This window comes from Sprattus sprattus, assembly GCF_963457725.1.
Source record: "Sprattus sprattus genome assembly, chromosome: 21".
Classification (NCBI taxonomy): Eukaryota; Metazoa; Chordata; class Actinopteri; order Clupeiformes; family Clupeidae; genus Sprattus; species Sprattus sprattus.
The window spans coordinates 15,410,023-15,522,011 of NC_137919.1; the positions used below are offsets into that span (position 1 = coordinate 15,410,023).

The window sequence follows — 111,989 nt, forward strand, 5'->3', positions numbered from 1 at the left end:
CAATCTTTTTTAAAGACTCTGCTCCTTATGTCATTGTTAGGTATTGCCTGTTATAGAGATGCTACCAAACCAGATCCTTGTAGTTTTCTGTTATATCTCTACTTCTTTGACCGTGTCTGTATATCCTTGACCTTGATTCTAGACCAGTGATTTTGCCTCTGTACCTTTGGATAACTGAGTTTCTGAATGGTGTCTTTCTCTACTGGATTGTACTGTAGAACTTTTACTTAGTAAACACACTGCATTTTGGTGTGAACCTTTATTCATCACAGTCTTGAACTTAACCATGATAATGTAATTATCTATCTAGACTTATATTAAGTCTATACAAAATATAACAACAATGGGCCTCATTCTCGATTGCAGTAAATAGAATTTACGTAGGAGGGAATTTCTTCTGAACTCCACTAACAATGTTTTAGGGAAAAATTTGGCATTCATGACAGTTATCTCATCTGAGATTCGTTCTGAATTTCAGAACGCTTAATAGCAGTCGTAAATTGCCCAGAGTTTTCTTAAATGCAATTCCTCAAAAAAACACAAGATGCCCCATGGGGCCGCTCAGTGTTAGGGGGTTAAATGCTGAATTTGTGAAAAATCATTGGTGATTGCGTTCACATCAACTCTACAGACATCCTCAGATTTAAATAATCATAATAATAATAAATACAAGAAAATTCTGTAGGGTTCTGAAACATTTATATTGACTATACTTAGTTTTGAATCAGAGATTTTTAGTGCTTATAGTTAAGCAGAATTGGTTTAAGGAGTTGGCACATGAGTCTAAGGTTGGGGTCATTGTGTCATAAGTTCCAAAGAAGAGAAAAACTGCAAACAGAGGGCAGTGCCTTTCTCTTATCAACACATACAGCAAGACCCAAAAGGCCATTTCCCTGAACACTTTCCAATCTGCCCCAATTCACTCTTTACTTCCTTGTTCAGTTGACCTACCATATTACAGTTTTTCTCCGTTGATAACACTCAAAAACTGGAACTTATGGCACATTGATCACAACCTGTAACCCATGTGCCAACTCCCAAAACCTTTGTGTGAGTGGTTTTGGGATTTGTGTGTGAGAAAAATTGATGAAAGATTGCAACGAAAGATTGTTCGAATGTTGGATTACAGTTTTTCACTGTTGCTAAAACCCGTTTTTCAAAACAGTAACGTCTTTATCAAAACTGCACACAGAAAATTGAAAACCTCACACACAAAATGCTAAACCTGACACTCCCTTTGCAAGATGACTCTTTGCTATCAAATCTCTTAACTGTTCACAAAATGGAACTCGTGTTTTCATTTGGTACACACAGCCATATTTTCAAAACACACACACATACATTCATTTAGTACACACAACTAAGCATTAGCTGCACACTACCAAGCATTTACAGCACACAGAAGTGCAAAATTGAAAACACAATCATCGAAACACACCATATGAATGACAATGACTCATTGAGCCCTTTCTCCTTTTGTAAAATGTATCAGTGTAGGCCTACATTTTTCATAGTCAAACATAAAACAGCAATACCGTTGTTCTCACAAACCATATTTACAATTTTAGTCTCCTGTTCCACCAGATTGTATTGACATAAAATTGTATACAAAATGCTTATAGTTTTTCTCAATTGCTTACACACATTTTTTGAAAGCATGCCTCGTTCTCAAAACTCTAACCACAAATTCCAAAGCAACTAACTGAAAATGCAAAACCCTTTATATCTCCTGGAAAATGCTACTTTGCTTTCAAAAAATATTGAAAGTGTGTTTTCTTCCTCCACAGTGTGGTTCTCTTTCAGTCCTGCAAAATACAAATACTGTGAGCACACTACGTATATTATATTGATATGCAGTATTGCAGTACACAAGGCAAACAGATTTCGTACTTGTTCTCCATCCTGAAGGTTCTAATGAAAAACCATGAAAACATGGTCTACCACAGCGGCCCAAATCTCATTAGAGATGACCATTCTCCTTCTTCTTTCTCCTGATCCTCCTCCTTCTTCACCTTGTCCTCATTCTGTTCCTCCTCCCTGTCCTCCTCTTCCTTCTCTCTGTCCTCCTACTCTTCAACCTCCTACTCCTCCTCCTTCTTGTCCTCCTCTTCTTCCTCCTCTCACTCTTACCCCTCTCCTTCTCTGGTTGTGGATCTTTTCAAAGTTTTCAATAGTTTATCCAACAAAACAGAGGCTCAAGACACTTTACAGTTTTTCACTGTTGCTAAAACTCGTTTTTCAAAACAATAACGGCTTTCTCAAAACTGCACACAGAAAACTGAAAACCTCACACACAAAATGCTAAACCTTACACTCCCTTTGCAAGATGACTCTTTGCTATCAAATCTCTTAACTGTTCACAAAATGGAACTCGTGTTTTCATTTGGTACACACAGCCATATTTTCAAAACACACACACATACATTCATTTAGTACACACAACTAAGCATTTGCTGCACACTACCAAGCATTTACAGCACACAGAAGTGCAAAATTGAAAACACAATCATCGAATCACACCATATGAATGACAATGACTCATTGAGCCATTTCTCCTTTTGTAAAATGTATCAGTGTCGGCCTACATTTTTCATAGTCAAACATAAAACAGCAATACCGTTGTTCTCACAAACCATATTTACTATTTCAGTCTCCTGTTCCACCAAACAGTAGATTGTATTGACATAAAATTGTATACAAAATGCTTACAGTTTTCCTCAATTGCTTACACACATTTTCTTTTTACAGTAAAGCATACCTTGTTTTCTCAAAACTCTAAACACAAATCCCAAAACAAGTAACAAAAAATGCAAAACCCTTTATATCTCCTGGAAAATGCTACTTTGCTTTCAAAAAATATTGAAAGTGTGTTTTCTTCCTCCACAGTTTGGTTCTCTTTCAGTCCTGCAAAATACAAATACTGTGAGCACACTATATTCTATTGATATGCAGTATTACAGTACACAAGGCAAACAGATTTTGTACTTGTTCTCCATCCTGAAGGTTCTAATGAAAAACCATGAAAACATGGTCTACCACAGTGGCCCAAATCTCATTAGAGATGACCATTCTCCTTCTTCTTTCTCCTCCTCCTCCTCCTCCTTCTTCACCTTGTCCTCATTCTCTTCCTCCTCCTTGTCCTCCTCTTCCTTCTCTCTGTCCTCCTCCTTCTTGTCCTCCTCTTCCTTCTCTTTGCCCTCTTCCTCCTCCTCTCTCTCTTACCCCTCTCCTTCTCTGGTTGTCGATCTTTTCAAAGTTTTCAAAAGTTTACCAAACAAAACAGAGGCTCAAGACACTTTTATGGTGCAGTCCTCACTGCAAATTGGTCAAAAGACTTGAAAGTTTAGAGATTTCACTATTTGTGCCTTGCAGGTTGATGCTTTGAGATTTTACTTGAAAATTCTGTGCAACAACGGAACTTTGTGTACAGTGTTTTGACAACAACGTGATGTGTAATTGACATCAGTGTGTTCACAAGGAAAATCAGAGTCTAATGCAGATAAGGGAGTCTTAAGTATTTCCCTCTTGGGGCGAGCGATTGATACATGACGTGAAGGTTGTGCAGATTGTGCCGAATTTTCGCTTTTTACTTCTTAACAATAGTGAAAAACTGTAATGGTGCAGTCCTCACTGCAAATTGGTCAAAAGACCTGAAAGTTTAGAGATTTGACTATTTGTGGTTTCCAGGTTGATGCTTTGAGATTTTACTTGAAAATTGTGTGCAACAACAGAACTTTGTGTACACTGTTTTGACAACAACGTGATGTGTAATTGACATCAGTGTGTTCACAAGGAAAATCGGACTCTAATGTAGATAAGGGAATCTTAAGTATTTCCCACTTGGGGCGAGCGATTGATACATGACGTGAAGGTTGTGCAGATTGTGCCGAATTTTCGCTATATACTTTTTAACAATAGTGAAAAACTGTAAGAACCTTGAATATTTGCACTATTGTAAAAATTCACAGCTCCTGTACATACTTTTTCAAACTTTCATAGACCATTGCACTGTTTGTTTTTGTATTGTATTGTGTTTGTTTTTGTATTGTGTTGTAATGTATATTTTTGTGTAATATATTGTGTTTGTTTTTGTATTGTGTTGTAATGTATATTTTGTGTAATATATGTGTAAGCACATTGAGAGCCAGTTCACCAGGTAAAATTCCTTGTTTGTTCTAACTTACTTGGCAAATAAAATCTGATTCTGATTCTGATTCTGAACAACTTCCAAACAAATTCCAGCTGACCTGCAGAGACAGGGTACAACAGTGTCAGCTCACACTATCCGTCGCCATCTGAATGAAATGGGGCCCTATGATAGGAGACCCAGGAGGAGCCCACTGCTAACACAGAGACAAAAAAAAGCCAAAACTTACCTGGGGAAGCCCAAATCATTCTGGGAGAACGCCTGTGGACAGATGAGACCAAAGTAGAGCTTTTGGTAAAGCAGTTTGTTGAGGCCTTTAAAGAAAAGAATTGAGGCCTTCAAAGAAAAGAATACGGCCCCTGCAGTCAAATATGGTGGAGGTTCACAAGTTTTGGGGTTGCTTGCTGCTACTGGCACCGGAAACCATGACTGTGTGCATGGCATCATGAAATCTGAAGACTATCAAAGTTTGGGGCACAATGTAGGGGCCAATGTCAGAAAGCTGGTTCTCCGTCAGAGTTCATGGGTCTTCCAGCAGTACAATGATCCAAAGCACCCAGAAATGGTTTAAGACAAAGCGCTGGAGGGTTCTGAAGATTCTGGAGTCCAGATCTAAATCCCATACACCTGTAGCTCGATCTCAAACCCAGTTTGGGAGAAGGCACCCTTTGAATGTGATAGACCTGGAGCAGTTTCCAAAAGTTCAGTAGAGAGGTGTAAGATTCTCATTCATGGTAAAAGGAAGCAATTGATTTCAGTTATTTTTTCAAAAGGGTGTGCTCCAAATATAAAGTGTGGCAATAATGTGTGTCACAGGTTCTGTGATTTGGGTGACTCTGGTATCAAAAAGAGAATTAGAATAATGTATCGAGAAAGGAATGACATCTCGTCCAGTATCAAATGTGACTATTAAGAAAGTTGTGTCCCCATTGATATGAACCTTATATAGATAGATACTATAGATGGATATTTTATTCATCCCGAGGGAAATGTATATAAATCACCTGGGTAGAACCTGGGTAATGTTAAAATGATTGGTAGAATGAAAACCGCACTCTCAAGCTTTTCTCTTTTAACAATAAGACCAGTTTATTTTAGTACAGACGCGTTTCGGCCTTACGCCATCGTCAGTGTACACTGACGATGGCGTAAGGCCGAAACGCGTCTGTACTAAAATAAACTGGTCTTATTGTTAAAAGAGAAAAGCTTGAGAGTACGGTTTTAATTCTACCAATAGTTTACATTCTTTTACTCGCACCCGAAAACGCATTTATATATTTGTTTTGAAGTAGAGTGCGCCTATCCCTACGAATAATGTTAAAATGAACAATTTTAAATTGGAAGAAGCCTTTTGAATTGAGGAAATGTGATTCATTTATTCTGGTTGTAAGGTAAACAGAGGAAACATTCCTCTCTGTACATGGTTCCTACAGTAATTGTGGTTAAAATAACAAGGAATAAAACTCAGCAAGCTATTAGAAGCTTCAAAGATAAACAAACATATATCATCAGACTGTCTTGACAGTGACAAAACTTTAGTCTTGACAGTGACACAGAACTGCTCTGACATAGACGTTATGTACTGAGGGCTGAGGACACATTACAGCCATCAATAGAGCTATCAATACATACATTAAACATTGATTTACAGGTATTGCTTTTAAAAGAGGAAATGGAGAGAGAACCACAAAGCCCCAGTTATGACAAGCACGTTGGATATAGCACAATAGCTGAGCCCATGACAATATCCCTGACTATGGACTCTGCTGCTGTGCAGACAAAAATACCAGTTACTGGTGTCTGTCTGTTGCCACTGCGATGGAAACACAACATCCCAAAGGCATTGGACGAGATGACTCTGTCCTTAATGGATATGTCACTGTAGATTCCTAGTAAATCAAACTTTTTAATTTGGCTTCATGCCATTAACATAGTTTAAGACCCTTTTAAATGAGGTAATGGAGAGAGAACCACAATGCCCCAGTTATGACAAGCAGGTTTAATATAGCACAGTAGCTGAGCCCATGATAATATCCCTGACTATGGCCTCTGTGTACAACAGCTTGTACCTTACTCTCTGTGGGTCATTAAACCAGAAAATTCTGTAGAATAGTTAATCATGACGAAATAAACAAACAGGGGAAAACTCATGGCATGACACACCACACACAGGAGGCAAAATGAAAATGTCTCTTAGATCACAGGGATCTTAACAGAAGTACTCTTAAAGGCACCCAGTGCAACTTTCGAGGCTTAAAAATAAACATTCAATTTCTAGTCTTTTTTACACGTAGTAAGTTTCAATAACTCCATACCGTTACATATCGACATTCAATGAGCAAAGATGAGACGTCGTCGTGTGGTGAGAACTGATAGAAAATCGATAACAACAACAATCGCCGCCATTTTCTTTATTTTTTGTAACCTACAATAAATACAGCAGGATTCCAGTCAATGGAAAAATGGCCTCTCCCCACCGGTGATTGTTGTTGTGTACGATTTTCTATCAGTTCTCACCACACAACGACGTCTCATTTTTGCTCCTTGAATGACGATATGTAATGGTATGGAGTTATTGAAACTTACTACGTGTAAAAAAGACTAGGAATTGAATGTTTATTTTTCATTGAATGTTTACATAAAGTTGCACTGGGTGCCTTTAACACTGACACACCCTTCCCAAAAGTTCGCTGGGGGCGAGGCTCTAGGGTCAAAACTGTATAAAGTCAGGGAAAGGTTTACCCCCGAACACACTCAACATTCAACCTTACCAACCAACATTCATCAAGATTGAGACTCAAGGCTGTACAGGTAAGATTAAGTTGTGGTGATTTGTACTATTCATATCAGATGATTTGGTAGTGTTTTAGAGTCAATATGAACAAGTATATACGTATAATGTTGCAGCATCACAGCGATAGATATTAGGGTTTTAATTTTTCATCTTTGAATCGTTTTAAGTCAGCCATTCGCATGACTGTTTAGACCTTCAAAGTGGAGTGTATAATGTTTGCTCTTTGAAAACAATCAGGAAAAAAAATCTAAAACAAACTTTTATGTGTGTCTTAGAAGCATTCTCTAATTTCATCAGGGCCATCTATGTGCCACATTAACCAATGTGGCTGGAAACAAGTAATTCCTTATTATCTACTGCTATTTGGCAGTCTCCAACTATATGGCAATTTAAAACGTGATTCATTGCACATTGCAGATATGTTGTATCTTTAAAAGATAGCTTTCAGTCTTTCATAGACACCAGGGGCGGACTGGGACAAAAAATCGGCCCGGGCATTTTGAACCAGACCGGCCCACTAAATTCGATAACACACCTTTTTAATCTCGAATGTCTACACCAACCAGGCTTATAGCTAGCAGGGCGTCTGCCCTATAGTCTACTAAAAAATAAGAAGAAACGGGACGCCCTACTTTTAGGCAGGACGGCCTAAAGACGCCCTATTTTTCTCCCGTTTTACCTGTTAACTTCGCTGAATGTGATCAAAATTCACCGTTTCAGTCGCCTCAGTGCTTAGCGAAGTCTAGAATCATACATATGACCTGCCAATTAGAAAATACAAATAGCATTGCTGTATTCCTGCTACAACAATGTTACATCATGATTCCAACGAAACATTGATTCACGGGCTCGCAGAAGCTCCAGAAGACAGCTGTCTCACCGCACGTCACTGAACCTACTACTGTATGAGTTCAACAAGAGTTTGTGTGTTAAGGTGGTGGTCTTAATTAATCTAAATGCAATACACATCATACACTTTAAAGCTTTGTTCAGAATACGGAGGTATAAGATCGGTCGATATTTTCCATGAAAATAGCGACTGAAGAACCCCCTGTTCTCGTCTCCGAGAGGACAGGCTGTATTGCTCCCTTTTCTAGAAGGGAGTCTATTTCCTCCTGTAGGAAACGCGCTTGATGAGGTGGCATTAACGTTTGAACTACGCCCCTGAACTTCGGGGGGGACGGGAAAACTGGAGCGTATAACGGGCTATCATAATTCGGTATCTGGACAAATTGGCATATTTTCGGAATACCAGGGTTTGGGAATACTGGGCTTTCGGAACAATTGACATGGCACCGCGCACCACTCAAACACACAACATAGAGTGTAGGCTAACGGCTGGCTGTTTCAGAGTACAGTAGGCTGAGGGCTAGCAACAGCTACAGACTTGTCTTGTATTTAGCTATGCAAACGAACTTGGCCATAGAACATAGGTTCTAAGTCAAACATATTTTAGAGACGTTTTAATTCATGATCAGTAAGCTTACCGTAGGTCGTTGTATCGTATCTCCCTGGCTGTAGCCACCAGCACTGTCATCCACGGGAGCTGATGGCAAAGTTTAGCTAAAGGTAGAAGGTGTTTGCTGATATGATTGGACGAGACCCTAGTCACTCAAGAAGACGGCCAATGGGCCGCAGACTAGCGTGCGCGTGTCAAGCATGTCAAGGCCATGGGCCACGCTGTTTACCGTCCTAATGCATTATGTAGGCAGGTCCAAATCGAAAGGGGTTTGTGTTGGGTCAGCCCAGGGGATGTGATTGGGCCAGCCCAGTGTCAGTAGGGCCGCTGATGAACTAATTTCGTGGGCCAGCCGGTCAGACCATTATATGGGGAAAAAAATAAAAAATTAAAATTCGGGACCATCGGCCCATATTGCACCCCGGCCCAGCGGGCAAACGCCCGGTATGCCCGATGGCCAGTCCGTCCCTGATAGACACAATTTAGGTGACTGCTTGAAAACCTGTGAAATGCTCACAAAGGCAGCTATTGTGATGTTAATATGTGCTGCTGCTCAGGTTCTATTGTTGGGCAGTCATTGTTTGGCACCTGTGGGCTACGGACAGCGGATGTTGTGGCGTGAAGGCTTGCCTTCACGGACCCAGGTACAACACGCGACATGTGTTGCAGTACTGGACAGTTTGTATAGCTCTATCAATTGGTTAAAGATTTACAAAACAGTAACAAGTAAACTTTTTTTTAATGACAGATTACCCCCACTTTAAGAACCACTGATCTATCTGATTAAAACCTACTATATAAGCTTCTGCTGTGCCATTCTCATCTTCACCAAATCATCCAGAGGCTCTCAGACATTCCCCTATTAGCAGGTGAGCATCATCCCACAGACTCTGCCCTTTCCCTCAAACATTTCACTTCATACATTTAGTTTTTTTAACTGTATGCTGCCGTGTCATTGTGTGTGTGTGTGTGTGTGTGTGTGTGTGTGTGTGTGTGTGTGTGTGTGTGTGTGTCTGTTTCAGAATAATTAACCACCATGGCGATTCTGCCCATGCTCTCTCTTCTCTGTGCTGTGTTTGCACTGAGCATGGCAACAGGTCAGTAGGAGATTCCATTTAGCAATATCATTTTTAATGGATGTTTTCATGGTTGTAGAGGATGTTGTGAAAGTGAAAAGGATAAAAATGAATGAATATAAAGCAACAGTCGACATGCTTTGAAAAGTATTTTGTCATGACAAAAGTTTGTCATACTGACCATGGTGACCCTCTCCATCCTCCAGAGGCACTGACTGATGAGGGTCCAGGTGAAACTGAGGTCCAGCTCCCTAGTTCTTCAGGTGGGTTTGATTCAAATCACTTAACATATAGTATCATAAGGTCTGTTGGACTTATTGTGACTGGAGGAGGACTTTAGCAGGACTTTAGCATTGTTGTTGCATATGACATCAAAAAAACTTAAGTGAACTGTATTCATTCGTTACTTTTTTCTTTATTAAGGAATTTTAAGTGACTCTTGACAAAGTATTTCATTAACTAATTTGCTCTCACAGTACAAATCAAAACTAAGTATAGTCAACAGAAATGTTTCGAACCATTAAGAAATTGTTTACTTGATGTTTTGCTAATCTAAATCTTGGATAGCTATACAAACTCCCCTGTACTTAAAGAAATGCTAGCTAGCCTTCACAGCACAACATGCACCACAGGTGCTAAACCTGACTGCCCAACCATAGAAAACTGGAAATTTACTCCACTGCTGTCCTCAAACAGGTATGCCTCGTTTGAATATCATGCAATTATGGTAACTGCTCCTGTTAAAACATATGTGATTGTTATCTACCGGCCACCAGGACAACTGGGCGATTTTGTCCATGAGCTGGACACCCTGCTGTCATCCATCCCTGACCATGAGTGCCCAATACTCATCCTTGGCGACATGAACATCCACCTAGACAATCCCAACCCGGCTGTCTTTCGGACCCTGGTTCACTCGTTCAACTTACAACAGGTACCCACTCCCCCAACTCACAAAGCAGGGAAAGAGCTTGACCTCGTCCTTGCTCGGAACTGCACCACGGAAAACCTAACCGTAACCCCTCTCCGTCTCTCAGACCACTTCTTCATTCGCCTTGATGTTCGGCTCATTGAGCAACCCTTTGTCCCTCCTCCTATGGTCTCGTTCCAGCGCAACCTCCGCAACCTCTCTCCCACTCACTTTTCCTCCCTGGTTTCCTCTACTCTTCCACCTTTATCCACCTTCTCCTCACTAGGTGTCAATGATGCCACAGAATCTCTCTGCTCCACTCTAAGCTCATGCTTGTACAGTTTGTGTCCACTTTCTACCAGACCTGCGCGAGCTACCCAGTCTCATTCATGGCTGAGTGATACCCTCCGAACGCAGCGCTCCAATCTCAGAGCGGCTGAGAGAAAGTGGCACAAATCTGCAGCACAGGACGATCTTGCAAGCTACCAGACACTGCTGGCCTCCTTCTCATCCAGCATCACTGCTGCTAAGAAAACTTTTTTCAATGACAAGATCAACAGTGCAACTGATGCTCGGAAACTATTCTCCACCTTCAAAACTCTGCTCTACCCTCCTCCCCCTCCCCCAGCTACTAACCTCACAGCCGATAACTTTGCTTCCTTCTTCACAGAGAAAGTGGCAGCCATTGGGAAACAATTCGACCAACTGTCTTCCCCCCTTAAGGGCGCTACCATCAATAGCTCATCGTTTCCCTCTTTCACCCCTCTCACTGAGAGTGAGGTCTCCAAAATCCTAGCAGGTAGCCGTCCAACTACATGCCCGCTGGACCCTATCCCATCCAACATCCTTCAAGCCATTTCCCCTGCCGTCCTACCGGCAATAACACAGGTGATTAATGCCTCATTTAATTCTGCAACATTTCCTTCTTCATTCAAAGTGGCTCGGGTAACGCCGCTGCTCAAAAAGCCGTTTCTCGATCCCACTCAGGTGGAAAACTATCGACCGGTCTCACTTCTCACTCTCCTCTCTAAAACCCTTGAGAGGGCAGCCTCCAAACAGGTCACAGAGTTCTTGTCAACAAACAATCTCCTCGATCCAAACCAGTCTGGATTCAAAAGTGGTCACTCCACTGAAACAGCCCTGCTATCTGTGACAGAGGCCTTAAAAACAGCTAGAGCAGCAGCTCAATCCTCAGTTCTCGTCCTGCTTGACCTATCAGCTGCGTTTGATACAGTCAACCACCGCATCCTTCTGTCCATACTATCAAGTTTGGGCATCTTAGGCAAGGCGCACTCCTGGTTTGAATCGTACCTCTCTGGGCGCTCATTCAAGGTGTCATGGCAAGGTCATCTATCTGTACCCCACCACCTCACCACTGGGGTGCCGCAGGGGTCGGTAATGGGACCACTTCTCTTTGCCATCTACACCACCTTGCTGGGCCCTATCATCCGCTCGCATGGTTTTTCCTACCACTGTTATGCCGATGATACTCAACTGGTTCTGTCCTTCCCTCCTGAGGACAACACTGTTACGGCACGGATCTCAGACTGTCTCGCTGATATATCCACATGGATGAAAAACCACCACCTTCAGCTGAACCTGGCCAAAACAGAACTGATGGTCTTCCCAGCCAAACAGTTCATCCACCACAACATCAACACTGACTCTTTATATCTGGCTCCATCAAAAACAGCAAGAAACTTCGGGGTCATTATTGATGACCAACTAACCTTCACAGCCCACATCGCCTCTGTCGCGAGGTCATGCCGCTTTGCGCTATACAACATCCGCAAAATCAGGCCGTACCTAACCCATTATGCTACCCAGCTGCTGGGGCAAACCTTGGTGAGTTCCCGCCTCGACTACTGCAACGCCCTCCTAACGGGCCTGCCGGCATGCCTGGTAAAACCACTACAGATGATCCAGAGCGCAGCGGCGCGTCTGGTGTTCAACCAACCAAAGAGGGCACATGTCAACCCGCTACTCACTGAGCTCCACTGGCTGCCGGTAGCTGCTCGCATCAAATTCAAGTCACTTATGCTTGCCTACAAAGTGCTTACTGGGTCTGCTCCCACCTACCTAAATGCTCTTGTAAGGGCAAATGTTACACCCAGGACGCTGCGCTCATCCAGTGAGCGTCGTCTGGCACTGCCCCCGGTGCAAGCAAGGCAATCCAGACTATTCTCAGTTGTAGTTCCACGTTGGTGGAACGACCTGCCTAGCACTACCAGAGCAGGGGCATCCCTCTCTACCTTCAAGAAGCTCTTGAAGAGCCAACTCTTCAGAGAGCACCTCCCTTCGTAACTGGCACCTTGGCTTAACCTGCACTTAAGCAGTAACAGGCCTGCACTTCTTTTTATTCTTTCTATGTCGTTTCAGATTTTTTGGAGAAAAAAAAATTAGCAGTATTTATTGTTACACCAGGTTTTTAGTGCTCTTAGCTTGATTGTTCTCTCCCTTGTACGTCGCTTTGGACAAAAGCGTCTGCTAAATGACTAAATGTAAATGTAAATGTAGAAGGACACAACAGCAACAAATCTGCCTGCGTCAGTTTAAGTTCAGGTACATTTACAAACCCAAGTAGTCTGCGAGCGTCTCAGCAACAACCACTGGCTCGCCTTTTTTCAGCAGCCTCAGACAACTCCTTTGAAGATCCTTTGAGTGACCATCCTCGAAAACCCTCCTTGTGTTTTTCCCAACCTTGTTACCCTGCTTCCACTGTCAGTTCAGCATTCTTTAGCTTCTCTACTTCAGAGAGAATGAGCCCTCATTGGATCTGGCTCACTTTTCTGTTGTTCACAGAGCTGAAAGCTGTGGAGAAACGTGACTTGTGTGAACTGGGATGGACTCGCCATACAAATCGTTGCTTTAAGCTTTTCTCCAACAATTTATCTTGGTCTCAGGCAGAGGTGAGTAACAGAATATTTCTGATTTAAAGAGCCAACTTGATGAACATGAATGCTGCAGATTTTTTTGTATTACTTTGAGTGGACTAACAATCTGCAACATCTCTTCATTTCAGTTCAATTTAATTAAATGTTTCTTTTTCTCGTCTTTGCCATGATCTTATTTCTCTGTTTACCTTCAGGAGAACTGTGTGAGACTTGGAGGCCATCTTGCATCCATCCACAACGGTGACGAAGCACATTTTCTGGTGGGGTTGTCAGGGGGACATGCCTGGACTTGGATTGGGGGCGGAGGATCCTCCGTGGTAACTTATTGCATTTCATCTGATGTCATGTACAGTAGATGGTGGATTGTTATCTACTGACTTACACGGTGTCATTTCCAAATCTCTGGTTGAAAGGGTAAACACATAGAAAATGTTGGTTTTTGAGGTAAAGATTAACAAGCTTTTGTTCTGTATGCAGGGTTTTACGTGGTACTGGGTTGATGGAAGCGCATTTGACTATTCCAATTGGCATGCATGGGAGCCCAATAACTATGCTGGTAATGAACACTGCATTGTCATCAATATCGAAAGGACTTCAACGCACTTGTCACCATTATCAGCTCAGAATAAAGTCTGTTTGTCCATTTTCTGGACTCCATCTCTGTCCATCTCCAATCATCTCTCAAAAGCATTATCCTTTCAGTGTTCTATAACATTGTGGTTTGTACAGTGTAGCCATACTATGCTCTTCACTATACAATATGAATTACTAAATATACTCTAGCAAAATGTTTACAGTTTGGAATCTGTGTTGATCTGTGTTTAATATAAACTGTTGTCTTCTCCTCCAGGTGCTGGCATTTGGAATGATTCTCCCTGCCACAGTCTTTTCCCATTTGTGTGTGCCAAGTCGTAAAGCATCTCGTGTGGAGTTAACAGACTCTCTGTGATTTTATAATTGAATTATTTCCTTCCTTTTAAAACAGAAGTGATTATAGACATCAGTCATGGGTGGTTCATGATTGTAAGATCTGAATGTATTACTGTATGGGTGAAGGCCATTGTTTCTGACACCAGGCAGCCATCTGTGCAGTCATTGCCCTTGTGTGCTCTACTCACCCCTGTAACTGCAGCCAGCCCAGACCATCAGGTGCAGGTTGAAACTTTTACTGTCACATAACTAATCAATAAAAGCAACATCAAAAATCAACCTCTGGATTTGGTGTTTTTCCATACAGTTATTCACACAGTCCTCGGCTCTTTTGTGTTTGTTCTTCTAATATGACAGGACAACAGGCATACATATCAAAAGCTAGCTGATACATAATCAAATTATGGGAATTAATTAACCAAAAAAGAGGTCATGATCAGGTTGACATACATTGCATGTAAATAGGTTAGATACTACTTCTGCCTGGTTTCAAGAAAGCTTTTCTTTCCGTCCAGACAAAACTTTAACTTTGTTTGGTTTATGAAAAGTCAGATGAATAAACTAGCTATGTGTGAATGCAACAACACACCCTGGGTGATCTGGTAGAAAGTCCTGGTCCAATGAGGTTCTGTAGACATGTGACCCTGGGCTGCACACGTGCGTTATAGAGGGTTTTTCTGCTATAGGAACCTGATATACAGTAACATGTGATATCAAGCAATCAGATATCAGTGTTTGTCAACAGACCATACATGTTTGTACTCCCCATAGGAAGAAGAGTAAGATGATTCACTCACAGCCAAGGGAATATAATACAGAAAAATCACAAGACATTCAACTGAAAGTCAAATAGACATATCTGATATAACTTTTTTAACTCAGAGAAATGACTGATGATTTAAGTAAGGGATAATGTATAGAACGCAGGTCATTGTCGGGAAAATAAGCCCCGACAGGGCGAACAGCACCCCGACGCGAAGCGGAGGGGTGTTGCTTCACCGTGAAGGGGCTTATTTTCCCGACAATGATTCTTCTTCTTCTATACATTATCCCTTACTTAGGCTCCCCAGCTGCTGCAGTTCCAGAGGCACCCACCCTGGATGCAGCGGAGATCCCCACCCTGAGTGAACCAGGCCCCCCAGCTGCTGCAGTTCCAGAGGCACCCAGCCTGGATGCAGCAGTCCTGAAGATCCCCAGCCTGAGTGAACCAGGCACCCCAGCTGCTGCAGTTCCAGAGGCACCCAGCCTGGATGCAGCGGTGATCCCCACCCTGAGTGAACCAGGCCCCCCAGCTGCTGCAGTTCCAGAGGCACCCAGCCTTGATGCTGCAGTCCTGGAGATCCCCAGCCTGAGTGAACCAGGTCCCCCAGTTGCTGCAGTTCCAGAGGCACCCAGCCTGAATGCAGCAGTCCTGGAGATCCCCAGCCTGAGTGAACCAGGCCCCCAGTTGCTGCAGTTCCAGAGGCACCCAGCCTGAATGCAGCAGTCCTGGAGATCCCCAGCCTGAGTGAACCAGGTCCCCCAGCTGCTGCAGTTCCAGAGGCACCCAGCCTGGATGCAGCATCCCTGGATGCCCCCAGTCCCAGTGAGCCGGGCAGTCCGAATGCTGCCAGCCCAAGTGAACCAGGCAGTCCGAATGCTGCCAGCCCAAGCGAACCAGGCAGTCCGAATGCTGCCAGCCCAAGTGAACCAGGCAGTCCGAATGCTGCCATCCCAAGCGAACCAGGCAGTCCGAATGCTGCCAGCCCAAGTGAATCAGACAGCCGGATGTCACCAGCCCCAGTGAACCAGTCAGCTCTGCTGCCGACCCAGACCCCGCAGCCTCCGCTGCCGACCCGGACCCCGCTGCCTTCGCTCCAGGAGCCCCTGTCCTGAGCGCCCCTGTTCTGAGCGCCTCTGGCTTTATCTGGCCGTCCACCCGGCTCCTGCCTCCCCGCCGTCCTTGCCCTGGACCCCCTCCACCCACCCTATGTGGTCTTGTTTGTTGACTTTGGGCCGTCTGGAATCCGACCCTTAGAGAGGGGGTACTGTCACGATCGTGGCAGCCATCGCCACGATTTGGCGGCATCTGGTGGCCAAAGGACATCCTTTATGTATTCTTGTCCACATGTGTTGTTGTTGTGATTTGTGTTCTCACCTGTGACCCATTTGTGTCACCCACCTGCTCCCCGTTGTGTGCCCCCACCTGTTGCCCATTGTGTATCAGTCACCTGTTTGTAATTACACAATGTTTGCCACTTAGCCAGGGTTTAAATACCTGGGCCTAGTTTCCCGATAACGACGTATCTTAACGGCCTACGTGGATTTTGGCGACATCATAGACTCATCATTGCCGTAAGTGCGGCGTCGGGAAACCGCTCTGCAATATCCCTCTTACGACCGATTTCAAGTCCTTTTTAGCGTTCGGGAAACTAGGCCCAGGTTAGTTTATCTGGCCCTCATCGGGTCGTTACATTGTCTTTTGTCCCCCTGTGTGTTAGCTTTGTTAGATTTGCTACAAGACATGCAGCCCTCTCCCGCACTCCCAAGTGCCCTAGCGCTAGTTAGTTGGGTTGGTGTCTTGCCCAGATTTTCAAGCATTTTGTTGCTCGTTGCGGTTCTCAGGCCGCTTTTGTTTAGGTCCGCCGTCTTTTTTATCATGTGAACTAATTAAAAGGCATACCTGCATACCGCTTGAAGACATTTTCTATCAAAAATAAAAACACACACGTGTGTTAAATTCATCAAACTTGTCAAACAAGGCAAGTTTCATGTTCTGACTTCTAACACACTGATAAAATAAATTCTCATTACTTCTCATCTCATCCAACATCCTCCTCTTTCTCTTCACTCACCCAGGTTACAGATCTGAGTCTGTTCATCCCTCTCTGTGTCGAACTTAACACACAGCCCTATGATGACAGTCAACAGGACAACACACAGCAGCACCAAGCACCCCACAGCCAACTTGAAGGGTCCTGAGAGATTATTATTATCATTTTTATTATAAGTAGTAGTAGGAGAGTTTTTTTTCTCTTTATATAATTACCAGCTTTCTAAACACCTGGCGAGTCCTGAACTGTGTGTCTCCTGTTGACAGCCACATTGGCATACATGTCCCCATCTGTGTCCATTCTAGGTTTATCTTCCTCATAGACATCTGGACATTTCATAGATATACCCCGACATCTCTCCCATCCTTTGCGATAAGCTTTGTCTTCTGTCACTACAGCGGTGCCCACACTATTCTCTGTTCTAAACAAGACGGAAATTGCAGCACAGTGGACGTTTTCGCCGCTATCAGAGTGCGGGCAGAGAGGAGAGCATGGCTGGCAGTTTACGCAGCGTTTACTAAAACAGAAGCTTGACTGCTCTTGCATCACCCCTGTCCTCATCACTTTTAGCCGTAAGAGACACGGCCACACAAAGACATGCATTCAGTCAACTGCCATTTGGGGGGATACCTGTGCTCCTTAACAAAAACAAAACTCTTAAATGGGAAGATTTTTTTGTTGTACATTACGACCACTCTGTAAAACAAAGTTTAACTGACACTATAGAAGCATTATAGAAATATGCTATAATATAAATTATTTAATAAGGTTGAGAAAAAGTTGTGAGTTTTGCATAGTTGAAGGAGATAAGAGAGCTGAGAGGAGAGGTTGGTTTTTACATTTATTCTAGAGCTTACTTGATTATGTGAGATTCCCCATTCTAAAAGTGCATTTTTGCATGGATATATGCAAATCAAGGGTTACTACACACTAAACCTTGTTTAGTACATCATTCCATGTATTCTTTCGTAATTAACATTTCTTCAGTATTAATCTATAATGTAGAAAATAATAAAAGTAAAGAAAACACTTCTCAAAAAAATGAAAGGTGTGTCCAAACTTTTGACTGGTACTGTAGGTCAAAGTTCAAAGCAGAGAAATCAGTTTTGCTCTTTTCCTGCTTTTCATTCAGATTACATTCATTTTCAATTACATTACATTCATTCATATAGCGCCATTAAAAATGGACTTGGTCCCAAAGCACTGTATGGCCTGCCCTGAACCCCCTATAGCAAGCTTGTCACAGAACAAACTGTGGGAATACTATGCAGTAATATGCAGGACATCTGTTCTTCAGTTAGATTCTGTTTCTTTGTGATTTACAGCAATGTACTACAAAGCAGTTCCACAATTATATGCTAAATAAAAAAGTGCAGATCTTACACAAAGTTCTAACAGTGTACTCTTGAAATATGAACACAAAGAACTTGCTGTTTGCTAATAAATTCCAATTGATTTGTGATATGAAGAATGAAAACCGTTTCAGAAGAGGAAACTGAATTAAACTGTTGAACACATGATGGCCAGACGAAATGACAGCACACAACATATGCAGTAAAACCTTTGGTTGAGTTGTATATCTAGATTATTTATTCAGAAGTACATGACGAGAAAATTACATATTTCAGGGTTCACTGTTTTCAGCACATTCACATTTCAAATTTCAGCACAGTTACATGAAAAAAAGATGCATCTGAAATATCTTTAGCTTAGCTAACCAACGTCTTTAGTACAGTAAGGTGGACTGATTACGTATGTAACCTAACTGTTAAGCTATTCCGAAATCAGATTTTAGATACCACTAACCGTTTTCTCAAAAAGCCTTTTTCTGGCTGTTTTGAAGGTACTCCGTCATGTAGCCTACAGTAAACTCAGTAACAGTAAAAAGTGCGTTCTTTTGTCCACCCTATCTTTCGCTAGCTAGTAGTTAGTCTAGCTTTGATTTGGTATAAATTATTTTGTATGTGATAACCTAATAGAACAACAAGCCATTAGAAATTCAATTGGCCATTAAGAAAAGTATTTGTCATTATGAAGGGAAATATGTCATATATTATTTTATTTTATTTTGTTAGAGAAATCAAATTTGGACTTGGAAATAAACCTAAATGTAAGTGTTAACATATCTAATGGGCTCCATTAGACCATAACCTATTTAACTTACATCCAAATGCCAGTAAGCACTAAATCAGTTGTAAATCAAACTGATAGCACTGTTCCAATATCAGATCCTCTTTAAAACTAAACCACTAGTAATATTGCAGTTTCAGGGCCCAAAAATGAAGAGAAAAGTTCAGGACATAAGGACTTTTTTCAAGAAAAGGCTTTTTGTAACAATATTTAGACTCTTGGCAACATTGCTGTTGTCTGTTTTCACTAGCTGGATTTGTATAAATAAATACATATAGGCACCAGGCATGTGCGTGTGTGTGTGTGTGTGTGTGTGTGTGTGTGTGTGTGTGTGTGTGTGTGTGTGTGTGTGTGTGTGTGTGTGTGTGTGTGTGTGTGTGTGTGTGTGACATGCCATCCTTGAATTTCAACTTGCCACCCCTCTGCCACCCCATGTAAAATCTTCTAGAATCGCCACTGCCCCCTGTGTGTCCTTTCTAGGTTGAGATTCCTCACAGGCATCTGGACTTTCATAGATGTACTCAGACATTCTCCTCTGCTCTGTAATACTTCTGTCTCTTCACACTGCTTTCTGCACTGAGATATGGTGACACACACAAGACAGCGTTAGAAGACTTTGTGAACTTGAGGAGGAAGGGAGCATGACTGGCAGTTCACAGCATTTCCAAAAAGAGAAGTTTCACTGTGGTTGTTAAAGCCGTGGATGACTTGTATAAACAGGTGGAAAGGTGGAACCACCACTCTCTCAACAAGATGTCAGAACATTTCACTGGCATAAAATACTTTGTTTAATACTTCAGTCATCTAAAGTAGTTGTGATAACTCATTAAAGCTTTTTTAAAGCTTGATATATCAACTCCTGCCCAGGGATTGCAGATGTAATTAAGCCCTTGGGCTAAAACCCGTGAATTGACCTGTAAAATAAACTTAAATAAATTAAATAATGTCAGAAAATGAAAAAAGGATTGATTGGAAACAACATGGTGGTTAGTAGATAATCATTCATTATTAGCAGCCTAAGAAAAAAAACATAGACACCTGACATCTTGCTTTCAGAGAGCACTCAGCACAGATGAAGATGTTACTCTGATGACAAAAAAAGGAAAACATTCCTTACGTGACAGATTTTACATTTACGCTTGCAGACAGGACATTGACAAGTGTGTTGTATCATAAAGGGGAACTGGGGTGGTCATCAATCATTATCACCGGGAGAGAAGTATGGATAGATGGTCTCATTGAAGGCAACACTTCTGCAGGAGTAGAGCTGACAAACACCCCCCCCCCCCCCCCCCTCTCTGGCTTCTCAATCAGGGAGAGAAGAATGTGAGGATCAGATAGTGCCTTATATCCTGGCCTATTTCTCAGACATACTACCCACACTCCATTCTGAGGGCTAAGGCTAATGCATCCCTTCAAGTTAATGGGCTCTCCGACTACTCCAAGTGTCCATTTTAGTCTTCCCACTGAGCTGCATGGAGAATCTACCAGCAGTGAAGGCCTGCTTTCCCAGGACAGGACAGAAGAAACTCTTTTAAACCTCTTTTGGCGATCTGGGAGATTTTGTCGTGTCTCTCACTTGTTTCCCATCAGCAGATCCATCAGGAATTTAGGATACACTGTATTAAGATCCATGGTGATATTTAATGAATATAATTCTAATCCAAATGTTATTATCTGTGGAAGGCAATTTGTGAGTATACTTTTAAAAAAATGATTAATTGTCTTAAAATGACTTGTCCCCAAGCACTAGAAGTAGTAGTTAAAGTAATAACTTTATTGATAATTACAGAAATAGTAGCCTCATTAGTAGTAGTGTTGTTTTTATCATTGGCACATGTGTCCTTTTCTGTGTCCCTGGGTAGGTTTATATTCCACATCTGGAGTTTCATAGATGTGCTATGGCCAGGTAATGCCTTGTAGTTGCACACAAAGACATTTGTACTCTGTTGTAATCTACACAGACATTTCCACACAGCAAAGACATGTATGCAGTTTTCAAACAGTTAAGGGAACATGACTGTCATTTACAAAAGCACAAGTTGGACTGTGGTGGCTACTCCTCCACACTTGTACAGAGGAGGAAATCAGGGCAGTTAAAGGGTATGTTAAGATACGAGATACGCATACAACTCAGTTGACTAGTATTATCTGAACCTGCCCAATTTTTGTGTTTTGTTTGACATAACCTTTGTTTCCATGCAAACTGCCCTGCACAGTGATGTTTTTTTTATAGTGGTGACATCAATCCACAAGTCTCTCAGGCTCCCTCTGCTGGCCACTCTTTGTAAAGTGGCAGTGATCACATCATTGACCAGTCTTCAGCTATAGTCACCTTTGAGAACCCAGGTGTAGAGTAGGACTAGGAGGCCTTTTAGGACATAGCACACATTTTTTCCAAATGTTTTACCATTAAATCCTTTGTCCTGATTTCTTTAAAAGGCACAACGCAACCACTTCATGTTCTCCAGAGTGAAGTGAGAGCACTGTAAGGTCCACAGACATCAAACTCACTAATAATGTCTCTCCTCTCCGCAGCCAAAAGGTGAGGGGATGGATGATTCAGCACACCAGTCACAGCACTCTATAGCAGCAGAATTATTTTAATTTACTTTAGTCAGTATATAACATACAAGAATTTCTTGCATAATTGTTCCATACAGTACCTATCTTTACATGTGGAATTGCCTTATACATGGATACATAAACCTGCCTCTTAATCCCCAAACACCCCACCTTTAGTGACTTCTCATCCAGGGAGAGAAACACAAAGGGACCCCCTCTTGCCCAGATCTCATCCCCATTTCTCAGCACTATAGTCCAGTATCCATACTGTGGGTTGAGTGTCAATTCCCCTTTCCTGCTGATGGACTCTCTGGGGACCTCTACAGGCCAGCCAGTCTCCCCTTCAACCAGGGGATTGTAGAAAGCCTCTCTGATCTAAAGAGAAGCCCTGCTTTCCAAGGATGAAAAGGTATTCATCAAATCTCTTTGGGTTATCTGGAAGATTCTGGTCCATTTCTAAATATCTCACTTCTTTCCCATCAGCAGATATGATTAGGTGGGGATGTGCTGTGTCTGGAGCCAGGGTCACATCCACTGCAATAATTAAACACCTCATAAATAGATTAGAGGCAATAATCCACTCTCTGATTTCCCTATGAAAAATGATAGAAATACAGTTTCAATAGCACACTCTTAAAATGATCTTCCTTAAAATCAATAGTTATTTATTCGATTAGAGACAATGTCTATTGTTAATGGTGCAATCAAATTGAAATTAATTCACACAAAAACTATTTGATTCAAGTTTTTGGGTTTGTCTTTGTTGGTTGTAAACTTTGAAGCCCACATTAAGTCTTGGATACAAACCCAGGTAACAAAGGCTCTTGATTAGTTTATGTCTCTCCTTAGCCGAGGTATTGGAATTGAACATAATTGGTTGATGGATGAGATGAATTGCATGAATGTTCATTATGTTCACATAAATCAGCATGCTCTGAGCAATATTAAAACGTTTTTTTTATTTTGTTTTTTTTTAGCAGTAATTGGTTAAAGCCTTTCTCCAAGTTGTGAAATGGGTTTGGAGTTGATCGTTCAGTATGCTCTTCAACCAGAACATCTCTCTGGCCAGGTGGTCGTTGACCATACACAACCTGTGTCTCTCTGCCCTGGCTTTGACGCAGAGAGCAGTGATGACCGACAGCATGACAGCAGCCAGCACCCCAAAACATGCAACAGCATGAGGATTCTGAAAAAAAGTGGTGTCTGTCGTAATGCTGTGTGAGAGAGTTTCTGCTTTCATTATGTCAGAAAAGTATAGGTGTATTTCATATGGGCATGATACAATATATTATTTATAATTGATAGGATAACAATTCACAGACAAATTCTGACAATTTCAGACTTCTGACTATGCAGTTGTCTTATTAGCAGCATTAGCATAATGTCTGGTCTGATCTATTATATTGTTTTGCTAGTGACATGTATTAGCAGCAGTTTATATTAGCTGTTTATATTCACATGGGTTTCCTTCCCTACAATAGATACAGTACATGGTCATCTGAGTATTTGCCAAGTCAATAACTGTGAAATGGAGTTGAATTTGAAAGACAGACTGAGAGAGACAGAGTCTGTGTCCTGAATGTGCCTGCGTCCTTCTGAAAACCACTGTGGCATCTGTCTGTCTGTCTTCCCTCCAGAACCTGTTTGCCTCTGAGAAATTCAGATTTGCCTCAAGAGGACAGATCACCTGAGACACTCTCCATGTCCGTGTTTTTTCCCTTTTCACCTGATAGTAAAATGTGCCTGATGCAGATGTTTCGTATTATTTCTTCATTGACATTACAGCCAACCTAAGACACCTACACAACAAGTCCCCTTGGGAAGAGATAAAATACACCTGCTGAGGTCAAAGCTGACCTGAGGGTTGGTTAAAGGACAGCTGTACTCTTTCGATATAGCCTACTGTAGAAATTAACAAGTGAGCTAGAGTCAATTGCCTAGTGTGAGCTAACTCACTCAACAGGTTAAAAATGGAGCATCGAGGCAGAGACATCAAGGGTGCTTTATTGATGGGTGCTGACAGACACCTTTCTACAGAGGCTAACCAATAACTCTCATTCTTTTCAGAACTCATTGGACAGGTAAAGCCCTGGATAGTTTATTCTCAACGGTGTATCATCCAAAATGCATTAGTGTGCAGAATTGTGGATTTCAATAGTTAGTTTTAGCACCGCTAGTATTAAGAAGACTCAGTATCAAAGAAACTGGGATAGAAAATTAGTTTAAAAGCACCATTTGGACCGATTTGACAGGTTCAATTAATCTATTCATTGGAGACATTCAATAATATATCTTCCTGATAAGTAGGCCTATATGAATGACCATGGTTAATGTTTCACTCGGTGGTAGACCTCTACAGTTCAAAACTAGGCTATAACTGCAACTCCAGGCTGAGCCTTATTGAATATTTTAGAAACGATAAGTAATAATGTTTTAGTTAATTTATGAATATTCCGTCGTAATAATGGGCTTAGCCTACTTGGAACAATTGTACTTGAAGTAACTAACTTTTTTTTAAAAAATTCAATTCAACATTTGCAACAGCTTGCTCAGCACATCAAGGCCACGCCTTGATACATACACTTGTGTCACCTTTGGTTTGAACTTTAGTCGGTTTGAATCCCATTATTGAGAAGACGTTTCTCAGAAACTCTCAGTAACCTTTTGGTTGGATCTACTACCAAAGCTATCCTTCAGCCGATGACATCCAAAATTGGTCGTTAGCAGAGGGCCGTTATCAAAGAAGCTAACGTAAGTTTCTTAGGTGAGTAATATTACAAACCTTGCCAGCTAATGTTAAACGCAATCAAAAAGCTTGCCAACATATTCGTTCATTTCACTTGACAGAATTTTTACTGAAGCGAGTTAAGAGACTACTGTTGCAGAATTTTGACTAATAAATAGTTTGACTCGGTTTGAAAGCATGGTGTGCTTGCGTGAGCTAAAGAAATGTTCAAGTATGCTAGCTATGTTAACCATCTTAATTGACTTATAGTAACATAATATATTACAGTGATGACTTACAGAACCTATAGCTCATATTAACATCAACGAAGGCATTCATATAGTGTTTTACTCTTATTGGAAAATACCAAAGATCTGTCAAATTGGAATGAGGCAAGGAGAGTCTTTTATCTTTAAAACAGCGCCGTGAACATGAAGACTGCACATGTGACCCACCAGCAAGCCAGCCAGCTTCTCCACAACAAATTTGTTGTTGTTCTGGGTGACTCGAGTGAGTACAAATCCACAACGTTTAGAAAACTGAAGCCCTCTTGGAAAATATAAAAAGCGTTATCACTATTTTTCTCTTTTCCAGTTCAGCGTGGGGTATACAAAGATCTCGTTCTCATCTTACAGAAAGATAACTACCTGTCTAAGCCTCAACTGAAGACCAAGGTAGATATGAACCATGAATGTCTCAGTATAATTGTGGTGTTTTCAGGACAGTGCACATGAGCATATTTAAATATTGAAATATATTCCTATGGGCTCTGTAGGCCAAACTCATTAAACAGTCTGGGCAGAGTTACAGAGATGGTCCTTACCAATGAGCAGAAGGGTTGGGGCTATATGATGTCAACCAAGTTTATTAATGATTGGGTGTAAGGTGAGGAGAAAGCAGCGCAAGGAGGTCTGTTTTCAGATTTACTCCAGAGTTTACATTTACATTTAGTCATTTAGCAGATGCTTTTATCCCAAGCGACTTACAAGGATGTATACACATTTTACACTGATGGCACACTGCAAGTCAGGATTAAGTAGGGGTTCAGTGTCTTGCTCAAGGATGCTTCGACATGGATACAACTAGCAACCTTCTGATTACTTAACGACTTCTCTTCCTCCTGTACCACTGTCGCCCAGAGCTAACTTAATTATGTGTGATTCCCCTTTCTCAAAGCAGATTTATCTCACTGGTTAGATGTATCTAAAGTAGTGAAACAAGATACATCAATCCAACGCAAATGCAAATCATCAGAATTGTGTAAATTAGTGAGCGCATGAAGCAATTGTTTCTCCACCCAGTCATAGACTGGTCTCAGCAGTGACTATTCCAGTTTAGTTTTTCTGCGAAAGACTTAATGCCAACTTGTATTCCAGTTCACTTCACTAAATGTAACATTATTCCCCACCTATGGCAGAGAGTAGATACAGCAGACTCATGTTGGCATCTGTTTCTGTGTATTCCGAGGGAGAGGAGGACTTTGAGAATGATGTGCTAATTGAGGGCGGCATGAGAGGACGGATGACCAACGGAACTGAGTACAAGGAGGTCAGACAGTACACTTCGGACCACCACCTTGTTCGCTTTTATTTTATCACTCGCATATATTCAGAGTATGTGCGGAGCATTTTAAAAGAGTTTGAAAATGGACTTAAACCGGATGTGGTCATCATCAACTCTTGCGTTTGGGACGTCTCCAGGTATTCATCTCTGTCTAGTGAACCATCATTAAGGGTCTCTTCAATGTATTTGACCTGGCAGTTTCACACAGGATTTTGATTGTTTTATTGTCTATTCTCAGATATGGGAGAGTATGGGAGCCGGACTACCTGGAAAATCTGACCTCGTTTTTCAGGAAGCTGAGAACCATCCTTCCAGACGACGCTTTGATAATCTGGAACATGACAATGCCTCTGGGCAAAACCATTATTGGTGGCTTTTTGGTGCCAGAGGTAGATCAATCAAAAAACATATCCTAATTGTTTGGTTCAGATCACATGAAACATTTGGACAAAATTGCCATTTTTAATGATATGGCTTCAAACATCAAAGCTATACATCATGTGTGTACGTAAATCTAGATTTGGGAATGTAAGTTCCCTCAGGACCTGCAAAAGACCTTAAGAAAGTTACTGTCCTGAACTTGACTTCATAAAATATATTAACCTTAAATCAAGTATTGATTTAAAAAGGAATAAAGTCTATACAGAGGGGGAAAAAAATATTTTATTTCATCCTTAGACATTCCCTTATGTCACTATGACCACAAATGCACAGAGCCGGCTGTCCTTCCCCACAGATTGCAGAGCTGGGCCCGTCGCTGCGATTCGACATCATTGAGGCCAACTACTGCAGCTCCACGCTTGCTAACGTGTACGGCCTTGACGTGCTGGACCTGCACTTCCAGTTCCGCTTCAGCCTGCAGCACCGCATGAGGGACGGGGTGCACTGGAACGCCGTGGCCCACCGCCGCATGACCTGCCTGCTCCTGGCGCACGTTGCCAACGCCTGGGGCGTTGAGCTGCCACTGTCGCAGCCGCCAACAGGTACGCTTGCCGCCCAGGCACTTTGATTAGCACCAAGGTGGTGGAGGACAAGGAATGGCAAAGTCTGCAAGTCTTTCTTGACAGTTGGAAAACAGACGTATATTACTGTTCATGTTGGTAGAGAACAGAGGCAGAATTTGGTCTAATTGTGTGTGTGTGTGTGTGTGTGTGTGTGTGTGTGTGTATTCATTCAGAATTTTGTGAAGATGAAGCTAGAAGTAGTAAAAAATAGTCTGGCCCTGAGTGCACTTGTATTCTGGTGACCTTTATACTTACATGTATTCAGTTCATTCTTGTGCAGAATCCCCGCTAATTCAGTGAAGTGTGTCTCTCTCTTATAGGACTGAATCAGAGTTTCTCTGAGCAGGTTACGGCCAACAGGGAGATCCACCACCACCAAACAAGATTTACTCAGTCAGGTAACTACGGAGCGATGAGACATGAATGGTCTGATGCTACCTGACCGGATCTACTTGTATCACTCTACTATACTCTCTCTCGCAGTCACTAGGTGGAGACCCAAAGAAAGGAGGGTCAACTACTACCGGCCACCTGCCGCCCCCACGATGGCTCCACACGGCTATGAAGGAGAATGTCAAGGTATTATTTAAAGCACATGGATTCCCAAAAACAAATAATAATATCCTTCCTCAGAATTTAGTTCACCTTTTTTTAGTTCACATTTATTTGTCTGTTGTGAAATTCTGGTGTAATAAGCTACTGGTTGAAAACACCATGACATTTTCAATGTTCCAGGACCCCATGACCGGTGGAGGGAACGTTATGTCCAAGGTTTGCAGTGTTGATCCATTCATTCACTGTGTTGAATTATGACCCAATCACGTGTCAGTTGAGCACTTGGGCTTTCTAGTTGCACTTTATAAAGATCACAAATAGACGTTTTTTGCTTGCCCACCTGAAGGACATGTTGCAGTTTTCTTTGTTGCAGTGTGTGTGTGTGCGTGCGTGCATGTGCGTGTGTATGTGGGAAAACATGTAGGTCAACAATATTGACCAGTAAGTATTTTAATGTAAAATTCATGTGGAACACTAGCTGACAACTGCATCATTACATTTTCAAATGTCCAAGGACGCCATGACCAGTGGATGGTACCTTCTCATGTCCGAGGTTTGCAGTGCTGATCCACTCCTGCACTTTAATTCGCCTTGTCATTTGGTCAATCAATCTCTCTCCTCTTACTAGTCACACCAATGGGAAGTTGGAGTTCAACTGTGTTATTCTTTCACTTCTATTTATTTGGGCACTTGGGCTCTGAAGACAATTCCAAAAGGCTGGGGTTTTCTCTCTCTCTGTGTGAGTGTGTGTGTGTGCGCGCGTGCGTGCGAGCGAGTGAGCGAGCGAAACGTGCACCATCATGCAAATTTAGAACATTCCACTTATTGTATTGTTATTGTAAGGTTCTGATATAAAGCTGGTTTAAAGTTGAATCATGACATTTTCAGCTGTTCCACAACGCTATGACCATAGGATGGATCCTTCTCATGTCCGTGTCCGAGGTTTGCAGTGCTGATCCACTCCTCCACTTTAATTCGCCTTGTCTCATTCGGTCAATCAATTTCTCTCCTCTTACTAGTCACACCAATGGGAAGTTGGAGTTCCACTGTGCTACTCTTTCACTTTTCATATGGGCACTTGGGCACATCTGAAGACAATTCCAAAATGCTGGGGTTTTCTGTGTGTGTGTGTGTGTGTGTGTGTGTGTGTGTGTGTGTGTGTGTGTGTGTGTAAGATCGTGCACATTTAGAACTGTCCACTAATTGTATTGTTATTGTAAGATTAAAGTTAAATCATGTCGTTTTCAGCTGTTCCAGAACGCTATGACCAGTGGATGGCTCCTCCTTATGCCCGTGTTCAAGGTTTGCAGTGCTGATCCACTCCTACACCTTATGTTCTGGGCCATGTCTTACGGTTGATCTCTCTCTCTCTCACAATAGTCAAGCCAATAGGAAGTTGGAAGTTCTGATGGGTAACATTGTAAACTTGCCACCTGTCAAAGTTTGATTTTATTTAGTCATATGGCCTATAATAGACCTTGAATAAGGTGCTGATTTCTGCTGGTGTACGTTAGAAGCTCCAGCTTCCCACCACAAGTTTTCTCCAGTAGTATTCTCCCCCTCTTCCTGTATGTGAAGGCCATCTATCTGTCTACACCAATTCTGCTGTATCGTCTATCAAACGCCCACAATTTTGGTCATTCTTGTATTTTAAAGACACAAGTGTAGTAGCAGGATTGAGTCTCAGATATGCTCCCGCAGTCAGTACGTCACTATTCCTCTCACATCCAAAGAAAAATATCTGTTATTGCCAATCTAAATATGTTACTCTGACCACCTATGGTTTTCACATGACTCATTCTGTTTGTGTTTATTTTTCACTAGACCCAACTGGATTCAACAGGTATGGGCCGATCTACATGGATCGGTACCTAGACAGGGAGCCTCATTTCAGGGAGTCATACTTCCATCCAAGAGGTGAATGAATGTTTGTTGATCAGCAGATGCTTACCTCTAATGTTCTGTTAACCAAGCCTTAATCTTCCTACATTGTTGAGGCTTTCTTAAGAAAGTTATTCCTATCTAATAGGAGCCTTGTTTCCTTCCTCAGACCAAAATTTGTCCAGAGACTACATTCCACCTTGGGCTGGGCAGGCTTATGGTAAGGCCAGACCCAAAGGCATAATTTATCCCTCTTCCTTGCATTTATCCCATCGAATGTTTGAATTTGATAACGCTGTAGTTAACACACTAATCTTTATGTGGCCTCCAAACCACAACTTAATGGTAACCATGGCACCAAAGGTGTATTAGTGTTTCATCATTCAATACTTAATTGATTTTTGCTTAAATAATGTATGTAGTGTAATGTATGTAGTGTTCAGATACTGTTGAATAGGTTATGCAGTACATAGTGTATTTTCCCTGTCAGCTTAATTCACATGGATGACTTTGTTATGGTCCAGTTCAGGATTTGATGCACAGTGGAATCATCACACTCACAGCCTATTTAAGCACTACTATAATCAACATTATGAAATGGCTGAAATTAAACTAGACGTGTAAATGTTAGACTGTACAATGATGCGATAGGATTTTGTGTAATGAGGTCATACTGCTGCTCCAAATCCACCTCCTCATCGATTTACAAGTAGTACTGAGTCTGTTTTCAGTATTAGAATGGTAGTGATATGGGCTCTAGATCATGTGTACGATTATCATCCAAGAAATGTAAACAATTGTAGATGTTTGTTTAGGGGTCAGGGAACCCTTTTACTGTTTAAGTGGTGATTTGAGTGTTTTTTCTTCTCATATGAATGTATTATCCAATGTGTGTGTGTGTGTGTGTTCGTGTTCAGGTGACGACTATGGATATGTGAGGCGGAAGAAGTTCTCCAGGCAAACCCAGTACAGGCCATATTGAGGGCCCTTTACCTTTCTTTAAGATTATAGTTCGGAACAGGTTTTAGAATTGTTTAATTTGTTTTAATGTATTGTTGAACTTTTGAATTTACATTTTCATTCTGAATAAAATGTGTACTTTTCTTTTAGTCTTTTTCCCTTTAATATTTTAATAAAGAGGGTGGAGTTGTTGGGATGGCACTTAACACTGGGATACAGTTGGCAATTAACTTTCAAGACAGTCAAGACATGGACTATGAAACACCACACATGTTCCAATTTCAGCTTACAGTACCTAACTCTAGTTACTTAGTTGCATTATTAGGAGTTATCTGATAACAGTAATAACAGACTCCTCGAAGAACCCCAACCTCCTGGAACCCAATATTAGCAGCCCCGGTGCTGAGTGTCTCTTTCTCCAGCCACAAGACCCTGGCATCTGGGTCTTCATCCGAAAACTGGATGAGGCTTCCAGTGCCTCGTAAAACACCCAGGCACTGTCTTAGAATCTGCTCTGCCTTGAAGCGTCCATCCCGGGATCTCAGCAAAGCATCTGTGGTGCCTTTGTCCACAATCAAGTCCAAACTTTGTGGTTTGAAGTGTTCCTTGAGCCGAGCGCAGTCCAGTTCTAGAAAAGCTAAGCTGGATAATGGACTTTTAGGCTTAACTACTGTGCTCTTTGTATGTTCCTGCATGAGCTTCACGGCAACCGGAGATATATCTACACAGGTGACTTCAACTGGCTTTGGTGAATGTCTGTAAATGCCAGGACCCAAGGCTGAGGTTCCACAACCCATGTCCAGCACATGCACCGGGGTGTTTGAATCTGTGGGATGCTTAAGGAGAGGGAGGATGATGTCTTGGACTGAGTCAAATCCAAAGAACCACTCAAAATTCTTGAACTTGTTTGTAGACTGCTGGCCGTTGGTTTCCAAGTAAAACCGGTCCCACGTGGCCTTTTTGTCCATGTTCTCAATTAGCTCAGCTGTTTCGAGCCAGACAGGAAGAACTTTATGTCAATGCAAAGAAGCTCAGTCAAACTGCTGAGAAGCTGTTACAAATCAACCAAATTGCCTACAGCCCCAAAGCCAACATCCAAACCATAGGCTCATTTAAATTGTTACTTTGACGATATTTTAATTACTGTGCATTTATAGAAATGCAGCATTTTTAACGTCTGCCTTGATTGTGGTGTATCAAGAAAGATCATGTTACACTAACTTGTTAAACTTGTTTGGTGCCACCGCCGAGCCACACCGATCATCAGTTGGCATCTTCTCGGGTGTATTCTGCGCAACATTTTCTCTTCACACGTATTCAAAATCCCTAGACCCTTTTTAAACAAATGTCACCATGTCCAAGGACATAAGTACCCACAGATAAAAAGAAAACATGAAGGAACTACATCATAAGTACGACCCGGAAGTAAATTAAGGATTGAGGAGGGAGGGGGGAACAACAGTAGATCTAAAATGGCGGATGAACAGAAGGAAACAACACAGGGAGGGATGGAGGGTGAGTGAAATAACATGTTTTTTCTAGTACGAATAATATGTCAGTCATTGCTAATTTGTCGTCCGCGCCCGTATATATCATTTTAAGTATTGTAGTTCCATTTTTACAAAAAATACTGATTTAGGAGAGATGATATTTTTTGCACAGCCTCTTGGTGCAACATGAGAAGGAGCAAAGAAAGAAATGGGGGAGGCCAATGCTTATAAGTCACACAAAGAGAAGTAAACTAACAGGCGGTAGATTATTTTGCCCTAAAGACGTTTTTCAAAACAACAATTCATCCTTGAGTTGTATTCTCGGCACGTTTAGCCTGATGTTTCGGTGCTGAAACGATTGTGTAATGGCTGTCCGACGCCAGAAACGAAACAGGATAGTTAGCCAGCTAGCTAGCAAAGCTGCTAATCAATTCCAGCCGACCTACAAAAGTGGAACAGTGGTTATTTGACGCATTGGATGGAAACAATACACGGATATGTGTTTACACGGAAGCACATGCTATTGCATTACTCTACGCCAGAAAGCAACGACATCCCAGCATTTTGTGCGCAATACTCTTTCATGTATCTATCTCGATGTGCTAATTGTGTGTGATGACAGCAGGTCCGATCATCGTGTTTTGAATTGGAGTCAACTGTTTTTTGAAGAGATGATTGATACATCACACCAGTAGAAATGGATAGAGCGGGGAGTTACGATTTAAACAGGTTAAGCTACCTTTGCCAAGGAGAGTGGTTAGCCATACAAAGTAAACAACTTTGTTACTGGGTACTGGAGGTCCTTAAATACACAGAGTCCGACGTTTTTAAACGGTAACTCGAAACAAATGGTTTAACAAAACGCATAGTGTTCAATATTTTTTTTTGTGCTCAAGTTAGTAAAATGATGTTCGTCAAAATAATATTTGACTTAATTTTTCCCCTCTAACAATAATTAAATTCTGGCATGCTGCAGGAGTGAACTGCCTCGCTTATGACGAGGCCATAATGGCACAGCAAGATCGTATTCAGCAAGAGGTGAGTGGAGATTATTTTAATGGAGGTGATGTGATGTTAACACATTTTCAAAAGGGATGGGTTGTCACATCAAAAATATTAGCTTGTCCCTTATTCCTCGATTATACCTTCGTTCTGTTCAAACTGTTGCTGGTAAGTTTGAGATGAGGGAGTGTTTTGCAGTTCTGCTGAAGAAACATCAAGTTGTGCACTCACTCCTTTTGTTGTGGTTGTCAACAGATAGCCACTTCCACTCCCTTAGTGTCAGACAGACAGGAGCTGTCCATTCTGCAGAGAGAGTATGCACAAGATGACAACATTTACCAACTGAAGATAAAGGTAAATCCATACTGTTAATTCAATCTGGATTTACAGACATTACATTTTTTGTTACAGACATTACATTTTTTTTTAAACGGCTTCTACAAAAACAGTAGAACACTGATCCTATGTCCAATAAAAAAAAGCAAAGCAAAGAAATCATCCATGTGCTTTTGCATCTTTGCCTGCCTTTTTTAGGACTTGCATAAAAAATACTCATATATCCGAAAGACACGGCCTGATGGAAACTGCTTCTACAGAGCGTTTGGCTTTTCACACTTGGAGTCTCTTCTGGATGATGGCAAAGAGCTTCAAAGGTGAGGAAGAGGGCATTGTATTTTCATTGCCAATTAAATTTGTTCTATGCTTTTTAAGTGATGTACTTATGATATTGGCTATTGTTGCTGTCTGCATAGTCTACAGAGCGTGCCTGAAAGAGACTGCAGTTTATGACATTACTTAGAAAGATCATCGCCACCACACATCCTCATTCTGTAGAATCTTTTTCTATTACTACTCTTAAGTACGTATATTCACCTTACAGGTTTAAAGCGGTGGCTGGCAAGAGTAAACTGGACCTAGTGACCCAGGGCTTTACTGAGTTCACTATTGAAGACTTCCACAATACTGTGAGTAATGACGCTTTTGGGTTTTCCTCATGGCTTGATGGTGGGGGGGACGGAAGGGGTGTTTCGTATCATAACTCATCAAACTTCCAGTTGTGTGAATTGAAAATGTCCACAAACCTAAATAGTCTCTCTTGTATCTTTAGTTTATGAAACAGGTTTTAAGGGGAAACATTTTCTCTCTCTCTCTCTTTCTCTACTGTAGTTTATGGACCTCATTGAACTCTGCGAAAAACAGCCTCCGCTCGAAGAGGTGCTCAACTCGTTCAATGACCAGAGTGTTTCAGATTACGTGGTGGTCTATCTGCGGCTGCTCACCTCCGGCTACCTACAGAGAGAGCATGCTTTCTTCCAGCACTTTATCGAGGGAGGCCGCACCGTCAAAGAGTTCTGCCAGCAGGTAAGGTTTCATGGTTAAACAGGACCAAATGCTCACATAGTTTTGTGGTGTCCATACTCAGGAGCCTGTTGGGGAAGTTTCTTTGAGTTTCAGCCTTTGACTAGTCAAGGTTTGACTAAAGGATGTCAGTGAAACAAGACACTGACTTTATGGATCCGTTAGGAAATGTAGGACTGATGTGATGGGCTGGCAAAGAAAAAGGGTGGGGGGACAAGCAGAGTTTGATTTCAACTCTGTCTACTTCTTGCTTGACATCAGCAACATTTTTGCTGATTGGAAGAAATTCTTCACCTTGAACCTTGAACTCTGTTTACCATCTGTCTAATATCAGGAGGTGGAGCCCATGTCCAAAGAGAGCGATCACATTCACATCATCGCCCTGGCTCAGGCTCTAAACGTCTCCATCCTGGTGGAGTACATGGACCGGGGCGAGGGGGGCACGGTCAACCACCATGTCTTCCCGGAAGGTAGTGACCCCCGCGTCTTCCTCCTCTACCGACCGGGCCACTACGACATCCTCTACAAGTAATACCAGCCTACTCTCCTCTCTTCTCCTCTCCCACCCCCTCCAACGCCTCTCTCTCTGGGCCTTGATTCTCATACATCCATGTAGCAATTTGAGACGGTCACAATGCGATTGTTGACAGTCCTATCTCGACAGCCACTATCTAGAGATGTGACTGACTAAGCAAGTTAACAGTCGCGAGTTCCACATGGATGTTTGAGAATCCAGACTGATGTCTTTGCATCATCCCACACCTAGGAAGGTGGGGTGGAACAGGGTGAATGGGGGGTGGGGGTGGTTGGCGGAGAATGGAAACTCACCACAGCAGATGCCACGTTGATTTATGCGGTGTGTTGGTGTGTTGGTGTGCAAGGGTCTCTGATAGCGGCTCACTGTGGATCGCAGCCGGCCCTCTTCAGGGCCTGATCTGACTTGTCAGCAGCTATCTGGGTTTGTGCTACGGTATTGGGGGAGGACACAAACAAACAAACAAGCAACAAAACAAATTTGCTCCTCACTTGAGTTTATTACCCTCTTCTCATCACACACACACACACAAAATGATAAACTGAAATGAATAATTGAAAAGGGGTGGGGTGGGGTGGGGGGATCTTTCAATGAAAATGAAAACCTTAGCAGTGACTCCAGGCCTTTAGAGAGTTGTACAGTTTTTTTTTTTTCTTTTGTGGTTGTAAATGTTATCAACTTGCTTTTGTTAGTTTTTTTTTTTTTCCTTTGTTACACTGCGTTTCATGAGTTTTATTAAAGGGATCTTCACCTTATCACATAGAGTGGTTTACTTCTCGTCTCTTCCTTTTGTCATAAACCATTCTCTTTAGTGTGTAAATCACCACATCCAGAAGTTAAAGGAGCAGTCCTTGATTATAATCCATTTCACTTTTCACTAAACTCTGGTGTTCCTGCAGTCCTGGCTCTGTTGGCCAAGAAACAAATTGGCTCGCACCGAGCCATACACTCTTCCAGCCAATCAACAACTTTGCTTCCGGAGAACAGAAGGGACGGGTCCATTTGATTGGCTGTTGAGTTCAAATTACTGATTTTTTTTCTTTGCCAAGATTGATGACTGCAACGTTTTGTGCAGTCTTGTGTCTAATATCGGAGTGCAATGGCAATCTGTATTTGTGTATGAGGTGTGTTTACCTGACATTTCCCCCTCCTGAGAAGACCAACAACACAAGTAATTCTCATGTTTGGAAAAATACTTCCCTGAAATACTGACTGATTGTGTTGGTGGTGTTAAATGTTTCCCCTATAGCATAATCCTTACATCCTTACCACAGTTTTACGCCTTTCATCTGGGTTTGGTGGTTGGAAAAGGAGAAATCTTCAGTCCTGGGTTAGAAGATTATAATATTTTACATTGTGTGCACAAGATTCTCATGTACAATATGAATTTGGCATCAATTTCATACATTTTTGGTGGTTTTAAGACCATATGCAGTGAGGGATACACATGATTTCACTGCTGGTCCTGAGACTTTCCATGTATAATGCAAATCTCCCTGAACATTATGGTTTAAACCATCAGGATTAAAATAACACTGCAGTAATTTGACATTTTTTGAGGTATGGTTTTATAGGCAGATAGTTTTGGTACCATACTCAAATTAATTTGATAGCATGTGCTCATGTGAAGGACAGATAAACACCTGCGTCTTCCCACTAGCCATCCAGGAAATGCCCTTGGTAGTTCTGTGTTGCGGGCTCGAACACCATGGAAGAATAGCTTTCACAGCATGACATTGCTTATACTGCCAAAATACACCAGTTTGTGTGTTGGCAATCTTATATCAGTGGCAACTGGGCTGTCAGTGGTGTTTTGCAAGGTTTTTGCATACCTTTTAAGTAGTTAGCTTGCTAGTGCTAAAAACAGCTGAAGCATGCATTTAAATCCCATTTAAGGAAACAAGTTTTAATTCATAACAAAATCAGACCTTTATTCCTACTTGGCACACATACAAAAAAACTGACAATCAAAGGAAAACATCAGGTCTGCGGGTCAAGCATGATCTCGCAAGTGCGGGCCAGTTCCCCCAGCTTCATGCGCGTGTACTCGGCTCTGTTAAGCGCCATCTGGCAGTCCTTGCGGGCAGAGTACGTCGAGCCTTCGTGCGGCTGACCGGTAGCGACCTGAAATCCAGGACAAATCGCACAAAACTCATCCAAAACATGTTCATTCAATTGCATAAAAAGTAGCATTCGTTTGAAGGAATAACTTGGGGAAATGACGCATGAGCTGTAGTGTCGTTCAATTGTATAAAGTCAGATCCCTTGAAATGTAATTGAGAGTTCAGTTAATTTATATCTGATTAGTGGCATCATTGTTAGAAGTTGACCAGCTATACAGCGTCTCGATATTGTCGTTATACTAATCAGAACAACATAATCGCGCCAATCCTGTCAAAATGAACACTATTTGATGAAGTCACAATTTCTATGGTATGAATGACATTCTCGTGCATCATTTCGGTTCAGCGAAGTCGTTTTTGTCAACTGAATCGACAATGCGCTTACCTGTGTGAGGTAGCGAATTTGAGAGCTCAGCTCGTTCTCCACTCTGTTGACGGATGCTGTGAATTGATTGAGCTGTCGGTCGATGAGGCCTGCATTGTGTTTGTCCTTTGACAACTCCAAAACAATAGTTCCTGCATGGGATGGATTTTATTAACTTATTTTTTCAGGCAAGACAGACAACAGCACTGAGTTTACGTATGAGACAAACTTGAAAAAGCTTCAGCTAAACTGAAATGTACTGAAAACGTTATTCCTTAATTTCGCCTACAGTACGTGGTTACCCTTCGACTGTTATTCCACAAATGAACTCCATGACTGCCCTTCACTATTCTGTAGCATCGGTTGACGTTACTAACGTAACGAAATAAGTTAATTGAGTAAATTATATATTTGATTATACGATTGCCAGATACGTTTATCCAGCTATCAATAGCAAGCTAGCAACTTAGTTAACAAAGCTCACCTGCACAATGAAGAATGATTGCAATCTCTTTCTCGACATCCTCCAAAGCACGAAGACGTTCGTTAGCCATTGGATTCTGCAGCTGAGAGCCAGCCAAGCCAACACAAATATAATAAATAGTTTCCGTTTGGCGCAAAGCTAATCAGCCAAGTAAACGTTGGCTCGCGAGTTGATCTATTTTGTTCTATCCAATGCAGTCATTTACAAACATTAACCGTCTAAGCATATACTGAACTCCAGCCTGGTTCAGAAACCGACGTGACTATGAGGGAAAGCAAAGCAAAAGGTAAAACTTCCCTTCTTTCGATTGTTTTGTTACGTGAACATATTCAATGAAGTAGGTGCACAGAACGCTCATGGACACTTCCGTTTTAAGGTAGCTGTGTACATGATGTCAGGCTGTGTAGCCTTTCACAATAACGGAGAGCATGCAAGGACAAACCATTCGAATATGGCTGGACTGAAAAAACGCGTTTCACAAATGTACCGCCTGCTTTGCACGGCATCAGTATATCAAGAAGCAATTCTACATAAATAAATACATTAAAAAACACAAAATAAACACTGACGACAAAAACGGTATTAGAACAAAGTTTTACATGTGAGCTAAACATCACGATAGTACATAGAAAATAATATGAAGTCCTATTTACAAAACCACAAACTGGGACACACACAGGAATGAAGAGATACACACGGTTTGGCATGTTAACTGCTTTTCTTATTTTTACATTTTCTAAAATGCAGTACAAAATAAAGAAGCAACAAATATTTTATGGCTTTTAAAAACATACTCTTTCAGTGTATTTTAATTTCATTCATTGCCTAAAATAACATATTGCTTATACAGTAAGTTTTGTTGGTTTTCTTGTTATCAATAGGCCTATATGATTACATTAATTTAAGTAAATTACAATTAGGCTAGCTTGTATTCCGTATACCCTTAATATCAATTTGAGTAGTCATAACAAAAGATTTAGCTTTAAACACTTGTTTTCAAACGAAATTGAAAAACTTGACGTGATCTAGAAACCAAACTGATTGCTTGCAATTCTCCTACAAACCTACTGAGGCTGCATGGAAAATATATACATAATATAAATATGTATTTATATTATATATGTCATGTCTGATTTTACAGTTAATTGGTAAACAGACAGATGAAACAAATTGCCATTCAGATTGAAAAGCAAAAACGTTGACATATAGATCAGGGTTGAGAGAGGTGTAACAATTAAGTCGTATTAACATTCAAATATAGTTGCCATCTCATTCAGGAAGTCATACATCAACCAATTCACCAAGAGAAAAACTGGGACCTCTTTGGGACTGAAGATAACTCTCTTTTCCAACTCCATATTATGCAAACATGCTCATGATCATGATCTTTCAAATAAAGCAGGCGATGGAGTAATTAAGAACTATGTAGAGTCAATGCAGTGACTTACAATCTGATCAACAGGCCAAGTATAAGCACTCCCTGTGAACCCGCTGAGGCACCCATCAGAGTCTGAAAGGGTATGTCTGTGCCATTTATGCCAAAGGGAACACCTATCAGAATCTCTCTCTCTCGTAGCATCCCGTCAGGTGAGAACATATCAAAACCAAGACCTCAAAAGGCCTTAATCTTTGCTGACTTTTCTACCCTTAATTGTTTACTCATCATTTGGCAAACTGGACTGAAAAACGATCCCCGCAATTTGAGCAGTGTTTGTATGCAGAGAGCCCTAAAATACATCCAGAATGGGGTCTAGCAACCGGGGCCTGAGGTGATGAAATGCATTGCACTCTGTATGGTAGACACCTATAATGGCGATTAAACTACTGTACATCATAGCCCTCCAGCAGCTGGGTTTTACACAATGGACCTCCACAGACCGACAAAGGTCAGGCAGTAACTCATATACAATATTTAATAACCATGATCATATGTACAGCGTGTGAAGAGTACAGCAGAACATTTAAGGTTAGTTTTTATTTTTCACTTTAATAAAAAATAAAATAGAATCTTAATAAATCAACACAAAACAATTAAAGAAAAAATAATGGCAACATTTCTTTTGTAATATCTCTGGTATATATAATGACAGCAAAATAATAAGTAGTAATTCAGGAGTAGTTCCTCATTTTATGTCCCCTTTCCCAGCCCCCACACATTATTTTTATTTCGTTTTTAAGAGCAGGTTTTTTTTCTCCCTCTGGTTTCTGGGAGGTAAATGGTACAGCATTGAAGAAAGCTTTGGTTTCTTTCTTCAGTAGAGCTGAGGCACAGACACAGAACTAGCTACTGGTCACAGACACTAGAGGGCACTGCAGAGTAAGATATCTTATTCAGAGTGCTTCCCCTCCTCTCCTTGTAGACTATTAAGAAACCCTCAAAATAAAGGAAATTACGAGACAAGTGACAGTTTCTTAAGATAAGGGTGGTCCGTATAATAAGATGCATCAGGAATTCGATTCAGCATTTCGTACATATTCAAAGTCAATTGAACATGTCAAAATGGAAGTTTTGCTTCTCGTAAATGACCTCCGACAGAAAAAAGTAAAATTTGACCCTTAAGCATGTTTTCTTGACACAGAATTGTAACATGTCAGGATTGTCACAAGTGGGAAATCATGGCATGCTGATTCATTTCAATAGGAGGCACAATTCTCTCTACCAACACTATGGTATTCAATCATTTGTTACATATAAAATGTAAAACCTTAAGGGGTAAATTGAAAAAAAATAATAATATAACTACATACACGCATCAAATTAAACGCCTCCCATATGAAATAACAGAAAGCCATGAATTCATACGAGTGACTTTAAATAACTGTATGCTGTACATCCTCAACCTCTGATATAAAAATGTATGGACAAAGAGCTTTGCCAAAACTGTGCCTAATGGGCCCTTTGTTTTTTGGCCAATAGTCTTCAGCAAGATGATGGCTACTAATAGCCACAGGCTAGGGTATTCAATTTAATTAAATTTAAAAAATAATGGCACAAAAAGGTAAAATTTGTCAATTGCAATTGTTTTTTGTAATGCTTCCCAGCCAAAGTGGACTAATTAACTACAGTTTCATGGACTGGAGTCAAAGGTCATTGCCAAGCGACGTTTTTTTTCACTATATGAAGCAATTAAGACGCACATTTTTAAAATATATTGGATTTGTATCCGTTTCAACTACCAGTGTTTGAATTGCATGGGTGTAGATACTGTACAATATGTTCATGGTGCATATTTCCATATGTTGGCAGGAATCATTTTAGAATTTTTCAATCAAATGCATCTTCACTCATGCCGTCAATTAAGGAAAAACAAACAACAAAAAAAGAAAAAAAAACTTTTGGCAATAAAGTTCCAGCCAACATTGACCTCGGAAAACATAAAAAGCCAAAAAAAAATAAAATCACATGGTATCTGCGCTTGCCTGATTGTGTGTGTGTATGTGGGTGTGTGTGCGTGTTTGTGTGTGTGTGGCACGAATAATTAGGCATCTTATGTGTCTGCTCTTGGTGCCAATATACCAGAGACTTGAGACAGCATATACACACTTTCTACAGTTGGACATAACAAATAGATGATCTTTCTCAAAGAAAAAACAAAAAAGAAGATACAAAATATCTCTTTGTGGTCCTATATATTCAGCAATCTTATATTTTCTATGCATAAAAAAGGCCACACTCTTCTGTGTGTTATAGGTGCACTGCTTGTGCACAGGAAATGACATAAGCCCATCTGTCGCTCGCATTTACAAAGATATGTTTGCGGTTAACTTGACATATCTGTATGAGTTCCCAGGACTGCAATGCCAGTGTCTGTTATGCATTAAAGGTACATAATGGACAGGTATTTTCTTTTACGCCATTACAGGAAGGGAGAGAGGGAGGAAGAAGACGACCCTCCAGAACAAACATTCTTCATCCCCAGCTGCTAACTTGTGCAAGACAAACACGGAAGTTACATGGTACTTATGTCCTTACATTGGTAATGAAGCCCACCTCATATATAATGTTGGACTTGATTAGAAAATGAAAAACAAAAACAAATAAAACACGTATGCATCAACCCTGAATCATTGGACCCTCAGCTAGCCAACCAGTCCAGCCAATCACCACTTACATATGCATCATCTAGTTGAACCAAAGGGGAACGAATAACCCGCTAGACCACTGTATTGCAAATGGTCAGAAAGACGATAACAAGGACCAGTGGAAAAACATTTAAAAGAGAAGGAGAAAAAAACGAAATAGTAAAGGGAGGATTGAAGAAGAAAAAAAACAAACAGACAATATGAGGGATAAGCATTCCATGTTTTTAAGACTGCCCCTGTGCTGGTCATGGGATTGGTTTGGGGGGGGGGCTGGGCTGGGCTGGGCTGGGCTGGGCTGGGCTGGGCTGGGCTGGGCTGCACTGGAGGGGTGGCACAGGTGGGACGTTAGCAAAAGTGGTCGTCTTCATCCTTGTCGTCCTTCATGCCCTTCAGTCGCAAGCGAGCAAAGTCCTCAAACACAAAGTCATCGTCCTGAGAGAAATTACTGCAGGGAACCAGACAGCGGAGAGGAGAGGGGAGACAGCAGGGAGGAGAGGTAAAAAAAAAAAAAGAAAAAAACACAACATCAGGAGGTATGAGAGCAGAATGATAAAATAAGTGTGTACTCACACACACACACACAACCAATTCTAACAAAATGTCTAAATATTCACTAGATTTCAATAATTTAAGATGTCCTAAACACGAGACATTCACATACATGCACACACACACACACACAAACACACAACCAATTCTTACAAAATCTTTAAAAATTCACTACAATTCTATTATTAAAGATGTCCTAAACACAAGACATTCACATACATGCACAACACTCACACACACAAACACACAGCTTACTTTGTCTCAAACTCAATCAGGTTGGTGTCCACTGGGGCATCTGTTTCAGGCACAGCTGTTTGAAAAAGAAGAGAGCCATGATGGAGGTTCATACACAGCAGCAAAAGAGGCGTTTAGGCATTTTCTTCGGATGGAATAAAGCAATTCAAAGAATCATTTAGTGGACCTAGTGTGCTGAGTGGGAGCAGACCCAAAACCTACCTGACTGGGGCCTTGAGTTGGACTGGTCTGTGGGTTTGGGGTGCATCAGGACAAAGGGCAGCTCCACTGCCACATCACTTTTTAAAAAAAGAGACTGAGAATTAATGTGTGTGTGTGTGTGTGTGTGTGTGTGTGTGTGTGTGCGTGTGTGTGTGTGAGAGAGCATTTGCTACGTGGAGTATTCAAGTATGTGCAGTAATTAAAATAATTACATTCCATAACATTTTGGTGTACCCTTATTGCGTTACACGTATTTGTGTGATACTTTTACTTGTTAGTTTGAGTTAATAATAGGATGGTAATATCTGTATGTGTTTGTGCCTGCATGCGCTCTTGTGTGTGTGTGACTGTGCATGGTTGTGGGTGTGTGCGTGCGCAAAACTCACCCTCCACGAGACACCACAAGCTTGACCTTCACTCTGTATGACACCAGGATGCCCAAGACCTCCTTATTGGACACATCCTTCACTCTGCAGACAGATTGCACACACACATCAGTCCTCTTGTATTTAAACATGCCATACAGCACACAATCAACTGCGAAACACGTGTGAGAGCATTGATTTATATATTACTAAGCTCCTATGTTGTCAAAGACCCATATTTACGTTTGAAAGTAGTCTGGAGTTTGTTTAAGATGCGTGCTTGGGGGACCTGGTTACAGGGACACTATCAGTGCTCAGGCTGCCCTATAACAAGCCCTCGTCTGCATGGGGAAGTGAGGGTCACTCGTAAGTGCTCCTGATTGAGATCCGATTGAGATGTAGATTCAGCTACCCACACATCAGCTCCATCAGAAACGATCAGAGTTGGTAAAAGAAAAGAAAGATACAGGTTCAGACATAAAAACTAGTCCCCTATATGTCATCTCCTGGTTGTCAAACAGGACCAACTTGCGAGACACGGAAAGGTAGTTCCTGGAAACCAGCAGGAATCTTTAGGCCAACGGTGAGGAGGTAAATGCGCCGCAGGTGAAGTGGAGGCCGGCTCCAACCGAAGCTCTACTGCCTTTGACATATTTTCAGCAGCCTAAAAATAACTCTGAGGGGGAGAGACGGGACACCATTTCCACCTTGGAACACCTGTCTGACGAGTCTGCCTAAAAATATGCGCACTCTATCACATTTATTCATCGAACACAGCAGTCGTAAAAATAACCAAATCTAAAAAGGGGGGTTCAGCTCAGGGACAAACTATAAACGAACTATAGGCATGTGTGTGTTTTTTTGCCTCTGTCAGCCTTTGTGCTGCTGCTCTGATTCCTTTTTCTTCAGGCGTCTCAGAAAAAAAAAAACGGTCCAATTTTGTTCAAAATAATGTTGCGTTCCACTCTGACCACTGTAAAAAGCCCAATCCACACTCACTCAACTCCTCAGATCTGTGTCAAACCTTACTGAGGCAAAGGAATTTCGCTCCACTGCCCGAGCACCCAATGCTGAACCTTGCTATCTTTGGTGCGAGCCTGTAGCGAGGCACGCCTGGCCTGACGCACACAATCTTCAAGGAATTCTCATTTGGAGCCCGGCTGGGAATAAAAACACAGGTGAGCCGTTGGGTTCGTAAACTTTGGCTCAGGACCCCACCATTCCTCAGATCAGCATCCAGATGGGGCGCCTCACTGGAAGGTGTGCCCGGACTGTCCTGAAACAGAGAGTCCTGGTGCATTGGGTGCACTGGGAACAGGAGATTAACTCTGAGCTTATTAAACTCCTCAGCGTCTTTACGCAAGGCTTTCCTGTGTGTAAGGAGCTCTCAAGGCTGGAAGTCTTAGCTAAATCCTCTCAAAACAAGCTCTCCATCTTGGCCTGGATGCATTCAGAGCATTAATCTGCTAAATAATCTGGACAAGCTTGATAGAGTGGACCTGGAATCTCCCTGTTAGGCCGTGCTTCTCTGAGACTGGGAATGAAGTGACCAATGAGATGAATTTATATAATAGATTTATTCAGATAGTCCACAGCAAATCCCAATTCCATAAGAAGCTCCTTGACATCTGTGATGTCATGCAAAGTGCAGGCGATAGGAGAGGAATGAGACAAACAAAACAGTGGTTGGTGAGGACGTTGACTGAGGTAGGTATGGCAACGGTTTAATTTGTCCCTGCACATAAATGGGTTATCAATTACAACAACAACGTCTAGCTAGCCATTAACTTAATAATAATGAGTGTACGCTTTTTAGCTTGCTAAGTGAATTGTAAGTAGTTTGCATTAACATTCTGGCTGCTACCCTTGTTTCCTTTACTGTCATCTGTTTTTCATAACCTGCTTAAAAAGGCAGATATTGTATGTAATATGGTTGTTCAGTTCTGACAGTGTACATAGCCTTATCATAGCCTAGGAAGTAGCCAAGGCTGTGGAATAAGAATGTATAAAGGTCTTAAAAATAGGCCTATTGATGGATGGGAACTGTGCTGGCATTGTTCTCTCCAAACGCATAGAAATCAAATCTGTTTTCAAAGCTAGCAGACCAAATACAGCTATGCTCTTTTCTCTGAGGCAGATTTGCTGCTTAGAGTTTCTTAATGCATCCAAATAAGTAGTCAATCAGTTTATCCAGATCTGAAGGCTTGCCTTCCAAAATATTATTATGTATGAGGTGTCCATGCACTCGCATTTCTAATTATTACAATTAACATATCACTATTTATTTCTAGCAGTTCCTTCACTTTACCCATGGTGTATGTATCCACAGACATGCCAGACACAACATCAAGTATAGTATGCTAATTATTATGTCATTGTCCCATGCTCAGACTTCTGCTTTGGGTCCCCAGAGTCAGACAGGCGCGCACACACACACACACACACACACACACACACACACACACACACACACACACACACACACACACACACACACACACACACACACACACACACTTTTGGGAGTGTGTCACTCACATGGTGCTGGAGGCCAGGTTGGTGTCCTCGTGCTTGAGCTTGCCATCCAGGGCCAGGCCTCTCTTCTCCCGGTTATTGTTAAGCGTAGGGGTGAGTGTGTAGACCTTACAGAACGTGGAGCTGGGGGACACCTGGTCACTGAGTAAGGGGAAGGAAAGAGAAAGAAGAAGGGAGGCAGGGAGAGCGAGAGAGAGAGAGAGAGATAAATCACACCGTTCAAACTGCACCTGGGCTTGTTGCATAAACACCCCACACCTGACTCTATGCTAAAATCAGCTGTGTTGAGTGTGAGAGGGTGTGTGTGTGTGTGTGTGAGAATGAGAGAGGAGTGTGGGGGGGGGGGGGGGACAGATGGAGCAGCGCTATCACAAAACTATTGCTTTTTTTTTTGTTGCTGTGTTGCCAAACAATAAGCCTGGCTGTTCTTAAACAAATTCGTTTTATTAATTTTTTTGCTATGATCAACTAACAGAGAGTGGGAGGGCAGGGCCAGCAAATTGAGCTCCATTTGGCAACTGACACTGGCAGATGCCAACAAATCATGGATACCAAAGGGAAAAGATACTGCCGTAAGTGCCAGCCAAATATTACGGGAGAGCAGCACTTTTTTGTATTCATAATGCACCACAGACATTCATAAATAACAATCAAATAAAGCAAATCCTTCAGAGGGAAAAACTAAAGAATGGCTTTCTAATGGCAGCTCAGTCTGTCTGTACTGCATCAGTACAGACCTACTGTGGGAAAGTGGAATTCTTTATAAGTGCACAGTAGCTGTCAAATAAGGAAGTTGAGTGGATAGAGGGGGAAGAGGAGAGAAACAGAGAGTGAGAGGGAGGGGGGGAGACAGAGCACTTGTGTGCGAGCGGGCTGCGATGACAGGAAGAAGTATGGAAGACAAACAGGGCAAGATCACAGGAATGTGCTTGTCAGGAGGTAAGAGATTCACTGTCTCCTTGTGTGTGTGTGTGTGTGTGTGTGTGTGTGTGTGTGTGTGTGTGTGTGTGTGTGTGTAAAGATGAGGAGTACTGAGTGGTCATCTGAGAACAAGGATAGGCCTGTGAGAGACACAAGTGGAGTAGAGAAGAAAAATAGATAGAGAGTTCTGAGTAAGTGACTGTGAGCGAGTGAAATTGAGTGGGAGTGAGTGAGAGAGAGAGAGAGAGAGAGAGAGAGTGTGTGTGTGTGTGTGAGAAAGAGATAGTGTGTGAGAGTGTGTGAGAGAGAGTGAGAGAGAGAGAGAGTGTGAGAGAGAGAGTGAGAGTGAGAGAGAGAGCGTAAGAGTGAGTGAGAGTGAGAGAGAGTGAGAGAGAGTGAGAGAGAGAGAGTGAGAGAGAGTAAGAGTGAGTGAGAGAGAGGGAGAGAGTGAGAGTGAGAGAGAGAGTGAGAGAGAGAGAGAGAGAGAGAGTGAGAGTGAGAGAGCTGCTTCAGTGAGACCAGAGGAGAGCAGGCCCAGGAGGTACAGACACAGGAGGGTCGTTCACAACAAGCAGGAATTTGCACCAGGGCCAGAAGCGGGAGGGGAAGATGCTCTTGGGTGCAGAGCTGTTTGGGTGGGAGGGTTGCACCATGGAATTCATCATGTGGTTTCATGTTAAGATTGTTATTATTAACAAATTGTGTATATCAGTTTTGTAATAGCTAGCGTATCCTCCTGATACATTGTGTTCTAATCAGTATATAAAAGTAGAGGAAAATACTCTGTGGGCTGAACAAAAGTGACAGAGGGAGCTGTGCTAGGTACAGGTTGGGCTTTCACATACTCTGGTACATGAACGCCCATGGTAATGGATTCCTCATTACGGGGAGGTGTGGAATGTGAAGAACTAGGGCAGTTCCTGGGGGTAGTTGGCAGTGGTCCACGGGGCACAACTGGAGGAAAAGCAGCTGCCAGTAAGGGACGCAGGTGGCCCCTCAGGTTGAGCAGGGAAATCGGGGTGGATGTTGAGGGGTTTGGGGGGGCCCACGGATCCTTTCATTGGCTTGGGGCCATACTTACTGGCAGGACTGTCGGCTCACAGACTTGTTGTAGGTGTCGCAGGAGTGCAGCACCACGTCAGTTACCTGCAGCACTAAGAAAGAACACCCACACTGTGACATCACAATAGAGAGCGGCGCCAGCGTTGGACCTCCCACCCAATGGGAGAGCAGCAAAGAAAGGTGAGGTAGAATAACTTCTTTGTGACATCACACAGGGAAGGCAGGGTAACTTGCGTATAAAAGAACCACATGTAGCTGTATTGTGTCATACAAGGGAAGCCACTGACCAATGGGAGTACGGCAGAAGAGAGCGGTGACCCATTGTGCGATCACTAATTAATTGTATGGTCAATCCATACACCGGAGAATAGCAGACATATAAAAAGTGTACTCCTATGGGACGTAATTGGCCAACAGAGGCCAGGGTGCTGGCGGGAGAAAACTGGCTGGTTACTCTGAGAGAATCCAACAAGCGCCTACTCTGGTGGATGACCTGAGACCTACACCTTCTCAGACCTGTGTCAAGACCTGAGGCTTTCTGAGGGTTTTTTTTTTTGGGGGGGGGGGGGGGGGGGGGGGGAATGACAGTGCCTTTGGAAAGAACGAGGGACGATTGAAGTATGAGGAAGGAGAGAACAGTTGAAAGAGAAGGAGAAACCTGTCAGACCCCTTGTCATGTGGAGAGATGAAGGGAGGAACATAGAAGTACACGGAGCATGGAGTTGCCAGGAAAACAAGTGAGAAACAGACTAGAGAGGAGGAGGAGGAGAGAGAGAGAGAGAGAGAGAGAGAGAGAGAGAGAGAGTGAGTTGGAGAAGATGTATGGATGAGGCATGAATGGAGTGGAAGAGTGCAGGCAAAGACAGAGGGGTACTCACTCGGCCTCCACCTGGGCCACGGGGCATTTGTACTGTGCGGTGCTAAACAGACAGATGTCAGCATACTGCCGCACTGTGGGAGAGAACAGGGGACAACACGGAGCAGGGTTACAGGGGCAGGAGACACACACACACACACACACACACTACGCGCACGTGCGCACACACACGCAGCACATCGATCTTACACAACACCACACCACACACTTGCAATAAACACAAAACAGTGTCCAAGTTAAAAGCACACTTTACAGCAATAGGCAAAAATACACTCACAAGTTACATAAGCAAGTTCAAAGGATTTCTTGTACCACAATGTCCCACAAAAAAAAAAACATTTTATTTCTCTCTCTCGCCATTACTTAATAATAAGACACACACATAGACACAGAAGATCACAGACATATACACACACACATACACACACACACGTACACACACGTGCACACACACACACACACGCACACTAAGGGAAAGAGTACACAGCGACAACATTGGCTCATACAATCAGTACGCAAACATTTGCAGGGCACACAAACCATCCCCTCCGTCTCCCTCTCTCTCTCCCCAACACACACAGTCACCATCAACCAATATCGACTAGGCCCTGCTTTATCTAAATGTATGCAAGACAAGGCCCTGAATGAGGGGAGAGAGTAAGCAAATAGCCCTGGCTATCTGGCTTTGCCGGATGCCTTTCCACATTATTTGTGGCACAGATCAATATTAGACACACTGGACACCCTGGCAACTTCGGCTATCGATAGAGAGTCCATAAAATGAGGGTTGGGTAATAGAGTGCTGAAATAAAAAACCTTGAAGTCTTATCATAGTGGAATTGAGGGGGAGAAACGTACAGGTGTGAGGGAAGTAAGAAACAAACGAACAAATACAAACACAAGCACACACAGTCTTGGTGAGCAGAAAGGTAAGACAGACTAAGAGACAGACAGAGGGACAGATAAGACAGATAGACAAACACGCAAACGCATACAGACACATTTAGATAGGCAGGCAAACAGAGAACTTAGAGAGATACACAGAGGGGGAAAAGAGAGAGCAAGAAAAGAAAAACCCCAGACGAAATGTCCTACCTGAGATTTTGATCCGTTTGACTGTTTTGGTGGAATTGTTGGTGACGTGGACATTCACACTAATGGGCTCACCGTGATAGTAGAGCTGAGAGACAGACAGAGAAATAGAAACATTGATAAGAGAGAGAGAGAGAGAGAGAGAGAGAGAGAGGGGGAAAAAGAGAGAGATGTGAGTTGGCATGAAGAGACACTCTAGTCTTGAGTGCTCCTTCACACTCGTCACTCTGGTCACGAATTCATGTGTGGCTCCCATCAGAACTCACTTCACATGCCCCTCACATCCATTCCCACCAGGGCCCACTCAACAACTCATCCAACATCTGTAGATCTAGGTGTCTGTGTGTGTGTGTGTGTGTGTGTGTGTGTGTGTGTGTGTGTGTGTGTGTGTGTGTGTGTGTGTGTAACAGAGAAAGAGTGTGTGTTGGTGTGTGAGTAACAGAGAAAGAGTGTGTCTGATCATGAAGAAACTGAGCACTGCTCTTCCACACCAGAATCTAATCTGTAATGTCCAGTGATGGGGGGCAATTGTTGCCTTTGGTGTGAGAGACTGACTGGTAAGGGTGTGTGGGGTGTGTGCAAATATGCAGTAGAGATGGGATCCCGTATCGGTCTCGGGTGCCAGCACAACATAATTCGCTCATCGTATATCGGGCTCGCGTTACCGATCCTAGCAGTACATTTTCCAGACGCACACCATTACATGTACAAACCAGCGTTGGTTGGAAGGGTGTGCCACTAACGTTTGCCGCTGATGCCTTTTATATAGTTTAAACAACAACAGTACACGTCAGCATGCCGTCCACTTCCTGTGTTTACCATCCATTCTAGCGAACACTGCTGATTCAGCCTCACAACCAAGTTAGCCAAGGAATCACTGGTCAAACATACACGGCACCCACACGTTCTGTCTACCGGCTTCCTTCCTGATCTGTCAGCATTCTGGTCCTGTGTAAAACCTACTGTATTCATACTGATGTTTTTCCACCCTATTTTACCACTAAGAGCTTTTTGGTCACACCCAACCCTTAAGGGTTAAAAGAAGCGCCAATGTCACATTTGGCATCATATCAGCAAATACCCAAATGTAGGTACCAGAAATGGATCAGAACTAAAAACAAAGTGTATTGGTGCATCTCTACTGTGCAGGATTCTGTTTGTGTGTGCATTCATGACTGTGTGTGTGTGTGTGTGTGTGTGTGTGTGTGTGTGTGTGTGTGTGTGTGTGTGTGTGTGTGTGTGTGTGTGTGTGTGTGTGTGTGTGTGAGAGAGAGAGAGAGAGAGAGAGAGAGTGAGCAGCACCTCTTTGTCCAGAGAGGCCTCCAGGTGTAGGGACCGGTCTGACATGAGGAAGCTGCGGGTGGTCTCCACCATGGGCTGGGGGCCCGGCTTCTCTGGAGCATATTGGACCTTACGAATCACCAGCCGCACAGAGTTCCTACACACACACACACAGTTTCACATTGTTTACTGTTTACACACAGACATTCTGTATTGTCAATTAAAAATAACCAGTCATACAGAGTTCACACACACACACACACGCACGCTTGTTCTTCCCCTCTCTCCCCCTCCCTCCCTCCAGATTGACTCTGATCAATCTCTGCAGGGGTTTAGAAGAAGCAGGTATGATGTTGTACCGTTTGTGGATTTTCTCATCTACCGTCTTAGCACAAAAAGCTCTGACCTCGAAGTCCACTCCGCATGCCTGGAGACACACAGACAGGGAGATGTTTAAGGAGACAGTGAGTTGTGTGAGGAGACAGGGAGGTGTGTGTGTGTGTGTGTGTGTGTGTGTGTGTCCATCATACCTTGCCTGTGTCTTCTGGTCCAGGCTGTAGAGTCACTGAGCAGGGTAGGTTCTGAGGAATCTAAAGGGGAAGCAGAAACATAATGAAAACACTTGCACTTCCTCCACTGCAACCCCCCTCTCCTCTTCTCTCCTCCCCCACCCACCCACACATTCCCCTTGATCACAGAAATGACCTGTGCACAACAGGTTGGAGGTGTGATAGTTTCCTTGCTCTTCTGTCTGAGTCTGTGCTATACTGTGTGCTGGTCTGGGCCAAGTAAAGGGCTGGTATGTTATAAATATGAGCCAATTCTGTAATGTGTGTTTGTGTGTGTGTGTGTGTGTGTGTGTGTGTGTGTGTGTGTGTGTGTGTGTGTGTGTGTGTGTGTGTGTGTGTGTGTGTGTGTGTGTGTGTGTGTGTGTGTGTGTGTGTGTGAGTTGGACTCACGGTGAAGTTGAAAGGGTGTGCGTGCTGTCCCAACTTCTTGAGTAGCCGCTCCTGCAGTCGGCTGAGGGGCTTGCGTTCCTCGGTCAGCGGGGGGAAGGCTTGGAAGGTGGAGATGTACAGATCCTTCCGGAAGGACAGGCCCAGCACGTCCAGGTCCTCCCGGCCATACCGAAACGCACACGTCAAGGTCACAAACACTGAGAGAGAGTGAGAGAAAGAGAGACTTGAGATTTGGACCTTTAAAATTCTTTATTTAAAAAAACTGTTAAAAACCATTGAAAATAAATCAGCTTATCACACCAGTTGAAAACAAGCCCTCCAAAGTTACACATAATTTCTCCCTATATATAAACATGGACTAACACATCCAGTCAAATGAAGCTGCAGCTGCCATACCTTTTCTGTCTTTAAGATATTCAGGGTCGACCAAGAGCACTCCATCTGCAGAGAGAGAGATAGTGGACAAGCATGTGTAAAACACCCAAACATGCACACACAAGTAACACTGTTAGAAATATTGGGGGAATATTTTACACAAAGTATATGTACATATTTGCCATCATTGGTATCTCAATCATCAAGGTGTTAAAGTAATCCTTTAACTCAAACACAAAACAAGTGTGTCTTACATTAGGTGCGAAGGTCAGTTATATACCCATAGCAACAAGGAACAAGAGCAATCCGAGATTTCTGACCTCCAGCAAGGTGTGACGTTGATAGTAAAGCAAGATCTATCTCTCGGGGCGAATGATTCACATTGTAGTAATAAAAACAAAGATCCGGATCCAGAATCCGGATCATCCTGAAATTTTAATGGGGATGTCCCAGGACCAAGATCCACCTCTTGTGAACATTTCAGAAAGATCCGCCCAGTAGTTTCTGAGAAATCTTGTCCACAGACAGACAAACAGACGGACAAATAAATTAACGGACCCGATCGCATAACCTCCTTGCTGGAGGTAATAATGGAGGGGAAGACCCAAGAGGGAGAAAAGAAAGAGCGAAAAAGAGAGAAAGAAAGGGATACAGATTTTAGGGAGTGACATCTAAAGGAAACCTCAAGAGGAGAGGCTAATGTCATATGATGGCAGATTAAAATTCCTGAATCAATCAACTTCGTCTTCGCTCACTGGACTATTGTAATGTACTATTTCAGGTATTGGCCAGGCGAGTCGTCCAAAATGTGGCAGTTAGACTTTAAACTTCTTTAACTTCTGCTCTTACTTGATCACATTACACCAGTTTTAGCTAAACTAAATGGGCTCCCAATGAAGTTTAGGATTGATTTTAAGATTTTGCTGTTTATTTTTAAGGCCGTGAATGGTTGGCTCCAGCCTATATTTCAATTGTCCTGACCCCTTATTCTCAGTCAAGAGCCCTTAGATCCTCAGATGAACGTTTCCTGGTTTTTATCTGGGTCTAATATTAAATCTAAGGGTTTACTGTTGTTGGTCTGAAATTATGGAACAGCCTCCCATTTTATATCATATCTGCTATCTGCTTAGACTTTTAAAAATAGACTAAAAACATTAATACAGTAATTTCCTGGATTTGAATTTGATGCCGCTCCCTTTTTAGTGCATTTTAGTTCAGACGTTGCTCTATGGTTTTGGTCAAGACTACTCCTACTTCTAACAAGTTGGTCTTTTATTAGGTTTTACACTTTTAGTTTATGTAGTCTATTATTTATTTGGCTTATATACTTATATATTTTTTTGGCTTACTTATCCATTTTATGATTGAATTTATCTATTTATTTTCCACTTAAAATACATCAATTTAAAATCAATAAAATGTAATGTGTAAATGTAAATATTTTTGAATTGTTTGCATTTATTTTCAATCTACTTTACCTTTACTGGAAAGCACTTTCCAACTCGTTCAACCCAGTCCAACTTGTGAGGTTTTTTTTAAATGTGCTACAAATAAATACAAATACAAATAAACCTGATTCACGAGTATCTCTTGAATGTGCTGTTGTAATACTGAGTGACTGTAGTGATTTGAAGTTAAGTCCATGACTTTACATGTTTTTGTGATTTGTGGTGTTATGGTTTGAGTTATTCTTCAAGCCGTTTATGTTCCTCTAACTAAGGATGCGAAAACATAGCTCAAAATTCACAAGTTTAAAGTAACGCAGTAAGGTACACTTTCAAGTTTTGTGGCGTTCCTTTTTATTCCTTTAATTTATCATGCTTTTCTCTAACGGAAATAGAATTCTTAATGGACAGGAGATAGAAAAACTTAAACCTTTTCTCAGCTCTAGCTAACAGGCTACTTCAATGACACACACACTGGTCTTTCCAATAAATACACACACTTCCCACTGGAAGGAAACATTACATCCCCTGACAACCCTCCTCCCTCACACTCCCTACCCCAAGGGGTGGACTCATGGCGTCTCACTTTAGGTGGTGGGTCCCAGTGCACAGCACAGCACATCTTAAAATGAGTCTTTAAACTCAACATACAAAATAATAAATGCAACCCTTTCACAGCAACGTCCTTAATGTTTTCAAGCTTTCTGCCTGCTCATGTGTGCAATGTCTGTACTGTGTATCAGAACTGCTGTAGCTACACCTGCAGCGTTTTGTCTATTCAGTCATTTTTGTCTGTCAATCAGCAATATTCCAATGATGGAGCATGGGGTCAGCTTATTTTTAAGTGTGCAGGTGGGTTTGAAAAGCACCTGCAGCTCAACTACTCAAAACAAACAGAGAAACGAGACATAATACTAAAGATTTGCATAAGGAAGGGTCTAATGGTGGCAATGTTTTTGCTTAATCAATCCCCCAGTCTGACTGTTGTTCACGGCTAAATAACTCAGCTTAAGAGTCCCCAGGGGCATGTGAGGGACTCTGAGGAGCCTGCCTGTGCCTTAGAGACTCATTAGACTCACACAGACCTCCCTAAATGTTTTTTCTTCAATGCTCTACCTTATCCCAACGGATGACCTCCGAGCTCTGATGGGTGCTGCCATGACGAAGAGAAAGGCATGTTCGCAGCTGACTGGTGTGGCTGAGCTTGCAGCTCATTGGTCGATTGTCAGATGAAACTCTACTCTCATTGGTGCACCTGTTTCATCCTGGATGTCTACTGGTTAAAGCTACCCCAAAGGTGCTCTCTTTGACACTTTTGAAAGATTGGTCAGAACTAGTACTTTGTGTGTACTCTATAATAGGTCTCCTAACTAGTTTGACTGTTCCGCTTACATTTTTAAGTCACTTTGGACAAATAAATTAATGTAAAAGTAAGCTGGCATATGACTGGTATTTCCCCTAGTGATTGATAAGAGAGAATGAAAGTGATTTAGTTCTAGTTCTTTCCATGACTCACCCACTGGGTCCACATGGTCAAGATGATCCACGAAGTCCCTCTTCCCCAAATATACTGTTACCTGGAGAGAGACAGAACAAAATGGATGCTTGGAGTAAATGTTATCTGGTCAATACACACTCACCAGGATACACTCAATTGAACACTGTGATACAGAGGAAGCCATATTTTCCCAGAGAGAGATAAAGAAAGTAAACACACACACACACGATATACAAAGACACACACACACACATAAATACAAACACACACACACACACACACACACACACACAAACATATACACACAGAACAAATACATACTCCCACATACAACCAAACACACACATCCGCACAAACATTCACACACACACACAAATCAAACAGCCCCTGGCATGACAGACTGACCCCAAGTCGCTCCGCTCCCTTCCTGAACACAGTCCTGGCAGTCGTTGTGACATCACAAAACACATCCTCAACACACACTGTTCCTTCCATTCCTCAGAGAGACAGAGCAAGAACAGACAGAAAAGAAGAAAAGAGGAGAGAAGACAAGGAAAGGGAAAGGAGATGAAGGGATAAAAAGAGCAAGAATGGAGAGAGCAAAAGAGCTGGAGAACAAATGACAGGGAGGAGAGGGAGAAAGACGTGTCTCTCCTGGAGACAGGTAGTGAGCGGTGGCAAAGCGGGGAGAGTCAGAGAGCCCAAATTGCAGGAAGGTGTGTGTGTGTGTGTGTGTGTGAGAGAGAGAAAACAAAAGGCAAGATAGAGTGCCTTGGGAACTGGTGTCTGATGGCAGCCTTTAAGGGATAGGAGAGAAGGGCATAAGAGAGGAGGCGGAGAAGGAGAGGTGCTGAGAACGATGCACTAAGGATGGGGGGGAGACAGAGAAAGAGAAGGGAGGCCCGCCCAGAGGAAGATGACAGAGTGTGGGGGAGGAATAGGTTCCTCCTATCCTCCCAAAGGACTCTCACTCTTCTTTTCACTCAGTCACTCTCTCATACACACAGACACACAGACACACAGACACACAGAGACACACAGACAGACACAGACACACAGACAGACACATAGACACACAGACACACAGACAGACACATAGACACACAGACACACAGACAGACACATAGACACACAGACACACAGACAGACACATAGACACACAGACACACAGACAGACACATAGACACACAGACACACAGACAAGACACATAGACACATAGACACATAGAAACACAGACACACAGACACACAGACACACAGACACACACACGAATCTGATGCACCTGAGGTGTTGAAGGTAATTGAAGTCTTGCATTCTTACCTTGCAGTTAGGGCTGGACTTCTTGAAGACTCTGAGAAAAGAAGAGGAAAAGATAAAGCATTAGCTTAATCTATGACATCAGCTTCAAGGTCTCGTTTACACCTCACTAACCACACTTTTTCACTATTTCATCCACAAACAAAGTAAGTAATTTTTTTTTTTTTTAAATGACCACACCTTCCTAATCAAGGTCAACAGATCACCAGTTTTCAGATTGTGCATTACAATGGCAGTATGCTCGAGGTAGTGGTTGTTGCGCGTGCAATCTGTGGCGTCAACACAGAGCATTATGCTTACATACTTTCGCTAAGGGCTCTTTAACCTGCTGCACTCTACTCCAACACGACAGATGATCGATGCTATGTTTCTTGCTGCTGAGAAAAATACCATCTAAACTGCTGGAAGTAATGTGCCAAATTAGGGCACAGTAAAATATACAATGACAGTTTACTGTAACTTGAGAATGAACTGCTGGAAACAGCAATAAGACCAAATAATGTTAATGTACCGAGTACCGCACAATAAACAGCCTATATGACATGACTGTTAAACTGTATCACCAGTATTCATTTGTGGATAAACTGGACCAGAAACGGTAACCAAGCGTTGTTTTGTCCGAAACGACACCAAACCACACGTGTGCCAACAGAATTATGTCACCTCTGGCACGCACCACCATGCGCAAGGACAGGTGACGACAACCATAAATCCCCCTTTACACACACACACACACTATGACAACACGCAGCAAGCTCTTGTAGCCAACCTCACATGTCCATTCACTTCCCAGGCAACCTCCTGACCTCCTCCAACACATGCTGCTGATGGTTTCAATCTTTCCCTGCTGTGCATACCTGACTGAACTCACTAATGGTGCTCTGGAGTGGCCAAGAAACACAAAATCCAGCTACTCCAGAGATGTAGAATTCCACTGGCTTCAGACAATCCAGCAGGCTTAGAAGAAGGATAACACAGAAGGGCAGCATTAGGCTGTGGGATTGGGACTGAGAGGCCCTCCGGGGAGGTGGAGAAATGATTTGATGCCCACGAGTGACACAATGCCTGTGAGGAGACTTCTGCCCCCTAGTGGTGCAGCAGAGGTAGCGCACAGCCTGGGAGTCAGCTGTCGAATATGGCTGTCAGCTTGGGTTAGATGCGAGGGGGATCAAGGGGCCAGCTCACACCACTGAGCTGAATAGATGTGACAATAGGTGAGAGAGGGAGGGAGTGTGACCAGAGGAGAGGAGAGAAAGGACAGGGGTATAAACAAAACAAATTAGAGTAGGCCAGACAGAGAGAGAATGAGACGGAGAGAGAGAGAGAGAGAGAGAGAGAGAGAGAGAGAGAGAGAGAGAGAGAGAGAGATTGAGAGCACCAGAGGAGGAGAGAAGGCGGGGGAACATGAGGAGTAAGGGGGGGTAGAGAGAGAGATAAGTAGAGAGGGAGGGGAGAGGAGGACAGTAGAAATATGGAGAAGGAGAAAAGAGAAGGAAAAATTGAGAGGGACAAATAGGGAGGGTGGGAGGGACCAGGCCGGGACACAATAAAACCCCTTAAATGGGATAAACACAGCGTGACAGACAAAGGCGGGAAAAACAGAGGAAGAGGAGAAGAAACAGCACAGCACATGGGTGTGTGTGTGTGTGTGTGTGTGTGTGTGTGTGTGTGTGTGTGTGTGTGTGTGTGTGTGTGTGTGTGTGTGTGTGTGTGTGATCAGCGTATCGCCATGAACTAGAGAGACTGATATGACAAACAAGGCACTGATGACAATGTCTCATTTCAATCTGAAAGGGAGAAAAAGGCGCAAACAAAGAGGAGGCGAGGGCGAGAAAACAAGAGCGAAATGGAGAAAGACGGCGAGAGAATGTGCATTTAGATGAAGTGTAACAAACGAAAGAACAGAGGGAAGTGGCGCAGTGCAAAAAAAATAAAAAGAGGGGAAACGGGGTGAAGAGAAAGAATGATGGAAGGGGAGGGAGAGAGAGAGAGAGAGAAAGAAAAACAGGCCTCAGCATTAGCTAACAATGCAGGGCCATCAACAGCAGCAAAATCAGCAGCTATGAGAGCAAGATCACAGGAAGATGGAAAAAGCACAAAAATACTTCCCTCTTATCCACACTCATCTCACACACACACACACACACACACACACACGGACAGAAAAGAGAAGCAAATGCCTATGTGTGTGCATAGTACGTGTGTGAGTGCATGCATGTGTGCATGTTCAAGGAGCCACAGTCCATACTGGGAGTGAGAGTTCCTCTCTATGACACAAAACCACGAAAAATTCAAAATGACTATCTCTCTGGGTCACTCCTCCCATTTGAGGGACCTCTGGGCTAACACTGTGACTGGGTGAGACACAGAGGGTCTGAAAGACTCACTTTAGATCCTGGACAGAGGGACACAAGACACTGTGAGGTGGCGCAAACGGCTAATCACTCTCCGCTAGCACGCTTGGGCTGACCACTGCTGTGCGGTGCAGGCCTGTGCCAAGCCACGTGTGTGTGTGTGTGTGTGTGTGTGTGTGTGTGTGTGTGTGTGTGTGTGTGTGTGTGTGTGTGTGTGTGTGTGTGTGTGTGTGTGTGTGTGTGTATTAACAGCAGGAGTACGGCACACAACAGATTGCAAGCAGCACCCAAGAGTGACACAGTCAACCTTAAACAACCACGCCGGCCCCAACCGACACTCACCGATTGGTTGAAACCAAGTGGCAATCTCACAGAGGTCAAGAGGCCCAAGTGTTCAAGCAGTTTGCAGCTTTGCCCGCCTCTGAACTTACTGACAACTAAAGTAACTGGCAATAAGAAACTGCCTTATTTCTGGACTTATTTCACCCAGAACTGTTTTAGTCATGTGTACACTGGGGAAAGCCCTCTGTGCAGAACGCTTTTAAGGAGGAGGGAGACTCCTCTGGAGCTGGAGATAAGCAGCCCCCGGCCATGCATATTCATCAGAGGAACAGATGCTGCAGGGCAACAATCTCCACGTGAGCTGGAGTTATGAAGCTAAATAAAGGAAAGCTGTACTACATTATTGGTGGGTGACACTTTCAACTGTGCCGGTGCAGTCTTCAGGAACCAGAACTGGGGCAGCGAGGCATTTCTTAAGTTTCTTTTTGGTTCTGGAAGTGCAGAACTTAGTGTAGATCTTCACTGAGAATATTTCCATGTTCGGTGTTTACATTTCCATGGTTAGCCTAGACTGCAGAGGGTGAAGACTCGGGCAGAAACACCTGCAGTCTGTGAGGCAGAGAACAGGTGCAAAACGGTGGCTTATGTAAAGACTGGCTTTGCAGGAAGTGCATAAACATTTATCAAACTCGCAGTGGCCTTGTGGAACGAAGCCATGACATTGGATTTCTCTGCTTTGTGCTAGAGATGCTGCAAATGAATCCATCAGCTGTCAAGTCTCATGAAGAAACTGACCTGCATATTATGTTCTTGCTTTTCAAAGACTGGAGAATTAGCACTATGTTGATCACAGCTTATTCTACCCACACTGGGCCCAGTAGAGAAAGCTGACTGCAGAGGAAGTGAAGTTTTCAAAAGGGCAAAGGTCAAGGCAGCCATGCATTGGCATAATTGTGTGTGTGTGTGAGAGTGTGTGTGTGTGTGTGTGTGTGTGTGTGTGTGTGTGTGTGTGTGTGTGTGTGTGTGTGTGTGTGTGTGTATGAGAGGCAGCAACAAGGAAAGAGAGATATATGTGTAATTGTGTATATGTATGTAAGAAATTGTGCGATTGAGAAAGAGAGAGAGAGATAGAGAAAGAAACAAAAAAAGAAAGAAAGAAAGAGCATGTTTGAGGGATGGAGAAGAAATTCTGTGTGAGTGGGAGATGGAGTGCAGAGCACGAGAAAGACTGTGTGTGTGTGTGAGTATGTGTGTGTGTGTGTGAGAGAGAGAGCGTGCCAGTTTGTGTGACCATTTGAGGCAGACAGGCTTTTTAACACCTCTGTGTGGGGCCCTCTTCAAAAGTCCCATTGTTTGTCCATGCAAACTGAGCTGTAGAGGGCGGCTGACATTTACCATAAAAGAGGAACAACACACACACACACGCACGCACGCACAGTCCAGTCTCTTCATAAGACTCCACTCACACCAGCATGCCTTTGATCTCAGAGCTTCGATGCCAGAAATGACAGATGAGAGAGAGGGAGGGAGAGGGAGAGGGGGAATGAGCACTGTGTGTGTGTGTGTGTGTGTGTGTGTGTGTGTGTGTGTGGCGTAGCAGCACATTAACACACTTTACCCCTTTCCCCACTGACCTGGATGACTATATACACCTCTTCCAGCACCCAAATCTCTCTCTTTTTCTCTCTTTCTCTATCCATCTCTCTCTCTCCCACACAGCCATCCATCCCTTCCTCCCTCCTTGTTCCACTGCAGTGCTCAAGAGTCATTTGTCATCTTCCTCTAGAGCAGTCTCTTCCTTTCCCTGGCACAACTCTATATTAGTGCACCCTTCATCTCACTAGCTCCCTCTCCATCTCCCCATCCCCATCGCCCCACTGTCTCACTGTCCCTCTCCTGCTTTGCTCATCTGTCTCACTCCTCTCTCTACATATCTCTCTCTCTCACTCTCTTTCGCAATCTCCCTCTCTCCATTGCTCTTTCCATTTCTCTTCCTCTGCATCTCGCTTTCCCCATTTCACAATTCATCCCTTTCTTTCCTCATCAACCTCTCGGCGTCTATCCCTCACCGACTTTCCCTCTCTCCCTCTCTCCCTCAGTCTGTCCATCCGTCTGTCTGAGCTGATGAAAGTTTTAAAGGCCCATTAGTGCTGTCTCAGGCATGTCTCTCTAATGAATAGATCTGATTAATATTGCATTACCGACAAAAGCCTCTGGCAACGCACACACACACAGAAACAGAGGCAGGCCAGGCACACGCACAAATTCACATACATTCTTATTTTTACTCGAAAGAAAGCAGGAGAACGAGCGAGCGAGCGAGAGAGAGAGAGGTAAAAGGAAGAGAAAGTGTCAGAGAGAGGGAGGGGTAATATGGAAATGGGATCTAGAAAAGCCCATTTCCCACTCATCTTTTTCTCTCATCTCTCTTATCACAACACAGTTTTGTGGTTCACTGCAGAGGGTGGCTAAGTGAATCTGTTTTATGTATGTGTGTGTGTGTGTGTGTGTGTGTGTGTGTGTGTCTGACACACACCCCTAGAGTTCTGCAAAATCTCTTCCTTCTGGGACCCAGCCAACACCAAGAAGCGGGCCAAAGGAGACACCACACTGACACTCACACACTCACTCACACACACACACACAAACAAACACAAAACCATTACTGGGTTACCACTACAAGATGTTCACAGGGGCCAATAAACACACTCATGGTCAGGTCAGCCTGTGCCCACCATAGACGCCACTCCTTCACAACAGGTCAAATATGGAGGAGGAGAGCTGGAGGAGGAGAAGGAGGAGTAGGAGAAGGACGAGAGCGGAGGGCCAGAGGAGAGTAGAGAGTCCTCCTGTAGTCGAACTCCCACCACCCTGGCAGGCACACACACGCCCCTCTCATATACAAACACACACAAACACAGGCATCACAGCCAGCCAAGAATGCAAATATTAGTGGCTGAGCTGTTGGCGTCTGCACACACCGCACGCGCACGCACGCACGCACGCACGCACGCACGCACGCACGCACGCACGCGCTGAGATGCACACAAGATTAAGCGCCCACATACTTTCAGCATGAACAATATGCAATTAAACCTGAAGACAACACCACGCACAACCAGAGACAAACAAACATAAGATGGTATGCCGGAGAGTTTATAGGAGACAGGGAGTATGCCAGAGATCATATGCTATGCAGTATAAATATGCATGCACAGCCACAGACACACAGTCAGTCACAGACACACAGTCAGTCACACACACACTTACAGTCACACACACACACACACACACACACACACACACACACACTACACACACACAAAACCAACCTTCAGGCTCTCAGCTACCAAACCTCACAGATCCTGTGTCTGTGTGTGTGTGTGTGTGTGTGGAGATAACAAGACTCAAATCAATCAGGATTCGCCACAAATGTGGGTCAGGTAAAAAGCCGCTAAATAAAGACCCATTTATCACAAGGGCATAACGCAGTGGGAGAGAAAGACACAAGAAAGGAGGGAGAGAGAAAGACACAGATTATTATTATAGATTCCCACTTGTGTTTGTTCATGTTTGTGTTGTCCTTCACAGTTTGTTTCATAGATTCTCTCTTTGTTGTTGTTGTTGTTGTTGTTGTTTTGTGTAATAGAACACTATGCGTTGGTTGAACAGCACATAAACGGTCATGCCAATAAAGCTATTAGAATTAGAATTAGTGATGGACCAGTTGAGGTGAGAAAAAGAGTCGAGGGGAGCAGACAGGAAAGAAGAGAGAGAAAAAGCGTCAAGCAAAGAAAACAAGGGAAAAGAAAGTAGAATCGATTTAAATGGAGAGAGAGAAAGAATTGAAAGGCAGGAGGCAAGTATATCTTTCTCATACACACTTAAGTGATAGCATTGACACATCTGATGCTACAGGTACATTGTTTTAAAAATGAACTCCTCCACCAGCTCTTTGGATCCCATCCCCACATCCCTATTGAAAGCTTGCCTCACAGCCATTGTCCCCACTGCAACCCACATAATAAACAGGTCCCTATCTACTGGTGAAGTTGCCCCCTCCCTAAAACTGGCAGCCATCAAACCTGTGCTTAAAAAGCACAATCTGGACCCTGAGGACCTCTCAAACTACCGTCCCATCTCAAACCTCCCCTTCCTAGCAAAGGTCCTGGAAAAGGTCGTCTCCCTCCAGCTGCATAACCATCTCCACTCCCACCAGCTTTATGAATCCTTCCAGTCTGGTTTCAGACCTTCCCATAGCACTGAAACTGCTCTGGTGAGGGTGGTAAATGACCTCCTAATGTCATCAGACTCTGGCTCACCCAGCCTACTAGTCCTGCTGGATCTAAGCGCCGCTTTTGATACAGTGGACCATACTATCCTGTTTCAGCACCTCCAGGAGGTGGGAATTACAGGCACTGCCCTGGACTTCTTTTATTCCCATCTCTCAGGACGGCAGGAGTATGTTGCCCTTGGCAATGTCACTTCCAGCATTAGGTGCGTTACCTCCGGTGTCCCCCAGGGGTCAGTCCTGGGGCCCCGGCTTTTCTTAATTTACATGCTACCCCTGGGAAACATACTTCGAGGTCATAACATCCCATTTCACTCCTATGCAGATGACACACAAATCTACATCCGAAACTTCACCCGACAAACAACAGGCACTATCACAGACTACCAAATGCCTGGATGACATCCAGCACTGGATGAGCAACAACTCACTTCAGCTAAATGGTGGCAAGTCTGAAGCCATTCTTATTGGCACGCCCCACCAAATAAAAAAGGCTGGTACCACCCAAATCACCATAAATGGCCACCCCACCCCTCTCTCCTCACTCGTCACAAACCTTGGTGTCAAGCTGGATTCTTCATTGTCCTTTGATTCACACATCAAATCCATCTGTCAAACTTCATTTTACCACCTGAGAAACATCTCAAGGCTGAGACCCTCTCTTCCCAAACATGCTGCAGAAAAGCTGGTGCATGCATTCATCAGCTCCCGTCTGGACTACTGCAACTCTCTGCTGGCAGGTCTTCCAGCAAAATCCATCCAGAGGCTGCAGTATGTTCAAAACAGTGCTGCCCGGGTTCTCACCAAGACACGGAGATCCGAGCACATCACCCCAGTCCTCCACTCCCTCCACTGGCTTCCAATCAACCAGAGAATACATTTCAAAGTCCTTCTTCTAGTTCACAAGGCCATAAACACCACTGGTCCGGCCTATCTCCAGGATCTCCTCACCCCTCATCTCTCACCAAGGACTCTTAGGTCCGGACAAGCAAACCTTCTTGCTGTTCCCCGGACAAATATGTCCAGAATGGGAGATCGTGCCTTCTCCTCGCTGGGGCCACGACTCTGGAACAAGCTCCCGGAGAACATTAGGGCTTTGGACTCCATCACTTCTTTTAAATCCCACCTCAAAACCCATCTTTTTATATCTGCCTTCTCCTAAAGTTCTGGTTTCTGTTTTTTATTTTATTTATTTTTCTGTATTGTTTTTGAATGCACTGTTTTAATTTGCTATTGTGACTCTGTTAAGCACCTTGAGACATCTTTGTTTGTGAAAGTGTGCTATACAAATAAAATGCATTATTATTATTATTATACAGGGGTTTGTGTGTCCATGAGTGTGAGTGTGAGAGAGAGTATGTGTGTGATATGGGATGTGTAATGCAAGTGCTGAAGCAGAGCTAAATCTGCTGAGTGTGTTTGTGCAAGTTTCCTCAGGACATATCCCCTGTGCCCCCAAATCACAATTACACACACAGACACACACATATCCTTATGTGCTCATGCAGTTTCCTGTTTCTTGAAAGGATGATACATAGTGGGTTGTTTGGCACTGGTCAGTTTCCCTTCCAGATCACACACACACACTATACACACTAACACACACACACACACACACACACACACACACACACACACACACACACAAAAACACACAGTAGACTAGTCTTACAAAATAGGGAAATGCAGATATACAGATAAAACACTGTGCAATCTCTCTCTCTCACACAAACACACACACACACAGTAGACTAGTCTTACAAAATAGGGAAATACAGATATACAGATAAAACACTGCGCACTCTCTCTCTCTCACACACACACACACACACACACACACACACACACACACACACACAAGGGGGTCATCCACCTCCCTGTGTTTCTAGCTGCTAACTGAGGAAGAACCGGCTGGACAATGACCAGCATGTGTGTCAATGGCCATATGTGTGTGTGTGTGTGTGTGTGTGTGTGTGCGTGCAAACACTTATGAGTGTTTGTGTGCGTCACCATCTCGATCTCTGAAATCTCCCTGCCTGCCTGCATGCATCCTGCAGTGGTAACTTTTAACACCTCGACCCTGTTCCATGGCACCCCCGCCCCCTCCTACGATCAACTTCCTGCCACCTAAAGCTGCCCTTATTCAAGAAACGTCCCCCTTGTGTGGGCTGAGTGAACGAGATAAACACAAAAAACATCAAACACGCAAACAGAGAAAAAACATGAGGAGGCCGATGAGGGTGATGGAAGGAAAAAGTCAGAGAAATACAGAGAGAGAGAGAGAGAGAGAGGAAGAGAGAGAGGAGGGGGGGGAGAAGTCAGAAAGAAGAGAAGTAGTCAGCCATCACAGCCAGCTATCGATCTGGAGAACATCATAATCGACAAGCACACGGAAAGTCCAAAGATAAACGATGTATCAATTATTCAAACGATTCAGAAATAAACATACTGCTGATGTTAGACAATTAATGCATCAGATCTCTTGAGTAAAGACAGAAATGGGCCAACCTTGACGCACACGCACACAGACAAGGCCTACATTTCGCCTGCATTGAACAAGACCGGTACAAAGACAACGCTTGCCCTTGGCTCACTGCCATGATACATGCACATCATGCCAATCATATTCACCAACACATTTCTAGTCTGAGTCACCCTGGCCCAAAACCAGTTAGCGAGTGGAAGCGAGTCTAACACTCTAGCATAAAAAGCTAAAAGGATTCTTAGGTATGCTTATAAACTGCAATCCAGACTGATAGGTGATGTAGCATTTTGTGAAGTATGCTTACTTGCCAACCTTTCATCGTCTCAGAACCTAGACTGAGTATGTACTTATCGTCAGCAGTAGCAGGTATAGTATGCAGCTGGGATGAGGCCATAGGTGCTGTTGCCCTCCCTATTAAATATTGTCTGTTCCTCTGTGGCTAAGAATAACCGAGTGTGTAAACAGCATTGTGTGGGAAGGAGAGGAGCAGAGAGCAGAGTAGGAGAATGGGAGTGATGGAGAGAGGAGGAAAGGGGAGGGGAGGGATAAGTGGCAGACAGCAAGAGAGAAAGAGAGACAAATAGAGAGAGAGAGAGAGAGAGAGAGAGAGAGAGAGAGGTGAGCAGAAAGATAACTAAGAACGCAGGAAAGACAGAAAGAAAGAAAGAAAGAACCACTCAAAACATAATTCGAAAACAATTAAAATACCACTTGGAAAGGTGGAAATAATCCCCTCCTTTCCACACCATTTCTGATTTCACCACTATTCATGGTTTCACCAGAGATTGAAACATGGATATCATGTCAATATCCCTGCCTTTATTTTTTGCTTTGTGGAATTTAAGGATGGCCTTTACTGGGAAAGAAATTGGCCATCATATAACACTCATGCCCAGCCTATCTGTACCCACAACTGAAAACAGCCACAGTTTTTGAAAACATAAACCCCAGATTCATCAACAACTTTGGCAGATATACAAATAATGGTGCTAGCCTTGCACATTCACAGAAAAGGTGAACAACAGCATCAGTGATATTACAATAAGGGCAAACACCACCCGCCTCGGCCCTTTACAAAGGAGCTTTCCATTAGGAACACTTGCTTATCAAGCTCTCCCCCAAGTTTCCTAAGAACTGAAAGACCAAAAGGCACCCATGGCATTCTCCGAACAATAGTCTTTGCAATGTCTGAAGCCTTAAAGCCGTAACCTTTAAAACCATTTGGATTAAGCTTTGACCGCCCTCAGTCAATGGCTGACACAAAACACACGGTGGATTCCAATAATGACCATTCCAAAAGAAGTTCATAAAATCCCTTAGGACCTGCCCAATGAGATCCTTTTGAAGGTCTTAAACTGTAACCCTGTGCCACAGCATGGACGTTGCTAGGTTATTACCACTATACATCTTCCTCTGTACAAGAGCTGTAGGGCTAATCCGCTTCCATCTCTGGAAGCTTCCACTAACTTCATCTTCATGCTAGCCCCTTCCAGTTCCTCTGCATGTATTGTTCCAACCAATAAAAACCTAAAACCCCTCCCTTGCCCATCCACACTGGTGAGGAGGCTGAGGTGGCCCTGTGTCATGCCAATTCCCAAGCAGAAGAGTACAGTTGTCCCAGTTAATTCGTGCTATCATTTTGTACAGTTTCTTTGAGGTAACAGCCACAGGTCTATCTCTGTAGGGATCCTTTCCATGCAGTCAGACACTTGTAATTACATTTTGAGGCTGTGAGTGGTGGGAAAAAAACAGTTTTCTTTGACGCATATGCTTGCCCCGTTGGATTACGTTGTATAGCAGTTTTGCGGTTGGCAGTTATAGCGTTCTAACGTAATACTGGGCCGATTTCAATCGTTAATAGTCCTTAGCAAAAGTTTGGTCCCAACAGGGGGTACCTTCAAGAATCCAGGAGTACACCAATCAAGCGTCCTCTTAATAAAACCCACAAGAGGCTCAATAGTTACTGCATATAGCAGCCTAGACCGGGGACCCAACCCCTGGTGTCAGGAAATGGCCTTGGTCATCTGATTTCCAGAACCAAATAAGAAAGAGAGACAAATGCAAAGTAGTTTTTGACCCGTTCACACAAGATTGTCCACGAGAACTTTATTGAAATTCCCATTTGAAATCCTGTCTGCCTGCTTCACTGGCCAAACCGCAACAGGTCAGAGGTTACAATCCCCGAATCACTCCACTCTGCCCGGACCCTACCTGGACAGTCACAACTCATACATCAGAATGCTGGTCATTGACTTCAGTTCAGCATTTGACACCGTGATCCCCTCCAAGCTGATATCACAGTTTAGCCAGCTTGGCATCAGCGCATCCCTCTGCCACTGGACTCTGGACTTGTCTGACTAATGGACCCCAGTCTGTTAAGTTAAGCAATCTTCCACTATCACCCTGAACATAAGCGTTCCCCACGGCCACATAGCAACAAAGCTATGCAGAGATAGATGTGTTTACATGGGACTAGAACGTATCTCTTGCTGGACGTTAGAACTGAAATGCATCATGGGTGTGTTTACACAATCATTTTTATGTGCTCGCCAGCAATCAGATAGCAAATTGACTAATATCCGTGCAAAAAGGAGAGGGAGAGAGAGAGAGAGAGAGAGAGAGAAAGAGAGAAACAGAGAGAAAAACATAGAGATAGGATTTTCGGAGGTTGTTTCACAGTACAAGATGGTCTGCACAGCATTCTATCCTCTATCCTTCTATCCTCTATGGTGGAAAAGCAGTATCTGTACATCTGTGTGTGGGTGTGTGGAGGGGGTGTATCTGTAGATCTCTGTTTGTATTTGTGTGTGTGTGTGTGTGTGTGTGTGTGTGTGTGTGTGTGTGTGTGTGTGTGTGTGTGTGTGGTACAGTGCTCGGTAGCTCAAGCCGCTTCCTTCCTTTTGTTTACTTTTTTTTTTGCCGTCAGGAAATGAAAACGGCACCCCTCCCCTCCCCACCCCACCCCACCCCACCCCACCCCACCCCACTCCACTCCACTCCACTCCACTCCACTCCACTCCACTCCACTCCACTCCACTCCACTCCACTCCACTCCACTCCACTCCACTCCACTCCACTCCACTCCACGAACTGAGAATGTGAGAGAACGCGTGAGCCAGAGAGCGAGAGAGATAGGGAGAGAGAAAAACAAAATGACTGAGGAATGATTGAATTAGGAGAGCACATGTTTCAAAGAATGGGCTGTACCAACTTGAAATCTTTACTTGCTGCTGCCCGCTCTCTCTCTCTTTCTCTTTCTCTCTCTTTCTGTCTCACTCTCTCTCTCGGTCATAGGTGTTTACGGTTCCCTAGGCCACATTGTCCCGCCGTGACATATTTACCATTTCACACAACTCCACACCCTTCCACTCAACTCTGACCCCCTTTCCCAGCCGCCTACTGAGAATTTCTATGGAAACGGACGATTTAAAAATAGGAGTGGAACACTACACATGTGGTGATGAACATGACCAGTCTGAGCCATGTTTACATCTAATCATTGACCATTGTTGTCACTCACACACACACACACACAGTCATCCAGATAAGATGACTCAACATCCGGAGCTACTGGGTGAGTCCAACGCAGGTTCCCCCCTCGAGAGCAAAAAGCCCCACGACAATCGAAACACCAGGTACGTCAATCAACTTTTTTTTGGCTCACCAATGTTTTATTTAGTGCAGCAGACTGAACAGTTTACACTTAACACATTGTTCCCCACAACGTTACTCCTAAAGAGTCCCTTTTAAAGGGCAGAACTACAACCAAAAAGTTCTCTAACACAGACGGGCATGAGAAAGAAGAAGGACTGACTCGGAGGACGCAGCCTTTTGCTGTGAGAGTGCTCATCCCCTTTAGGCTTAGGCCTCTTCCTGCCACTCTTCCCACACCGCATCATTAGGCACCTTATTTGGCACAGCGAGCTAAGATCACTTCCTTGTGGTCTGGATGGGAGGCACCCCACGGCCACAGCCAGTCAGTCAGAGCTTATTTCACTGGGTTCACACACAGAATGCACTGGGGAGAGATCAGCATTAGAGCGCCATAACAGTGGAAGAGAGGGACCAGAAAAAAGAGAGAGAGAGAGAGAAAGATAGAGGAAGCGAGAGAACAGAACTCTAACTTGTTGTCTTTGTATGGAAGCGAGGGAGAGAAAGACATAAAGACATAAAGAAAGAAAGAGAGAGAGAAAGCATTTTTGCTCTTACTATGCTTAAGAGAGGGAACAACAAAGAGAAAGAGAGACAAAGACATGAGAACACTTCCTTGTCTAGTCAGTGTGTGTGTGTGTGTGTGTGTGTGTGTGTGTGTGTGTGTGTGTGTGTGTGTGTGTGTGTGTGTGTGTGTGTGTGTGTGTGTGTGTGTGAGAGAGAGAGAGAGAGAGAGAGAACAAGAAAGAAAAGGGAACTTCACATCTTCTTTGTGTATGAGATAGAGAGAGAGAGCACAAGATAAGGGGAGGGGGGAAAGACATACGAGAGGAAATAACTGGTGTGAGAACGTAATGGACGATTACACTTCCCCCTGCTCTGTACCCTGGTATAACTAATCTCCCTCCCTTTTGTCTGCATTCCTTCCAGACAGAGCCTCTACAGAAGAGCAGACGCGAGCACTGCTGAGGTTAAGATGAATGCTCGCAGAGTCCTGAGGCGAGACAGAGGGAGATGCAGAAAACGAGCAAAATGAGGTGATGCTATAGAAATGAGAAGGGAGTGAGTAATAAGAGAGAGGTAAATATGATCCCAAGGTCTGGGTGTATGCAGAAGGAATCAGAAAAGAATGATTAATCAGTGAGACACGAGAGTTTAATTCTGATTAATATATGCTTTTTCAGTAGGGTGTGGTTTTTCTTTTTATACAGCAGTTCACCTCACATAGGTATATCCAGGTATTGAACAACACTCTTTGGTTGCTGAATGTGACGGTATATCACAACACATTAAATCCTCAATGTTGTGTTAATGCGGGCATTATCGAAGCAGTGCTGAGAAGTAATTGAAATTGATATTGGCAAACGCTTTGCTAAAAAATGGTCTGTCTGTGTTAGACAGCAAATTTCCCCATCACCGTTCCATTAGCATAAAAGACAACAGATGAGACGGGAGGTGGTAGGAGGATGAGAATAGATGGAGCTACCATGGGGGTACCGATGCAGAGGACAGGAACAACAGCAGAAGAAGGGGTAGCAGAGACACAAATACAGACTCCAGATCAGAAAATAAGTACAGGAACAACAGCAGACACAAAAGTAGGTGTAGATGAGACACACATACAGACTCCAGATCAGAATAGAAGTACAGGAACAACAGCAGCAGCAGACGTAGGTGTAACAGAGACACACATACAGACTCCAGATCAGAATAGGAGTACAGGAACAACAGCAGCAGCAGACGTAGGTGTAACAGAGACACACATACAGACTCCAGATCAGAATAGAAGTACAGGAACAACAGGACACCACCCTGCCCTGCTAGAATGGAGCTGGCTTTCCCGAAAAGCATCACTTTGCTACGACTACCATCGCTGAGAGAGAGAGTATTGATAGTCTCTCTATCTTTTCGTGGTCATAGCCCTTTGGGGGGGGGACGTCTGAGGCGAAGGGACCAAGAGGCGCTGCAGTGAGGGCACTGGGCTGGAGCCGCGGGGGTCTGGAGGTGAGGCGCGGAGGCCGGCTGGAATATTGGGTGCTAAATCTGGGCGGGCAGGTGGAGCGTGGGTAATAGAGTGATGCTGTAATCTTTTAAAAGCCCCTTACAGCCGTGATGACCATAATCCCTGGGCCTTTATTGCTGTTGTTAGTCAGCTCCTCTCCCTCTCCCGCTCCCTCTCCCGCTCCCTCTAAGTGTTTTATACGGGAATATTACGGCGTCATTCCGCCTTAAAAGGTCAGGAGGCAGAATAGGGGGTCACAGTTGCTCCGCCTCTGATCCAGCAGTGAAGGTAGTCACAGAGGCGGAATGACATGTGTGCAAAAAGATACAGCCGGCATGGCGGACCAGGGGTGGGACAAGCCTGGCAGCTAACCAAAACGAAGCAGAACACACAAATGCTGAGCAGGATGAGCGTAAGCATGTTGCAAGAGACGCACACCAACTTTGCTTGAGTGTGAACATTGCTATAAATGTGCAAGGCCTGCAAGAGCCAGACGCCACTAAGTTGACACGTCATTGATTTTGAAAGTAACAGTAGGCTGGTTCATTTCCAAGTGCCGCAAGACAACCGAGAATTCTGAAAGTTTCGACATGATATTTACCAGCTCCGACATTAATGTGCTCGAGCCAGATGTTAACCCAATAATGTGGTGATGACTCGTCAATCAGGACCGAGATGCTTGGAGATCTCTTGTTAGCTGCCTAAGCCCCAGAAGGGGTAGTAGGCCATGATGATGACTCATCAATGTATTTTCCTTCTATCTGCTGGGCATCAATAATTACGTACAACTTTTTCTTGTTCATTACATCTTCTCACACATTTAAAAGGTTTTTTAACCTTTGCTTTTGTCAAGGTTTCTGTTGGGGGTCATCACCATATTAATAGAAAAGGACAAATTGACTGAACGACATGCCTCACTGACTCACTGACTTTTCTATCAGAGTCGAAGTAAAAGCTATGTCTTCGAGTGACGTTCTATAGTCTAATTATTCCAGTTGGAATTATCCAAGTCCCAAGAGGTCTCGAATGGTTCTGGTCTCTGGTTCTGCACCGGCGGATTGCTATGTGAACGGACACACTGGGGCGTCACTATGCCACCTGTTTGGATATGCCACCATAGGGCAGCATAGAGAGGGATCTTCTGTACGTGATCATTGCAGGATCTCAGTCGAGAAGGGTTAGCCGGTCTCAACCTCTCTCATCCTCTCTCGCTCTCTCCTTCTGTTCTTTTCTCATCTTCTCTCATCCTCTCTCTTATCCTCTCTCTTATCCTCTCTCACTCCTTCTCTCATCCTCTTTCCTCCTGTCTGTCTCTCTCCCTCTGTCCCCCTCCCCATCTCTGTTTATCTCTCTCTCTCTCTCCCCCTCCCCATCTCTCCCGGTCTCTCCCCCTCTCCATCTCTATCTGTCTCTCCCCATCTCTGTCTGTCCCCCTCTCTCCCCCCCCCCGCCCCCATCTCTGTCTGTCTCTCTTTCCTAGAGGGTTGCAGGGTTGTTTCCTATACTTTTGCTGAACTGCGACCAAAGCACAAAGCACCCGTCTTTTGCTTCCTTTCTCCAACACGAGGAAACCCTGCCTTATCTTTCCTCTACATGGCCCGTTTCTCGCTCTCCCTCCCTCCCTCCCTCCCTCCCTCCCTCCCTCTCTCTCTCTGTCTGTTACACAAACACACACACACACACGCACACAATTTTGTCCTCTTTTTAAAAGCTTTTTCTTGCTCCTTCCATCCCAGCTTATTCTTTAAGATGGCATCGTCCTTTCTTTCTCACTCTCTCTTTCAGGGTCTCTCTTCATAGTTCTCTCTCCATACCTCCAACAGTCTCTCTTCTGGAGGAAGCCAAATCTTTGTTTTGTAGTACCAAAAGAAAAACACAGTTCCAATGGCCGAGACAAGTGTAAGTGTAAGTGATAGTGTTGAGCTTGAGGAAATATGACCTCACCAGGGACCAGCCAAATCAGCACATCATAAAACGGATAGCCAATTCCCTTAACTCCCCAAGAAAGCCTATAGCCTATTGCCATATGTCTTGATCAATCCAGCTGGGTGCAGTATCCCAGCAGAAAGGTGAGAGTTTCACACTCTATAATGAAATGTTCAAGAGTGAATCCAAGTGATCAAGCAAGAGACCACACACACACACACACACACACACAAACACACACACACAAACACAAACATACACACACACACGCACCAGCTGACTGGCAAAAAGTGCAGAAAGAGAGAGAGAAAGAGAGAACCATTGAGGAAGAGAGGTGGTCGGAGTCAGAGCTGTTGCCCAACCGGGCCTTGGTCACACTTCTTCTATGCTGTGCATTAATTTCCTGCTCTTATTGTGAAGGTGTGAGGAAGCTGGTCTCTTCCTCTCTCTCTCTCTCTCAGCCCCTCTCACGCATATACACAGTGACACATGGTATATATCTCTCTAGCATACTCACTCGCACACACACTCTTCACACGCATAGGCACACCTGCACACACAAACACACAGAGCAGAGTTGGTGTGTGTGTGTGAGACTCGTGGGGGCCCAAGAGCCAAACCAGCAATGAAGTGTGAGCCATGTCAGACAACAGCAAAGGAGAGGAGGACACACACACACACACACACACACACACACACACACACACACACACACACACCATTTAGACACTCACAGACTTGCACAGTGTGCAAAATCATTCTAATGAGCATAAAATAACAGTACAGACACAATATCAGAGCATAGACATCCACACCCACACAGGGAGGTGAGTCTGGGGTCCAACTCGGTCCCACCATCTTCCTCATTCTAAAGACAAGATCAGCAGGGAGGTAAAGCAAGAGATGGAGGGAGTGTTAGAAAGAGAGACAAACTATAAAGAGAGAGAGAGAAAAAGAGAGGGAAGGTAATGAGTGAGTGAATGAGAGGATGGACATCCCTGTTTTTCCATGATGAGTGATAAGTGCCTGTTGCCCTTGTGACTGAACTCCCTGCATTAGTCACAGTGTTTAGGACCAGATGTATGGCACACACACACACACACACACACACACACACACACACACACACACACACACACACACACACACACACACACACACACACAGACACACAGACACACAGACATCATGTACTGTACCAGCACACGGTGAAGCTCGGCCGCCCCCACAGATTCGCACACACAAACACACAGTATAGAATTCACTGTGACCTCAAAATCTAGCTCTCATCAGGTATGTGCTGGAAGGTCAGGTAAATGCCACCCACATTGCGGACACACACACACAGTATTTACCCATGCTGGTCGGTTTCTTGTGCAGCTTCAACTTCTAGTGACCTTTTTAGGGCATGGGTTACAACCTTATAACATACTCTCTCCAACCAACAGAAAAAGAAGGAAAAAAAACATTGACTCACTTCAAGTAAGCACATCTATTACAACTACACCAACTGTGGGTGGAAACAAACCTGTGTCAATCTGCAGCCAATACACTGGGAAACACCTGCAATGGACGTGAAGGCTATACAAAACATACAGTGTCTGTAAGATGCATAGTCCTACAGGTCATAATTCCTGACATATAGACTATATTCTGACGATCATTCCATACCTAATTAGTGACCTGTGCACTGTACTTTAGTTGATATATCTGCAGGGTTGCTGTTTGACTGGGATAACTTATGAGTGCTACTGGACTAATGATGACATAATGGGCCAATAACTCATACAGCTGTAACCCTGGGTGATGGTGGTGAATTCTCTGGTCTCCTTGTTTTTCCCGCTGTGTGTTGTTGAATAGTGTGGGATACACACAGACACACACAGACAGACAGACAGACAGACAGACAGACAGACAGACAGACAGACAGACAGACAGACAGACAGACAGACAGACAGACACACACACACACACACACACACAGACACAGACACACAGACCTATATACACACAATCAGACAGCAACATACACATGCGGACAGTAAACACTCATGCACAGCATGCTTCCTCTGACGCCTGCGTCACCAGATTAGAGGGCCCCCTCAGGAGAGCTGTGGGGAGAGTAATCAGATTTCCAGAGTCATGGGGACACAGCTAAGCCTCCCATCACCATCACCCCATTTCATTATCATAAGCCCTCATCAGCACACACACACACACACACACACGCGCACACACACACACACACACACACACAAATAAATAAATAAATAAATAAGTAACTCATCAGTAGACACAAACATGTGAACTAGTTATATGAATCTGCACAAACACAGCAACACCTCTGCCTCCCTTTGCACTACCATGATACTGAGGACAAGAAGCACACACACACACACACACACACACACACACACCAAGTCCCACCCTCGGAGTTCTAACACATACAGGCACGGGATCAAGTATTTGCAATGTCGCTCAGCCACATTCATGTAAGCATGCGCGCACACACAGGTACAAATTGCTTTCAATGAGTTTACTGTGCATTCTAGACACACACACACACACACACACACACACACATACAAAACATGCATCCAAAAATTATCACCTGATTGGTACACTCATACTCATACACACACCAACCATCTCAATCTCTTCCACACGCAAACACACACACACACATTCGCTCCCTCCCTCCCTCCTTCTCTCACAAATACACACACACACACAGCGCAGTGTAGAGGACAAATATGGGAGCCTTGAGGAGGAGGAGATTAAAGGGGAGCAGGTCAGGTATTTGTTGCCTTTCTGAATATGCAGCCTGCGTCAGTCAGTGGTAGTGGCTGGGCCTGTTAGCTGGTTGACATGTCCAAAAGTGTGTGGCTGTGTGTGTGTGTGTACGCTCTATAACTAACTAGCTCTTAAGACAGTCAGTCAGACAGACAGACGGACAGGCAGACAGGCAGACAGGCAGACACCGACCCACACAAACACAAACACAAACACAAACACAAACACACACACACATTAATACACACACCCTTCTGCAGTGTGAAAAAAAAATCTTTTTTTATTATTTATTTAAAAGATTTTTTATTCCCCTGGTTGTTTTCCAGCAACACATGGGATATGGGAGGGGTGCCGTCATTTCCAACACTCTGCACACGCGCACACGCACGCAAACACACACGCACGTACACAACTACTTTTGCCCCCCCCCCTCTCTCTCACACACCCACACACAATTACTTTTGTAGTCACCCCATCTCTCTCTCGCACTCACACACGTCATGATTTTACCAACATGCACTTCGCCACCCGGACCGCTCTCTCGGTCTCTCCTGTAGGCTCTGGGTCACTTCTAACGTCAGGATCTCTTCTCTTCTGGGTTTTGGGACAAATGCTACCTTCAGGGAGCCACTCCACTCCGTCCCCCTTAAAGAAAACACTGAGCTCCCTCCCTCCCCTCCCCCGAAAGTTTATTTTAACAGAGCTCCACAATAACCTCAATATGCTGCCACAATACAGCATTAAACAGGATTATACGAACAAGGAAGGGGAGGGATATAGGGAAAGAGGAAGAGAGCAGAGAGAGACAGAACTCAAAAAGGAGAAGGAGAACAAGACATGTTGTGGAGCAACATGGAAGAAGGGAAGGAGATGAAGGAACAAGAGTGAGCCTCTTTCCTAAAGCGGCAATAACCGGCAAGTTTATTTTTTTTTATTTTTTCCAAGGAAATCAAAATAGACGGATTGCTCAAGTCTCCCGAGACTTGCGGCAAAAATAAGACCAGGAATCTTGTTAACAAGAGCTTGAACGCAGTTAAAGACAACAACAACATTTCCAGTCCAAAAACAACCCCAGACAAGACCTATTACACTCCCACAGACAGTGAGGTGACCTAACCACCTGAACCAAAGCTCTCATCACGGGGGGGGGGGGGGACTAAGCCCAAACCCTAATGCAGAACTCCAAATGGACTCCTCTCCACTCCCAGTTTTCTCTGTGTACGCTGTGACACCCCGGCCCGGTCTAATCCCAGCTCCGTGTCCGCTCTCCGCCTCGAGCCGACGCAGCTGCGTTTAAATCAAGCCCAGCTGGTTGGAAGCGGTCCCGTGCGAGCCGCCTGCGCCGGGCCCACATTCCTGCACTGCTGCCGCTGCTGCCGCTCCCACAGACCCTCCTGATTAGCAGCAGGAAGAGAGAGGATCTCTACAATGCAAACACACACCACGCTCCTACACACCACGCTCCTGCACACACACACACACACACACACACACACCAGAGAGAGAGGAGAGAGAGAAAGAGAAGATGGAGAAGAGAAGAAACACATACACACAGAGAGATAGAGAGAGAGAAGACAAAAGAGAAACCGAGGTGGAGGAAGAGAACTGTGCACACTGTCCAAACAAACAGATCCCAGTTGAAGGGGAAGAGAGATACAGCAGGGAGAGAAGAGAAGACAGACAGATGAACACGATACTCATTATGAAGGGCTTTTAACTGCAGTCGATAGTCAGGCAGCTACTGTGCTCCACATTAACACAGCCGTGCACTGTGGTGTAGGACGACCATGGTGTGTGTGTGTGTGTCTGCTGGGATATACAAAAAGCATGCAAATACATGGGACAGAGAGAAAGAGGTCCGAGAAGGAAAGGAAGCTGGAGAAATGTCACAAAAGCCATAACGTGTGTAAGCGTATGTGTGCGTGTGCGTGTGCGTGAGAGGGAGAAAGAGAGTAAGAGAGAGGAAGACAAAAAAAAAGCCAAACTGCTTAACAAATCATGAACAGGTAAATCATGTACCACTTGTCCTCAGTAACACAAACACACACATACTGAAACTTTCCTGTTGCCAAATCTGCAAAACCGAGTTCACACATATACTCCTCAATCCTGAACGCTTCAGCAAAGTGTCATCTACACTAGGACTGGATGGCATATCGAAAATATCTGTATACAGTATTCGGTGCTATTTCACACTGGCATTAAGATTATAGTAGAACATGACATTTCCAAAACTCTTCTACTAACTCTCTGTTACATTTTTTATTATATAATACTGTAACTATATATATATACATAGTTACAGTATTATAAAAACGCCATTTCTCCTCAGCATATCAAGATTAGATTTTTTTAGCCATAATAGCTTAATCTGCATACAGCATCATGTCCATCAACACCTCAGCCTAACCGACACAGCCTACTTCCACCCACAGTGCTCCGGGCTAACCACCTCACCACAACATCGCATCATCTGCAGCGCTTCTGGAGGAGCAACAGCCATAGCAGCAGCCATAGCAGCAGCGGTGGTGTTGCCTGACTGGAGCACTTACACACTGGGTGAAGAGTGGAGATTCAAGTAGCCACACAAAGCTACCTAATGCTGGTTGGTTTATAGTTTGCTATATGCTCTATGCTTATGAATGTCACACACCGACAAAAGATAAGCTCTTTCATCAAATCATTTCTACTTAATGAAGAGGTTTCTGCATATGACGCACAGAGTGTGTGGCTCTGACGAATGTGTTGGGTGTTTTGCTACAGGTTTTTGTGATCCTAGACCATCAGGTAAAACCGATGCAAATGCTCGTAAACAAAATGTGACCAGGCAAATAATGTTTAAGGAAAAAACTGCAGCTTCCATTTCACAATGTCTGCATGCAACAGGGCCTTCACAGTTCATACACTGTACTCGCTGTATCTAATCATGGTCAAACTATTTTTTTCTCAGCCATTATTGACTGCCAGCCACACCACACCCTCAGATCTGACCTACACGTACCCGCATCACGATGACACACACACACACACACACACACACACACACACACACACCACACACACACCACACACACACCACACACACACACACACACACACAACGATGTTTGCAGTAGAAAGAATGTGCAGCACAGGGGTGCCATTCACTGATCCCAATAAATGTTGCCTCTTTTGGCCAAATGCCTTGCGTGAACCTGGCCCGCAAAGCCGGCCTACCAAGGAAGCTAACTAACAGGTGGAAGCACCTTCACCAAAACACTTGTTTTACATCTAGACACTTTCGTGGCAAGCAACTCGGAGGTGCCGGGTAGCCCAGGCCTCCTTCTGTCCAGTAACTGAGCAGTGTTGCACAGAGGCACTACGAGGGAGTTGGTAAAGTGAGGTGAGGAAGGGCGGGAGTGTTTCAGCAGAGGGAAGACGAGGATGTGGAGAGCATATAAAGCACAGGACCAAGGTCCTGGGGTGGTAGCTGCACGCCCAGCCGCCGGTGAATTTACAGCCTCACCGAGCACCGCCAGATAATAACGCCATTAAACAGATGAGATAGTGAAGAGTGTGTGTGTGTGTGTGTGTGTGTGTGTGTGTGTGTGTGTGTGTGTGTGTAACAGAGAGAGAGAGTGTGTGAGGGCAAATGTGTGTGTATGTTAACAGAGTGTGAATGTGTGTGTGTGAGACAGCATGTATGTGACTTGCCTGTAAGACAGGTCAGAGGAAATGTGACAAACACAAAGATACACATAGAATAAAGACACTGAAACCACACACACACGCACACAGGCCATTTGGATTTCATTTAGAGAGAACCGTCATTTTTCTCTCTCTCTCACACACACACACACACACACACACACACACACACACACACACACAACATATGAAAATTGCAAGCAACTATAGAGCAAATGCAGAAGCTGCTGTCCGCAATGAAATTGACAACTTATGAGTTGAAATGAAAAAGAGGAAGGAAGAGGATACAGATAGTGACTGGGAGTGTGACAAAAAGAGTATGCAGAGAACAGCAGAGAAGGAAGGAAAGGTCATCTGGATACAGGGCTTGTTCTGGCAGTAAAATTTGCCTCTGTAAACAGGCAAGACTTTGGACAACTCATGGTCGACCTGCTTATTCCTGTTACCATGGAAATAGCAAAGGCTCTCAGTGGTCTGGAGTGGTCACACTCAGATTGAATATAGGGTGGGTGGAAAGGGAAGCAGAGAGAGAGAGAGAGAGAGAGAGAGAGAGAGAACAATGAGCAGAGGAATGAAGGAAGGGTTTACTAGGGAAAGCAGAGGAAAATGTGTAAGAAACGAGAAAGGATTTAAATCTCAAATGCTCTAAAAAGCCTCCCTTCAGTCCCCTAAATACAAAGGTCAATGAAGGACACATTAATCCTTCAATGCTTGACAGTTTGATTAATTCATGAGCATAACTCATTTCTGTAATACCATCCATCAAAAGCCATTTAGGTAAATGGGTGGCAAATCCTGAGAAATCACATTGATGGCAACGGTGGGATTTCACAGCCTCTAACCTTATCAACATATTTATAGTCCGACATCTGATTTTCTTTAGTATGGCAGTAGTGTTCATTTTGTCAGTTTTATTTTTATTAAGTCTTAGTCCTGTGTCAAATGTGTTTGTTTTCATCATATTAAGTCAACCACATCCTGTTTTTTTTTTTTTTTTTTTACTATCTTGGTCAAAGAAAACTGTAAGTATTTTAGTCTAGACACCAAACACTGTTGACATTTAGGCATTTTTTTGCCATCAGATCATATACTAATAATATCAGTTAATATAGTCTAGTTCAGAACAATATGTTTTTGTCATTTTAGTCAAACTTCTACATCCGTTAGAAAGTTAGCTGCTTGGGTGTAGCATACTGGGCGGTTGTTTATGATTGCAAGGCATACGACTTTTAGCTAGTTAGCTCGCTAGTTTGACAGGTGCACTTAGTGCTGCTTTAAGTAAACTTGTTATCTAGCTCAAACCACATCCTTGCTATACAAACACCAACCACACTGTAAGTAATGATAAAAGTTGGCTAGCTTATATACTGATATTCTGATATATTTTGGTGATATTTTTGCAGACTACATGATGCAAATGCTGTTTTAGGTCTTTGAGACTGATACACAAATCAGCTACCTAAAAAAAATAAAACATTGAAAGAGGTCTGCTTAAAGCAAAACGTTCTATGTTTTCTGCTTCTTCTGACGGTTCTACTTTTCAAAGTAGAACAATATATGTGAAAGCCACCATAGCAATGTCCATTTATTGAGACGCTAGCCCATCTAACGCTATGTCTATACTCACTCTTTACCTACGTTACCATTGCTGCTCCTTTTCGGCACCCTCACACCAATTGGCTGAGGGTTTTGTGTACCTCCCCAATTGCCTTGACCCCAATACAACCATTTGCTTCTTCTATTCAGCAAGAAGAAGGTTTGTGAACATTTTAAAGCAAAAAGAGAGACATAGTGCAAGTAGCACAACAGTGGTGTCATATCACCATTCATTAAACGGAGTCATGCTGGATGCATGTTATAATAATAATACATTACAATGTTGCATGTGGAATACACACAAGGAGTCTCCCTTAATGATTTTATAGATCATTACATATTCCTGAGAGGTCAGATAAAATCTATCGATGCACTTCCAGGGAAAGAGGGAGAAATGGTTGACTTGTAGATTCACTGGAATTGAATCCATTTAGAGATGGCAAATGTGGGAAATGCAAACGCTAAATTAAATTGTGGTACAAAACAGCAAAATGCATCTGGATGATTTGTTTTTATAATAAAATGTATCGTTTTTCCTCCAAAATGCTGTCAGGTTCCGAGCAACTGACTGTTGCAGAAGCAGGGAGCCAATGCATGCATGAACCAAGTTGGCTGTGGTACTCTGGGAATCTCTTCCTTCACACCTGAGGCTGAAACAACTACTCAGTTCTCATTTAAATGGACCTGTTGCCCTTGTGCTCAGGGCATATTTTTGTAAATCAAAACAGAGGCGTTGGCATGGAAGTGGAAAAAAAATACAACCAACGAACAAAACAGAGCAAATATTATCACAAATATTATGCCTGCCTGCAGTATTTCTGTATCAGCCACGAAGAGCAATAGCATGAAGCTATGCACCCACACCTCCCCGCCTACACCTCTCTTGTGAATTGAGTGAGAGATGGAGAGAATTTTCGAGAGGAAAGGAGAAGGGTAATGAGCAAATTAGATCACACTGATGATGCAGAGAGAGGGCAGGCAAGAAATGAGAGATGAATTTGTAGGAGACTGAGTGCAACGAGAGAAAGAGATGAACAGAGAGAAATGGTTTAAGTGAGAGATTTTATTTTCTCAACCCCAACTGGAATGCAGTGAACAGCCAGTGACACCTACACAATCACTCCACTGGCACCCGAACCTCTTGTCCTGAATGTATGTCAATCAATATGAACCCAAACAGTTTGTTCTGCTTTAGTTGTTTTGTCACATGGCCCCTAGACCAACTGTTCCCTTCTAACACACACAAAAAAAACATGTTCTAAGCTGATTATCACACAATGCGACGCGAAAACAACTTCTAAGCCTCTAGGGGCTTTGCTTGTTTTTCCAGGTACCCTTGAAGACTATCAAACTCGGCAAAAATGGGAAAGGCAACCGAAAATCTCCTGTAGCGGTCGCATCCTGTAGCCTACTCCATTTTTACACTTTCCAGTGACATCCAAGTCCACGTGTGTGCTGTACGTATAGGCTATTAAAATATATTCAAAGTCAGACGTCAAACACACGTCACTACATGAAGGAGGGGGGTCTTCGCGAGGAGCCTGTGACATAATGTTGTGTAGCCGTGCTTTCAAAGAAACGCAATGGAATCCAACCAAAGCGCTGGGCTTAAATACAAAAAAAGCCAGCATCCAGGGCTAGCCTACTCTTCAGTCAGTGTCAGTGAGCGAGCAGAATGCGTAAAGCGAGGGCGGGAAATGAATGTAAAATAAAACAGTTCTCTAGGTTACTCATCACACTCAACACACGTAGCCAACATCTTCACCCACGACAGCGCAGCGTTCGTTTGGATTACCTGTAAAGCATAGGAAGCGCCCGTGAAACTGAGAGGGAAAAGCAATGCACCAACGTCATACAAATTCAGTGTTTTGTACACTCTCTTAAGCTGAGCGGTGCGGTTGGTTATCTGCTGAAACAAACGAGGGACGAAGTTGTACTGGAAGTCGCAGGCTACGCGCGTGAAATATTTAGCTAGAAGTTGCAACAGTTCCAAGTTTACTCTTGCGTTCATGATGCAGATTGCGCTAAAGGTAGGCTGCACAAGCAGCTTCCTCCTGACTCGCGTCCGAGAGTTCTTTTTGTGGGTTATAAGCTCTATTCACACTCGTGAAATTGGTCGGGGAAAAAACGCCACTGCAGCTGGCTGAGATGTCTGTTAGCCAAACAGCTAAGCGTTCAGATACAAAATAACAAGCGTTCAGATACAAAATAACAGCAGCACTGCGGACAACTTAGAATGACCACCCAATAGTGTATTTACAATGCCTCAAGTTACAGACAATGTTACAAGTAACCGGCAAAGATATTATCTCGTACGTAATCAGCATTATAGACTGACAGCGTTGAGTAATACAATCACGTTGTTCAGGCGAATAAGTCTGAAAGAGTCCAGTCTTCCTGTTGGCAGATGGCTGGACGACCGAATCAAAAGCAGGACACTCATACATGTATGTTTGCTATTTTGCAGGAAGCACGAAAGCTGGCCAGTCCTAACCCCACCCTACGTAAGTAGACAGACACTTGGTTGAACTGCGGTGTCTTTTTCAATCGTTTACTAGAGCATAACGCTTTGGGTAGCTAGCACTATACATTTTTGACACCAATAGCTGTGCCATCGTTTGGAAAATAGCCGAACTATAATGCTACCCGCTTCCTGGAAAGTCCACACTGGCTCACCATTTTTCTGGTTCGTCAAGCCTATTTAAGCAATGTTACAAATGTTGCACTTCAGCCTATTGCATCGACCTCTCGAAATACAGCGAAACTTGCAAAGTAGCCTACGGTGAAACCGGGGGTGGGAAAAAAAGGCTCTTACCTGGTCCCCGCCTTATCGCCCATCTCCGCAGGCCTTTTCTTTAATATTTTAAGTATAAATGTCTTCAAGTACGGTGATTATGTGTTTGCGTGTGGTCCACCTTCCTCTTCAGACTTAGGTACTCTCGAAGCCCTTGTAAATTTGCTAGTTCTCTTTGGTCGGTTCTCCTCCGCAGGCTGTAGACGGAAAACCTTTCCGTCGACTGCCTCTGACAGCACTGAATTGGGGCGTTCCCTCTACTCGTAACTGGCATTTGTCCTATCCAATTAGATCTTCGAAACTGTGTTCATCATCAAGTGATCTCTTTGCCTGCCCGCCCTGCCCTTGGGACTGCCAATTACATTCATTTTCAGCAAGGGGGTGTAACAGTAATAGATAAAGAAAATAACAAATAATTATATCCAGATTTGCGCACAGGCAATAATTCCCTAACCCTAACTAAATGCTGTCTGTCCATGGGTTACATGAACATTGCGCTATCTTTGAAGTTGATGCCTACGATGTGCCTGAACTATAATTAGTTTATTTTTAAATCTGGATTAATTTGAGCCACCACCTAGACTCTTCTATTTCAAGTATTTCACTCCCATGTAACAGTTAACGCGCAAAAGTTCCTCTCAACAGGGTAAGCCTTCCACTTTTGTCTTGTGACATGCAAAGAAATAACAGTAACACTCCCTATTGCTCTCTACTGGCAAGAGTTAGGAACTGCATGTGGGTATGACAAATTCTGATGGACTTGGCAAAGCTTAGATTTCTTGGAGTGTAGAGGGGACACAAAAAATAATCAGGAAGCTTTTATTGCACTTTAAACCACAACATATTTTAGATAACCCCTGCCTCTTGAGAAAACTGGATTTTCTAATGGATTTTTAAGGAAACAAGTACATTTGTGGATGGATTCGAAGATAATTAAGGGGTTATATCGTATAGAAACATATCAAGGTAAAATCTAGGTATTCTTGGGAAAAAGCCCCTTAATGCCTATTCATAGCTGTTGAAAAGTTTCAAAAAGAAAGGAAATATGATTATTAATATATTTTAAGAAATAATAGGTAACCATTTCATTCCTAGTTCAAAATTGAAATATACAATTTCCATGCAGACACTACCAAACATAATCCTGTCAACTCTGGTTTTTAGACAAGAATGTGAATATTTTTGTGAATATTATATATATTATATTTTAAATAATGCAAGTTAATTTAAAGACATGGTAGGCCATGGTACACTGTTTTGTAGTATTGGCAACGCTCTGGGATTTCTTGGAAAACCTGTCAGATCTGTTATGACTATCCTACATCAAAAAGGGTCAGTATTTATAAACAAGATTCTAGTGCATATCTGGCACTCTTCATGTAGGGTAAGGCAGCCCTGCCATCAGCCAACCCTTGTGTATCCCGCCCCTTCCTGACCTCACTGTCCCAGTTGCATGCCTCTTAAGGTGTTTTTATGGTTCTACGACTCTGTTACTCCGTGGTCACACAAGTAAAAAACCCATTATTGTAACGGAAAAATACATCTGAGGGGATTTGCGAGGTGTCTGAGCCAGCTATCTAATGTTGGCATACTACTACCCACATGGTAAACAGCAATGTATTGACGGAGTCGGATAGTAAATACATTTGGGAGATGCACTTCAGGTCACGGAGAGGTGCTCGGAGAGGGTTTGCCACGTCCGAGAGGGGTCTCCGTGGGTCCGTGTCACCGAAAACGGACGACCATAAATTGTGCTTTACACTGGACCTGTTTCTGTTTACTTTTTTTTCTCTTCCACATATTGTGCTTGTACAATTAGCCCTCACATGTGTGCGCATGAACCTATACGCACAAACACACACACACACACACACACACACACACACACACACACACACACACACACACACACACACACACACACACACACACACACACACTCACACAGACAGACACACCCAAATCTCCTCCACCTGATGATGGAGGTCACAAGAAGCACTGCTGAGTGGTCCATAAACAGAGGCCTTAGATGCTGCTGGTTACTCTATGCCAGGGGTCTCAAACTCAGGCCCCCCAAGCGGTTTATCCGGCCCGCAAAGTTCCATTGATTAAAAAAAAATAAAGAAAAGTTCCATTGATTTAAATGAGCAACCCCAACCCCAACATTTACTGTAAAAAATCTGGCCCCCCAATGACCAGACTGGACGCTCATCGACCCCTGGGAAATTTGAGTCTGAGACCCCTGCTCTATGCTCTTATTCTTCTCTTCAAGAGGAGACGGAGATCACAAGAAGCACTGCTGAGTGGTCCTTAAAACAGGGTCCTTCCACTCTGACACTAAGATTAAAAGCAGTAACAACAGTGCCCACACTAAAGAAAATACGTTCCTGGCTAGGATCCTCACCAAGACTTTAAGGAACCGCTTTATCTATCAGATCTATACAACAGAACCCTATTCAACTACCTTTGCCAGTTCTGAGTAGAGCATTAAGAGTTTCTCTCTTGTGATGTTAGATGGGAACCAGTTTTGGATGCGAGCAAGAAGAGGAAACCAGACCAGACGAGCAGCAGTGGCTTCTCAAGCAAAGCAAGGGCAATGGATGAACTAGCATAATGTCGAAAAGAGGAAAATCAGCTGGACCGTACTGTGAGCTTTGGCTGGTAATCACATTAAATTCATTGTTTGAGTCACTTTGATGTCCTCCCAACACCCCAGAACCTCAGGCAGATGAGTGGGTGAGGACAGAAGCCGCACGTTGTGTAAGAGTGTTAGAACATGTCTGGTTATAAAACAAGCTTCATCCAGGGTCGCTACACATGGAGACATAATCAGGATTTAAAATCATGGGCGTGTTTGTTTGAGAATAAATGATTTGAGGTTAACTCTTTGCCGGTTAATGACGGAGACAGTAGAATTTATTTTGTGGGAGAGTGTCCTGGACCCCAGGCACTTACAAAGACTATTGTCAAATGGGGCAGAGCGTGGGATAGGAGATGTTAGAAGGCAACTTCAAGTTCCACAGTGTATTGTTGTGACAGATATGAAACCACACATGGTGTTGTATTCTGAGTGTGAACACATTGTTTAGTTTATTGAGTTAACAGTATGTCTATGAAGATGTTGTGGTTGGGTATGAGTACTTGCAATTAACAGTGAGAGGCTGTGAACACTGTGAACCCAACCAATAGCACAAGGAAAATCAGATCTTTCCATGTGTAACTAAAACATCTACATGTACTGAGGAAGATTGGGGAACAACACCCACACACCCACACACAGATTATACGGTGAGTATCAAGAGAAAACGGAGCGAGGTACAACTGTGAGTTCTGGAAGAAAGCTGAGAATAAACTGAGACACTGTGATGTCTATATAGCTTTTGCAAATTCAGTAGCAGATGCATTGCGATAATAGCCAGAGTCTTGATAGAACTTGTTCACTAAACTCAAGAAAATACAACAAAACCTGTGACACTATGAACACATGTACCAGGAAAACACCTTTTTCGATGATGGCTTACTCTCACTTGGTCTTGCAGGGGGAATAGATCCCTCATTTTGATCGCCACTTATGACAGACAGAATGCAGTATGGGAAAAAGCAAACAAACTTCAAGATGAAGAGATGCTACACAAGATTTGTGGTCCTGATGGAAACAAGTGTACTGATATGATTGCTGAGGACTTCCAGTACCACAAGGAATGCATGACCAACTACCTGACAAAGCGTCTTTGTTCACAGGAAAAGACTAGTACTGCCACCACTCCATATGATGCTGCACTGAACCAACTCATATCTCTGATAGATGAGCTCCTTTTCAAAGATGATGCCATATTCTTCGTTACAGCTTTGAGGGATGAATTCCGTAAATACTTGGAAAGCCATGGAGTTCACAATGTAACCTCATACAGATCTTAGTCCTTGATTGCCCGCCTTAGAAGGCACTATGAAGTAGGTGGTAATTGTAAAATAATGGTTGTGCCACAGAAAGGATGTTCTAGCCTGATTTGCTCAGCAGAAATGAATGTTGGCTGCATGCTCTCAAAGTTAAAGGAACTTAAGGAGAAAACTGAAGAGGCAGAGTATGAAGAAGAAAGTGATGATGAGTTGACACCAGATGCCACCATAGTCTCTTCCTACAACACTGCAAAGAGAATACGGAAGGAGCTCCAGGACCAACGTAAGCAGGCCCTGAAGGAAGCAAGAGAAGCCAGAACAGCTCAAGCCAGTGGAAGTCACCAGATGCCTGGAAGTATGGCTGAAGACCCATCACTGCAACTAGAGATATCATACCTGGAGGCGTCCCGAAGAGTGAGCTCTAACTTGTATAACCACCTGGCATTGGATGATAACAGATGCATCTCCAGAGTTAGGTGAGGACGGCCGGGTGAAAGTCAGTTCCAAGCAGTAAGAACAAGTTCTCAACTTTGCCCAGGATGTCTGCCAAGCAGTTGCCAAGATCCCAACACCAAAACACGTTGGGACAGCTTTACACATCCTTAAGGAAACCAGAAGCAAGTCAACTGTGTCACTCCTAAATAGATTTGGGAACAGCTACAAAGAAGCACAGCGATATATCACAGCAATGGCAATGGCAGTTGAACAGCAGACAACTAGGGATGGTGCCTTCTTACCAACGAACCTGAAGGTTGGACGATTCACTCAGTTTGCATTTGATAACCTTGACTTTCAAGAGTACACAAAGGATGGACGAACACTGCATGGCACAACACACGTCATATTCCAGTACAAGAATCCAGATGAAGACCCTTCGACAACGGTTAGTTTACCTCTACTGAAAACCCGCCAAACAGCCCTGCAATCTTCTCAGCCTTTTCAAACCAAGGAAAGCCACATCAGTCTAAAAGATCGTCAAAAGAGTCGCTCCCTGGTTGGAGTTGAAACAGAGCCTAAGCTTCCTGTGTGTCTAGCAGAACCTCTTGACCACCTGAGCATCCTCTGGCATTTGGTGCATCGCTGCCCTACTGTACTATTGGAGGACCTGAAACCAAGTTGCCCTGCTCCAACATGGAGTTCATTCCAAGCATTTCTCATCCCAGATACCACCCCTGCAACTGTGATCAGCTATGGTCCCTTCTTTCCCAAGTCACCAACAAACCCAGATGTGGTTGAAAAGTCTGTTCAGTACTGCATGGATGTGTCAAGAAAACATGGTCAAGAGTATGCCATCATCACATGAGACCAAGCAATATATGAGGTGGTTCTGGGTCTGCAAAAAAAGAGCAAAGAGAAGTATGCCAAACTTATCTTGCGCATGGGTGGCTTCCATATTGCTCAGAATTTCCTTGGAGCCATTGGGCATTTGATGCAGCCCACTGGAATCGAAGACATTATGGTCGAAGCTGATGTCTGTGTCCGTGGAACAGCAAACAAAATAATAAGTGGGAAAGACTACTATGCAATGCTACGCTCCCACACTATGGTGCATGCAGCCATGTTTGCTCTACACTGGGAAGCATTTGCCAGATGGTTGGTCGATGAAGAGAAGGACCTGGAGTACATGTGTGTGCTTAGCAACAATGTCCAGCAACTCCTAGATGCCCTGTCAGAAGAGGATGTACAGAAGGCAACTTCTGCGTGTGCTGATGCAACTGACCAACTAAAAAAGCTGTCATGTTTGATGGCTGAGTTTAAAGAAGCATGTACCTCACCTACCACAAAGCTATGGCTAATGTATATGGATATGGTGATGATTCTTCGACGGTTTATCCATGCTGAGCGTGCAGGTCTGTGGGAGGAACACCTGGCTGAAGTGGAAAAGATGCTACCATACCTTGTAGCTGCTGGCCACTACAAGTATGTATCATGCCTGCCCCACTACCTAGAACCTATGAGAAGCCTGCCTACACTGGCCCCAAACATCTTTAGGGAATTCAAGGATGGGAGGTTCACTGTGCGTCAAACAGAAGGACGGTTCAATGGCGTCTGGACAGACATGGCACTTGAGAAAACATACAACCGTGATGCCAAGACAAAACTTTTCACAGGCATCAGTCAGCAGCCAGCGGCCATGGAGAAATATTTGAAAGCTCTTCCAGTTCTGACAGCTGTGTCAGAGCAGACAAAGGCTATGGCTCACCTGGATGCGGATGACACCAAACACCACAAGGAAAAGGACAGCCAATGTGCAAAGGAAGCAGAAGGTGTAAGGAAAATTACAGATGTCATCAACAACAAGATGATCAATCCTTTCACGTATAAAGAACAGGAGTTGATCAACATTTCAACAGGCCACAAAGCCGTATCTGCTGACTGCGCTCATGAAAAAGGACTGGAGGCACTGGCTGCAGCAAGAAGAACAGACAGTGAGAAAGTAGCCCAAATTAAACTTTCAACCTTTGCAGCAAAGCCAAAGAAGTCCATGTCCATGGCATTCAAAGCCAAAAAGGTGTATGAGGAGGAGAGTGCAGTTATGCGGAACCTGTACTTCGTTCAGGACTTAGAGGAAGACAGGAAGGTGGAAGTGTTTGGCCATGAATGGACAAGTTACCCAGCCTCCCTGTTTGAGCAAGATCCGTCCCTTGACCAAGGTTACGCAATGCGTAAAGGAAACAAGGCAGACTACCTGGCTGCAATCAAGACAGCACTTGGCAGTTCATGGGGGGAAGTGGACAAACTACCGCCGTCTGACAAGGCTGTTGTTATGGTAGTAGATGCCATGGCGTTCGTTCAACGTAACCAAGATCTTGGGAGCAGCACCTTCCATGAACTGCAAGGAAAGTACCTGAAGAAGCTCCTTGGAATCCTCAACAAGAGAAGAGGATGAAGACCTGCCCCAGCAAAATGAAGGAGTACAAGCCACATGATACTCTCCCTATACCTGAATGGAAAGGCTTCATTTGCAATCCACTGAATAAAGCTAATCTGTTGAACTACATGGGGGAAGCATGGACAGCTCATAACAAGTCACTACCTGCAGGATGCACACTTATTCTTGGTGGAATCTTTTGTAATCCTGGTCGCACTGTCCTCTTGTCAGCGGATTGTCAGATTGAGCTTCCAGGACTGTCCTGTGAGAAACATGAGGAGGCAGATACCAGGATGTTGGCTCACATTGCATACTCAGTACAAATTCTGCACCACAAACGGGCTGTAGTAGTTGCGACTGACACAGATGTGATTATGATGTGCATGTACTACATCACGCACATGGATGGGCTGCAGGAGCTGTGGGTGAAGACGATGGATATCCTCCTACCTGTTCATACCATCACAGAAGCTGTGGCAGGGAAGTATGATGTCGCAGCTTCAGATCTTGCATCCCTCCTCCTCAGCACCTACATACTTACCGGATGTGACACAGTGAGCTATCTGTACAGAAGAGGAAAAAGGCGGGCCTACACAACTGCTATCAAACACCTGACAGACCTTCTGCTACTGTGCAGGTATGGTGACTCTGAGGAAAGCCTGGATGTTCAGGAAGAGGTTATAACAGCAGCACGGTAATACATGGTGTCACTCTGTGACAGAAGTGACTTTGGTGGTACTCTAGATGCACTGCGAGCCCATCTCTTTGTGAGCATCAAAGGAGATTATTACACCTTATTACAACTATTACACCTTCGCCGAGCCCTGCATCAGTTGGCTGTGTGTAAGCGAGTACACATGGTTCAGCCAACCTACCCAGCTTCCACTGATTTTGGGAGACAACTTGTCAATGGCAAATTGGTGGCAACCATGATGCTGAAAGATTCAAAACCTTCTGAGCTCAAACACAGCACATACTGCCGCTGCAAGAAAAGCATGTGTGCCCGAGGATGCTCCTGTGCAAGAGCCAATGTGAAGTGTGGCATTGCATGTCTGTGCACCGGGGACCCAAACAGATGTTCAAGGATTGAACTTGCGCTTGAAGACAGGGACATGTAAGTAGGCCGTGCGCACGTGTGTGTGTGTGTGTGTGTGTTAGAGAAAGAGAGAGGGGGGGTGCATCTTTTATCGTGCTGCTGTATAACCCACTCTGGCGATCTTGTTTGCTGTCTCCTCAGGTGGTGAGGGTGAAGATCTGTAGTATCTGCTGTGTCCCATCCTCCTGATTATCCCACCTCACAGGGACCTGCATCTAGTTAATTAAGTTATGTTCAATCATTCTGTTCCGTTAAAGTTGTAATAGTTGTCATTTGAAGCAATAAAATATTTTAAGTCATTTTGCTGTATTATATTTCTTGTGTGACACATTTCCATTGGGAGAACATGATTATGTTGAAATTAAGAAGATGCCTAGGCCATGATGTTTAATAATGTGGACATTAACAACCATGCTTAATATCCAGCTTGTCTTTCGGAATTTTGAGAGTAGCCTAAAATTCTATTGAGGTTCTGGGCCTGTTGATCGTCAACTAGTAGTGAAATCATCACAGATCCATTGATTTTGGTTGGATTTTTTAAAAAAAATTCTGTGGAACAAGGACACTGTTTGTTGAAAAGAATGGCATATTGACTGATGTCTTAACTTGGGGGAATAGTTGATTGCCAATGAAGTTAAGATGAAAATATTGGAAAAAAGTGAGAAAACGCCTCATTTTTTTTGCATTAAATTCATGCTAAATCATGTAGAAATGTGTTTTAAGAGTTATTTTTTCAGTGGATGTTGTCTGCACATGTGTTCTGTGTATCTGGAATGCATTTATTGACAGCCTAACCAACCCACTGAGGATTTGAGGAAATTTTTTTTTTTTCACATTTTCGGATTAAAAACAAAGGGTGCATACACTAAGATGCCCACAATTTTTTTTTCGCAATATTTCCGGCAGAGCAGACCCTCCAATTATTGGTTCTTAGGGTCAAAATTAACAGAAAAAACTAAAATAAAAAGTATGGCAGACCATGTCAGGTTCAACCCATTTTTGTGACTTTGGCTCCCTGACTAGTAATGTCTCTCCTGTTGGATAACCCCGTAAACGCTTTTAATGTTTTGTAAAAGCGTCTGCTGAATACCTTAACCGTGGTGGACCAATGTTTTTAGTTAAGCAAAATGTACAAAAACATCAAGGCATGTCAGACAACTTAGAAAAGTCTAAAAGGCCTTGGACCTTAGAGTGTTAATGCAATGGGCACAAGTATTTAACATAGTCAGAGTAAGAAGAACATAGGTCACATAAAAATAAGTGTTATTTTCTGACAGCCCATTACAAGGTATATAATAACTGTGGCCTTTTTTAGAGCTTGTGATATTGTGGTTATAAATCAACGTCTTCAACCTTTCCTTTTCTGCATTATCTGGCTCTCCGGATGATTTTGCCCCCAATTATAAATGTATTGACGCATAACAGATCTGCACATCTCATCGACCAAGTAATATGGATAGCATCCTCTCCTGGCGAGGCAAAATAATGTATTTGTTCATGAACTTTTGAACTTTTAATTTGCGCTATTAATTAGCACATTCTCTCTCATTATCTTTCCTCTTGAATCTGGGCCACAAGAGTCCAACATTTCCTTGACATCTTCATTTGTCACATCCTGCTGCTGCTGAAAAAAGGCCAACAAGCTATCTGAAAGAATATATTTAACAGTAATACAAGTCTGAGAGGAATGGGCAAAGAGAATCACCCTCTTTTCTAGCTTAGTAACCCTTAAAAAAATAAAGTCTTCAATTAAGACCAATTAGATCCCTCGATTGCAGAGCCCCTGCCTCTTACTTAAGGAAAGCCTCACCACCTAAGACCACAGACTTTGGGATCCCCATCCATGCTCTTTAAGACTAACCTAATCACTGCTCTTCAAATACTCCTTTAAATCCTCCTTACAATCCATCCAACACACTTACAAAAACAGGACCAGACTTTCTTAAAAGGAGGAAAAAAGACACATGGCCAAAGAGGATCAAGATCTAATCTAATAGCCTATTCAGTCTTCTCAGGTTTAATTTGATTAAGGGCTTCCACAACATCTAGACTGTGAACCTTTGACATTTATATGGAATCCATACCACGAAGCAGATGTCAATATTGTCTAACAATACATCTTGCATCCCTGCTGTGAGTAATAACAATGCCTATTTGATTCATGGAGAACCATCAGTTAGAGAACCAATTCTCCATGACTCCATAATTGAGAGTAGTGTCCAATTAACTACCCAGGTGGTTTTAGGGGACTTATAATCATGTGGGCAAATTTGTATTATAATTTTGAATCTGTCCTCTGATTCACAGTGATATAATGATTCCAAACAACATATGTTTGGTGTCTTTATTGCAAGTCTCCAGGTTGTTCATTAATAAGAGACAAACATATTAATTTGTTAATAAAAGACTCCTTGTTGTTCCTTCTAGCCTATGACATGGGTAGAAGAAGTAGCATCAAAATAAAATAGCACAGCTATAAAACTGCATGTGTCGTTTAATTGCAAACATAGCATCCTAAACATATAAAAGAAAAATCTTAGATACATATAAGTACAGATTTATCATCAACAGTCGCACTCTCTCTCTGTTTGTCCATGAAACATGAGGAATACACAACAGTTAACATAAAAAATGCACTTTGCCAAAAGGAAAAAAAAAAAACCTTTAAGATATCTAAGAAAGACAGAGAAATCTCTAAGTCTTTCTCTTTTCTTTCTTTCTCTCTTCAGATGAACACAAGAGCCCTGGTCACTAAGGGCTTACGGGCACCTATCAAGTGATATTCTGGAACTCTTACGATTTTTAGTTCCAACTGGCCCCACAACAATGCAAAATAAAACCATGGGCTTAACTGATAGACTGAAGTAGTGTGTGATGCGTTGGCATCCACACCAACACATGTACAGTTTTCAATACCTATGAAAGTAACAAAAACACAAGAAAATAACTAGTCTATATCAAGCATATACAGTTACACACACCACCTTTGACATCTCTTTGCCAAGGATAATAAAACAAGTACATGTTTAAATGCTGCAATGCTACAACTTGTTTAAATGCATCTCATTATACAACAGGTGAGATAAATACAGAGAGATCGACAATACATTGGACTGTGACAACATTGTGGATGCAACACACGCGCACACAAACACTCACACACACACACACACACTCACACACAGAGGCAGGAGTAGGAGCCAGGGTCTGCTCTCTCACAGCAGTGGTTCTATACCTCAAACCAGAGCATGACCGGCACCACTTATGATTGGAATACTGAGGGCTCCAAGGCCCTGTCTTTAATCACCCCCTTATGAAATGACAGTCCAGACCGTACCAGAGCGCAACCAAAATCCTGAAACATATCCTTCTCTAGTACATTAGGACCTCGGAAAAATTAACCCCCTTTCTCTCCAAAACACACACACTCGTACACACACACACACACAGAAACACACATACACTTCTCGGAAAGTTAAGGGCTTCTAAAGTCTACTGGTGGCCCTGCAGCTGAGTGCAGCACATTTTGAGATGCAGAGCAGTTACAGTAAACACTTATACTTAAAATGATGTTTTTGTTTGAATAGTAGAAATTGGGAGGGGAAGTCAGATCGAAGGGACAAACAGTGTTTCCTTATCCCTACTGCACTTCAACTGTAAAACAAATTGCTGGGATAAAAATAAAATAATAATAATAATGTAATTATAGCCTAATTGTAGTAGAACACATGGGCAAACCCAGTCTATTCGTCATCCTCCTCATCGTCCTCATCCTCGTCTTCCTCGTCATCCTCGTCATCATCGTCATCATCATCGTCCTTTTGGCTTTTCATCATCTGCTTAGGTGCCATGCCCATGGTCATCCCCATGGCCATGCCACCCATGGCCATACCATTGCCCATACTCATACTCATACTCATGCCGCCGCCGCCGCCGCCACCGCCACCGCCACCGCCACCGCCACCGCCAACGCCTCCGACGAGGCCGACACTGCCACCGCCACCGCTACACACCTTCCCCTTCCCCGACCTGTAGTCAGCAACATCCTGCAGATGGAGAAAGTAGAGGATTTAAAGAGTGCTTTCTAAGGAACTGTTTGACTTCCTAATGAAAAAATGTATTATAATATTAATAATTATGACCGAATGATGAAAGGGATGTGTATCTAAACTTTCACATGGTAAGGGTGAATTTAAACAGTGCGTAACTTGTATGAATTTGAAATTTAGTAAGAGGCACTCTTATTTTCAAGCCTATATAATTACTTTGTATGTGTGGCAAGGGCTGTTAGCATTTCATAAAAAATTCAACAGATATATAGTAACAAGATGTAGTACAGTAACAATATACTGTACTTAACATTCTATAGGTGCATGGGAGGAATACAGAAAAGGACTGCATATAGACCTGCAACAAGAGACTGAGACTAACCTTCTGGTACTTGTCCTTCAGCTTGTTAGCTTTTATCAGATACGGCTGCTTACTGGAATCGGGAAGGCCGTTCCAGATCTCACCGAGTTTCTTGGCCACATCGCCGATGCCGAGGCCGGGGAACTGGGCCTTGATTTTGGGCCGGTGATCCGAGCAGAAAATGAAGAAACCCGAGCTGCAAGACAGTCAAGATGTTAACAACTATGTCATACACACTGGTTTACTACTTATTTGGTAACACTTCTAGAATCATATTACCAACGATCAAGCTTCATGATACAAGTAATACACATTACTCAAATGTTTATTGTGTATAAAATGACAGCCAGAGACGACGTACGGTGGTCTCTTGGGGGCATTGGGGTCCTTCTTCTTGCCCCTCTTGCCGCCTGGGGCGTAGTGCATCATCTCGGCGTCATAGCGCACCTTGTCCTGTCTTGCCCTATCTTCAAACTTAGATTTCTCCTTCTCTGTCATCATCTGTGGACAGAAATGTAATTTAGTCAGAAGTGAGCAGCTCTAGGGGACAAACAAGATGAATCAACCAAATTGATTATTGATTATTACTTAATTATTGTGTGTGTATCGACTACTAATATCATACAAATTAGGCAAGTGTTCGCCATAACAGTAGCAGGTACACTAGTGTTAGATTTGGTGAATTTCATATACTGAAATTTCATATGCTGTTTCATTTATACAAAGCCATATCAGACAGAACCCCTAGTCTGTTTGACACCAGGGTCTGGAACAGAGCCTTCAGACTTGTTTTTTTGGCCTTTGTCCGAAGCCAGCCAGAACCATCAAACTTGATTCCTGGTGTTTGTTTACATTTGGAGTCTGAGCCATTGGACTTGATTGTTGACCTTTGCCAGGATGTCCGGAGCCAGGCATATTTAGCATTTAGACAACTCCTTGGGCAAGCTAGACAACCCCCCCCCCCCCCCCCCCCCCCCCCCCCTAAAAGTCACACCCTCTCATGATCACACCCCATACTTAGACCTCAAGACACACCCACCCCCTCCCCTGTGCTTATGCCATTGTTTATAATATGTTAATTATACCCTATAAGAACTGTACATTTCTGTAAGAATAATGAAGGTTTTCGAAGAAGGATGTGACCGTGCTATCAGAGGATACTGTGCTACGCTTCAGGATAAACTGATTCTTTTTGCTATGCCGCCTTCCCAAGTTTCAAACCAAGGAACCAACTTCATCAAGGATTTAGCCAATACCAGCATACTCTTTCACTAGTAATCTATTAGTAAACTAGACTTTATTAAAATATGAAGGTAAAAAATGTGCTGATTGTTGCTGCATTATTAAATTCTATTAATTTCAATTGTAATGGGTATGGATGGACATAAATCACTATCCATCATTAACAGACTCAAGTGCATCATTTTTAGAGTGCTAGAGCAAATTTAAAGCCATGCTTTTAGTGACATGCAAGTGTCACCATGACATTCAATTCGCTACTTTTTAGAAAAACAGAGGTGACGAGGTTACTGGGTGGTCTGACCTTCCATCTTCCAGAGCATTTCTTGGAGAACTCGGTGAAGTTGACAGGGATCTCAGGGGTTTTCTTCTTGTGCTCTTCGTGGCAAGTCTGTACGAAGTAGGCATAAGCAGACATCTTGCCCTTGGGCTTCCTGGGGTCCCCTTTGGCCATAGTGATCTGGGGAGCTTGTTCACCTTGACCTTCTGATTTTCTATTAGTGTCTGGAAGAGAGTGGAGTGGGGGGAGGAAGAGAGAATCATTAAACACTGATTTTTTTTCTCCACATTTATTTTTTTCTTGTGCATAACAGCACTGTTCTAATAATTTTGATAAACGAATAAAACACTGGAATTCAAACAGGCATTTCAATTTAAATTGGCTACCGAGAAGGTGATGCTAGTCATTACCAAACCAAATCTTGTGCGGGGCAAAGGACCCTCCCCATTAGATGTAAGGATGTGTTCGGATTATTAATGAGCTACATTTGTCATTTCATCTTTAATTCAGGCTCAAATTTCTCTGGGGATGCAATAATAAACTGGTGAGCCCTAAATTGCTTTTTAGAAAATGAGCAATCGCGGACAAAAAAAATACAGTATTTTAAGTATATTCATCCTTACAAAAATAAAAATTAAGAAATATAATGCATTTTAATGTATATACTTAATCCTAAAGGCAAAATACATTTAGTATGCTAATTTGCTTTTATTAATTTATTAGCTCAAAAAACAAAAAGAAATTAAAAATGTCTTATGTACGATGCCATTTTCCTTCGTCGCCAACGCCCATGTCCAATACTGTTTTTTTCTGTTACTGTCTATTTCTCTATTTCTAAACTTTGGTTCACACTACTTCCCTCCCATATACATTCATATTGCCTAGCCGTCTATAAAGCCTATGTGAGCTACGGGTTATATGATGCTATTGCGCGGCGAGTTCGCTCTCGAAAAAACAGAAAGGTCATCAACGCGATTTATTCATCTTCCATTTTGTGAAATGCGTCCTCATGAGAGAAACTGCTGTTTATTTTCCTCCATCTTGCATCCCTTGCTGTTACTTTTCTTTAAAATGCGTTACTTTAACGGAATAAGTCTCCATATGTTATGCTTTCGCTCCCAGTACAGGCATAGTAGGCTATTGGTACTGGCAGTATAGAGTAGGAAAGGTTTGCTGTTCTTTGCAATAGCGCCCATTCATTAAAATGGCTTCTGTGGGACGAACGAGGGGAAGGCTCTTTAGCCTAACAAAGCCGAACACACCCCCTGGGTTTCGAAGATGATTCTATCAAAATATAAGCTCCAACAAAGAGCAAAATGTAATCGTTAGTTAGAACAAACATCATTCTCCATATTCCTTAAGTATTTTTTCCGCTGTCATGGCTAACTTTGCCGTATTTAACTATTTTCCAAAGTTGTGAGCTATCCCTATAGCTATGGCTTGGTGCAATGCCGTTTGTAACAAAGGCTATGCGCCAGCCATTTCTGCTGCGAGTCAGTCTATCGAAACTGTCAAGTTCAGAAAAGGCACGAAAGTACCTAAATGCATTTTTTCTTTTAAACATAGAGTTAGAGATAGCCATTTCAAGATGAAAACGAACAAAATCAGAATTTGTTGTCAGCTGTGTATTTGTTTTTTCTTCAAATTATCTCCGGTCCCTTCTGCATGTAGGAACAGCTCCTTGTCAATGGTTTAAAGCGCCAGCCATTTTAATGCATGAGCATTGGACGAGCGTACATAAATTGTAAAAATATATTTCTGAAGATGGCACTTAAATATTTCTTACACGGTGAGATAGAGAGCAAGACGTTTGGCGGAAACCGAATGTTTTCTACTATTATAACTGAATATTTTTCAAGATGCCATCGAAATGGGTTTCTATTAGAAGGACAGGCTTATTCGTAGACAGGACAGAGCCAGCCATATTCATACTGTTACACACACAGCAGCGATGCGTGTGAAGAATAGCCACAACCTGAAAATACAGTTAAACTACTTTTCATTGCTTTTATATGAGAAAAAATAAAGAGTATTTCACACGATATATGAGCATCCCCTTACTGATCGAATTTACGTAATAGAGTTGATACATTAGGCGATTTAACTCGTTTAGACCGATTTCGCTGTCTTTCTGTTTAATTTGAAATAACCGTTGAAAATATTCTGGGAAAACACTAGGCAACTGTTTGGAAATGCATATAAGCAAAATATGACAGAATCACTCTTAATAATAACATAGGAAAGCTAACATAATAAAATAAACATCAGGAAAGAGACAAGAATAATACAACTATAGCCTATGCAAGGAAATACAATGGAATACATACTTTACATTAATAACACCAATTAAAGTTTATAATGGATATTAACATACTATATAGTAAAGCTCGGACACTTGGCCATACCTGTGTTGTTGAGCTGTCTGAAGTGCTGTAGTCTCGCCTTTCTCCTGTCTTCCCTTCTCTCGCCTCTCTAAATCCTATGTGCACAGCCTCGCGCTAGTTCAATACGAGACCGGCCTGATTGGCTAGGGGCCGCTCCGGTTCAAAACAACCTCCATAACTGCGCATTGGGTAGTCTTTTACACACGTCCCGCTCTTCGCACATGCGATAGGTCGACACGGGGGCCTTGTCGACCCCGCCCTTCTGAAAAACTACCGGAAAAGTTTACTACCTTAAAGCTTTGTCGAGGGCATGTGGGTTACTGCAACGTGCGGCTGTATTGTTTACATTGCTGTGTGTAGGCGGTAAGTAGCCCTTCCCTGTACATCAGTGGAAGTTGATTGTTTGCAAAGGAGAAAAGTAATATGTAGGCAACAGTTTGCACGTGCAGTGCATGCGCTGTCAAAATATATTTTCCCTCGCCAACACTTTTAGTCTTTAGCCAGATTTAACGTTAGCTATTTGCATAGCTATGCCCCGTGTTAGCAAACGCGCTCGTAGAGAAGATGTCTCCGTGGAACTCGCCTGTGAGTGGGGATCCTGCCAAGAAACCTTCTGTGACATGCAGGAGTTTTGTTGTCACGTAGAGGAACACCAGAAAACGTCGACTCACTGCTTGGACACTGAAGAGGATACTGGTAAGAGAAATGGAGACCCTTCCTCAAACAGTATGCTCAGCATACATGAAAAATGTAAACAATGATTGTTGTGTCTGTTGCGTGTGACTGTTTAAAAGCAGACTTTGATTGCCTGTGGAGGGACTGTGGACTCTGTGGGATGGACAGTGACGCGCAGTTATTAAGACATGCGTTCTTCCACTGTTACCACACCAAACTGAAGCAGTGGGGACTGGCAATCCTTCAGACACAGCCTGACCTGGGCCCCTGTTCTGTGGGCCTGTTCAACCGCAACATAGTACCTGAGGTCACTGACAACTTGACGTGCCTTTGGGAGTACTGTGGGGTGAGTGTATGCATACATACATACATACATACATACAAGTCATACACACGTATACATACATACATACACAATTCAGCCTAGGAAAATGCAGAGGACAAATTTCACTGCAACCTATTCGGCGTGCGTGCGTGCGTGCGTGCGTGCGTGTGTGTGTGTCCTGTGTCACCACCAAAAAATGCACATGTGTGTTGCTGTGTGTCGTGTTTTGACCAAATAAACTGAAGTTGATTCTGTCTGGTTTAAGCTGTCTTAGAAGGCCTTTTTAAAGCATCCGTTCAGTCCTCTTGAGATCACCAATTTTTCTGCCCAAGGGACATGAATGCCGTGTTTGGAGAGATTTCACAGAGGAGAGATAATTTAAATCAACATTTGATATTGCGTTGGGAAACACTTTTACAGACATTGTTTGGTTGTACTAGTTCAGAGGTAGTCTCTGGTTTGTCCTATAAGGGCACTGTTGAGTCCCTCAACATAACTGGCCAGTTACAGTTACTGGCACCCTCCCTGGTTTTGGGGTTTATGTTGCATAGTGATGGCTTCAGCATGTGTTTTTTTCTGTCAATATTTGCAGCTGTAGTAGTGTGTATGTCCTGTCCATTATGCACATGTGGCTGCATGTTGAATCAGATCTAGACCAAATCTGCTTGTCATCATCATTAATACAATGTTTAATCTATAAGAGTTGTTCGGACAGAAATGGGACAACTGAGTAATTTTTCTGTCTTGTGAAGGTCTCCATGAACAATCCTGAGTGGTTCTATCGCCACGTGGAGAACCATGCCCAGTCCCTGAGCAGTGCATCCACTGGGAAACTAGAGAAAACTATTTGCTGTGGCTGGACAGGTAAAAGAATATAACAGTTCACATTTATTCATTGAGAAGGCAGTTGACAAAAAACAACTTCCAGCACAGGTGATTATATATAAATGTATAATGTTTTGGGGATTTTTTTTATGATTTAATAATACCATAATATATATATTACTGTCAATATTTGTGCCGTCTTAGTAGTGCTTTAAAAAATAAATTCTGAATAACTACATGTCTGTGTCTTTCAGATTGCAAAGCTACCTTCAAGGGGCAGTTCAAGCTGCGTGAGCATCTCCGCAGCCACACTCAGGAGAAGATTGTGGCATGCCCATTCTGTGGGGGGATGTTTGCCAACAACACAAAGTTCTTTGACCACATCCAACGGCAGACCACCCCCGAGGGTATAGGCATTGTTTATGAATAACCTGTTAGCTTTCCTTTAGCTGCCATCACTTTCTGTGTTCTGATAACAATTACAAAAAACAAGAGGAAGGTAAGAGAGTGGCAAGCTGACAGCCAGTTATTTAGTTTGAATACGACCCTCTTTTGCAATGAAAAGGGGGTAGACTCCTGGGGGAATTCCAAGTAGGTGAAGTAGTGATAGTGGTTTACCCCCATGGCTTCTCCTAGCAAAACAAAGCCAAGGGGCTTTTTTATTAGGCGTTTTACCACATACTCTGAGTTAACTTAGCCAGGTTTGTCTCTAAAGGCTTTTTTATGGTACTCCGTACGACACGTTTTTGGGCACATAGGAACGCCTTCAGATAGTTGGAACGCCTTCTCAGGTAGCTGAAACGCCCTCTCCGTGCTCTCCAGAGCCGTCGGACAGCTCTCCGTGTCCCCGCAAAAATTTCTGTCGGTCCGCTCATGGCGACGGATACTCCTTGGCCGTGATTGGCCCACGACGACATCATTTCCATACGACATCAACTCCGGAAACTAACATTTCTGGACCTAGCGTTTCCTGTTTCATTACCTTTATATCCATATATATATATGAACAACAGCCACTGTCAAAGGCGCAGATCCTTTCCTTGAAAACTATACCCTGTATATCACAATACATGAGCCGGCCCAAGTAGCCTACTGCCAGAGAACCAGCACGAGCGACAGCAATTAAAATATTTGTCCAAACGACCTGAGCCCCACGGAGTCAAAGTTCATTCTACTGACACATTGACGTATTTTATGAATAGCCTGCCTTTATTTAACTCCGGCATCAACATATACTACATGCACTCGCTCACACAAACAAGCCCCTTTAAAAGTACAACCGCGCAGAAGAGGGAGATAGCATATTGAAATTAAATTATTCATTGCAAGAACGGAATGAAATAGCCTACACATTACACATGATAGGCATCTGCTGTGCCCAAATAAAACTCACATTGTATGCTACACCAGAAGAGGCACAACAAAAGGGTCTTACCATTGAAGATAGTCCACGTACAACGTTTGTTAATAAAATGTCTACAAAGTCCACCGAGGTTTAATCCATGTTGTTATGGAGAAAGCAGATGGCATCAATTCTATTTAATTAAAAGTTCTCACTTCTTTCATTGGACATACAGTGCCACTTTAAAGTATGTGAACCCCTTGACCACTTAGGAGTTTTCTGTTGTTTTACCATGATTTTTCATTTTTTTTCATCACCAATTTTCCATAGAAGGAATGTCAGGTTTATGTTTATCATTTGCATGTACTTTTTTTAGAGGGAATTGTTTGAGTAGCCAAAAGACTACATGAAACATGGAATTAGTCCATTTCAAAAGTAAGTGAACCCCCAGCTGAATTTGTAAAGTCAAGCAGGTAACAGATTCAGTGAAACTTATTTGGGTGCTTAATTAGTCAATTAAGCAAACCGATCATCTGAGACATCCTTAGGGAAAGGTTTGGGCGACACAGATTAAAAGAGGAAGGAAACCAACCAAACTACTGTAGTGCCAAGGTGTACCCACACAGATCAACAATGCCGAAAGGAAACGAGATATCCGAGAACATCAGGAAGAAGGTACTGACAGCCCATCAGTCTTGGGAAAGCTATAAGACCATCTCCAAAAGATTCCAGCTCCATCCATCCATCCAAGACAAATAATTTAGAAATGGAGGGCATTCAACATGACCGCATCTCTGCCTAGAAGTGGACGCCCATCAAGACCATCACCAAGAAGCACCAGAAGAAGAATAAATCAGGTAAAAGTCAACCCACACATCACCTCTAAAGAGTTTCAGACCTCTCTGGCAGCATCTGGGGTAAATGTACATGGGTCTACAATCAGACGAAAATTGAATAGACATGACATTCATGATCGGGTTGCTAGAAGGAAGCCTCTGCTCTCAAGAAAGAACAAAACTGCCCGTTTCAACTTTGCCCGAGAGCACTTGGATAAACCAAAGGCCTTCTGGAAGTCCCTTCTTCAAACAGATGAGTCCGATAGAATTATTTTGTCACGATCAAAACCAACAATTTTCGTCTGATTGTAGACCCATGTACATTTACCCCAGATGCTGCCAGAGAGGTCCGAAACTCTTTAGAGGTGATGTGTGGGTTGACTTTTACCTGATTTATTCTTCTTCTGGTGCTTCTTGGTGATGGTCTTGATGGGCGTCCACTTCTAGGCAGAGATGCGGTCATGTTGAATACCCTCCATTTCAAAATGATTTGTCTTGGATGGATGGATGGAGCTGGAATCTTTTGGAGATGGTCTTATAGCTTTCCCAAGACTGATGGGCTGTCAGTACCTTCTTCCTGATGTTCTCGGATATCTCGTTTCCTCTCGGCATTGTTGATCTGTGTGGGTACACCTTGGCACTACAGTAGTTTGGTTGGTTTCCTCTCTCTTTTAATCTGTATGGCCCAAACCTTTCCCTAAGGATGTCTCAGATGATCGGTTTGCTCAATTGACTAATTATTCACCCAAATAAGTTTCACTGAATCTGTTACCTGCTTGACTTTATCAATTCAGCTGGGGGTTCACTTTCTTTTGAAATGGACTAATTCCATGTTTCATGTAGTTTTTCAGCTTCTCAAACAATTTCCTCTAAACAAGTACATGCAAATGATAAACATAAACCTGACATTTCATCTATGGAAAATTGGTGATAAAAAAATGAAAAATCATGGTAAAACAACAGAAAACGCTTAAGTCCTCAAGGGGTTCACATACTTTCAAGTGGCACTGTATCTATTATTGGACATATATTGCAGAACTTGTCACTCCATTGTTTATAACCGACGGTTTCCACTGTATTTTAAATCCAGCATGCATGTTGATTATACATTTCAAACGGCAGAATAGTCTGTTCCGTTAAAGCAAAATAATGGCAGTATGCTACATGTTTGCTTAATAGGCCTAAATATTAGGGTTATTCTCGAATTCCGATTGTGTTTGGGATATTTTAACTATTTCATGAAAGGTGTGGACTTGTACAACACTGTCAGTCGTTCAGATGTTGTGCCTATATCGTATCGTCTCGTCACATGATCAAATAGAGATTACAAAAATTACCCAGAAATCATTGCAAATCTGAATATGACGAAAATACCAAGGAAAATAAGAACGTATTCATTTAATTTAATCTTTTTTGTAACAGTTTCTATAGTGTAAGATAAGCATATAATTTTGTTGTAGATTGCAACTATTTCTCCCACAAAAAATACCTACCATGATAGAGATAAGTTTGCCCTTTCACGTGTATATGTAACATTAGACAAAGCATGAAAGGTGTATGTCTGCTGACACCTGTTGCATTTCAGTAGCGACAGCTGGTGAGAGGGAAGTAAGTAACAGTTGTGGAGGAGAGGGAAAGTTAACTAACGATTTCCATCGCACGAAAATGTGATGGGGTAGCTTGTCTTTCGGCACTTAAACCGTTACTCCCCCTACTGTTCTGGAAGAGAATTGTTTTGCAGCACCCACAGCCGTTGGAGTACTATAAAGGGACACAAATGCTAACTAGTACGTACTATCCGGCCGCCCGCCCACTCCCCGACTATCCGACACAACCGTTTTGAGTACTCTATAAGAGCCTTAAACCACGTACTTGGAATACCCCCCTGGTTTGCACTCCCATCCAAACAGGCTTCAGAGGGGGTCAGAATTGCTCCGAAGGATAAACAAATATACCTGCTCTTCCCACTAGCTGTCACTAGGCTATGTACTGTGTAGTTCTATAGGCCAGGCTGCACCACACTTCGAAAATGAAAGAAAAGCTTTTAGAACACAAAATTGGTAACACTGTTGCCAAGAATCAACAGTTGTTATGCTAGAAAGCTTTTATCAGAGCCAACTGTGTTATTGTCGGTATGCGGGGTTGCGGATGCCATTTAGGTAGCTCGCTAGTTTTATACTACAACTCCTTATTGCTACTTTAAGCAGCCTCTGATCAGGATGCTTCCTTTGAAAAGTAATATCTGTAATATCTGGTTCTCTTCCATGTTTTTGTCGCCTCCCATTGCTTTTTTCTCACACATGATTTCTTTGTAGACCAGACATTTCAGTGTTCCCACTGTTTGAAGTACCTGGCTACAGAGAGAATATTGCGAGACCACATGAGGAACCATGGTGAGGTCTTAATGGTTTGACTCATCTTTTTCGGTCTTACCAAACAATCCGCAATTTAAAACTCTGTTAAGTCTGTTATTCGAAATGGTTTCATTAACAAAAAACAAAACAAAATTATAATTATTATTATTATAATTTTGAACACCAGTGAGAGGTCTGAAAAGCTTCCTGGGCAAATAATTAGTGGGTAGATGTACGATGTGAAGTAAACAAAAAACTTCCGCTAATCCTTGATAAATGTATTGCTTGAAAGTACAAACAAACATTACTCTCAATCTTGTACCTTTGGAACAAGCCATTGTTCTCTGGGCAGATATTCACAAATGCCTTTTATATATGTTTTATCTTATGCTTTTTATTTTTACCATGCAACTTCCAGTTCACTCCTACAAATGTTCCCTCTGTGACATGACTTGTCCATCACCATCCGCCGTCAGAAATCACATGAGATTTCGGCACAGCACTGAGAAACCTTACAGCTGTGACCTCTGTGATTACAGGTAAGCCCAAATTCCATGTAATATTAACTTTTATCACCAGTTACTGTTTCTTTTTTTTTTAACTATACATATGTGAAGGTTTGTATTTGCTTTGTCTTTCAGCTGTAAAAGTGAATTTGACTTGCATAAACACTTGGACAAGCACAACTGTGGACCAATCTATCTCTGTGACCATGACAACTGTGATTTCGCCACACGTTCCATGCAGTCCTTCAAAAGTCATTACAAAAGGGTTCACGAGGTGAGACGGACGAAACTGCACATTCAGTATTCAGCAGATTTGCTCCCACAAGAAACTTGGATATGACTGGGGATGCAATGGTATTATAAATTTCACAGTTTAATAACCACACATCTCATTGCAATATCATTGTGAATGCTGTTTTCTCATAATGTGTAACAGTAAACGTTTTTTAACATCATAAAAATGTAAATATCAAAAATTTTAAATTTTATATCATATGGTTCTGTGTACAATTCCATGTCATAGTTTAGGATGTCTTTTAAACCGTTGTTTACTTCACCACAGGGCTTCTCCCAATAATCATTTATGCCTTAGAAATAGAAAATCATGTTTGAGAAGCTGAAATGACTTAAATAGTCACGCATAACAATTGCTTTTTGGTGGGTCTTAAGCTTGGAGATTCCGCACCCCGGTACTTGTGCCACGTGTGTGAGCAGTCTTTCTCCAGGGGCAACAATCTCACTGTCCACCTGCGCAAGAAACACCAGCTTAAATGGCCTTCAGCACATCCCACCAGATTCAGGTGGGCCAGAAACCATCTCTTTATACATTGCTATGCTTGACTGTCTCTAGTGCTTGAACTTCTTTGAGAAACTATTACATTCACAGTTTGAGACTCAGTTGTTTTAAGAGAATTCAAAAAGTTGTGAGATATAAGTGAGTTATCATACATGTTTTATTTTAATGTCTGCAGGGAAAAGAAAAATTGGACAAATTAAATTTCCTTCAGCTTTATGACACAAAAAAAACCTGTGTCAGAAATCGTTTTGTTATTTTCTAATGCACTGGAATTATTTAAAGACACTTGTTCTTTATCATGAAATGGAACCATTATAGGTCTCATTACAAGGATATATATTCACCATATACTGGTGCAAAACAGTCGGTATGCCTTATACGGTATCAGGCAGCGTAAGACCATAGAGAACTACAGAGACATTTGGAGAATGTCCATGATACTCTATGAGCAGTGTACAGAATGTCCATGATACTCTATGAGCAGTGTACAGAATGTCCATGATACTCTATGAGCAGTCTACAGAATGTCCATGATACTCTATGAGCAGTCTACAGAATGTCCATGATACTCTATGAGCAGTGTACTGTGTGCTTTATGGCTTTATGGCTCATATATCCTGCTTGACTAAAATGTGAACAGAACTACTTTTCATGCAACAGCAACTGTGTTCACAGAGATCAAAAAACCAGACCAGGCACACAATACTAATGTATTCCATCCTATGCTCTGAATGGACTCTGTGATGTTCTAGTTATGTGTGGTGTTAATAACCAGACCGAGTGTTAAAGAAAAAGTGATTTACTGATATGAAGGAGGCAATTATACAACTGTACTGTTCACATACTCGCAGGCTCTGCCTTGCATGAACACCCAACCTGCGCATGCCTGTAGGGGGTCATGCCATACGTCACTTTTGTGATAATGTTATATCTCATAAACATTACAGACTCCATATACTCCGTGTCTGTCACAGCTGACTGAACCTACTGGTGCTGCTTTTAATTGGCTTTTTTCACATCTGAGTTGGATAAGCACAGATAAACACAGGCTTTGCATTTGTCCAACCATGTAGGTGTGGTGATGTTGCTTGAGATTCAAACCATGCAGAGCGAGGGTTCCACACCTTATTCGGTGTTGCTGTATTCCTATTGCTGCATTCAGTTTAATCTCCGATTACTTTAGACAAAAGCTGTCGAGTGCTGTAATTGCTCCCGCCCACATTTGGTCCACATTTTCCTACAGTTGTGATGTAGTCTCACGTAGCCAAACTGCGGACTCTGGGACAGAGATTTTTGCTGTGGTATGTTCTGGCTGGCCCAAAGTTGGGAAGCAAGATGAAGGGCCAGGGCTAGTCATCATCATCATCTAATGGCAAGAAAAGGAGTGCGAGAGAGAGAAATCAGATCATGATCATTGATTGAAGATCATTTTATGATTGGATGTGACATTCACATTGTAAACAGGAGTTGAAATCAAAATTACAAACAGTGAAACACAGAGAGTAGGAGAGGAAGAAAAAACAGATTCTGCTCAATGAACACATGGAGTCTGCTAAATGAACACATATAAAACTTCATATCACCTTCTCTGCATTTCCCCTACTCAGGTACACAGAGCACAAGGATGGCTTCATGCGGCTGCAGCTGTTTCGCCATGAGAGCTATGCAGAGCTGATTGGAGACTCCACAGACCACCAGCCTACCCAGGGCAAAGGCTCCGGGCCGGGATGCGCAAATGGAACGGGTGGGCATCTCTCTCCTGCGGACGGACCAAACGGAGCCGGGAGAAACACTGGAACTATTGCTGAACAACCAGAGCATGGGACTATGCAGGAGTACATTGAGAAGGTTTGCGGTGACCTGCTGCGTGAGGAGACGTGTGCGTCGGGAGAGGACGATGTGTTGAGGCAGCTGGACGTGGAGGTGCCCTGACCTGGGTCTGAGTCTCTTGCTGCACTTTGAATGTAATAAGCTAACCTAATCGATTGATTAGGGTGATTAGTTTACTTAATGGGAAGTCTGTTTATTCTCATCTCAGGAAGTCTTCTCATCTACATTCCCCTGTGATCAGAATGTTACAGGTAGTGGATCTGAGGTGAGACTTGCTTATGATCCTTGAACCTCACAAGGTAGCTCTGATTCACATGATGCTTATGATGTTGACCTTAATAAGGCAAACTCTTTACAGGGATATCCCATCTATTGAAAATATAAACAAATCTTTTATTTTTGTTGGCACATTCAGATGAGGTGGTCTCAGGTTTTTGTAAGTGGAAATGATTAAACATAAGTATAAATCTCCTGCCACTCCTGCCTCCTACTGTTCACTAAACTGGGATGTAGACACAATATTTTAGATCCATCCACTGCTGGAATGTTTTTGTACTACGTTGACATGTGCCACAGTCCACACTTGTCTGCTGAATGTGTTTAAAAAAATCAATCCAAACCACATTAGTGGTCAAGTACATCTGGCCTGTTTTGTTATAGGTTTTGTTATCTATTCCAACCTCAATAATGTATGTCTACCAATGTTCCTATTACTGGATGCATCGTGATTCATTGTTTTAACATCTTACAGGGCCAGGCAATGTAAACACATGCAATAAAAGGCAAACAAGATACAAGCAATGTACAGGGATATCAAGCAAAGCCTACCATCTGTTTATCATGTTTGCAGAAAAACCTCAGACATTGTTGTGGTTCTGTTCTTTTTCTTTTGCAACACATTTAAAGATGGTTCTGGTCTCTTGGGAGTCTCTGTGAATGTGTCTTGCAGTCTTTTTGGCCAGAGATCTGCCAGTAGGAATGGATATAAATGCAGGCATTGGAATTTAACACCATAGCAGTGGGGCGTACTGTATGTTGTCATGGACAAGTAATAGCAGAGACACGAGTGAGCATTCTGTTGTGTGTGGGGGTCAGTGTCTCCAATTTGCTTCTTTCTGCTGCGTATATACAGCCGCGGAAAAAATTAAGAGACCACTTCAAAATTATCAGTTTCTCTGGTTTTACTATTTATTGGTATGTGTTAAAGTACAATGTACATTTTAGTTTTATTCTATAACCTACTGGCAACATTCCTACCAAATTTCAAATAAAAATATTGTCATTTAGATCATTTATTTGCAGAAAAATGACAATTGGTCAAAATAGCAAAAAAGATGCAGTGTCTTCAGATCTCGAATAATGCAAAGAAAACAAGCTCATATTCATTTTTAAACTACACAATACTAATGCTTTAACTTAGGAAGAGTTCAGAAATCAATATTTGGTGGAATAACCTTGATTTAAAATCACAACTTTCATGTGTCTTGGCATGCTCTCCACCAGTCTTTCACATTGCCGTTGGGTGACTTTATGCTACTCCTGGCGCAAGAATTCAAGCAGCTCGGCTTCTTTTCATGGCTTGTGACCATCCATCTTCCTCTTGATCACATTTCAGAGTTTTTTTTATGGGATTCAGGTCTCGAAATTGGGCTGGCCATGACAGGGTCCTGATCTGGTGATACTCCATCCACACCTTTACTGGCCTGGCTGTGTGGCATGGAGCATTGCCCTGCTTGAAAAAACACTTCTCAGAGTTGGGGAACATTGTCAGAGCAAAAGGAAGCAAGTTTTTCTTCCGGGACAACGTTGTACTTTGCCTGGCTGAGGTTTGTAAAAGACCATAAGGATTGAACCAAAGCCGACTGGAGGGTCTCCTAGTTCG

General features: G+C 43.1%; 7 protein-coding genes across 7 annotated transcripts; 3 read left to right on the top strand and 4 right to left on the bottom strand.

Annotated features, from left to right (window-relative positions):
* Window positions 1-24,874: 24,874 nt before the first annotated feature.
* On the top strand, window positions 24,875-30,428 carry fam113 (family with sequence similarity 113; the record flags this gene model as incomplete). Its single annotated transcript, XM_080859826.1, has 8 exons — window positions 24,875-24,953; window positions 25,038-25,117; window positions 25,911-26,143; window positions 26,245-26,395; window positions 26,743-26,989; window positions 27,331-27,408; window positions 29,390-29,482; window positions 30,364-30,428. The coding sequence occupies 8 exons, from the start codon at window positions 24,875-24,877 to the stop codon at window positions 30,426-30,428; spliced, it is 1,026 nt and encodes a 341-aa protein (XP_080715952.1).
* Window positions 30,429-30,507: 79 nt separating this feature from the next.
* Window positions 30,508-31,810, bottom strand: cskmt (citrate synthase lysine methyltransferase). The gene is made up of 2 exons (XM_080859893.1): window positions 31,628-31,810; window positions 30,508-31,391 (listed from the first exon to the last, which is right to left on the bottom strand). The coding sequence occupies exons 1-2, from the start codon at window positions 31,704-31,706 to the stop codon at window positions 30,712-30,714; spliced, it is 759 nt and encodes a 252-aa protein (XP_080716019.1). The 5' UTR covers window positions 31,707-31,810; the 3' UTR covers window positions 30,508-30,711.
* A 50-nt stretch (window positions 31,811-31,860) lies between these two features.
* On the top strand, window positions 31,861-35,350 carry otub1b (OTU deubiquitinase, ubiquitin aldehyde binding 1b). The gene is made up of 7 exons (XM_080860023.1): window positions 31,861-31,921; window positions 32,873-32,934; window positions 33,154-33,252; window positions 33,433-33,551; window positions 33,779-33,863; window positions 34,066-34,260; window positions 34,592-35,350. The coding sequence occupies exons 1-7, from the start codon at window positions 31,879-31,881 to the stop codon at window positions 34,787-34,789; spliced, it is 801 nt and encodes a 266-aa protein (XP_080716149.1). The 5' UTR covers window positions 31,861-31,878; the 3' UTR covers window positions 34,790-35,350.
* A 1,356-nt stretch (window positions 35,351-36,706) lies between these two features.
* med11 (mediator complex subunit 11) lies at window positions 36,707-38,114 on the bottom strand. The gene is made up of 3 exons (XM_080860020.1): window positions 37,764-38,114; window positions 37,301-37,431; window positions 36,707-36,916 (listed from the first exon to the last, which is right to left on the bottom strand). Exons 1-3 carry the CDS (start codon window positions 37,831-37,833, stop codon window positions 36,773-36,775), a joined length of 345 nt encoding a protein of 114 aa, XP_080716146.1. The 5' UTR covers window positions 37,834-38,114; the 3' UTR covers window positions 36,707-36,772.
* A 1,605-nt stretch (window positions 38,115-39,719) lies between these two features.
* On the bottom strand, window positions 39,720-84,575 carry arrb2b (arrestin, beta 2b). The gene is made up of 15 exons (XM_080860012.1): window positions 84,462-84,575; window positions 56,583-56,613; window positions 55,280-55,340; window positions 52,340-52,384; window positions 51,944-52,140; window positions 51,515-51,574; window positions 51,344-51,411; window positions 51,006-51,141; window positions 49,707-49,791; window positions 48,613-48,685; window positions 45,755-45,892; window positions 43,238-43,321; window positions 42,852-42,928; window positions 42,651-42,705; window positions 39,720-42,291 (listed from the first exon to the last, which is right to left on the bottom strand). Exons 1-15 carry the CDS (start codon window positions 84,482-84,484, stop codon window positions 42,192-42,194), a joined length of 1,233 nt encoding a protein of 410 aa, XP_080716138.1. The 5' UTR covers window positions 84,485-84,575; the 3' UTR covers window positions 39,720-42,191.
* A 10,206-nt stretch (window positions 84,576-94,781) lies between these two features.
* hmgb3a (high mobility group box 3a) lies at window positions 94,782-100,688 on the bottom strand. The gene is made up of 5 exons (XM_080859863.1): window positions 100,640-100,688; window positions 98,259-98,458; window positions 97,077-97,216; window positions 96,737-96,911; window positions 94,782-96,351 (listed from the first exon to the last, which is right to left on the bottom strand). Exons 2-5 carry the CDS (start codon window positions 98,406-98,408, stop codon window positions 96,049-96,051), a joined length of 768 nt encoding a protein of 255 aa, XP_080715989.1. The 5' UTR covers window positions 98,409-98,458; window positions 100,640-100,688; the 3' UTR covers window positions 94,782-96,048.
* Window positions 100,689-101,108: 420 nt separating this feature from the next.
* LOC308382416 (histone H4 transcription factor-like) lies at window positions 101,109-110,327 on the top strand. Its single transcript, XM_080860140.1, has 9 exons — window positions 101,109-101,314; window positions 101,413-101,639; window positions 102,371-102,482; window positions 102,698-102,850; window positions 106,937-107,014; window positions 107,394-107,514; window positions 107,617-107,755; window positions 108,151-108,281; window positions 109,885-110,327. The coding sequence occupies exons 1-9, from the start codon at window positions 101,149-101,151 to the stop codon at window positions 110,207-110,209; spliced, it is 1,452 nt and encodes a 483-aa protein (XP_080716266.1). The 5' UTR covers window positions 101,109-101,148; the 3' UTR covers window positions 110,210-110,327.
* Window positions 110,328-111,989: the final 1,662 nt, after the last annotated feature.

Bases quoted from the DNA above. Each gene is read 5' to 3' on its own strand.
- cskmt (XM_080859893.1), bottom strand. From the start codon at position 31,706: ATGTTGCGCAGAATACACCCGAGAAGATGCCAACTGATGATCGGTGTG. The intron at 31,392-31,627 runs GTTAGTGTAACA...GGCTCGAAACAG, and splicing joins GCACCAAACAAGTTTAACAA to CTGAGCTAATTGAGAACATG.
- otub1b (XM_080860023.1), top strand. From the start codon at position 31,879: ATGGCGGATGAACAGAAGGAAACAACACAGGGAGGGATGGAGG. The intron at 33,552-33,778 runs GTGAGGAAGAGG...TTCACCTTACAG, and splicing joins GATGGCAAAGAGCTTCAAAG to GTTTAAAGCGGTGGCTGGCA. The intron at 34,261-34,591 runs GTAAGGTTTCAT...GTCTAATATCAG, and splicing joins TCAAAGAGTTCTGCCAGCAG to GAGGTGGAGCCCATGTCCAA.
- med11 (XM_080860020.1), bottom strand. From the start codon at position 37,833: ATGGCTAACGAACGTCTTCGTGCTTTGGAGGATGTCGAGAAAGAGATT. The intron at 37,432-37,763 runs GTGAGCTTTGTT...CATCCCATGCAG, and splicing joins AATCATTCTTCATTGTGCAG to GAACTATTGTTTTGGAGTTG. The intron at 36,917-37,300 runs GTAAGCGCATTG...CCTGGATTTCAG, and splicing joins AAATTCGCTACCTCACACAG to GTCGCTACCGGTCAGCCGCA.
- arrb2b (XM_080860012.1), bottom strand. From the start codon at position 84,484: ATGGGCGATAAGGCGGGGACCAG. The intron at 51,142-51,343 runs GTACAACATCAT...GTGTGTGTGTAG, and splicing joins GATGAGAAAATCCACAAACG to GAACTCTGTGCGGCTGGTGA. The intron at 42,706-42,851 runs GTAGGTTTTGGG...TTTTTCAAACAG, and splicing joins CAACTCAAGGCCCCAGTCAG to CTGTGCCTGAAACAGATGCC.
- hmgb3a (XM_080859863.1), bottom strand. From the start codon at position 98,408: ATGGCCAAAGGGGACCCCAGGAAGCCCAAGGGCAAGATGTCTGCTTAT. The intron at 97,217-98,258 runs GTCAGACCACCC...TTCTGTCCACAG, and splicing joins AATGCTCTGGAAGATGGAAG to ATGATGACAGAGAAGGAGAA. The intron at 96,352-96,736 runs GTTAGTCTCAGT...CTCCATCTGCAG, and splicing joins TGAAGGACAAGTACCAGAAG to GATGTTGCTGACTACAGGTC.
- LOC308382416 (XM_080860140.1), top strand. From the start codon at position 101,149: ATGCCCCGTGTTAGCAAACGCGCTCGTAGAGAAGATGTCTCCGTGGAA. The intron at 101,315-101,412 runs GTAAGAGAAATG...ACTGTTTAAAAG, and splicing joins GGACACTGAAGAGGATACTG to CAGACTTTGATTGCCTGTGG. The intron at 107,515-107,616 runs GTAAGCCCAAAT...TTTGTCTTTCAG, and splicing joins TGTGACCTCTGTGATTACAG to CTGTAAAAGTGAATTTGACT.